General features: G+C 41.2%; 7 protein-coding genes and 1 long non-coding RNA gene across 12 annotated transcripts; 4 read left to right on the top strand and 4 right to left on the bottom strand.

Annotated features, from left to right (window-relative positions):
- Positions 1-32138: 32138 nt before the first annotated feature.
- Positions 32139-36258, top strand: LOC115684746 (cytochrome P450 84A1-like). The gene is made up of 3 exons (XM_030609611.2): positions 32139-32802; positions 34236-34599; positions 35290-36258. The coding sequence occupies exons 1-3, from the start codon at positions 32210-32212 to the stop codon at positions 35911-35913; spliced, it is 1581 nt and encodes a 526-aa protein (XP_030465471.1). The 5' UTR covers positions 32139-32209; the 3' UTR covers positions 35914-36258.
- Positions 34033-34885, bottom strand: LOC130138827 (uncharacterized). The gene is made up of 2 exons (XR_008817101.1): positions 34770-34885; positions 34033-34649 (listed from the first exon to the last, which is right to left on the bottom strand). It is a non-coding gene; the product is annotated as an uncharacterized LOC130138827 (long non-coding RNA).
- A 3027-nt stretch (positions 36259-39285) lies between the features above and the next one.
- Positions 39286-41579, bottom strand: LOC115686001 (protein FMP32, mitochondrial-like). Of its 3 annotated transcripts, none has more exons than XM_056314084.1 (8): positions 41415-41579; positions 41007-41291; positions 40571-40702; positions 40312-40371; positions 40015-40091; positions 39879-39935; positions 39710-39776; positions 39286-39625 (listed from the first exon to the last, which is right to left on the bottom strand). In XM_056314084.1, exons 2-8 carry the CDS (start codon positions 41202-41204, stop codon positions 39506-39508), a joined length of 711 nt encoding a protein of 236 aa, XP_056170059.1. In that variant the 5' UTR covers positions 41205-41291; positions 41415-41579; the 3' UTR covers positions 39286-39505. The 3 variants fall into 3 exon arrangements, with proteins under 3 accessions (XP_056170059.1, XP_030467033.1, XP_056170060.1); XM_030611173.2 differs by having other exon boundaries at positions 41007-41247; XM_056314085.1 differs by lacking the exon at positions 41007-41291.
- A 3394-nt stretch (positions 41580-44973) lies between these two features.
- Positions 44974-51246, top strand: LOC115684694 (PHAF1 protein At3g51130). Of its 2 annotated transcripts, none has more exons than XM_030609552.2 (15): positions 44974-45383; positions 45783-45865; positions 46168-46242; positions 46982-47049; positions 47133-47238; positions 47335-47395; positions 47486-47652; positions 47947-48009; positions 48268-48315; positions 48886-48999; positions 49083-49182; positions 50062-50129; positions 50581-50685; positions 50805-50865; positions 51034-51246. In XM_030609552.2, exons 1-14 carry the CDS (start codon positions 45287-45289, stop codon positions 50850-50852), a joined length of 1203 nt encoding a protein of 400 aa, XP_030465412.1. In that variant the 5' UTR covers positions 44974-45286; the 3' UTR covers positions 50853-50865; positions 51034-51246. The 2 variants fall into 2 exon arrangements, with proteins under 2 accessions (XP_030465412.1, XP_030465404.1); XM_030609544.2 differs by having other exon boundaries at positions 44975-45383; positions 50062-50135.
- Positions 51247-52762: 1516 nt separating this feature from the next.
- LOC115684713 (B-box zinc finger protein 18-like) lies at positions 52763-56532 on the bottom strand. Its single transcript, XM_030609580.2, has 5 exons — positions 56019-56532; positions 55048-55144; positions 54838-54953; positions 54516-54755; positions 52763-53126 (listed from the first exon to the last, which is right to left on the bottom strand). Exons 1-5 carry the CDS (start codon positions 56109-56111, stop codon positions 53121-53123), a joined length of 552 nt encoding a protein of 183 aa, XP_030465440.1. The 5' UTR covers positions 56112-56532; the 3' UTR covers positions 52763-53120.
- A 15284-nt stretch (positions 56533-71816) lies between these two features.
- On the top strand, positions 71817-75457 carry LOC115687685 (probable LRR receptor-like serine/threonine-protein kinase At4g36180). Its single transcript, XM_030613320.2, has one exon. The coding sequence runs from the start codon at positions 71868-71870 to the stop codon at positions 75291-75293; it is 3426 nt and encodes a 1141-aa protein (XP_030469180.2). The 5' UTR covers positions 71817-71867; the 3' UTR covers positions 75294-75457.
- A 37073-nt stretch (positions 75458-112530) lies between these two features.
- LOC115687719 (NAC domain-containing protein 37) lies at positions 112531-117339 on the top strand. Of its 2 annotated transcripts, XM_056313647.1 has the most exons (4): positions 112531-112674; positions 114439-114631; positions 115018-115293; positions 116593-117339. In XM_056313647.1, exons 2-4 carry the CDS (start codon positions 114466-114468, stop codon positions 117210-117212), a joined length of 1062 nt encoding a protein of 353 aa, XP_056169622.1. In that variant the 5' UTR covers positions 112531-112674; positions 114439-114465; the 3' UTR covers positions 117213-117339. The 2 variants fall into 2 exon arrangements, with proteins under 2 accessions (XP_056169622.1, XP_056169621.1); XM_056313646.1 differs by lacking the exon at positions 112531-112674 and having other exon boundaries at positions 114451-114628.
- A 25041-nt stretch (positions 117340-142380) lies between these two features.
- Positions 142381-143460, bottom strand: LOC115687422 (histone H1). The gene is made up of 2 exons (XM_030612982.2): positions 143158-143460; positions 142381-143068 (listed from the first exon to the last, which is right to left on the bottom strand). Exons 1-2 carry the CDS (start codon positions 143362-143364, stop codon positions 142628-142630), a joined length of 648 nt encoding a protein of 215 aa, XP_030468842.1. The 5' UTR covers positions 143365-143460; the 3' UTR covers positions 142381-142627.
- Positions 143461-143682: the final 222 nt, after the last annotated feature.

Raw genomic sequence — 143682 nt, 5'->3', positions numbered from 1 at the left:
GGGTTGGAAAAAAGAGAGAAAAGAATAAAAAAGAAAAAGGACAATAACATAATAAAATAATAAGACATTCAGAAAAATTAAAAAATTGCAAAGATTGTTGATGTTAGTGTTGGCCGTGTCACGTAGGACGATTGGCACTAACTAAACCGCTACGTTAGCGATTTTCAACTAAAATTGACTCGAATGACTAAATTGGTATAATTAAAAGGTTTATGACTAAATTGGCCAAACTAAAGGTTTATGACTGAATTGACATAAGTACAATATGTTTTGGGCTTTTTGGTAATTTTTTTTCTTGGCTTTATTGTTCTTCTCCAATTTGGTGGTCTTATTCTTTTTTTATTTTTCTTTAACATTTTTATTTTTTAACTTTTGACTTTTTTTGGCGTGGCGCCATTTTGGCACCATATCAGTGCAAAGAATGCTATAAGAAATTTTTAAAAAAAAAAAGCCACGTCCGATTTCGGGTGTCACGCGAGCAAATTTGTCCATGAGCTTACCGGGAGGACTATATTGCACTCGATAAAAAACGTTTAAGATTTGATTATATAAATTTGAAATTATGAAATTTGATTGCACGTTGAGCCAAACGTTTAGGACTGTTGATCAGATTTTTCCTTTTTTTAATAATTAACAACTTTTATTAGAGAGGTTGCTTAAAGCCTTTCAAGTTTAATGGGAGAGGTTTGAACATCGCATCTCGAGATGGGTGGATAAGATTTTCTTCACGAAAAATTGGTGGACTGTCCATAATTCTCAAAAGTTCATAGAAGTCCTTTAGGATGTTTACAATATGTATGTACACTCATTCTCCATATAGGGTGCTTTTCAGAATTCAGAAGAAAAAAGAATAGAATGTCGATTATGTAAATAAAAGTTTGAAGACTTTTTACATACAATAAACTACGTAATTGTCACTTTAAACACATTAACACATCCTAATCATCGTCCACACATTCATGTACTAGAAAGAGCAACAACAGGACAACTTTGATTATAAAATAGCATATCGTGTGGCGAGAAAATGACGAGACACCCTGAAATCCTATGTGACATAATTAAAAAATCGACAGTCGATATAAACCGATGGAAATCACAAGAGATATCGACCATGAGTTGAGACTAGCGGTCGCATTTCGAAGTTGAAATCTAGATACTGTAGAATGGCACGGTCTCTTCAATGAAATCTAAGAGACATTGCGATGAATTTCCTTGCTCGCTTCATCCATGCAAAGGCCACCACTAATGTCAGCTATCAGTTCACTGCTCATTCCCCGTCTCGGCACAACATGTACATTGAATCACTATGCTACAATCAAATTGCCTGAGCCACTCGAGTTTGTGGCATTACTTTATGTCGGCCTCATGCGTTGCTCAAATCTCCACATCAAGTAGTTGTCTGTCCCGAATTTCAGGACGAAAAGGGATTGAACAGTTTTAACCCTCGATGCTAAAAGACGTGTTGTGATTAGAGGTAAGCGGCTCTAGGATCGATCCTGGTTCCACTTCGAACTATATGTCGGAACCGGCTCCTAAACTTTTGAAACCTAAAACATACCATGTATATTCTGGAATCTAAAACCTATCTTGTCACAGGTTTCAGAGTCTATCAAAGTTCCACATGTATTCTTAATTAAATAATTGTAGTAAATAATCACCTCTAATTGTCACAATTTACTACTATAATCCACTTACCATAACTTATATTTAGACACACGAAAAATATGAAACATTAATAATAAAAAGTCTCAGTTATGGATTTACCTGAAATGAAAGCTCATATTAATGGTTCCAAATTATACACTCATCATCAGAATGCCACATAAAACCGCATGAATGCGCAAAGATATAAAACAAGAAAAAGACAAAGACTTGTTGTAGGTTCCAGGTTCTACTCATCAGAATCGATTTCCTAATTTTTGGAACTTAGAACCAACCTTGTATACCCTGAACCCGGTTCTACACTGGAACCATCCTCTGCCCTAGTCGTAATCATGTCTCAAGTTTGAACCCATTGGATAAAACCCAATCCAACTTAAATTGTATGGAAGCCCAACAATGAAAATAGAATATTACATTTACGGATTCGGTTTCTCAAATGCACACCGAGCAAGTTTGAACTACGATTTCGATGACTTCGAAAGATTTGATCAGCTACAATTGTTTGTTTTGTGTTGTTGAAATATCCAACATTGCTCGACAAAGGGATATTATATATTTTTTATGTACATGTGTTCTCCTTTCACCTATCAGTTTAAGATTTTGGCTTGGACTTTTTAACACAATATTAGAGTCGGGTTCTTCCCCTCGTGCCGCTCCTAATACGGCTCGACTTACACGTGATCTCTTTTCACTTATTAGTTTCAATTGAGGATACCAGCATTTATTGTCGAAATCGAGGGATGACGTGGGAAAATGGCTGGGCGGTTGTTCACAAGATATGCTTTCGCATGGCTTTATTGGATACATCATGTCTCAACCAACTTCGAGCTACCCAAAAAATTTATAAAAAAAAACACGCATAAGGAATTCGCGTTGGTACGTAAAATTCCAATACGAAAATCCCTCCAAAAAAAAGAAGAAGAAGAAGCTCGTTTCGTGGCAATCAAGTGACGGCAAAATCTCACCCGTCCCAACTACTCGCCACCCTTTGCGGCTCCTTCGAGAAATATTGCATGTCGGGAAACGAATTTGGTCAGAAGCTTAGGTTGTCATGAAGCTAAATCCACTATAGAGATATATATCATGATGTAGATGCTCTATCATCAAATGAATAACTTGGGGTCGCCACACGATAAATTAAATATCACATAGCACAGTAATTTGGAGGATGTTAAATGGGTCGAACTTGTAATATGGACTTTGATATCATATAAGGCAACAACATAACTGCAATAAATGTCGGTCTCATTACAATACGTTCTCTCAGGTAAAATATAATGGGCGCTTCATTGTAGGAGAAGAAGAGCTCGAACCTAATTCAAAAAGAAGGGACAAATAGAGACGGCGTGACGTAGGATTAGACTTCCGATGTTGCATTCTTAAGGCCCTTGTCGGGGGGAGTCTAGAATATAATGCAAACATTGAAGGACATATTGATATGGCATCACTAGAAATTAAACTACAAATGGGAGAGAGAAACATAGGTAAATCGGTGTTGAAAAACTTAACCAAATGTCAATCTAATTAAACTTAGATAGACTAATCTGCATCCAAAGCTTCAGATATAGGAACAAAAACAAAACAAAAGATAAATCGGCCATGATCATGCGATTCGACGTGTTGATCTTGCCAGGTTGTTCGAGGATTTCACTGAGGAAAGTTTTATGTCTCAAAATCGTGAGTTTGAAGTAACTTTTTCCCTCGATTAAAAATTTAACTTAACATAAATGCTAAAATCTAAAAAAAATCTTTTGAAGCATATAAATAATACAATATCCAAAAATCTAATTTCCATAATTCTGGAGGACTCGAAATGTTATTTCTTTTGTTTCAATATCTCAAAGAGAAAACAAAAAAAAAAAGTGCTACTTTTAAGACTGGGATAAATAGATCCTCCTTCCTTTTTGACCTTTACCAAATGGGACAGCTCCTTTTATCTTATATTAGCGTTTTGACCCCCGCAATTCCTTTAAATTGCTAAAACCTCCCCAAATCGATCATGCAATGCTATGTCTAGAGTAAAACCAGCAATAAGAGTTCCACCAAGTGGCCCAAAGAAAGAAAAAGCATAATAATTCTACAACGAAGGTCAACGTACAATGCAACGCATGGGCCGGCTCTCATTCTCATTCCTTATAATTTTCTTTTATTTATTTATTTATTTACTTTTGGTTTGCCTTTTAATTGAGCTTTCGGGACATTTTGAGAGTTGGAAACTAGCGGATTGAGATAGGAAAAAACAAAAAAAAAAAAGAAAGGAAAAATGAAAGAAAGAAAAGGGAAATTTTTTTTGAAAAATTGCAAAACTCGCCAACGTAAGCTATTTTTGGCCTATTTGGAAAATCATCGAAACGTTTAGTACTAAATTGATCAAGTTAAAAAATTTAAAATTAAATCTACAGCCGGATAATAAATTTAAGATTTTTTGGATAATTTTTTCCCGGAATGGAGCGGCATCGAGTGGTGGTGATTGTACCAAACTCCACCTAAATTAATTCTTTTTTATTTCATTGGTCACTACTTACATTAATTTTTTGTTTTTGGCCAATCATGAAAATAGCCTTTTTGACTCGGGACGCTGACTCATAATGTGCCGTCGCCTTTACGTTTCTTTTTCGGCATGCCACCGATTTTGTGGGCCACATTTCTGCTTTGGTTTGGGGCTCGAACATTGATGTTGGATTAAGATAAGAGCATTGCTTTTTGGGTTTGATTTTTTTTCTTCATGGGACAACATTGCCTCTAATTAGACCCTTTGACGAATTCATTCCACTTTATCTTAATTCACATGGATCATCATGTGTATTTTCAAAATGTTCTAATTATTAAGCAAATCATGTTAGGTTATCCTACGTGGCACGATAAATACTGAGTTTGAGCTCTTTTTTTTTTTATAATTTTTTTCTTTTTTTCTTCTTTGGCCTATGCCAGTGGTCGGTGAGGGTCACCCTCGCCCAGTCGAGGCTCGGCAAGGCAGCGAGGCCGACCCTCGCTCGGGCGAGGCCAGCCCTTGCCAGCCATGGGAAATTATTTAGAAGTGACATAACCTTCACTATTCTTGAAATTGTCAAATCTCATAATCTCTCTTTACCTTATGATACTTCAAAAGAGAGCCCCAAGATGGACAGCGAGCTTGGTCGTAAAATTAACTGATAAGTGCATCATAAGTGCAGGAACTTCTTGTAAAAGTATAACCGAACCTTAAAGTTTTCAAAAGGTACAATCAAGTCCCGAAACTGGTCCAATTAGTGTCATCAGCGAAATCTATTAGTTCCGTCCACCTTACATGACGGAAAATGCTGACGTGCACTTGTTAATGCCATTGATGATAAGTGATACTGATGTGACACTCGATAGACGCTACATAAAAAATGCCAACAAAATGTTAGAAAAGACAAAAATTAAATTCTTGTTCTTGGTGAGAGTGTTGAGGATTTTCTTACAGTGTAATATTCTTGAGAAACATCTCAATCTCTTCTCACCCGTTCTTGAATGATTGCTGTTGGCTTTTGATGAGAGTGTTTGGGTAGAGCCTGTTTTCAATTAGAACTTGTAATTTCTTTGGTTGTATCGTGCAGCAACTCCTCCTCCGCTCGTGGATGCGAACATACCACGAAGAGACATGATTAAGTGGCGGTCTTTAATCTACTATGAGATTAATAGTGTGTTCTGGATTACAAAAAATAAATTATAAATAATTATAAATTGTTATGGGGTTTACTCATTCAAAAATTTGTGGCTCACAATATGTCATTATTCTCAGAGTCGCTCAAAAACTATTATGCTAACAGAGCCCTATTGCGAAATCATGTAAATCCGTATGTCGCCCTTTTTTGCACTCAGTATCCAATTTCTCCCAACACATGGCCTAACCCCTAGCCTAGCTTAATGTTTATTAGTTACAAAATGTTATATTTTTTTTTCACAGTTTATGCATGCATAGGGAAAGAACACAACATAGTTAATGGAAACTGAAAAATTGTTCAAAAAGTCCTAAACTTATTGTATGACGTCCAATTCAATCCCAAACCTTTTAGTTGTACCAATTTAGTCCTTCACCGTTTAACGATTTGCCAATTTAATCTTTCCGGTCAATTTTTTATAAGAAAACACAGACATGGATGCCAGCCTTTCTATGTGGCACAATTGACGCTAACGTGAGACGAGACGAGCACTCAATTGATTAGGGATTTTAAAGTTTTCATTTTTCTTAAAAAAATTTCTTTTTTTTTGGTTGGAAATTTTTCTTAAAAGTCATAAATATTAGGTCTGGGTGGCGGGTGGGCAGTTCCACGCCTATAATCGAGAACCGGACCGATACTCATCGGTTCTAGTAAATTGGAATCGGGAACCGGACCGGTTCCCACGGGATCCGCTCGTTCCGTGCCGGTCCGGTCTAGTTCCGGGTGGTTCTCGATTCCTTTGCACACCCCTAGCCGGTGCCACAGGCGAAAAGGAAAAATCAAGTACAATAAATGAAAAGAAGGATTAGAAAAGAAAAAGAAACGAATTTTTTTTTATAAAAATCAGGGAAAATATAATGTAAAAATTGTTCACCGGTGATTTCCGACCAGTTTGGCCGGAAGGACTAAATTGGTAGATTGACAAAAGATTTAAAACTTAATCGGTACAATTGAAAAGTTTAGGACTGAATTGACCACACTACAATAGGTTTAAGACTTTTTGAACAATTATTCCCAATGGAAACATATTATTTTGGAGAGATGTAATGTCATAGATATCATCACAATGTAATTAAAAATCACGATTCACAAATGACAACTTGACCTGCCAAGTTATTTGGTCGATTAGGCATCATCCGATCAAGTACCAACACGAGCTATAAGTTGAGATCGATGTGGCCTAAACGTTATCGCGATGCGAGTCATCTTCTAAGATGTGATATCACTAGATTTTTCATCTTGCTAGCTACTGCGACCGACTGCATTTTCTCCGTTTGTCTTATAAGCAAAGAGATGTAACACTTAACTATCCAAATATGAGCAAGTTTGACGCGAAATGAAGCTTCATAACCATGACTTTATTGATAGATGAGTAATAAATACGAGCAATTTAAAAGAAAAATCCCTCACAACCGATTGATTTCACTCGGTACCCAAAAATGAAATGACTTACAACACTCTTTCAAGTCTGTTTATTGTCCCTCAACAATAAGGAAAACCCCAACTTCGTTCTAATAAGAAAGCTTTAAAATGCAATATTATTTGTGTATTAACCGTACGAAGCAAAACGAGATCAAATAAATCTCAAAGTTTATATCCATTTTGCCTTCTCTCGATGGCCATGGTCACTCATAGTTGTAGTTCTTGCTCTCCTTCACCGGGTTATCCATGTCCTCCGCAGCCCGGCCACATCCAGCAGCCGCCGCCCTTTCCGCTGCCTCCTCCTCCTCCCCCACCCCAACCCCATCCTCCTCCCTGTCCGCCTCCACCACCGCCCCCGCCACGACCTCCACCGCCACCGCCGCCGCCTCCCCCTCCTCCACTCCCACCGCCTCCCCCTCCTCCTCCTCCTCCCCCACCACTGCCTTTGCCCCATCCGGAGCCTTTACCACTTCCTCCTCCGCCTCCGCCGCCTCCGCCACCACCCGCGCCCGAACCACCTCCGGTTCCACCACTACCGCCTCTTCTCTTTTTCGTTTTGTGCATCTTACTTTTTTTCTTGGCACCTCCTGGAGCACCCTGTGCACTGCCGCCGCCTCCTCCTCCACCGCCGCCACCACCATTGGACATGGTTGCCACTGCATCCTGCGAAGCGGGACCCTTGTCCTTTGCCTCCACATTGTCAACGAAAGCACCATGACTTCCACGCGGAGTCTCGTGGATGAAAGTTGCGTTGACTTCTGTTTCACCCTCTCTCACCTCGGCGACATTGAACCCCTCGGTCACGATTGGGAAACTCAGCGACCATGCAGCTAGGAACAACGTAAACAGAGCTCCGACGAAGCTCGAGATCTCCATATCAAAACGCACTAGTTGAACTTGTCACTGCCCAAAATCAATCTGCGCCTCGCTCTTTTATACACTTTTGCATGGGCCGAGCCAACCCCTATAATGGAAACTGGCACTGACAGCTATTTTGTAGAGAACGGTACTCCCAAACCCTAAAAGTTTCTTTCATCACAGAAAAAGCTGCCAAAAGAACAACAGAGGGAGTGATGATGATGATGGAGTGCTTGGCTTGTAGCTTGTTGTACGCTCGGATCATGTAAACCCAACTTGCATCTATCGTTAGATTAGGTGGATCCGCAGCAAAGCTGATCGCATCCAACGGCGCATATAAATTAGGCTCAGATGCATCGAGTGCACCTAAAGTTTCTCATATTAATGTACCTATAGTCGCAGTACATCGACTGTACCCACCTCTCTGCATCTCTTCACATTCAAGAAAAAGTGAATAGTGCGAGGGAAGGAATGAACACCAAGCCATGACCACACTCAACAATCCCTTCTACTCCCAGCTACGTTCATAGACAACTCCCAAGTTATTCGATTGGAGCTTCTTTTCCATTACTTTTCTCTTGAACGGAATGGAGAGGAAGATTTATTTGGTATGAGCATATGAATGCGTGATTACCCTTTTAAAGGGATCAACTTCCCAATTCAAATGTTTGGGATCCATTCTCTGAACTTAGCCCCATTATTTTCTGGTTAACATGCATGTTCGGAGCCAATTCACAGTCTTAGCCCCATTTCTATCTCCTATATGTTCTTTTTCAGTAGAACAGAAGATTACAACATTAGAGCTGTATACAGTCTTAAAGAAAGCCTGGGAAATATTCTAATTATTCTCTGTGGTGGCGTGCCTTTCACTTGAAGAATGAAAATTGCCACAAGAGAAGAGATCCACATGTGACCATTGGGTCATTGTGCATGTGAGAAGCGATCTGTGCAGACTAGAGAGAGTTGACAGGGCCCGGGTCCCTATAGATTAAAGACATTATGGAGGGCATATGTATGATGAGTTTCCATCATTATTTCTCCATGTGATACAACCTCTTGTCACGTTCACAGAACTCATGTTATCAACTACATCATTCCTTGCGAATCACTGATCTCATTCTTTTGCTCTGGTCAATATCTCCAGCGGGCAGAAAAAAAGACCCAAGGCAATTGTTCAACTACATGTTCCTCTCATATTATGTTGATAAGTTTGTAGTTCTGGACAAATTACATGCTAACCGTTATTTTTCACTTGACACGTAGCTTCAAATGTAATTTAATATTTCCTATCATCGGTACATGCCATAACTAAACTCAAGCTACTAGCGCCAATTACGCAAACATATATAAGCTGCTCGCTAATTTTGGGCTGAGAACTCTTCCAGGGCGGTTGGATTGCTCGTTTCTTGCACTGTTGTCGCATTGGTGATGCGCGTTTAGGGCTCAGGGAGCCGAGTATGCTCAACTCCTCCCAGTTCGACCCCAAAAGACTCCTTCCACGCTAAGTAAAGCGCTCATGTTAGATCACACAATGCTGCAATATCAAAATCCCAGTAAGCAAAAACTCAAGCTCTCAACCCGGAACTCAGATCTCAAGCTTCTCCTCGACATCACACTCTTCAAATGGCTCTTGAAAGGGTAGTCCTTGGGTATGCCGTTGGTGGAGAGGCAATCATGGTGCTCCTCCTGACCCTGCCGGGCCACAATGGCCTTCGGAAGCATCTCATTGCCGTCACGCTCAAACTCCCGAAGCCGTTCCTCTTGGTGGTCCCCTTCTGCCCTCTTCCTGCTCATGGACATCTACTAGAAGTACGAGACCCGCCCCAAGTGTGATTCCAACACCTCCTGCACCCCGTCGGAGCACCTCTGCCACCAGAAGTCCATCATGAAGAGCCAGCCCAACACCCTCTTGATCGTCCCCGGTCTCGTCTTCTAGGGTTTCTGGAAGGAGACCAATTGTTCGGGGAGAGAGAGAGTATTCCGAATTATTATCTAGGTTTCAACTCAGTCTCGGTAAAGTAATGTGAACCGAACCGAAATCATCACAATACCCGTTTTTAACCCTTTAATCAAACCATAGTGAGACCTGAAACGAAAATACCTGAAAATTTCGGTTCAGGCCCTTTTGTCACCCCTACCTATAGAGTCGTGGAACCACCCTCAAATTTGGAACCTGTCGGTTTCACAAGTTCCAAGGTACCCTATACTATCCCACACCTTTGTTTAACATTCAATCTAAAAACACATAATGTACATGTTTTTATGAGATGGTAAAATCATCTCAAGACATAATAAACCCAAAAGTAAAATATAAAAAACTACACATACTTCCTCCCTTCGGATAACACATTTAGAAAAGCGAAAAATTTGTAAAGGAAATCGGAAATAACAAATTGTTTATTGCATAAGTGTTTATTTGAATATCATGTAGGGTATCATAAATCTTTCTACAGCAAACCATGCATCGAGTCCATGGTCTAGGGATATAAAGGGTGCGTGTCATCCCAAATCCATGAACCTACCTAGCGATTTCTAATATCCACCTTGAAATCTATCTAGCCTGCCGGTGTCCCAAATTCCGCAGAGTTCTCTTGCACACCCTAGTAGCTCCCTTTCCTCCATCGTGTTAGCTCCAAGGGTATAGTCTTTTGCCTCACAAAACTCTCTCTCTCTCTCTCTCTCTCTCTCTCTCTCTCTCTCTCTCTCTCTCTCTCTCTCTCTCTCTCTCTCTCTCTCTCTCTCTCTCTCTCTCTCTCTCTCTCTCTCTCTCTCTCTCTCTCTCTCTCTCTCAATTTGTGTATATGTTGAGGTCATGTGGTATATTGGATTAGTATTCATGCACAAGACTAAATGTGCTGCCGAAGTCAGTGAAAACTATGTGGATTTGGCTGGACTCTGGTCGTATAGCCATTTCTTGCATATTAAGTACTTGGTTTTTTCGAACAAAAAGAACGGTACTTGGTTTTTTCGAACAAAAACCTTGTGAAAGCGAGCCAGTAGGTTCTCAGTTCTAAAAAAACAGGCCAATTGTTCATCACAAAGAGGCCATGTTAGAACTGAACCCAAGTTCCAAAATATTAGCCCAAGTTAGATAAGTTAACTATTCGTCCTGAAATCTTAGGTGAAGCCGATGTATGTGAACCCCACTCATATTATCTATCAAATGAGGTGGCCCACGTGAGACCCACCTAATCTAATAGGCTCTCTTGCACAAGTGAACATGAATCGATTAATGCCACATTGCCCAGGAATTGATTAACCCAGATACTCGGGGACATGTGGAGTATCGACTTATGTCATTTGATTGGAAACTAGTGAACCTGCGGCCGGCAATCTTTCACACGATCTATCTACACGATAAAGTACAGCTTAACCCTCAACCCTCAACCCGTTTATACATATACAATGAACTTATTATTCACGTTTGTCTCTCTCAAAATGTCTATGACATACTGAGACGCAATTTGTTAAATAGGTCAATATGCTGTGTCAACACAATGCGATTAGCTACACATCTACACACATATAAATTGTTACTAATTATTATTATGTCATAATCATGTAGATGTGTAGCTAATCGCTTCTATAAGAGATTACATCTTAAACGTTGCCTATCGTCCAGGCTTGCCTGATAAACGTGTTGTGATTGGTTTCAAGAATATGACACAATCATGGAACATGTCGAATTCAGTTTCTACATGATTATGACACAATATGAAACATAACTATCAACCCTAAGTGAATGTAACCCGTGCAAACTGTGAATCTAGAACATGCCGTTACTCTCATAGAAGATTAAGGATTATCGTTTAATCATTTCTCTATATGAATTGATACGAAAAGATTATTCATGGTAAGTTGAGAAGAAACTAGTTCTGATGGTAATGGTGTGTTATTTTCTTAAGTGATAGATATCTCGTGCGGTCATCACTTAGGACCTTAAACGATTTGGCATTGTAACTCCATAAAATCTTTTCTTTTTTGGGGCCTAAAACTCCTTAAATTGTTTCCGAAACGAATTACAAATACAAACCACAGATTTCTCTGGCTTCCTTTGGGCCTTTTTGGTTTTCCTAGATCCAAAACTTTGCTTCCATACACCGTTTTGGATTCGGGCTTCGAACTTGTTTGGTTTCGGAGCTTCAAAGCAACCCAAGAGCTCTCAAGCAAATCTCCTCTTTGGACACAAAGACAAGTTGGATTTTTCATGCCGCTACTTAGGATTGTCTTGTTAACTTCTCTCGGCCTTGTTTTTCTTCCAAAGTTCGTAATGCATTGCAAATGAGTGAAAATAGCAACCGAATTCGTACGAGCACATAACTTGCTCCGGCAAGTATTAAACTCTTCAAATTTTGATTGATTGAATTAATATCTAACTGACTCGAAACCATTGATAAATCCAGTATAATGAAGACATGTTATCGACACAGTACTTTAATATTAAACAAAGCATCCATTTGATGACTTAAACTTTTAAAGTAGTTGCCTAAGGTCCCAAAATTTTTGACATGGTATCGAAGCAAAAGATCCCGAGATCAAGTCTTTCCCCGCAGCTATTCACCTCCCCGGTTATATACTTCCACGTTTTAATCAAGGGAATGGCCAAAATCCACCTTAACTTTAATAGTTTAAGCTTTTATAGAGCATTTGGTTGTGATCCAATAAAACTTTACAGTTATTAACCCTAAGAGCTTCCTTGAGCAGTGACCGCATTCGCTTTTCTTGCTCAGCGTTTTTGTTCGAATCACGGTACTTGCGCATCTTTTGGAGTCTCCCTAGAAGCATGAACATTATTCTGTTCTGTTCAGTAATTGTCCTGTGTATTTGAGATGGGACGACTGTGATTACTGACTAAAGTTAATCGGTTGGGTGCTCAGACCTCCCAACACCCTATCGTTACAACAGCAGCGAACTCCACTTGCAAATCGCTAGTATTCACCAAAAACGACTTGGAAACTGCTATACGTGTTGGTAACATAGTAATGCATAACATGTCCTTTTCTTTATTCTTTTCTAACCCTAATACTAGTAGTTGCTCACATTCGCAATAATGAAGCTAGTCCTACATTATCCTGCCAGTTTTTCAATCTTCAAAGTCTTCGACGAAACACAAAAAAATATATAAAGTCAACTATGGCGTTATCCTCCTTTGGTGGTGTCTGTCTGGATGCGTACGTATGGCAACTGAATAGCTCAGAAGTCGAATGCGAGGGTATGAACTCTCTTTCGACAAGCTGTGGCTTATCCATTAGCGAATGAATCCTCTCGAAGTCAACGCATTGGAAAAACCAAGTGGAGAGAACTCATTGGTCCATGGGGCCATTATCTTCACCGAACTCCGACGCTCACTGCAACTGTTGTCTAAACCTGAGGGTCTCCAGTTTGACCCGATCAAGGGATGACAAGATAATGTTCAATATCGATTGCTGATTCTTTGATCAATCTCATTCCTCCTTCCAGGAAAGAAAAAATATATATGCCGTCGCATTGTCGGCGTGATCTTTTATGTGACTTTTGATTCACTCGTTCACGAAGGATGAGGTTTATGTTGGTCTAGCTTGCTGTGCTTTCCTTGTTAGGTAGAGAAGTGGACTCACATTGATGTGCTAAATCGTCGACTTGGTTCAAGGAATATACAGCAGTTTACATCATCTTTCCATCATTATGAGGACTCATGAGTTTGAGTGTAGGGTACACCAAAATCGGGTGAAGTGCTTCTGAGTCCTAAATCTTATCAATGGACTAATTAATTGTAAGAGTTTTCCAAGTTATTCCGTGGTTTAGGCACTTAGGATCATATCAATAAAGAAGCATATACAAAATGATATATTAATAAAATGATGAAAGGCTGTCTTCCAAAACAATACAGCCATATATTTTGCTCCGTTCTTGAGCGGAGGAAATTTCTTCCAACCATGTCCATGCCTCTAATTGGTAAGGATGATTTCAATTTTAGGGTAGGTTGGTTCCGAACCGAGAACCTAAAATCTACTCAATCGGGCCTATTTCAGGTTTTTGGAATCAAGAATTGAATCGGGATCCTTTGGACTAGCCTGGAACTGAATCGGCCGATTCCAGGCCAGTTCGACTGTAATCCCAATGATTGAGTTGCATGTTTCTATTTTTATATTTTAAAGACATTTTATACTTATTTTTAGAATTATTGTTACATTAACTTCCCTTGGCAAAATGGTTGAAGCACTTCAGGCCTCTCGAAGTCACCGAGGATTGAATCTCCTTTACTACAAGTTCTATTTATTATTTTTAAAAAGATAGATCGAGAGCTGATTCACCCCTACTAATTGATGGATTATAAGTTATGAACATCACCTCTATACAAATTTAATTAAATATAAATACAGTTGATGCCCATGTTTGTAATTTACCAATTGAAGAATGGTTGGAGTAAGTTTAGAATATGCTTTGGTTAATCTCATGGAATCCGTTATCAAGGAAGGAATGAACTTATAAGTTTGGATTAGGTGCACGACGCACGTTTGATTTCGTATAATATTAAGCTCTAATAACATCATGTGTGCTCTGCTCATTGAATTTATAACTCGTACATCGCATGTTTAGTGAGGTTAATGAAATATTGCACAATGAAAATTTGCATTAGTGTGGAAATTACCTATTAACGATCGACTTTCTCGAAAAGAAAGAATAGGGCTTTGGCAGTGGTAAAGGATTTTCTACAGTGCCGTAAATGAAATCGTAAATGTAGCCTTTTAATTTAGAGATTGCGTGCTTCAACCCAAGTCGGCAAGAGAATTTCTTTTTATTTGTTTATTTTCCTGAACGGATAAGAACACGAGGAATATTTCAAAATTATGAAAAATCTCATATAAAATTATGAAGATGAGGACGAATTATAGTTAAGAGATCTTAATCGTGCTTATAATTTCTTTTTGAGTCACGTTTGAAAGGGAAACTTAGGAGAAGAACAAAAAAGATGAGTTGGCTACTTAAAAATATAACATCGTCCCGCAAAAAGTTAATTGTGATGATTCGGCTTAAAGATGTGAACCGTCACGCAAACACCCTTTAATGATATGTGCACGTCAAAATAAGTTAGTATTAACATCAAATTCAAAGGATGTAAAATTATAGATTTCCAAACAATAACTTGGTTTGAAAAATAATCGCTTCCATGCTTTCATTCTTTAATAAATAAAAAAAATTCGTTTTGTTTTTGAGAGTGAGAGAGAGAGAGAGAACTGGAAAAGAAAGAAAATAAAAATAAAAATCTACCATATCATGTGCATAACTTTGCCCGACTAAAATCTTTCTTTACATGAAACAAAAATATTTTTTTTGGCCTTATTGCAAGTTAGATGGTCTGAAAATGCTTTCATGTTCTCCCACTAAGCTGAGTTTTTTTTTTCTTAAAGGCCCAATGCCTATTCAATCTCAACCCATGAATGCGAAGGATATGCAAATCAACTCAAATTGCACCCACTTGTGGCACCAACGCAAGCAAATGGGAATTAACAATCGCCAAATGGATGTGAGGTCAAGGTGACCTTACTCATGATTTTATTTAGGTACATGAACTTAGGACATATATATGTACGTACTAGTTGGGCCGTCGCGCAATTACTTAAGTCTCACGCCCGACCTCAAAAAGGGCACCGTCAGTTTTGAAAGTCACGAGTGCAGGTGAGCTAAAGGAGGACCCGGGTAGGGTCGCCTATTGTGATATCAAAATCAGGTGGGAATTTCGATCGCTTGGATTTTGGACCGTTGTGCTGGTAGACAAGTCTCGCGTGACCTTAAACCAGCACGACGCATATTAAAGTCGTGCGGACATAAGTGAGCTGCAACCAGAGCAGATAATATCGTGAGATCGATGAGCTAGGGCAGGGTCGCACTCGCTATACGTGCTGGACATCTGATTAACAGCTTGTGCGGTCATGATTATGTTATGATCAAAAGTACCATTTCGAAGGCACGAATCGAGAAGGCTACTCTCTTGGGGTTTCCTAGGGGAGGGGTTTTCCCTTGTGATTTAGTGAAGCATTATCAATTGGGGGATGATCCAATTGGACCCTGTCGTTTTCAACGAGATGAAGATAATGTCATCAAAAGCGGTCGCCCCATAGAAACAAAGTGATCCTGGAGGGGCTAATTAAGATATTTTTGACATGGACGGACCACCAAATCTACTAGGAAATGTGTTAACCACATTGGTCCCACTATTCCAATTTGCTCGGGTTCAAATGGGATAAATTGAAAAATAATCACCACCAATCATGGTGGAATACATTGAACATTCATGTTCATATTTTTAAGCATCTTGTAAGCTTATGACTTTCGAGAGTTCTTTAGTTATTCCCTAGTAAGCTTGATGCATGTTCGAGTTTTTCCTTTGATCCACCGATTTTGAAATGTTCATACGAATTCTGTACTTGGCAACTTGGCATCTATATTTTGCTATACAGCAAACCGCGCAATGCGGGATAGCTATTAAAAATAAGGCAATTTTAATAATGTTTGAGAATATTGTATTTCAATATTATACAACAAGTTATCAACCAAAGCTACATGTTTTAGACGTGCTTATTGAATATAAATGTGTACGGAGTACTTGAAACAAAGTCTATTTAAATTGTTTAATCCATATTGTTACGTTGAATAAATAAAAAAGTAGAAAAGGAGTTGTGATTATAAGATAATTCAAATTGGAACTCAAAATAAAATGAAAAAAAAAATCATACTTGCTAGCATAATAAATTGACGATATTTATTTCATATATCATACACTCAATAGCATTTAGAAAATCAATAAATATTATAATTAATTATGGAGAGAAATAATTAACAAATAGTGAAATCCATGTAATTGATTTTCCTTTGGTTGAGAATACTTCATAAGAAACTTCTCTAATTGCTTAGGTAGCATCCGGCTTTGTGGAGAATGCAGCAAAAACGATTATTGCAATGAGGAGAAGGCATCACCAGCTATTGAGAATTGCTATAGTAATCTCTTTCCTTACAAAGATTTTCATTTGAACTTATAAGAATGAGCACTTGCTAACCATGCTTGATAAGAGATATTATTATCTTTTTTTTTTGATGACCGAGGATCCGCCCGTACGGCCCCACCGGCCGACAGCCGGACAGAACCAACAACGACTATACCTCGGGGGGAGCTAGCCCAGGACCCCACCACCAGAGCCCCCCACTTAAGACGCTAGCGACCGGAGATTCGAACCCCTCCCCTCAGCGATGAGGAAGAGGAGCCAAACCAACGCAGCCACCCACCGGTGGGTAGAGATATTATTATCTTCGGCGCCTTTTATATAAAATATGAGAAAGACGGTGTTTTTAAATTTAAAAAAAAATTGTTTTATTAAGATGTATAACAAGTGTCATGGGGTACTTATAAATAAAATTCTTATGTTAACATGTCCATCCCTTGAGCCTCGCCATAAATAAAAAAGACTCCACATTTTGAACGATTTATAAATTGGGGTCACATTTTCCTTCAACCTGGATTTCGTCCAACCTAGACCCTGATCAGCGCGGCCTACGAGCTGCCATCGCCGAGCCGGCGAGTCGCCACTAGCTGCAACTCGCAAGGAGGTCATGACCTTTGCAATGGTCTCGCGACCTCCAGGCGAGGTCGTAAATTGAAGATCCCCGATCTAAGGTTTCTGAGGTTGTGACTTCAAATCATTTCTTCCGTATAGTTTTTTTATGACAAATAGCCCCATCTTAATTAGGTAAATAGCGACCCTTGAAGTATCCTACTGAACTCAAGGACCAAGTAACCCGAGCCAAAACCTAAATAGATGACTCAACCATGCAAATGCTCATACTTCGTGATGTGGGAAACAGAAACAATGCCGTGCAGCTACACATGCCTCTAGGGACAAGGGCTATTTCTTCCACACACATGCATGCACCTTATCTTATTTATATCTAAGAAATTCGTTGTTGCTTGAGGTTTGAGATAGTTACACGATTTTTAGATTCCGTTTGTGTTGCAGAAAATAAATAATCTAGAAAATATTTTTCTAAAAATGTTCGTTTGTATCACCTACAAAAATGAATAAATGAAAATATTTTCATAGTTCATGAAAATTTTTAAATTTAAATTGTTATCGATAATAAAAATAATTTTTCATTGACTAATTATTTCAAGCGATACAAGTAATCGTTTTTAAGAAAATATTTTTCAAATCGTTCATTTTCCGCAAAACTAACGGAGTCTTAGGCGACTCCGTTCGTTTCACAGAAAACAACTTCTAAAAAAATGTTTTCTAGATTTTCCGGTGTTCGTTTCGCGGAAAATAAACTGGTCGTGGAAAATATTTTCCACCAATGGAAAAAATACCTTAAAAAATGAGGAAAATGTTCAAGCGGAAAACATTTTCCATATCTTCTTTCACCTCGCTTTCTTTCAAATAACACATTTTCCTTTTATTTATTTTTTCTTTACTATTAAAAAAAGAAAAGAAAAAAGAAAAAAAATTTAAATGTGTTGGTAATTTTCCCTAGAAAATCAAATCAGATGCTAAACGGCAGAAAATATTTTCTAGTTCATTTACAGGTTTTAGCCGAATACCGAAAAATATTTTCATTTTCCTAGAAAATGACATCCTGAAAAACATGTCATCCCTACGGTACCCTTGTCCCAACTTCGTCCAAATATCGATCGGAGTTTGGTTTGGAGAGACATCATTCGAAAAAGAAGCTTAATTTAAGTGCATTGGGTGATCGAAATAGTGATGTTTCGATTACGAATTCCACTAAAATCTAGCGATCATAATTGAAAAATTACCCTAATCTTCTTGTCCCTCGGTTGTGAGCTAATCTCACCTTGTCTCCATATTTTATGCCCATGGAATTATTAAAGACAAAAACTGTCGCTTGGTGGCGGCTTTGCCATCTCTGTCTGTTGCATGGCCCCCATGTAATGCCAGTATTTTCCCCCTTGGAATTGATCATAACAGACAAAACACGAGACGACACTCTTTGAATCTAACAAGCTACCGAAAGTCGTGACGGCCAAATGATCCGCCGGCCGTAGTTTGGATCTCGCAATTGGGTTTCGGGGTGGATGATGTTCGAGCAAACGCAAGCGACTTTGACCTTTCGGAACGCTTGACCATCTCGGATTGTTTTTATTTGCTCCTGTGGGACTAGGGTAGTGATTAATTAGGCAGACAGCCATGTGTCGCGTCCCCACATCGCGAGCAGCAGCTCATATCCGCCTGCTTTTGAAGCCGTCGGGCGTTCGTTAAATCTCGTGGACCAGAATCGTCTGAATCGATGATCGTGTGAATCCCGTGCAGTATCATATGGTGAAGTCCGCTTGCTCTGCATGATCTAGACTTTCGAGATCGCGTAATGTCTTTTTCCGTTTCGCTTTCTTTCGCGGTTCACACAACCGCCATCGATCCACCATCGATTCGGAGATATCTATTCATATCCATCTTAAATACGCTGAGTTAAACCCATTAAACGAGAAATTGCATAGTTTGGTATCTTAATTCAAGTTTTGTGTGAATACCATTGGCTTAAAAGTTATATTTTTCTATTAAAGGTGCGTTTATTTCACTGAAAACTTCATGATAAAAGAAAATATTTGCCATGTAAATGATTTTCAACGAAAATGGTTAGTTTTCATTTATTTTGTGATTTAAAAAAAGGGATTTTCTTCTTGTCAAAAAGAGAAGTTATTTTCTTCTGATCTAAGTTTGCTATTTTCGGTTCATGAAAAATGATTTTTGTAAATCGATTATATTTCTATCATCAAAATAACAGAATATCGAAAAATAATTTTCCGAAAACAGTTTTCCTTCGATTAAATAGACTCGTAGCTTTGCATTCGAAATTTGAAAGCTCATACAGGCTACAAGCCAGCCCCAGTACAACATGTTCATCCACAGAAAAGGCTATCAAAGCTACGACAGCTATGACGGAAACACACGTCAATATGCTATTTAAATCCTCAAGATGTATGCGTTGTTCTTCATCAAAGAACAAGTCTTGATATCCACTGTATATAGTCAATGCTCACAAGGATAAATGTATTAGGTAGTACCTCACGATGACCGTTCACTAAAACTATGGGCGTAATGCATGGAAAGTTTCATGATGAAGTTGGTAGGGAAGTAATTTTGAAGAGACTTATGAAGTTTGTTAAAGTATCTAACATCGCATTTCAATGGGATTTATAAGTTTTTTATTCCACCTATTAACTTAAACTGCTGGGTCAAACATAGTATCGTAACTAGGTTCTATTCCGATTTACTTTGCGTGTGCGGGCCCCCCGTGCGTCAAATTTCAAGTACCGTTCGTAATATGGCTTGCCCATGAAATGGAGTGTTAAAGTATCTCGCATCGCTTGTTTTCGGCACCTACATGCTCCTTATATACATATCGTCTCTTTCCACTTATCAGTTTAAACTTTTGGACCAAACGTTCCGTCCATTCCCTTCTTTTGTTCTGTCCTTTTATTCTTTTGCAGGTTAATGCACACCACCTATCACTATGGATCTGTTTTCGCATATGATCTCATCAATATTACCAAATGGCAAAAGAGAAGGTAGTAGGATACACCTAATTGTGAGATGGCAAATATATATACATATAATAATTTCTCGAAAGTGGAGGATTAATGCGCTTGAAGTGGCGACTTTGTCCCATAAAGATTATGTCTAATTAAATGAAACATTCATACAGTTTTTAGCTTGATATAAGAATAGTGTTAAGATATTTTAATTATTAAATCATGTTTTTGTCTAATAGCTTAAACTTTTAGAATAGTTCGCAATGGTCCCACAGAATTATTATTATACGAGTCCAAAATTTTTCCTATAAAAGGAGAAGTGCTAGAATACTTAAATATTAAGTCACTCTTTTCGTCTAACAGTTTAAGTTATTAGAATAATTGGTAGTGACATTAAAAAAATTTTCAAGAAGAAATAACTAAAATTGCATTACCAACAAAAACGAAAGTTAAAGAATGAGCATAATTCCCTATAAAACCTTCAATTTTAAGTCCAATCTCAGCTTTGCCTTGAACTTTTTTTTATTTATAATAAATCACAAACTTTGCTATAGTCCCAGATCCCCTCCTTCCCCAACATCCAAAAATCAACACTGGTTTTTTTAAAATTATCAACATCAAGAAGCTAATCGTTATTCCATTAGAAGGTGAGGGCGTTGATAAAGACGCGAGTTTTAATAATGAACTCTAAGTAACCTGATGTTGATAATTTTGAAGAAATCGGTAGTGATTTTTGGACGTGGAATCAAAATTGGAACTGGACCTAAAGTTTGAGTTTTTTTAGTTACTAAGCCCTAAAGTTGAGCTTCTTTTTTAGTGATTTTCATATTATGACGGATTATGTGATGTCATCATTAGATTTACTTTGACCTTTAGATTAACATACTTCTCACTGCGTCAGCAAACACGGACTTCTTTTTTCTTTGGTCAAAGGTTTTGAACTCCCTAAAAACGTAGACAATGTTCTTGTTTTTTCTTTTCTTTCTTCTTCTCTTCTTGCAAATCTTGTTCCTCCATTTGGACCATTTCTTCGATCTAACCAAAGAATCGCCCTTCAATGGATAGTAAATAGGTGGATGGTGCGACTCGCTTGTTGCCTCGCTGGTTATCCTTTCTTACCCTTTTATCTATAAAAAATTCGTTGAATCGCAAAACTCGCTTTGACGAAGTTTCCGTCTGTTTCGCCTAGCTTAACATTATACTGCCTCCGATTGAAGTAAAATCACTTTTTATAACGCGCAAAAGATTACGCAAAAGATTATGTCGTAACTTGCAAAGGTGTAAAACAAGGGGTTCTTCTCTTTCTTTCCGAGATGATGGGATTCTTATTAACTAAACATTGCTCATATTCGAAGGTTAACTTGTCATTGTCCAAATTTTACTTGTATAACTGCGCAATCATTTTTCAACTTGCGTGTGTTGGCAATAACCAATCACCAAAGGTGCCCATTTGGCACCACGTCATAGTGACGACCAATAGACGTCATCTCACCTCGTTTTAACACTTGTTTTTCAAAGACAACGATATTCAGAAACAATAATTGATTATCAATTGAGTTTCGAGAACGAAAAGGAAAGGTGACCCGACACGTTGAGCTTTGTTCTCCAAAATGCGATGGCGACCCAGACTAAGTAAATGATCACACGTCAATTTAATGTTTTACTATCTGATCATAAGATGTCAAAAGGGACCAAGTGGGCTTTGCTCGAGAAGATTACTAAAAATTGCATTATAAGATAGCCTAGTAGGTCTAAATCACAGCGGATTGACTTGTTTATAAGCCGCGAAAATAAAAAATTCCCAAATCATAGGTTACGTTATTGTTGTGTTTTCCATGATATATTACCTTATTATTATATAAAATTAACAAATCAAGGACTGAAGGTCGGCGGCATCAATCGAGACGGTCCCAAGCAAGTTGTTGTTCGCTTTAGGAGTGGTCCATCTGTGCCTACACGACTTTAAAATGTGTAGTGTTAGTTTAATGTAGAGTAACCATATCCATTCAATATGGGATCAAAGGGATATCAGAAACCCAAAATCCTTATTGTCTCTCATACCACTTAAAGTAGACAAACAGACTAACTCGAATGCTGTATGTGGCCCTGCACCATATTGTGTTGCTCTGGTCACAGCTTACCCATGCCTGTATGGCTATAAGACGCATTGTGATAGTTTAAGGTGCACGGGTCTTATCTATTGACTCAACTAGCCATATTGAGATAGAGTTGGGATCAAAGATATGTCAACAAGGAGATGTTAGGAAACTGAAATATGTATGGATGCATTAGTTTTAATGGAAGAAAAAATAAGTAACTTGACTTCATAGGCGATAATATTGGATCGTCCTTCAAGCCACTAAGGAAGCTTTTCTATAAGCATGAAACTAATTAAGAATCCACACTCATTTTGCAAACCCATGGGAAACTATGCAAGTCTCCTGAATCAATTAAGTCTATATCTTCTGCCTCTACAGATTTTCTAGAGCAATTTGTACCCAGTTGTTAAGATTTGAATGTGTAACCCTTAATTCCTAAGCTAGAACTCCTAACTCGCCCCAATCGAGTGCGCCCACGGGTTTTTCTAATGATTTTCACTTTAGTCTAAACCTAATTAATTATCAAGAGTGTAATGTCATTTTTTAAATAAAAATTGAAACTCTTCTTGGTTGCATGGGACATCTAATCATCGACACATTTCAAGGAACTCTTTGAATCAAATGAAGAAATAATCTATTCGATGAAAATAAATTGGGGAGAGAAGCTAACCCATTTGTCCTTTCGTAAATCTCTCGATTCACATAAGAAGATGATATAAGATCCAGTGATCGGCCGCCGATTATTTTGTTTGAGAGATCCGTTATTATGAAACGAGTATGTGCTTATCACTATTGGTGCTTTTTGGATCCTCCTTATTTTCTAGATTTAACTTTGTTTTGTAGTAATTTTAAACTTTACTCTATTTCGATATGCGTAATTATAAAAGTCTATGTACTTTTCATATATATTTTCGAGCAATGCATATAATTTTGTTTCAACCCAAAAAAAAATTCACATGAAAAACGAAAAATCATCAATCCTGAGATGACAAATCAAACGTCCAATCAGCCGGTGATCAACGAGCACCTTTTGACATTAACCATTCTGTAGTTTTAGATTTACAACTTCGTAGTTGACCTAAACTTGTTATTTGTGGGGGCATGTCGGGCTGAATCGGGCATTGCTGTGGCTCACTTCATATTATAAAAATCCAAGTATATACACGAGAGTTTGCTGGAAGAACGAACAAGCGTGCCCCAAGGAACCAAGCGTGGCGTGCTCTCCTTGGACAAGGCTCGATTTTGTATGCCAAATCGGACCGATCTTAGCAATGTCTACGCTCCATTTACGATGGAGAGAACATACCAACTATATAATACATGAAATACTCGGGGAGAAGGACGTTCTTTTAGGCGAAACAAACGTTTATTTCGCGGGAAATGGGATTTGGAAATATTTGCCTCAAAATAATCCTTTACATCGCTTACAAAAATAAATGAACGAAAAATCTTTTCATCGCCCATGGAATATTTGGACATAATTCTTTTGTAGATACTGAAAACATTTTTCCCTTGATTAATAATTTCAAATGATACAAGCAATCATTTTCGAAAAAATATTTTCAAAATCATTCATATTTTACGAAACAAACGGAGTCTTAGTATAGTAATATGTCCAAAAATAGTAAAAGTGTGCCTGCGTGCCTTCGACGTGTAATGAAAATGAAAGTGAATAAAAAGTATTTTTTTTAGGTTCATTTTAGGAGGAATGGTACCGTAGATCCCTAAGGTTTTTTCTTTTCATTTTATTGTATTCAATATAGCACCCAAACTTTTTAAAATAGGTTTGGTGTCATCCTTTCATTAAATTCAATCAAAATCATGTAAGTTTTTACTAATGTGGTAGTCCGGATTAGCAATAGAGAGGCCAAAAAATGATGTAATCGGCTACGTCAGGATTTGATAGATATTGTCTTTTTTTGTCAAGAAAAAAAATGTAGATATTGTCAAAATGTAGCTCTTTTGGGGGATTAATACCACAAAAATCCCAAACTGGTACACCTGTGACAAATTTAATCAAACTAATTTTATGAGCATAAAAAATCCCAAACCGCTATACCTATAAAAAATTTTCCCTGCTAGTTGGATGACACATGACAGTTGACGGATATACCGATTTTGGGTTTTACCCTCTGTAAGTTTGTGATTTTTCATGGTATTAATCCTTGCCCTTCACTGCCAACCTCGTTGCCGCCGTCATCGACCTGCTATACACCACCACCACCATCTTGCGCAGTCCATCACGCCTCTCTTTCTAGCCATCCCAATAGCCGTGGATCCGAACCCGCAGCCTCAGACGATGGTGGCGGGGCGGCATAACATCCAAGGCACTGCAAGCCTCAGATTTGAGGCGTGGCGGCCACTTCCCACCAAGTTGCCACCGCCACCTTCTTTTCTCGCACTGTCGTCACCACCAACCCCCCCCCCCCCTCGTCTCTCTCTCTCCCCCGCATGCGCGATTGTGTCAACAGCATCTAGAGGCTGCAACCTTCGTCTTGCATGATCGCGACTTCCATTACAGAGGTTGCTGATGTCGGCGATGCGTGCATGCATGTCTGTGTTTGCGTGTCCGTGAGAGAGAGAGAGAGAGAGAGAGAGCAGCATGGCCTGGCGGCAGGACCGGTGGTGGTAAAGCCGATGGTCGGTGGTGAATGGAGGAGACAAGTTAAAAATTTTTTTTGGTCAAATGGACAAGTTCGACATTTTTTTATCAACCGACAAGTTAGACTTTGAGAGCAGCGTTTTCAGGCGATATTCGGATTTACAAGTTGTTGGGTGCTTTTTTATGATTAAATGGGGTATCATTTGGTCTTTTTGCTCATTCAAATATGAACACAAATGCGCACAACGTGAAGAGTGTACGTTTTTCCGGTGGAGCTTATGCTGATCGGCTCATTAGATTTAAAGACATGCGCGCCATCTTCATTGTCGATGTCTACATAGATTTCCTTACGGGGAAATGGTCGAATCAGTCTCAAACTGAATATACATATGCCAATTCAGTCATGAACTTTTTAATTTTGTCAATTTATTAGACCGCCCCGTTAGCGGTTTCCGACAAAAATTGGACGGAATGACTATTTTGAAATTTTGCGCAAAGGTTTAGAATTATATTGGCAAAATTAAAAAATTTATGATTGAATTAATATTGATATAATAGTTTTAGGGCGTGAGGGTAGGTGAATAAAACTTTAAAAGTGGGTGAGGGTAGTTTGAGTAGAACCTTAATTTAACTTATAACCAATCAGGTGAGCTTAAGGCCCCTTTGTTTGGTCAATAAGAAGAGACCTGAGCTGGATTTTTAGATCTTTCTTATTCCCTAGTACGATGAAACATTGAGGTGCTAGGATCTCAGGAACTATATTTTAATAGAAAGGAAGAAATAAGACATAGCAGAAAAGGAATTATGATAAAGGAAGAGGTCGACTGCAAGACAAATGGCGTTAAAGCAGGCGTACACAATGATCCAATTGATGAAGATAAAAGTAATATGATTCATCAGAAATTAAAATAATTAAAACTAAGTAAAATTCCGTAAATGATACACAAGATGATGAAAGCAAACAAACAGATTGTAACACCAACCATATAGGTTGGAGGACTGATATTAAATTGATAAAAAAAATTGATCAAGACTAACTTACACAAAGCAGAGGGAAGGGTTTGTTTGTCCAAAATAAATAAATAAGTAATTTCTAACAAAACATGTCTGTTCGGGAAAAAATAAAAACCGATGGAATGGACCCGGGCCCGGCCCGAGCTGGCTGGATGGCGGCGCGCGCGCAGGGGGTGAACCGACCTAGCTTGGCGTAGATCCTCTCCCTTCCACAAAGTGGAGTACCCCTTGGGGCCCAAACCCATTTGAGAGGCTCATCTAGATAAACTATCTTCTATCACAACTTCTATCCAATGTGGGACTATTTCATCCACACTTCTCATTCACAATTTATGGATTTTGGATACTAAAAATCCCAACAGCAATTGGCTCGAGCTGCTTTCAAAACCTTACACAAGTATTTGCTCCATGACTAATATATATTCGTCTTGTGACTTTACAGCTGCAAGTTGAGCTGTAGCCAAAGATTTTTGTTGAAGAAATGATGCATTTGCGTGTGATTGCGCCAGTTGATAATAAGTATCATGCTGGCTTAACCAATTTTGGACTAATTCCTCTGATGCTTTTTGAATAAGTTGAAGTCGTCCCACCATTTGGTTTTAAATGTCATAACTAAATTTGAGATATTTGGCCTTTGAGAAGGAGCAAAGTAACCTAATTGCCAAGCTGATATCGAGGAAATTTGGAAATTGATGAGAAAGTGGGTAAGATTTGGGAACTGTGATTCATGTGGTGTTGGTACGAATTCGGAGTCAAAAAGTATAAAACTCTTTGCGATTTGGGGAGGTGAAATTTCAACAATAGGACCAAAATGATCCCACCGGTGATTGAACTAATTTGTTAGATAGTCACTTTTGAACTTGATTGAAATAAATGAGCAGTCTAGTAGTTAATAGGGCCTGAAATTTTACTGGAGTATGAGGAGATTTACTCCATTTTGATGGTGGGATGATTTGGAGGATGGTCGTAGTGGAATGAGTAATATGGATCGGGTCATCTGATGAGGCGAAATGCTTAAATGAGATTGATTTGGTTTCAATTAAAATTCGGTCATATTAAGCAAGTGGTTTGTGCAAATCATGAGGTTTTTTTAATCGATTTTCAGTAAAGATATTTTTGGTAAAAATGATTGGATTTTCATGAAATAATCCATCTTCCATTATCATGATATTTTCAAAGGCATTTTTGGAAAAAAAAAAAAAACTTTGATCTTGGAGGGGCAGCTTGTGGCCGAATAACCACCTCACTGGAAATTCGTTTTGATTGGTTACTTGATGCAGCAAGTGAAGTTGAATATAGACTTATTTCTATACATTGGGAATGTTGCTTTCGTTTTGATTTTTTGTAAATAATGAATGATATAAGTATACGTGTTTCTTTGGGTAGTTGGGACAATTCTTGGGAGATGCTCTGGGATAGTGATTGTGGTTGGCTGAATAGAGATAATGGTTGTTCTTCCTCAGCCATTTCTGCCCATATTTTGGCTGTTGTCACTTGTCATTTGTGACTTGGTTGTGGGGGTCTTTTCTGATGATATGGTAATGGCTTTGCCTTTATTGGCTTTTGAGGATTTGGGAGGCATGTTTGTATCCCCCTAAAATTTCTTGTATAAGGAAATCTGGTAAAGAGTTTGAAGAATCACTTATAAATTCTATGTCAAAACTAAATACTTATAAAATAACTTGCCATCCGACAAAAATTTATTGTGATGCTATATTTAAAATATCTTTTTGTAAAACTTCTTTTGCTGATTTCCAATCGATTCGTACAAAGAATTTTTGGTTTAATAAATCTCCTTGGAATTTGGAAATTGTTAAAACAGTTGATAAAATTTTCTTTTTGATTGTAGAGTAATTTTGCTAGGTTTGATTCCAGTATTTAGAAACAAATTGAACAATATGTTCTTTGTTTATTTTTTTTTATTTGTTATTTCATCTGGGATTTTTCTACAAATAAGGATTGATCTCTTAATGGGGACAATAGTTCTTTGGTGAATGTATTGCCCGATAAATCTAACTTTTGTTTGGAAAAGTGACATTTTGGTAGGAGAAGCCACTCATCTATTTCATTTGACTATTTTTATAAAATAGATATATGTTTTTTTTTTGCCCAATTCCCTAAAAAACCCCAAATTTTAGCCTTTGTCCCAATTATATCCCAAACTTTTTTTTGTCTCATAACAAACCCCAAACTTTTACTTTTGTCCCAAATCTACCCAGTTAACTTTTTGTCCAATTTTTTAATATTACTTTTTATTTTTTTGAATTTTTTTATTTTTTCTTTTCTTTTCTTTTTCCTTTCCTTTTCTTTTTTTTTTTTGTTTCACCTTCTGGTCGGTCGCCGGTCCAGCGACCGGCCAGAGGAGGGGGCCAGCGGGCCGAGCCTTGTCGTGGCTCGGCCACCCCGGCCGCTGGCGAGGCCGACCTCGCCAATAGTCGGCGGGGCCGAGCCTCGCCGTGGCTGGCGAGGCTCGGCCTCGCATGCTTCCGGGCGAGGCCGACCTCGCCGCTTGCCGGCGACGGCGAGGCTTGGCCCCGCCGGCTATTGGCGAGGTCGGCCTCGCCCGGGCCACGTGGCCGAGTTCTCGCCGATTTGGCGAGGCTCGGCCCCGCCGAGAATCGGCGAGGTCGGCCTCGCCCAAGAACGGCGAGGTCGGCCGAGGCCGAACCTCGCGTTCTTGGGCGAGGCCGACCTCGCCCGATTCTGGCGGGGCCGAGCCTCGCTAGATCTGGGCGAGAACTCGACCACGCCGGCTTGGCGAGGCTCGGCCTCGCCGGCGTTGGGCTCGGCCGACCTCGCCATTAGCCGGCGGGGTCGAGCCGCCGTGCCTCGCTAGCGGCCGGCGGGGCCGAGCCTCGCCGGCCACGGGGCCGACCTCGCCGGCCCCCGCTTCTGGCCGGTCGCCGGACCGGCGACCGGCCAGAAGGTGAAACAAAAAAAAAAAAGAAAAGTAATGGAAAAAGAAAAGAAAAGAAAAAATTAAAAAATTCGAAAAAATAAAAAAATAATATTAAAAAATTGGACGAAAAGTTAACTGGGTAGATTTGGGACAAAAGTAAAAGTTTGGGGTTTTTTATGAGACAAAAAAAAGTTTGGAATATAATTGGGACAAAAGCTAAAGTTGGGGGTTTTTTAGGAAATTGGGCCGTTTTTTTTTTTGGGTCGAAAAGTAGATATATGCTTGAAATGTTGATCTTTGTTGGAAGACAAGATGAGAACATCATCTATACATATATATACTATGATGAATTCAAAACAGGGATAAAAAATTTCATACATGAATCTTTGAAATTTTGACGGAGCATTTTTCGGTCTGAAAGGCATAACATTCCATTCATAGTGGCTAAATGGTATTGTAAATGCCATTTTATAATGGTCATTTCATTTGTTTGTAATTGCCAAAAACCTGATTTCATATCAAATTTTCAAAAGATCTTTGAACCATGAAGTCTATTCAATAGATCTTTGTTATTTGGAATATCTTATCCATTTTAATGCATTGTTTAAAGGTTTGTAGTTGATTACCAATCTTGAGACACCTCTTTCCAGTTCGGCATTTTTGTTTATTTAAAATGCAGAACAACTTCAGGTTGATTGGCTTTTTCTGATCAGTTTTTTATTTATGAGATTTTGTATTTCTTTTTGACAAAATTGTAAAAATTCTTGGTTCATTTGAGTCGGTCTAGCTTTTGTAGGAATTTGTTTTTCAACGAAGCAGGGTTTGTGAGGTAATTCAACAATGTGTTTTTTCCTTTCCCAAAATGCATTGGGCAAGGTAGAGCAAATATTTTGCTCAATGTGTGATTGGAGAGAGATTATTTTATTTTTGGTGGTTCAAGAAATTGTTGCTCTATTTTCTTGAAACTTAAGTCTTCTTTTAAGAATTGGAGTTGGTTTTCTATATCTTTGATAAAGCAATTAATTTCAGAGATAGAGTGTTCTTGTAAAATGTTTAAATTTCTTGTTTGTGGTTTAGTGACAAAATTAAAGGTGATTTTATTATTTAAAGCCCGAGTTTCTTTTTTTCTTTTTTTCACTCGCAAAGATAAAGGGCTCGATTAATTGAATAAATGGCGTTCCTAGTATGATATTTTGTCTTTTGTCTTTGGCTAGAAGAAAAGAAGTTTTATAACTAACATGATGGTTAATAACTGCTACTTCTGGAGTTTATATTTGATACAGAGTTTGTCTCCTGAGGCTGACTTAAGAAATTGGTCGTTTTTTCACAATATTTGGTTGGAATCAGTCCTCTTATGCAATTTAAATCGGCACTTCTATCAAAAAGTGGGGTGGTATCTAAAAAGAATTCATTATGGGTAGAATTGATATGGCTATTATCCATTTTCTAGAGGTTATTTCTGATAAGGTCATTAAAAAATTTGGATGAGGTTGTTCATTTTCTATTTTATCTTTTCCTTCATTATTTTGGATTTGATATCTACGATTTGTTTTTCATTTGTATTTGGGTTGATCTAAGGACTTGACTTTTTAGTTTTTGTTGTTTGATTTCATTATTGAGATCATTAATGTTGATAGGTCTAGATTGGGATATCTTGTTTCTATCAAGATTATCTTTGACATTGTAGGATGTGGTATTATTAGGATAGAATGTAATAGAAGATTGACGTCTGTCTAGATATTCTTTTTTGGCTTGAGGATCAGATATTTGATCTGCGACGTTTAAAAGAAATTCCTCGTAAAGTTTAACATGTTTATTTCAGGAGTTGGTTCATTAGGAGAAAGATCATCTAATTCTAAAGAGGTTTCAATTTCATTAATTTGAAGTACTTTTTCTTCAAGAAATTCTTCTAATGACGTTTGCAGCCATGGCTTCATTGAGTTGATAAAGAATTTTATCATCAATAGATAACTCATTGAGTCTTTTGTTTATTCTACAATATTTAGAGATATAACTCCTTTTTCCCACATGTAAAACATTTAATATCTTCGTTGATTTTTCTTTTTGGTCTTTGTTTAGGTCTATCTTGTTGTGGTTTAGAATTGTAAGTCTCCTATACAATTTTTGCTTGTCTAGTTAGTATATGAAGGATGTATAAGCCCAAAAATCAGCTAATCTCTTTTTTGTAATTAATTGTTCTTTCTTAAGTTGTCTTTGTAGTTTAATTGTGTTACACATATTCATTCCTTGTTTTTGGACATAAGATATTAATTCTCCAGATGACAGGATTTGATAGGGTATTTGACCATTATAATCTTCTCGAATTTTATTACGAACTTGTTCTCCTGTTAAATATGGTAGTCCTACTAAAAAATCTTCTTTCCAAAAAGGTTTATCACAATCTAGTATTACCAAGGCTCTTGTAAAGAAGATATTTTTGTATAATTAGTTTGTTCTATAACATTTTAGGTGTATTAACTATCAGTTTCAGAGGGTATTTTAAAAGAGGAGACTATGAATTCACCTTGTCGATATGAAATTATTAATTTGTTCAACGTGCAATGTCATCCCTGAATTTAAATGTGACCTAAACTTTAGCTTAATATACAGTGTGGTCTCCAAAACTTTTAATTTATTAAACGTGACCCTCAACTTTTAATTTGCTTTTAACTCCCGCAGGACCTGTTGAGGTTGGTAGAGTCCAATTCGGAATGCACGTATTGCTCGCAAACCTTTGTTTATTCCTACTTTTCACACCATGTAGAAAAACACGAGATGCCATTAATCCATTCCGCGTGTCAGTAAAACCAGTCGTGCATAATATCACGCGCGATGCACATGGAAAACGTACTTATAAACTCATTAAAAACCAATCGAAAACTCGTGTGGCCACGAGACGAGCGTTAACCCCCCTTGCTATTTCTTGCAAAAATATTAGCTGGGTCGGACGAATTTATATGGAGGGGGGGAGGCTCTCTACCATGTGAGGCCATGTTTTGCTTTCGTTATCCCTCCATCTAAAATCTGGAATAAGCGTTGGACCTTAGTGAAAGATAAACATGAATGATCTCACTGGACTTCAACTGATCCAATTTTAATTAAAAATAAAGAAGCTAATCGAAACGGCTCACCCCTCGCTCGCGCGAGGTCGGCATGAAACTCACCAGAACGTTACAAAATTGCACCCAAAAAAAAAAAATATTTCGGGGAAAGGGAATCTTCACCAACCCCCCCTCCCCTCCCAAGTGTTTGCTCATCATAAATAATCCTCAAAATAAACACGCAATATATAAATTAATTAATTAATTAAATAAAAACCTCTGTCTCCAAAAAAAAAAAAAAAAGAGTCCCTGTATATAACTCCCATTAACACCACCTCGAAGAACCAGCAACTCTTCTCTCTTAGTTGCACCACCTTAATAACGATTCGTACAAAGGGATCGAAGACCGATGAGAGAAGCCATGGACTCCCTGCTGCAAGCCCTGCAAAGCCAGCCTCCCCCCACGACCGCCGCCCTCGCCGCCGCCGCCGCCACCCTCATCCTCCTCCTCCTCGGCCTCGCCCTCCGCTCCCGCCGCCGCCGCGCCCCCTACCCTCCAGGCCCCAGGGGCCTCCCGGTGATCGGCAACATGCTGATGCTCGACCAGATGACCCACCGGGGCCTCGCCAGGCTCGCCCGCAAGTACGGCGGCCTCTTCCATCTCCGGATGGGGTTCCTCCACATGGTGGCCGTGTCGTCCCCCGAGCACGCCCGCCAGGTCCTCCAGGTCCAGGACCACGCCTTCTCGAACCGGCCCGCCACCATCGCCATCAGCTACCTCACGTACGACCGGGCCGACATGGCCTTCGCCCACTACGGCCCGTTCTGGCGGCAAATGCGGAAGATCTGCGTCATGCGGGTGTTCAGCCGCAAGCGGGCCGAGTCGTGGAGGTCGGTGCGGGACGAGGTGGATGCGATGGTGCGCACGGTGGCCGGCAGCATCGGCACCGCCGTGAACGTCGGCGAGCTGGTGTTCGCGCTCACCCGGGACATCACGTACAGGTAATTTTCGAGTGGATTGACCGAGTGCCTAACAAAACTTGACACTGACCAGTGACTTTACTGTTTTGTTGCATATGCTGAACCTAATCTAAGATGCTGATTCTTTAAATAAAATGAGAATAAGGTATATACACAATGCACCTAATCTATGTAAATTCGATCAAGCTCACCCGATCGAATGCTCTAGATATGCCGGGTGTTCAAAATCAGACCGTGCAGTAATTTTCTTGGTCATTAAGGTCTCATCTTATGCTCTAATTTATCTTGAAATAAAGTGGGTACTTCTTGCTAGAAGCTTAAGCACGATGAAAAATAAATGATCGCACACTCGGATCACATCAAGAATGTCACGAGTTGAGCAACACGTATAGATAAACAAGGGGAGAAAAGAAAAACTCTCCCCCTCGATAAATTATTGCGTGGTCTATAAATTATATGAATTAATATCATTTCGACCATGAATTATATAGAGCTTATTAGAATGAACCCTTAATATAAGCTTGATTTACACGATTTATATATATTATAAGATCTCTTATTCTCCCTCTTTCTCTAGTTGCACCGAAATGGAATGAGCCAAACACATCACATAAACATTGATTTCCTCTCAAGTGTCACATAAGACGAAATTGAAAAAAAAAAAAAAAGAATGATGCCAGGTGTATATTGAGTTCTGTTTTTATTTATCAAGTGGTTCGATTTGATGATTGTTTCTTGAAATTGAAATCTCTTGCTTGATTTATTCAAGAACCTAAATAATGCTATAGAGAAAATTTTCGCAATTTATTTATCAAATTTATCCAAGGATGGTGCCACACTGCATAGTTTTTCTGACCTATTGATAGGTGCAAACATTGATTTCCTCTCAAAGTGTCAGATAAGACGAAATTGAAAGAAGAAGAAGAAGAGAATAAATACCACGTGTATATCGAGTTCTGCTTTTATTTACCAAGTGGTTCAATTTGATAGATTGTTTCTTCAATTGGATAATTGAAATCTCTTGCTTGATTTATTCAAGAACCTAAATATGCTATAAAGAGTATTCGTAATTTATTTATCAATTTTCCAAAGTATAGTGCGACAAAAACCCAGATTTCGTTTATCATATTCGTTTATAGAATAATATTACAAAATTTTATCTAACAATTATTATATACCAAATCCCTTGTGTTATCTATTTTCTGAGCTAATACCTCTAGAGCATTACTATTTTTAAAAAAGGTACGCAACTAGGAATAATTTTATATACACAGGCTTTGTAGATTCTTTTACATTATTTACATTTTTCGTCTTTGAACTCTATATCCAATTATGAAAAAAATTTAAATTTCGAAATTACTTGTCCACTTCCGATACACTGCTACAGCATCATATGAATAGAGAACATGAAAATCGCTTAGTACTAAAACATGAAACTGTCTTTGAACCTACAGGGCTGCGCTCGGAGCGAGCGCGACCGAAGGGCAAGACAAGTTCATTGGGATATTGCAGGAGTTTTCAAAGCTGTTCGGGGCTTTCAACCTCGCGGATTTCATCCCGTATCTCGGCCGGATCGACCCGCAGGGGATCAACGAGAGGCTCGTCAAGGCTCGCCGGTCGCTCGACGGGTTCATTGACAAGATCATCGACGACCACCTGGTGAAGAAGATGAACAAGGCCATCGTCAGCGACGAGGCCGAGACGGACATGGTGGACGACTTGCTCGCCTTCTACAGCGAAGAGGCGACGGTCAATGAATCGGAGGATCTCCAGAACTCCATAAAGCTCACCAAGGACAACATCAAAGCCATAATCATGGTAAGATCGGAAGCAATTTGTCTCGACGTTTTCTCTTCATAGATTTCAAGCTTCAGACAATCATTTGGGACAAACCGAAAGAGGGTCTTAGGATAGCATTTGGTAAGAAGAAAAGTCTAGTACCAAATTTAAAATCAGGATAAGTTCTGAATACAAATATTGATATTTACCTTGACATTAGAGCTAATCACTTAAACCTCGCTCGACTTTAAGAATAAATGGGCAAATGCAATCTCAAAATATGATTAGTTTATGCGATAATGTGAGGGGTAGACATGACCTCAAAATGTTATCCGGTCAAGATGTGGGCCTTCTTATTTCTTGACATGATCCATAGGAGAATTTTAATACGTAAGTAAGATTCCAAGTGCACATAGAGTGGAGTACGAAAGACAAAGATCAACTACGAAAAGCGAGTTTGATGTCTATCTGTAATGATGTAAGCGAAGCACCGTTTCCACTACAAAATTCGCAATCAATGACCTACCAACTTAATATATCTTGTTTAATTGAACAAGTTTGATTTGCTAATGCACATATGTCTTTCACCGCTCGTACCGTCTTTCATATTATCAATTCCGACTTAAGTAATAATATTATGGGAGTGGACATTGCTTGCACGCGTGTGACATAAGTATTCAGACTATAGATGCGTGTGCATGACCTGATTAATGTTTATAAATCTTGTAGGATGTGATGTTTGGTGGGACCGAGACGGTCGCGTCGGCGATCGAATGGGCGATGGCGGAGCTGATGCGGAGCCCCGAGGACCTCAAGAAGGTCCAGAAAGAGCTCGCCGACGTGGTGGGCCTTCACCGCCGGGTCGAAGAGTCCGACTTCGAGAACTTGACCTACCTAAGATGCGCAATTAAGGAAACACTCCGCCTCCACCCGCCCATTCCCCTCCTCCTCCACGAGGCGGCGGAGGACTCGGAGGTCTCCGGCTACTTCATCCCCGCCAAGACCCGCGTCATGATCAACGCGTGGGCCATCGGGCGGGACCCGAGCTCGTGGGAGGACCCGGACACCTACAAGCCCTCCAGGTTCTTGAACGAAGGCGCTCCGGACTTCAAGGGGAGCAACTTCGAGTTCATCCCGTTCGGGTCGGGCCGGAGGTCTTGCCCGGGCATGCAGCTCGGGCTCTACGGGCTCGAGTACGCAGTGGCCAACCTCCTCCACTGCTTCACGTGGGAGTTGCCCGACGGGATGAAGCCCGGTGAGATGGACATGAGCGACGTGTTCGGGCTCACCGCGCCGAGGGCACACCGCCTCGTGGCGATCCCGAGCCCGAGGTTGTTGTGTCCCTTGTATTGAGACGAGGCATCGAACCGAACCGAACCGAACCGAGGGCGTGCGTGAAAAATGTCTCGAAATGGCTGACTTTGCGTGTGCTTTGCTCCTTGCATGGTGTTTTTCTTTCCTTCTGATACAACCTTTCCTTCTTATTTTTCACCCTTTTTTAAGCTTTGGGAGTGAGCCAAAGCGAGCCTCGCTCGTATTGAACTGTTGCTTCGTTCTTCTTTCACATGTTCATTCAAAATAATCGTCCCGTCACCCTCAAAAAATGAAAGTATCATACAAAGGCAAGCTTTTAAATTTGGGTAAAAAAAAAAACTGTGCATTGCTTGTTCTAATAAAAAAAGCAAAAACATTATATTATCTCAGTCTTTTTCCATCTTGGCTCTATGTTATACTTCACTTATTGTTTAGCGTTTGCCCCCTCATTAAGATATGTTGGGGCCAATGAAATCTTTTCCTGTGGAATTCAATCTATGAGCAGTGCATGTACTTCCTAAAAATATGATGTAATCACGCATGTTTCGCTTTCCCAAAGGCTAGCTGTAATGTGCAAAACTTTGGCTAAGCTCATGTGACACGGGAAGGGAAATAGAGACAAAAGACATGCTCGCTTTCATCGCCACGACAAGGAACATTAAAGAAAATCCAAGTTGGTATGGTCGAAGGTTGAAGTTAAGGAGCAATAATTTAACCTGACGTGAGAAGTGAGAGAAGGGAAGGCGACAATTGCATGCACGTCGATGTCTCGTCGATGTTGGGTGAAGTTCGTCCTATCACCTGCGTTGCAACGAAAGTCGAGGCGTTGACCACTTCCATGCATTGCATTCTCGAGTTACGCTGACCCTGTCTGATTTGACGTGGCCGTGACGCAAACATTTAATGGACATTTTTTAGTAGGTAAGATAAACATGGAGGTTGAAATATGGTTTTGTTTATGCCAAAAAATGGCCAACTTGACAACATGGTTCGTTTGTGCCAAAAATCATCAAGGAACACATGGCGGAGACTTGAGGTAACGTGAAAGTAAATATCATCAAGTTGCCAACATAAGGGACGCATGTCTCTGACATGTGTATATATTTACACCAAAAAATGATCAATTTTTGGGTATTATTGACAAGACTGGTCACGACTTCATCTTGTCGATGACTTCGACGAAATTGCTGTTTTGCGCTAGTTCGGGAAAATGGTCATAACTTCTTCGAGATAGATCGGATTGACCTGATTCCAAAGCCAAAAGAACAAAGACTCATGGATCTACAACTTTTATGTTTTGAGTTTACTCAGAAAATCACTGCAGATTTTTCGACATTAAGAGGAAGTCGACGGTCGTGACTTCATCTTGTCAATGACTTCGACGAAATTGCAGTTCTGCGCTAGTTCGGGAAAATGGTCATAACTTCTTCGAGACAGATCGGATTGACCTGATTCCAAAGCCAAAAGAACGAAAAATCTTGGATCTACGACTTTTATGTTTTGAGTTTTCTCAGAAAATCACTGTAGAAGCCATCGAGGTTAAAGGAAGTCGACGGTCGTGACTTCATCTTGTCGAAGACTTCGACGAAATTTCAGTTCTGCGCTAGTTCGGAAAAATAGTAATAACTTCTTCGAGACAGATCGGATTGACCTGATTCCAAAGCCAAAAGAACGAAGACTCCTGGATCTACAACTTTTATGTTTTGAGTTTAATCAGAAAATCACTGTAGAGTTTTCGACATTAAGAGGAATTCGACGGTTGTGACTGGTTGGAGATGCAGAAAGAAGAAGTAACCGTCAACATAGTGGAGTCAAAGCAACCGCCAACGTAGTGAAGTAAAAAAAAACCGTCAAGGTAGTGGATTGAACGTAACTGTTGGAAACCACTAAGGAGCATACATGCGTATTTTGAGAGAACAGTTACTTGGAACCATGATTATAAGGAAGTTATCACTTGTGGACAAGATCGTGAGACAGTTATCTTGAAAGCAGAATCATGGCATCACATGGACATGAAGACAAGATTTTCGGAATGAAAGAACATGGGCACAACTATTGAAAACTGCTAAGGAGCAGTTACCACACGACCATTATAAATATCACCGGCCATCTACCGGAGAGAGGAACCCCCGACAAAAAATCAAACAACATATTATCTTTCAATTATCTTTACTTTCATGTACCGCACTTTATCTTTTCTTAGCTGTAGCTTTCCGATTCACGTCGTCGATTAAATTCCGGCGTGTATCTCTATCCCGAGTGTTGCGTTGTCGATTAAATTCCGGCGTTACATCTTTGTGTACGTGTGTAGCTGTATTTTCAAGCTTTGTCGTCGATTAAATTCCAGCACGGTTTGTACATATAATCCGGTTCGAAGTTCGGAGTAAAAGTTCGCCGTTTTTCCTTGTCTCCCTGGATATTTCCTGTCCGGAGTCGCCACGGAACCCGGTCTCCTCACATTAAGAACCGAAGAACGACTTTCGGTGAATTATATTTCGCCGCGGGAGCATTTTCTGGTGAAACAGGTTTTAAAGAAGTAGGTAATAACGAAGCTTTCAATGAGAAATCACACCCTCGCTTGTGCTCGCTGGTCGCCCTCCGCTGCTTGCCGCCGACCCATCATCTCGGCCGACCGCCCTCCCCGCATCTCCTCCTAGAGCTCCACCCAGTGATGTGTCCGCCCGCAACTTCTCACAATTGAGTATCTCCACCCGCAACTTCTCACAATTGAGTATCTCCACCAATCTGGTGTCTGGCCATACTTTGGTCTTTATATCCTTACCAAATGGTTGTATTAGAATATCAAAATATTAAATCATGCTTTCATTTAACTATTTTGATTTTTAAAATAGTTGCCAGTAGTTCTCACTAAATCTCACATAGAAAAGTATAAGATCCTGAATTCGAATCTTTCTTTCTTATTTGTCTCCTAATTATATATTTCCATGATCAGGCAATATTTAAATATTGAACAACGCAATCATCACTCGTTTCCTCGACTTTTGTATAAAGCAAATAGAGCAGACAGAAGAGGTTCGCTCTATCCCTTGAGTGTTTTTTTTTATCTTCTCAAAGAGGGTACCTCTTGGATCCTCCCTCAAAATTTCATGTTCTTCCGGGGGATTTTAGGTTACAATAAGCTTAAACTATTAGAATATTTACATATTAAACTAAAGAGATGAAGAAGATAAAATTTGAGAATTTGGTTTATCTCAACTCAAAGAAAATGAAGATTGGAAGATAATATACTTCACCAAGACATGACGAAGGTGTCGGTTTCTCTTTTTATTAAAAAATTGAACAAATATATGTTTTGATATTTTTTAACACCGACTAGCATTTTTTTTAATTGACATGGCAATAGCACCCCGTATTTTATTAATATATAATATGGAATCATACGAAGTATGCTACGGTTTAACGCATAATCTGCAGTAAAATGTATATTTCAGTTCTACACAAATGACAAAATTCACGCCACCAATAATACATGTAATCGTATCATAGGGCCACTAAATATACAGGAGAGACTTGGATAGCTTCTTGCTTTTCTTGTAGAACGACAAGTTTGAAGTTGCAGCTAAAGAAGAGCACAAAGCCGTACTTTCTCATCCAGCATTCAAATGAATTCCTACATCAAGATCCGGATGGTGGCGAGACCAACAGCAGAGATAGACACGAGAGTGCCAATGCAGTATTTGATCAGATCGTACTTCGCAGCTTCCAACTGTGCCCTCAGGGCATGAATTTCCTGAGAGACAAATCGAATTTGTAATTAAGTAACTCGTGGACGAATTGAAGAAAAAAGGGGACAAACATAGGCCGATATGCTAACCCGATCGAGCTTGCTAGTGAGGTTCGTAGTTTCGGCGTTTTGACTCGCTAGATCCTCCCTTATCAGCCTACATTGGTATCGAATCGAAGTGAGTATGCAGCGGTCGGCGTGACAGCATCACGAAATCTACCAAAACTAGCGAGGATTGAGAATTGGTTAAGTTCCGTACCCCCTTTCGTGATTCAAATCCAGCCGCTGCCCGGCTGTGATTTTATCGATTTCGTACCTACGCAGCAAACATTGATCCTTTAGGAAAAGGATATGATCGACGACAAACATGTGCTTGGAAGACATTTCGGTTGTACCTCAACTCGCTCCGCAATTTGTCCATATCGCTGCGTAGTTTCTCGGTCTCGTGTTGCAGCAAGGAAAAGTGGTGGCCCTGCATGCTCAGTTATTGAAAATCTGAGACCATTATATTCACAGAACCGAGAACGCTAAAAGATCCGACCACAGCGACTGCTACGAAACCGGCAGTGAATTCGAAAACGCTTAAGGAAAGCCAAGTTCACCACAGTAAAGTACAGGCAAATAGAGGCGAGTGACTGAACTTTTCCGGCGATCAAAATGTTCTCACGCGAAGGTTTTCGATATGTCCATACCTGTGAACTCTGGACCTCAGACTTGAATTTGGACATGTTGGATTCTTGAGCCATTTCAACCTGTGGTGGTTCAAGGCACGCATCCATATCAGTGTAGCAGACTAATAGAACGGAAATCTGTAATTTAAGCTGGAGCGAAGACTCTTCGCAATTTCACATTAGACAAAATGCAACCTGGATCAACATCGAATCAATTCTCTAAACACGTAGACCGAACCGATTTCAAATGTTTACTAATTGTCTGAGAAAGGGCCTTCACCTTCTGCATCTCCTCTCTCGAAACGAAGTAGCAAGACACGTTTTGCATGCTCTCATGCGACACGCCGGTTATCACTAACGTTATCACCTCGGCTTGTTTGGTTGGTATGCCTTCTTCCTCCAGCCTCCGAACCTATCCACGAACCGTCAGTATGAAAGAATTAATGTCGTCAAGTCGTACAAACTAAGTGACTGCAGAACATCAATCAAGTTATCCTTTTTAGAGATTGACTCCACTTTGCCTCCAAAAATTGTAAACGCAATGCATAGAGTGAAGAGGGATCTTAATTCTGTGGCTGCATTTTCATCACAGTGAAAGCAACACGTTGTAAAACTTCTACAGTTGTACCCCTCGTTCTCTAGGCTTACAGCAGAAAATAGGTTGAAACATTAGCAATTTGTATTAATTGGAACAAGATAAAGAGAGGAGTAATTACTAAGGCCAATGTGTCCACCAGAAGCAACCGCTTTCCGTTAACGAGTTGAGAAAACTGTCTACATCGCAGAGCCGGACCCGAGTAATATCGAACCCCCGATCCGGGCGATGAGCCAAATGAGCCCAATCTCGAGAAACCAGTATGGGAAATGCCCCTGAATCGCCCCACCAGCAGCTTACAAGCTGCGAAAGCGGCCATTCCAACTCCTCCTCAACAATGCCAAATCTAGAAATCCAAAAGGCTGACCAGAACAGTTGGCAAATGTAAACCAATTGGGCAAGAGACCTTGATCCACAAGAACAAGATGCTCGTGCATGTTAGCACATATATGATTTGGAATCACATTCTCTTAAATGTACATTCCTCGATGACTAAACGGTCCGATCAGCGTACAAAAAGAGATTGTACCTTTCTAAATCTGTCCGATCACATTAGGCTCGAAAGGAGATCACGTTCACGTCATAAGCCCGACCCAATCGATCGAAGAAGCTCGTCGACTAGCGAGATCAAGATGAGGCAAAACCAAGACAAGCTTGTCTTTGTTCCTGATGTTGGCAATAATGTTATCCACTGTAATTGTCGTAACAGAAGACCATTAGACACAGACCTGATACCGGTCTCTCTCTATCTCTCGATGTGTGCGTGTGCGATGTTTGTTGATCCGCAATTTACTACGAAGCAAATGTGCTTCACTCGTTTGTTTTTTCTTTTCGTTTTCAATAAAAAGAAAAAAAAACTAAAAAGTGCAGAAAACATAAAACATTTGTTTGTAGGCTACATTAGTTTCTAAATTGTCGGACAGCTAAGAATAGAATTGTCATAGCCCGGAGAATTTGAAAGTGCCTACTTATAACTTTACCAATGGGAAAAATCCCAAAAAAGTCCTAAGCCTATTGCATTGGTACGAATTCGGTCTTAAACCTTTCAATCATATTAATTTAGTATTAAACTTTTTCACATTGGTACTAACTCAGTCCATCCGGTAAATTTAGGCCAGAAATCGCTGGTGTGGACGCCGTCAGTCCTATATGGCATAACAGGCGCTGACGTGGATAATTTTTAATAATATTTTGAATTTTTAAAATATTTTTTTCCTTTTTTTTCCTTCCTTTCCTTTGCATGTGGTTGGTGCTTGGCCATGGATGGTGATCAGCCACAGGCAAAGGCCAGTAAGGGCATTGCGGCCCTTGCCAGCTCTGGTGAGGGCTAGACCCTCACCTAGGCCACGTGGGTCCAACCCAAACAAGAGCCAGTGTAGGCGACCCTCACCTATGGTCAATTGCCGACCATGGCCGAGCATTGGCCATAGGCAAAGGGGAAGGAAGGAAAAAAAAAAGGGAAAAAAGAAAGGAAAAGTAAGGGAAAAATTATTTAAAAATATTAAAAAATTCCACATCAACGCCAACCGTTCGCCGGCTGTGTCACGTGAGACGGTTGGCATCCACGTTAACGATTTATGGGCTTAATTGGCTGGGTGGACTGAATCAGTACCAATATGAAAAGGTTGATGACTAAATTGTTCTAAAAGGTTTAAGACTAAATTAGTACCAATGCAATAGGTTTAGTACTTTTTTGGTACTTTTCCCCTTTACCAAAAGAGCTTTATTTTGGGAAAGTTGTCCAAAAAATCTTAAACCTATCATACAGCAGCCAAAATCGGTCCTAATCAATTTAATTTAGTCCTAAAACTTTTGATGATTTGCCAAAATAGGGTGTCCCGGCTAGCTAGAAATCCAGTGAAGGAAAAAAAAAGGAAAAAAGAAGAGAAAAAAGGAAAAATTTAGAAGAAAAAAAAAGACATAAAACGTCTAAGTCAATGCTAGTAGTGCCATGTACGAAGGGCGACACTGATTGGACTGTTATGTCAGCAAATTTTTGCCAAAATTAATTGAAATGACTACATTATAAAATTATCAAAAAAATTTAGGACTAAACTAACAAATCGTCAAAATGTTAAAACTAAATTGACAAAACTGAAAAGTTTAATATTAGATTGATCTCTGTACAATAGGTTTACGACTTTTAAACAATTATCGTGCCCACATTTTCTTCCAATCATGATTGGCGGGCTACAAGTACGAACAACATTCATGTCTGTTTAGGGCATGTTTGGTAACCGGCCAAACAATACCTGATTTTATTCTATTGTTCTCGGAAATAAATAAAAAACAAAAATCCGTTTGCTAAATTTTTTATTTTCAGGCACAAATTTATTCCCAGAATCAGTTTTGGAACAGAATCAAGAATCAATAAAAAGTTAAGTCTTGATTTTGGGAACAAGAATCAGAAATGGAAAAGAAATTTTTTTTTTTTTATCTTCTTCTTCTTCTTTCCTATCATGTGACCGGTGGCCGGTGAGGACGAGGGTTGGACCCTCACAGCCTAGGTGAGGGCCGCCCTTGCCGGATCTGGCGATAGCGACCCTTGCCCAAGCCGCGAGCCGCCCTCATCGTCTCTGGTGAGAGATAGACCCTCGCGACCGACCCTCGCCTAGGCTGCGAGGGTCTAGCCCTCGCCCTCGTCGGCCCTAGCCTGTGGTCAGTCGCCGGCACCGACGACTTGGCCATGGGCCAAGAAAGGAGAAGAAGAAAAAAAAATTAAAAAAAAGAAAAAAAATTCAAAATATTATTAATAAAAAAAATTGTGCAGTTACCAAACGCATTCTGTTCTTTTTTTATTCCAGGAATAGAAATTTTGGACAATTACCATACGCCTTCAAATGCTTAGAAATTGTTTCCGGGAACAGAATAAAAAAAAATCATTTCTGAGCAGAAATTATTTTCGAGAACAGAATGGTTACCAAACGCACCCTTAATCTCAACACATGCGATGCGGACGAATCGCGACGATGATTGGAGGGAGTTTCCTTCGACCAGGTTTCCTTACCGGGACACATGTTTGGTCAGGCCCGTCCACTAAATAGCTCTTATATTTGGTGGGCCCTACTAATGTTTTGAGCTTGAGGATGGGCCCGGACGCCATCCCGAGGAGATAGTTGGGGCCCAGCCCATTTGTGAGGTTCTTGGGCCCGTCCACTCCTTTTGTTTACTTTTTCGGCCGCACGTCCACCACTTGATTGACTGCTCCTCAATTATAGTTACATCTATTGAACTATAGTCCGATGTATCGATCACATCAAAACTTGACGGGATCGGATTTGGGTACTAATCGAATGGCGGTGTTTTTAATGTGACAACAAAAAAAATGGCTCGATCATAATTGGAACCCGACCCAAAGTTAGTATATGTTTGCGAGACAAAAACAAAATTCGGGTCAAAATTGGAATCCGAACTAAAGTTGATACCGTTTAAGGAAATTGAGCAGACATCGATAAGTACGAAAAACACTTCCCAAGCTTTTCCAAGGTGGAAGTTGTGGATTCGAGCTTTGCTATAATCACCGTCAATTGTGAAAAATGAAATTGATGTTAGGTGCGCGTTTTTTTTTTCTTATTATAATTTTTATATTTGAGAACTAGTTCGTGAGGTCGTATAATTATACACTAAATATAATCAATCAAATGTTTGAGCGAGACCGATCATATGCTGAAAGGGGAAAAAATTTAATATTGATTGAGAGTAATTACTAAGGCTCGCCTGGAGTCATTCGGACTAGGGGTGTGCAGCGATCCTGGTCCAGCTTAGGAACCAAACCAAATCAGCTGATCCTGGATGGTTTCGAGGGTCGATCCGATTCCCAATTCCAAAATTTTGGAACTGGAAATAACCAATCCGGTTCCCCATTTCCACATAAGGAATCGGACCAACCAAATCACCTGGACCGAATCGACGAACCAATCAAGAAGTCTTCAATTTTTTTTTTTATTACAAAGTAAATTCTAATTGTAAATTATTTTTTCTTTCGATGTCAAGAAATTTCCATTCATAGGAAACGGAAGAAACGATTAAAAAGAAGAAGAAGAAATCACCGATTTCAATACCGAGTGAGTTGGTTTTCGATTTCACAAACTGGAATCGATCAATCCAGAAATCGATCACCCTTTATTCAAATTTGGAAGAGAGGACATTTCGTGGGAACTTTGGAACCCGGCTTCTTCCTACGGCACGGGGCCCGACCCGGTTGGTTAACCCCCCCACGCACCCCACCCGAATCGATTCCGTGCACCGAACGCGATCGCCAGAAATTCCCACCGGCCCCGCACGCATCCATTCCAATTCGTCAACACTCCGAAACGTTTCCGCTGTCCTTCCCTTCCCTTCCCTTCGCTTCCGCCGCAGAAGAACCGACGGAGATCCGGTGAACCCGACCCGACCCGATCGATGTTGCAGAGGCCGAGACGCCGCTGCGAGGGCACTGCCATGGGCGCCATCGTCCTCGACCTCCGCCCCGGCCTCGGAATCGGACCTTTCTCCCTCGGTAATTCGAGTTCGATTTGCTTCTTTGCTTGGACGACTTTGGGGGGGGGATCGTCGCGGCCGCGGTTTCGCGAAGCTGATCATTTCCTCGTCTCGTTTTCTCTGTCCGATTTGATTTTGCGGAGAATTCTTAGCTGATCGGCGGTGGGTAGTGATCGCGATTTCTGGCGGATGATTAGGTTTCTGTCGACGCGGAAAATCGGTGTACTTTGTTCATTTTCCGGTGTTTGATGATAGTAAAGTGGCCCGGTGCTTAAGTACGATGGCAGCGAAACCAAGCGCGTGTATTTTCGTGTCAGCGAATTCGTGGGACTGTAATTTAGGTGAATGGGTTGTTTCCCTCGGGCTCGTTAGAAATTGTTGTCTGATGGTGGGGGGTACGTGTGTTTCGTCGATGCAGGGATGCCGATATGTGAAGCATTCGCGCAGATTGAGCAGCAACCGAACATCTACGATGTCGTCCATGTCAAGTATTATGACGAGGTCGATGTTTCTAAATTTGATGTTCTTTCTCTTTCTTTACGTTTCATTTCAAGTGCCCGCGATTCCAATGGGGCATTTCTACGGTATGCTCGATGTACAGTACAAATTTACCACGTTAGAAGGATTCATCGTGATCGAATTCAAAAGCTTCATTGTTGTGCAGTACTTGGGTGTATCTTAGAAATTTCCAATTCCACCGGAGTTTGCGATTTGCATTAGTGGACTGTTTAGAAAATGTTGCTTGTAACATTGGGCTGTATTTTTGAGTGGGATTATCAACTAGAAAGCGCAATCATGTGCAGGATCCACTAAAGCTGGATATGGTTATCAGTTTTCCAGATCATGGTTTTCATCTCCGTTTCGATCCTTGGTCGCAGGTTTGTTCTCAATTTGAATCATTTTTATCTTTATTGGGCATCAGCTTAACTACTGTGGTTCACTTGGTTGGTACTTGTGAGCTGGCGACCTGTGTTAGTCGTTTATCCTGGAGAAAGTGTTTATGATTGATAGCTGATTTGGAATCCCGTAGTGAATTTGGAAGTAGAGGAATGTGGTTTTTGCCTCTTAATTTTTCAAGGGAAACGAAGGTTTTATACACTTGAACCATGGTACTCTTTGTTGAGACGTGATAATGGGGTTGATATTTCTATCTCATGCTTGTTATGCCAAGACCACTCTGCTATGCGAACAACCTACTGCATTTTCAAGTGAGGGGAAACTCGTACGGTAAACTTTGTGCAGAAGCCTTATTTTTTACCCTAGGCTGTAGAAAGCATCCCTTTCAAAAGGAGTCTACTTGTCTGAAAGACGGTTGTTATAGGTATTCAAATTTTGATTCACCCAGGTTCTCTCATTATGCATACTCTTACATTTTTCTATTTAAATTTTTTGAACACTCCTCACTCGATGTGTATGTTTTCACCTCAACCTAATTGAACTGGCATGTACATCCAATATTCCAATAGGAGCTTCACACAATTGAATATTCCGACAACTTAGGAATCATCTGATTGCTTTATGTTATATTTGTTTTAATTAACTAATACTTTAGAAATATTGGTCGTCATTCTATGGTGTGGTCAAGTTTCTCAGTTCTGCCCTTGAACTTGGTTTCAGAGGTTACGTCTGGTTGAGATTTTTGACGTCAAGAGACTTCAGATGCGCTACTCCAATTCTCTCATCGGGTTGGTTATGATCTTTCTTTTAGTTATATTGCTTTTCATGGCAATGACTGTGGACCTTAACCCATTTAATACTTCAACTGTAGTGGACCATCGACTCTTGCCACATTTGTAGCTGTGTACGCACTTTTTGGACCAACTTTTCCTGGAATCTACGACAAAGAGAGAGGTGTCTACACTCTTTTCTACCCAGTATGTATATCGGAAACCTAGTATTTACTTCTCGACTCTTTCAAGAATGTTCTGTGTACATGGTACATCACATTTGAAGCCTGCTATCTTTTTTAGGGGCTATCGTTTGCTTTTCCTATTCCAAGCCAATATACAGATTGCTGCCATGACAGAGAAGGTATTTTGTGGTTCAGTTGATATAAACTATTTTAGTTTCATGAGATATTTTGCTGTTGATGTTTGATTTCATCCTTTTCCCTTGAAAAAGCGGAACTGCCCCTAGAGTTTCCCGATGGCACCACTCCAGTTACATGCCGTGTGTCTATATATGATAGCTCCACAGACAAGAAAGTTGGTGTAGGAGCTTTAATGGATAAAGCTTCTGTTCCTCCCTTACCTCCTGGTAGTCTCTACATGGAGGAAGTACATGTTAAGGTTTGATATCACTCTCTTTCAACTGTAATTATGATTCGGATCCCTTCGTGACTACTGAAGTAATTAGGTTTGTATGCGTGCCTAGGTGTGGTGTCGTGTTTTTAATGTTTATGCCTCTTGTATGCTCATGCTTATCACTAACCTTTGTCGAGCAAATTTGGTGCATACAAGAATCATTGATCTTGGAGATCCTTCTCTTTAAATAGATCAAGTTTGGTTGTCCGGTTTGCTTCTATTTATGATGTCTTTTTAGGGGGAAGCATGACTTTAAGCTGTTGTGTCTTGGTTTATCAGCTTGGAGAGGAATTGCATTTCACCGTTGGTGGACAGTGTATTCCTTTTGGTGCATCGCCTCAGGTAAATTTACGGTGTTGGACATAGTATTTGGGTTTTTCTGCTGAATACCCTATGTACTTTATGCCTCCATTAGTACATTGGATTAAAGAACTCATTGTGGTGGTTTAAGAAGTTGTGATTGCTTTGATTGTTGTCTGTCATTAAGCTGTTGAACTTCTGATGGATAAAATCGATAGATTCTGTTGTTGAGTCTACGAATATTATTTTAATTTGTTGTTCATCTGGTAAGAGCTCTAAGATTTCATGATTTTTGTGCAGGATGTGTGGACTGAATTAGGTCGTCCATGTGGAATTCATCAAAAACAGGTCAAAAGATTGTCCATATCTTTTCTCTAGAAAATTCAGTTGCTGGCAAGAATCAGTCCTTTGTTTAATTTTATTTGTCAGTATTAAGTTAAGCCGAAAACGAAGCTATATTTCTACCAGAAAGACATGTGCACATCACTGCAAACTTGTTTGTGTCTGTTGCGCGGGAGGCCTGCAGGGTGGGGGGACGTTAGATTGCATCGAGGGTGTTAGCAGTTGAAGCAACTTTTTCTGGATTTGCTTCTAAATTTGCAATAGGAATCAGTTGTGTCAAAGGGATAATGGGGCCTGGCTGGGGTGTCAGATGTTTGAGTTTCGTATAGCTATGAGATATGAACCATGAGGGCTATAGTTCGCTCCCATTAACTCTTAGGTGACTAGGAATTGTTTATTTATATGTAGATAATTTGTTACCCCAGGTATTTGTTGGTTATGGTCATGGTCATGGTCATCGTCGTCGTTCTGCTCTTCTCTTGGGAGTATTACTGAGCTTTTTTTATTTGGAAAGTTAGGTAACATGCTCAATAGGAATTCAATACTCTTGTTAAATACTCTCTGTTGGCTTAACAGGTCGATCAAATGGTAATACACTCTGCCTCAGACCCACGTCCAAAGACAACTCTCTGTGGGGATTATTTCTACAATTATTTCACTCGGGGCTTAGATATCTTATTTGATGGGCAGGTCTGTATATACATTCCTATTGTCTCGATCCTCGCCATTTTCAAGTTATACTCCTTTCTCACGTAGCTCTTATAAATTTGCAGACTCACAAAATCAAAAAGTTTGTATTGCATACAAACTATCCAGGGCATGCGGATTTCAATTCATATATAAAATGCAACTTTATTGTCTATGGTTCCGATCGTAAGTTCTTTCCCTCTTCTCAGCTGTTGAAACAGAGCTATCTCTACTTCTGTAACCGGAAAACAAGATTTGGTCCCTCTTTTTTTTTTTTTTTGGTTGGCTATTTGATCCCTCTTTTAGTTAGTTTCAGTTTTGCCCCTTAGCAAAATTGTTTAAAGAGACACAACCAAGTGCATTAAATTAAATGTCTACTCAGTTTCACTGCTAAATTTTAAATAGTCCTTGTGCGCTTCTGCTCACATTCTTAATATATGTAAGAGTTATCAAACCTTTGAAATTTGGAAAATGACATATACGAATTGCACCCTCTCCTCTCATTTTAAAATATGATGTTCATTGCTAGTGTTATAGAATAGATACATTTTCTCCTCAAAGCTCCAATTCTCCGTGGATGTTTGCATGGGCACTTCTGTTTTTCATTCTCTTGGGAGACAGACCAGCACATTAGGCACTTTAAAGTCTCTCTTTCTCCAACTAATATGTTCCTTGCTTCTTTTAAGCTCTATGTACTTCTCAAGTTACCTATTTCTTTGGTGAGAAACTTCGCGTTACATAATTTTTGCACACTGAACTAATCCATATGGTGCCTAGTACCAGTTAAATGATTTCTGAGTTAAACAACATTTCTATCTTCCTTTGTATAGTTTAAATTTACCATTTCTATTGGAAATACTGCATCTGCTGAAAGTCTAGTTTAGTTAAAGGAAACAAGGGGAAGTGAGAGGAACAGACACGTTTCTTCTATTGGGGAGAGAGGAATAGACAATTTACCTTGTGCTTAAACAGAGGATACCTTTTGACGGGCTGAAAACAGTTTATCTTGTCCTTAAACAGAGGATACTTTTTGATGGACTGACATTCTTCTCTCTCTGCTTGCAGTTGGCAGTTCCTTCCAGGAAGTGACTGGTTCTAAAAATAGGATTACTGCAGGCACAAAATGGGAGCAAGTAAAGGTTTAATTCTTGTCAGAACACAAATTTGAAGAAAAATCTGTTTAGAAATAGATAGAGAAAATCATAGTTTGTCTTATCTTGTTCTGTGGACATTGCAGCATCGAGATAGTCAATTGCACAAGGGCTCAGTTCCTTTAAGAGGCAAAATCCAAAAAAAAAAAAAAAAGAATAAGTTTGATCATGCTTTTCATCTGGAAAAAATAAGCTTAAAATTTCTCTCTAGACTAATTTTTGGATCCTTCTTAGCTTCATGGTTTTTCATTTCCTGTCAAGTGTATTATGTCTTCATGTGTTCAATAGAACATTCTAACTTGAAAGTCTGTCATATATTGCTATCCTCGCATGCTGCTTCAGTTGGCTTCTGACTTTTTTTTTTTTCTATATTTCTCTCTTGTTCATTTTGTCATTATGGACACCTAACTAAACAATGCAAACCCATCTGTAGGAGATCCTTGGAGACTGTGGTCGAGCTGCTATACAAACTCAAGGTTCTACTAGCAATCCATTTGGATCTACTTTCGTGTATGGTTATCAGAATGTTGCTTTTGAGGTGAGTATGAGCTACAGAGATACCTCATAGTTTCAAGTATACGAGAGAGAGAGAGAGAGATGTTCGTTTATCCCAAGCAAAAAAAGAGTGATTGCTAAAGATTTCCTCTGAATAAGCAGGTAATGAAGAATGGCTATATAGCAACTGTGACTCTCTTCCAGTCATGATGACTGTTGTAAGGTACTTCTGCTCTCCCCTTTAAATGTCTTTGCTTATTAACAATTTGTTCGCTCTATAGGGAATTATGGCACAACTTGATGATTTTCCGAGTCGATAGTACTGCCAAAATCATTTCCTTTTGATCGGCTGTTGATTTTCTCTTAGCTGACAAATATTTTGTGGTTCCAGTTATGCAGGCATTCCGCTCAAACTGGGGTGAATATGTACAGTTGACTTTGATCGATTGCCGAATCGGCCAATAATTGGCAGGACGGCTGGAATGTTTGGGGGGAATATTGTACAGTTCTGTATCAATGTACATAGTTGATTCATTCTACCATCTATCTGCTTTTGCAAGATGCAATCAAATTCTATCATCATTGACATTGACATTTTCGCAAATGCTGCTTTCCATTCCGTTTCTCATTCTGTTACGTCGACTTGTTTAAGTTTTGTTTTGAGAATTTTAGAACGTGAGAATGATGATATCTGTGTGAAAAAAGTTTCACTATAGAGAATAGACCGAGTCAGAGTGATAAAATTCCGCAAAACTGAGCATTTCTGGTTGGTTCGGTGTGGTTTTGACTGGAATTGCTTCCAATTGAACTCTAGGTGAAGGGTTATTACGTGGGTAATCTGTAAAATGTTAGATATGAAGGTTCTAATTATTATAGAATATTATAATCATAGCTGTCTCTCAGCAGTTGGATTGATTCTTTCTTTTCACGCAAAACAGGCCATTTGTCTCGAACCGTCTCATTTCATCGGTGAACATCAATATGTAAAACGCGAGATGCAGAATGTAATGTGAAAGTCGTTTGTGCATCTTTTCCTCAATCAATCAAAGGTATTTGTCTTCGATGATCAAGCTTTCTTAGGAACACAAGCACCGTTAATTGGTGAATTTTTACCTAATGTTCGATTAGAACCTTGAGCCTCCATTGCATTGACCGAGAGAGCGGAGAGATGGAAGAACTTTTACCTAATCCCAACGAGAGCCGCTGTCTCTTGATGAACACCGGCGACGGTTGCACCTCCCTAACGACCCTTACCTAAGCTTAGTGGCGCAGTTCGACCATAGCCCGAGATGCCAAGCAACGGTTGCACCATCTTTCGCTCTTCCCCCCTTTTTTGTTTGGGATTTGGTTATTTTTTACTCCATAGTATCGTTGGGGTCAGGTTAGCTCCGACGCGGCAATTCCTATCAGTGTTACATACATGCTTTAATTTCAAGGACTACTATGAACAAAAAAGAGTATTAGTTTAGAAGATTAGATTGGCATTCGTCCCTTCTTATGTGTTCGTTCAAATGCAGTGGAACAATAACACCCAATGCCTCATTTTTTTTTTGGTAAGGCCCAATGCCTCATTTGAAAACTTCAAACCTTAAGTTTTTTTTTTTTTTTGGGTGTCTTTCTATCCCATGCTGCGTTCACAAATACATCCTTAGTCTCACCCGTATAAAGAGAGAGCATTTTGTGTATTGTGGTGTCGCTTTTACATTGGGGTAAATACGCAAGCACACCTTTAGTGGAAATATGTAATTGGAAATATGTAATTGAAGAGGCAAATAAAAAATCACTGCGCTAATATTTTAAAAGTTTAAGTTGTTAAATGAAGACGCGATCTAATATTTTAGAAAATATTTTCATTACCGATAACAATTATGTCTCAACATTTACGTGAATTGTGAAATTTTCTTTATTAATTCATTTTTGTAAGCGATACAATCGATCATTTTTAAGAAAATATTTTTCAGATCATTCATTTTTTACGAATCACACTTACCCTTAAAATCACAAGAATCACACAAGCTTAATAGGCTATAGAAGCGTCGCATAAGTGCATCTTTTTTTAAATGAATTATTTGCCAAGCTTCTATTATGTGACTAAAGTAAATGAGTGTTACATCTTCATAGATGGAAACAGTAAATATGACTTTACTTATATTTAGATTGTTGCAACCGTGCATGGCACGGGTAAATCTTCTAGTTACAAGCACTTACCCGCAGTGACTTGATGTCCCTTGGTTTGCCCAAAAAGAGGAAACAATTGACCTTCTGGTCTGGACAAAGACAAGCTGAGACCATGACACTAGGCCAGAAAAAACACATGATTCACGTGTCTCCAAGAACTCTCACCAAGAGAAGGGTGAAGGAGAAGATGAAAATCAGGCACAGAGAGGAGCCATGTAAAAAAGACGGGTTGTCGACCGCACTTCTCGCATCATAGTTCGAGTTTCCACCGAACCCGCTTCGCCAGGGTTATGGTTATTGTCATTGCTGCCAAAACAAAATCCTTGGTGGCTTAGGAATGTCGGGCATCATATATGAGAATCACAACCAGGAAGGCCGAATTTCAAGAAATCGACACTCAGAAGAATGGAAATCTAGTTCTTCAGCCTTTCTTTACTGGTATTGCAAGCAGGGTGTGGTGATCATGTATACTAATTCTCAAAGGCCAAGAACAGCTATGATACTTTGTGGAGAGAACAATAGGAATGTGATTGTTGCGTCCACGCTAGACCATTTCATCAAGAGAAATTTTCAAGTTGCAGCAGGTATAAAGACAATTATAAGCAAACAAGGAAGAATCAAGCACTTTAACAAAATTAAAGTGATTGATAACAATATCGAAACAAAGCAGTCACACTGACGGCTCAACTCTTTCATGATGAGCTTTTTTCTGTAGCAAACCCCACAATGTAATCGGGATCAACTGGGCATACTGAAACAATACAAAATCTCAGTGGTAACCCACATGAAGGATAGGGATAAACTGACTTCGCGAGAATCGCATTAACATCTAACTAGCAGAACTGAGTGAAGATTTGACTAAGTTATTAATATCAACTTGCGCTTCCAAAAATGTAAACTTAAGTCATATTGCCAGCTTTTCAGTCTGAACTAGAAAGAGTTAAGTCTCAAAATTTATTAAAATGGCCCACGCAATTTTAAATAGCACCCTCTGAGTGAGAACTAAGACCAATTAAGCATTCATCATTCCGACTAGTGTCACCATTTTCAAATCTTCAGAATACGAGTCCACAAAAAACTAGAGTGTCCTGGATGTTTTCCTCACAAAGACATCTCTTGGCTGAAAGATGTGCAGCATTATTAGGGAAAAGCCCCAGATATTCTCCTAAAGTGAATCTAATGCATAGATGAGAAGTAAAATGAAGGTGCCAATTAAGCCAATTAAGTCATACCAGAAACAAGGACCCAGGTTGGTATTTCGTCTTCAAAATAAATTTTAAGAGAATTCAACTTATGGCCATTGACTGCTCCTGCAACCCCCTCTTGCTTTACATAAGAACTCTGTTGCGTGACTTGCGTCAATACTTATAACTGTCCTCTTGCAAACAAATTTATTTAACTACCCGTACACCCAACAAAACACAGAGCAAACACCACACGAATGTGCAGAGAAACGTCATCAAAGCTCTAACTATAGATATCACGACTAATCTTCCAACAATTACCAACACCAATATGACCGTACTTTTCATGAGACAACATGCTTTACATATCACAGATTTGGGCCAGTGCCTCCCCCTTTTGTTACTAGTTACGCACTTGTAAGATGTGAAAAGCCAGTCACAAGGAATATTAACAAAGATTAATATGCATGTATTACATCCCGGACATGCATATTCATAATTCCTCACTAACCTCATTATAGGAAGCTTGGTCATGCATTCTATGGGGCTTCATATTCAGATCGATCATTTTTGAATCCATCTTGGTGTGCCCATCAGCATCAGCATCAGGCACCTTAACACTGGATGGTCTATGGTTTTGATGATTCTCCCCAGATATAACTATAGGGCCCTGATTTTGCACTCTTTTCTCGTTTTGATCCACCAATGGCAAAGCCTGGTCGTCGCTGTGTGCAGATTTATGCCCGGGAAACTACAAGAAAAGATGATACCTCGAACTTGAATAGACAGACAAGAGATTGATGTTGATACGGGAAATAAAATGTGTGACCAACCTCAACTCTCTGCCTTAGTAGAAGGTATCTTCCATGCGTTCTTTTGCCTCCGACATGAACAATCATATCGCATTGCAGACAAAGCGAGGTTCCATCTACCTCGCAATAAAAGAAAGCTATACAAACAGTTCAATAAGAACGTCATAAGATTGAATGTCTTGAGCAGAAAACAATGGGGATATACACAACTAAACTCAAAGGAAAGAGTACCAGGTGCATTTTCACATATGTCACAGCGAGGAACGTCGCTGGGACTCGCAAGGCCAACCCTGATATGCCGACTAGCTAGCTTATTACACATGTGCACCTGCGGTCCATTACCAGCTATTAACAAATTAAAGTTCATAAATCAGAAGTTGCAAAAAGCAAGAAGCTTTCTTTTATCAAACTTTGAGAGAGATCGATGCCAGATCACAGTCAAACTATCTAAACCTACGTTCAGTCCAACAATGATTCTTACACTGATAATGGTAAAAGGATGCGGAAAGAAACACATCTGAAAGTAAACAGGAGGAAAAACCAACGCTTAGTTTCCTACAAATCGTGGGCTTATTTTGACCTCTCCAACCACGAAGAGAGCTTCGCCGTGAGGCGTTCGGTCTGGATGCAACAGATCCCATATCCAAGTCACAGCCTTAGCCAGTTGGGCCAGACCAGCCCCGATGTAACTGTAGGGCCACGCCCATCACCATGTTGATAAAGCATTACATGATGCAAGTGGACGAGGCAGTTCATGTGCATCCTTGCTTGGATACTGATGTTATCTGGGTTGGGGTTGGCTTGGGGAAGGCATATGTCAGAAGAAACTTCCTAACCAGCATCCACGTACCCAGCAGACAAGGTTCTCGATCATCCCGATCAAGCACTTGAACAAACGAATTCACACTCAATCGGGGCTTATTAACTCTTCAGGAATAATCCACCGAGAAATTTATTTGGATATAAGTTACAGCAATGTCCGAGAGACGATTGATTCACTGAGCCACCCCCCATAATCATCTCTAAGCTCTTAAACTATCGACAGTCAACGCTTCCAAATCGATTCTACATGCAAAAACCGCACCAGCCCCAGAGACGACAAGGAGGACATCTAAATACATCAGCCCAATTCACGAACCCTAAGAAGAACAACAACACGAGGGGAGATAATTGGAAAAAAAAGAAAAAAAAGAGCGAGAGACCTTTTCGTCGCAGGCACTGCAAAGAGCCGCCTCGTCGGCGGCGCAGAAGACGACGGCGGCGGCGCTCTCGCAAGCGTCACAAAGGGTCCGCATGCCTCCTGTTATCACCACCACCCTCCACTCTCATTTCTCCAGCAAAAGCAAATCGACAGCCGCCAACAGCAAGCCAAGAAAGCGAGAGTGCTCGCACCCCAAACTCGAAGTGGGAGAAAAAACCCAGATAAAAAAAAGGAGAGGACTTTAAGAGAACCGCCAGGGGAGGCTCTCTTCTCTCTTGATGGGTCGATAGGGGGATCGATCGTGCGGTGTAGGGTGTGGACTGGGAACAGGGAGACGAAAGCCAACCTTGGATGGTGGGGGTAGTTGGAGAAGGGAGAAGGGAGAAGGGAGGGGTTTGGCCAACAAAAAGCAGATTCCAGAACGAAAACGGTGGTGTGTTTGTTGTGATGATGATTTGGTTGGTCACAGACAAAACACACACACACACACACAGAGACACAGAGAGAGAGAGAGGGAGAGAGAAGAAGGGGTGTGAGTTTTCGTTTGTTTTTGTCCAAAAGACTTGTCAAAATCAAAACTTGGGTAAGGGAAAGAGTGGTGTGTTGGGGGGAGTTTTGAGCCACAAATCTTGGGAGCAGCGGTGGGGTTTGACAGTGGCCTCCGCAGCATCCTCGCCCACCAGTTTCATATCTGACCCAGGTCCCACCTCCCCCCCTTCTCCTCCTCCTCCTCCTCTCCCTCTCCACATTGTCATTTTTCTATGTTTTTTTTGGTTTGTACGATAATTCCATGTTTTGCTTAGGAAAGAGGATCCCAAATCTTTTACAAGGCTGGCCTGGCCACGTGTTGCGGCTCGTGTTGTCGCGCGGGTCCTGGAATTTCCACAAGCTTTCGTATCATTGGGTCGATAGTTCCTTTTTCTTTCCTTTTTTTTTAATCAGTGATTAGAGAGGACCTGATCCAGGACACTCGATGTGCGATCCTTTGTTGCGATATGGGATTAGTCTTCGGTGGGGGGTAATTGTACAAAAAGTTATAAATTTATTACACTTTTATCGATTCGATTATAAATATTTTAATTACGTCAATTGAATTTTAAATATTTTCAAATTTTATCAATTAAATCTATCCGATCAATTTTGGCCGGAAATCGCTGACATCTTTGCCCGCCCCTGATGAGGCAGAAGAAGAATGGAAAAAAAATGAAAGAAAAGAAAATATAAATATAAATAAAAAATGAGAAAAATAATAAAATAATACAATCGACGTTAACGTCAGCAATTTCCGATCAAAATTGGATGGATCCAATTGATAAAATATGAAAATATTTATAACTCGATCGATATAATTAAAAGATTTAGAATTAAAGGCAATAGCGTAATAGGTTTAGGACTTTTCATATATTTTTCCCAATGAGCATAATGGAATGAAAAACATACAAGAAGAATTTGTTGTCCTTCCTAGTATGCTCCTTAGGCGATAGAGGTTCTTATAGTCATATGGCCAACACGTTAGGTAAACAAGATCTTACCATGTGACAATCCTTAACGTAAGAAAAATTAATGAACAGTATGATAGCACGTCGGATAGGCATAGACCTATTTAAGCTTTTGCACATCATAATGACATTGACCGGCATCAAGCCCGGAATAGCTCAAGTCGTGTATTTCCCGACGGTTCCAACTCGAAGCTCATTGTGCCAAAAACTCTCTTAAATAGCCCGAGAAGATGGAGATAACTCGGGATCCAACCAATAGTCTCGAACCAACCCTACGTGGACTAAGCAATGGTCCTACTGAGTAAGTATACCGGCAATAATTTTTCGGGCATGTATAAGTGTGAAATAGGGGAAAATAACATAAATGGTCATTGAACTTTGGTTCAATGTGCTATGTCATCCTCGAACTTGTAATTTATTTATTGTGATCCCCGAACTTGTAATTTATTTATTGTGGTCCTCGAACTTTAATCCAATGTGCAGAATCGTCTCCTGAACTTTTAATTTGTTCAATGCGGTCCCTGAACTTTGATCCAATTTTTTATGTGATCCTTGAACTTTCAAACATTTTTATATAATCTAGGACTACATTAAACATTTACTAATAGTTCAGAGACCATATTGAATAATATGCAATGTTCAAGGACCACATTGCACAAATTAAAAGATCAGAAACGACATGGCACATTGGACGAAAGTTTAGGGACCATTTATGCTATTATGCCTATAAAATATAAGTTATAAATGGGCATAGACGCGACATAGTACAAAATTAAATGTGAGCAAAAGGGTCAGACACATAGGCCCGATAGAATCATTTTATACAAAACTCAAGCAACACATAGGTCCACCACGATATATATGTTGGCATGAGTTGTAGGATAAACTGAATATGAAGGTTGTAATTTAGGAAGTCCAATATTCTATTATGTTTATTTCCTAATTTGTAGAAAGTCCAGTATTGTGTACAACTTAGAATAGGCTATCTTTGTGTATATATTTGTCATTATATAAAATGAAAAAAATCAGAGAGGAAAACTGATTGATTTCCTTAGAAAAATATTCTTTGTTCACATGATATCAAAACTGAAGATTTTGAGTTCAAATTTTTTCAGGCCGCATTTGCCTCCCCAATTAAATATGTCAATGCTTAGTACTAGGCAAAAGGATCAGACTAAGCATGAAGGAGAATGTTATAATAATTAAATATTAAACCACGTCTTCATTTAACAGCTTAAACTTTTAGAATAGTTGGCAGTGGTCCCACAAAATCTCACACGTTGATTGCAAAACTAAATACTGTTTGTGGCATCCTTAAATTTTGACCCTATTCAGGATGTAATGAATGGTTACTTCGTCAATGCGCAATGAGTAGAATTAGGCTCTGAATTGATTCCAGAATCATTCAAGAGTATCCCAAGCTTTGGGAAAGGCAATTGAGGACTTTAATGCACACGACCAAAGAACTCAATTATGGATTGACAATTCGACCATAAGGATCAATGAGGGATAATCATAAGCCATTTTAAGTCGATCCAGGAATGGTTATAGCTCGATTCGGCAATAGTATAGAATCAGTTTGCAGGTGATTCCACACGATTACTAGATTGATTTCGAATAACCTTAAATCAATTCCTAATGATCATATACTTCGAAACAGACAATTGAGCCCTCATGATTACATGACAACTGAGAGTCATCCATGAATTGAGAAGACTTAAACGTGGATTGATTTGGAATCAACTACGGGTTAAACACATAAAATCCTTAAAAGCCGCCCATTGTTCTAATTATGCGAAAAACACATTTGAGAGATTTTAACCACGAATTCTAATCCAGTTGAGGATATCGGACTCTAGAGGATTAAGAGACGACTATTGGATAATCTCAAGGGATCGCCTATTAATCGGTAAACCGCAAAAAATTGAAAAACTGAATTTCGGTCTGAAAATTGAGAGCCACAAGGGGACCCACGAATTTGGAAAGGCCCAATGGGCCTCATGGACATAAATTTCGGCCACAAGGGCCCAATGGATAGAAATTATGCTTTTGCCCTTTTAGGGCAAATTTGAATAGTTTTGGGAAAATTGTACAAGAAGAGTCCAAGATGAGAAGCCCATAAGAAACTAAGCCCAAGGACAAGGCCCATGTGGAGGAAGAAATGGGCTTGGCCCATGTTTGGGCCCATTTAAACCTTCTAGAAAGAAATTGACTTTTTGGGCATGAATAGTGTCTTTGAGTGAAAAGACCTTTTTACCCCCAAGCCTTTTTGGATTCCTTTAGTTTGTTGAAGGGCAAAATGTTCTTTCTACCCCTCAATAGTGGACTGGCCACATGGGAGGGTAAAATGACCAAAATACCCCTCTCATCTTGTCTTTATTCCATTCCTACCCTTGGATATTTGTAAAACTTGTTTTGCAAGATTTAATCCTAGCCATTCATTCAAGCTTGTTGAGCAAGGAATGATCTTGGCCATCCATTTTTGAGTGTCAAGCAAGACACTTTCTCTCTCCTACTCATTTCTCTCTTTTGGTCTCATCTCTCTTCCCCTCTCACTCTCCTTGTTTCGGCCACCCACCTCACCACCGGCCACCATCACGCCACCATCTCTGACGCCACCACCGCCCTCAAGCCGCCCTCATCGCTGCTGTCCACAGCCGTGAGCCAAACCACCACCATCATCGCCGTCCATTCGCCGCCCTCTTGCGCCACCGTGAGCCGTGCGTCCGCCCAAGCCGAGCGGCCCTTCCCTTGTTTCCCTTTGGTTTAAGAGTAAGTTTACTCTCCAAACCTTGATTAGGGCATTAGGTTGCTAATGGTTTAGGTTTAGAGTTAATTAGGTGGATTAGAGGATAGGTTATCTAGTTAATGATAGCCTATCTTGATTATTATGTGATAACCTATCTAGTGTGGTTGATAGCTTATCATGAATTGGTGGATAGCTTATCATGAGTTGGTTGATAGCTTATCATAAATTGGTTGATAGCTTATCATGAGTTGGTTGATAGCTTATCATGAATTGGTTGATAGCTTATCATGAGTTGGTTGATATCTTATCATGAATTGAGCGATAGCTTGTCTTGAATTATAGGATAGCTTATCTTAGTACAAGTCATTTGATTAAATGACAACATTGGACTTGTATAAGTTTGATTGGTAATTGAATGGACAATGTTATTGGCCTTGTTATATGAGTGCATTTTCATGGTAGATTTATGCGTAAAAAATTGCACGTCATAAACACTTGACATTGGCTAAATTCCAAAGATAAGAACTGGGACTTGAGTGATTGCTGTGTGTGCATGATCACCTAAAAGTTCCATTTGTACCCGGTTATACCGGAAGACTGCCAACCTAGGATTTGGCTGTGGCCATGAGAGGTCGTGCCCAATTTGGTAATTGGATGCCGTCACGGGGGCAAGATGAGACGAAGTCGTTCGCGAATGGAATTCGGAACGAACTCATTTATGGGATGCCATCATTAAGATTGGTGAGACGATGTTGTGCCTGACAAAGCGGGACGATGCCCGGTCATGCCGAAAGACCACCTTCCTGTGGGATGTGTCGTGGCCCAAGAGATCGTTTAATAATCTGGACTATCATGAGTGCGAAGTGCATCGATGAGTGCGACGTGCCTAAGAATGATAATTGCTTATGTTTGGATTATTGAATTGTCGTTGTGCATGGTTATGCAATAAAATATGCTGGAATATGTCTCTTGAATATGCACGTTATTGTGATCCTGTTATGTGTTCATTGGAGCGATTGCAATGTTATGATGGTTAGAAAAGGGTAAGTGAACTGCCTCATGTGAATAGTTAAGGCAAAGCAAAGGCTTTGCTATTGATCTGCCTTCGATAGTGACTTGCACGTTTAGGGCGATCTAAAGGCAACGTACTCTCCTGAACGAGATTTAGGGAGCTTACTTTCTAAGTTTATCTTATTGTTATTTGTTTAACTGTTTTCAGACCATCAGTTATGAATTAGCATCCTATGCGGTTCGGGGTGCCCATGGATATGAGCATGGTAGTGACTGAGCATCTAGTCGGACCGAATAGAGCCTTTCAAAGGCATTTGACGACCGTCAAGGTTGATGAGGGGTTGGCTATGTGGGTACCGCATGAGTTCCTAGCCTAGTTTATAAGGAGGGTGATGAGCTCTTTGGTCATATTAGGGGATTTGACGGGCCCCCTAATGGAGGTATTGGCGAGGAGGTCTGAGACTTGATGGACCTTGACCCTCCTGATGGAGAAGTCTCTGATCTGGAGATTGATCCGGATGCCGAGGAGTCCAATCCGAAGTGTCCTCTTGGGTACCACTAGCTTTGGTGATGGGCTTAAGATGCCCCACCTTTTTGACCACTCATTTTTAAATAGAGGAGCCTAGGTTAACCTGACCGATTGCCCCTTTTTGTATGATCGGTCATTGAAAAAGCCGCCCTGAATGGGCTTGTAAAGTGTAGCATCTCAAGGTCAGCTGATGTTTATAAAATGGCTTGGTTGTTTTGTGTCTCAAAGCGTTTTCGTTGCTATCCCTGACTCTGATTGTTGATTGGGAGATTTGATTACGCTTTCGCATGCATTTAACGTCAGATAAAAAGAATGAGTTGGCGACGCATCCTGAGACGTCGCAACTTAACGACCATGGAAGGATGTTAGCGTTCTCAAGGGAACGGGGCGTGACACTATTCGAGTTTTGTTATCTCTTGCTGTGAATTTAGAATGGTCGTTGCATCAATTTGATGTCAAAAATGCCTTTCTCCACGGCGATCTTGAAGAAGAAATTTATATGGACGTTCCTCCTGGATATGAAGTTCCCTCACAACCAAGTGTTGTATGTAAACTGCAACGCTCACTGTATGGATTAAAACAGTCACCCCGTGCTTGGTTCGGTCGATTTAGCCTAGCTATGAAGAAATATGGTTACACTCAAAGTGACATAGACCATACATTGTTTTTGAAACGACATCAAGGAAAGGTAACAGCTTTAATAATTTATGTGGATGACATGATTATAACAGGGGATGACATAGACGAGATCTCCAAACTCCAAGAAAGATTATCTGCTAAATTTAAGATGAAAAATCTTAGGGGACTCAAATATTTTCTGGGTATTGAAGTGGCCAAATCGAAAGAAGGTATATTCCTTTCTCAAAGGAAATATGTATTAGATTTACTATCAGAAGTGGGAATGCTAGATTGTAAGCCAGTAAATACACCTATTGTTTAGAATCACAAGCTTGGAAAGTACCCAGATCAAGCACCAACTAATAAGGAGAGATGTCAAAGGTTGGTGGGTAAATTAATTTATTTATCTCATACTCGTCCAGATATTGCATATGCGGTGAGCATAGTCAGTCAGTGTATGCATTCACCTAGTAAAGATCATATGGATGTTGTGGTTCGGATTCTTCGTTACCTGAAGTCTACTCTGGGAAAAGGACTTTTGTTCTCGAAGAATAATCATCTTAATATTGAGGGTTATACAGATGCAGATTGGGCTGGGAGTATTACTGACACGAAATCGACTACATGCTACTTTATTTTTATAAGAGGGAATCTAGTTACATGGAGGAGCAAGAAACAGAAGTAGTAACTTTATCGAGTGCTGGAGCTGAGTTCAAAGGAATAGCTAAAGGGCTCTGTGAGCTCCTTTGGATTAAAAGATTAATGACGGAAATTGGCTTTGCTCCTAAGTCCGAAATGAATCTGTTTTGCGATAATAAATCAGCTATTGACATTTCTCACAATCCAGTTCAGCATGATCGTACTAAGCACGTTGAGGTAGATCGACAGTTCATCAATCAGAATCTTGATGCCAAGATAGTTCGGTTCCCGTATGTCAAATCTGATGACCAATTGGCTGACATACTTACAAAGGCTATCTCCGGTAGGATCTTCCACAACTCACTTGACAAGTTGGGCATCAAAGACATCTATGCACCAACTTGAGGCGGAGTGTTGGCATGAATTGTAGGATAAACTGAATAGGAATGTTGTAATTTAGGGAGTCCAATATTATATTCTGTTGTAATTTAAGTGGGGGGCCCTGGCGGTGGGTTACTGGGCTAGTCTCCCCCAAGGTATAGGCGCCCCGATTACCTGAGCGGGCTCGTCCCCGAGGAATGGTGGCGAATCCTCGGTTACAAAAAAAAAATATTATATTCTGTTTATTTCCTGATTTGTAGAAAGTCCAATTTTGTGTACAACTTAGAATAGGCTGTCTTTGTGTATATATACATCATGTATCTGTCATTATATAAAATGAAAAAAATCAGAGAGAAAAACTGATTGATTTCCTCAGAAAAATATTCTCTGTTCAACAATATATCCACGTATATACACAAATGACGTTCGCGTCAACCTCCATGTTGTATTAGCATAGATAACACTATAAACGAGTGGCTCATAAATATGATATATTCGGAAAAAAAATGAAAATTAAAAAAAATGACATCTAAAGAAGTCTATTATTCATCTCGAACCTCTCGGTACTTATCAACTTCAAACCTAATCACTATCTAATTTGGTGATGAAGATGTGATTTTTAATTAAAAAATTCAGTATTTCTACTGAAAGCATAGAAAAGATTGGGGGCTAACTAAAAACTTTCCCCCAAAAAAAAAAAACATAGGACATAATGGAAATAAGTGGATAAAGGTAAAAAAATCTTAAACTTATTGTACGACGGTCAATTCAGTCATAAACTTTTCAATTTTGTCAATTTAATCTTAAATTATTTGACTATTTGGAAATAGAGTCCTTCTGGCCAATTTTGAGTGGAAAGTCAATGACATGGATATCGATCGTCTTACGCGACACGATCGACACCGACGCCAACATAGATAATTTTGGCAACTTTTAAATTAATTAAGTTTTTTCTTTCTTTTTTCTATTTCCCTTTGTCGATCTGGAGCCTCAACGATGGTCGGTGAAGGTCGCCGAGGCACCCTTGCAAGCTGTGAGGGTTGTGATGCCCTAGTTGTGGCCAGAGAGGGCATCAGGTGGGGGCTGTGATGCCCTCGCCCGTAGGCAACAACCTTGCCAGCCATTGCCAAGCCTTGGACCAGTGAAAGGAAAGGAATGAAGGAAAAAAATCCAAATTTTTTTTAAAAAAATTGCAAAAATCATCTATGTCAAGATTTTCTAGAAAACAAGTTTACAAAAATTTCTCTCATTCAGCTAAAGACAACTTTAGGCTCTGTTTATTTCGCAAATAACTCTTTCTAGGAACACATTTTCTCATTTTCAGGTGTTTGAATCCCTTAGGGAAAGGAATCGACAAAAAGCCTATACTTAAATTCGGGAAAATGATTCCCTCTTTAAAAATCAGAAATCAATCTTCAAAACATGACTAGACATTGACATTTGAACCAAAATTTCCGCACTTCGACAGGGGAATCCCAACATCCATTTCCGTATCCTTGGCAGCGGGCTTGAGTGTAGAGGCTAGGGCAGGGTCCAAAGAGGTAGGGCCTTGGACTACGGTGCTTGGGCCTAGTTTCCTGGTCGTCCATGCCCGGTTTCTCGGCTACTCGTGCCCAAGTTATTGGCGCTCAAATAATACTTATCTGTTTAGGAAAATAACATAAGGTTTTTCTTGCCAAACGACAAAAATAATTTCCAATTCATTTTCAAACTTCAACCAAACACCGGAATTTTTATTTTCCTGGAAAATAGCTTTTTAGAAAATAATTCAAAATATGTCAAATTTTCTGCGAAACAAAGAAGCCTTAGTTGGAAAAAGCACACGTTCAAGCTCCATTTGTTTCGTAGAAAATTTGACACTTACGTAAAATGTTTTCCAAGAAATAATTTTCTGGGAAAATGACAATATGTTATGGTGCTTGGCTGAAATTTGGAAATGAACTAAAAACTATTTGCCGTCGATTGGAAATGAAAACTTCATTCTATGTTCCTAGAATGAACTTATAATCCTAAACATAAACACGCTATTTGTGTGATATAAAGGCTGCATATGCTACATCATTGGACCCGTTTGTAGTACAATGTGGTTCTTTGAATTTTGGGCCGTGATGGGCCCAACGGGCCGAATATTGTCGAACAACGCACACTCTCTCTCTCTCTCTCACAAGAGAAACACCTGAAAATCCGGGTTCCCCAGATCGACCCGACCCGCTACATCCAAATCCAAATTGGTTCGTTTGAAGTTGTCGAGCTATCTAAGTGAGGACTGATGGGCTTAGCTAAACCAGTCGAACCAAACTCAGAACTTAATCTTTAGTTAGATGGAAGATACCCAGGAAAGTTTCAGCATGAACTGAACGCTAAGGCTGCGCATGGCAACTTGCCAAATAGTGTTTGATTCTGTTCTTTTGTTCCCAGAATCAGTTTGGGAATAGAAATCCGTTTGTTTAATTTTTTGATTCTGGGCACAAATTCTTGCAAATTTGTGCCCAGAATCAGTTTTGGAGCAGAATCAAGAATAAAAAAAAAGTAGCTTCTTGATTCTGGGAACAAAAATGAGAATCAGTTTTTTTTTTCTTCTTCTTTTTCTTGTTTTTTATAATAGAAAATAATGTCCGGCGCGAGGGCCACCCTCGCCGTATCTGGCGAGATTAAAATATTTTAATAAAAAATATTATTAATAAAAAAAATTTACCGGCCATGGCCAGCGACCAGGCCATGGAGAAAAAATAAAAAAAATATTATTAATAAAAAAAAAATTTACCAACCATGGCCAGCGACCATGCCATGGCGAAAAAAAATAAAAAAAATATTATTAATAAAAAAAAATTTACTGGCCATGGCCAGCGACCAAGCCATGGCAAAAAAAATAAAAAAATTATTATTAATAAAAAAATTATTTATAAAAAAATATTTTACCGGCCATGGCCAGCGACCAGGCCATGGCAAAAAAAATAAAAAAAAATATTTTCAATAAAAATATTTTTTATTAAAATATTATTAATAAAAAAATTATTTATAAAAAAATATTTTACCGGCCATGGCCAGCGACCAGGCCATGGCAAAAAAAAAAGAAAAAAATATTTTCAATAAAAATATTTTTTAGTACAATATTTTTAAAAAAATTATTAATAAAAAATTATTTATAATAAAAAATTTTACCAGCCATGGCCAAAAAAAATAAAAAATTTATTTTTAATAAAAGTATTATTAATTAAAAAATATTTTACCCGCCATGGCCAAGAAGGAGGAGAAGAAAAAAAGAAAAGAAAGAAACATTAAAATATTATTAATAAAAAGAAATTTTATGCCATTACCAAACGCATTTCTGTTCTTTTACTATTTCAGGAATAGAAATTTTGGGCCGTTACCAAACGCCTTCAAATGCTCAGAATCAGTTCCCGGGCACATTAATAAAAAAATCATTTCGACTTAACTGCTCCTAGCGCGAGAATGGTTCTGCCATGCACGCGCTTAAATGGGCAAAGATCAAGTAGCACCTCAAGTAGCACGAATTTTTGCTAAACTAAATTTACCAATTGATAGAGCCTTATATGTAATCTGCAGAAACGTGGCGGAAAACAAAGATCCATCCTTGCCATAAGCAATTCATCGTCTCCCAGGGAAATCTTTCCACATTCCGTCAGTAAAATCTCGGTTGCCTCCGGAAACGACAGTCGTTTGGCTTCACTAAAGCCACCTCAGACCCACGTTGGCTTCGTTTGCCCATTGTTGCAATGTAAGCCGCCAAATAGGATTTTGGATGGATGGAAACGTGAAGGAGCATTGGTACATGCTACAAGTTTTTGATGACATAAGAAAAGTTTGGAATTATGGCTGTCACGTTGAGTACGGGTTTGAATGTTTGTCCAAATTAATAATGCCAAAGTTCAATATCTTGAATATGGTCCATATTACTCTGAAAGCCAACGTTGTAGAGAGGATGTGTCGACACGCAACAACCCGACATTATTTAGCGACCCTGATAGGTTCTGAAGATGCCCGGCTCCTCACGCCCCTGGCGCAGACTAAAGCAATGGGATCGTGGCAATCTTGGGCTTCCGACCTGTTGACACCGGTACTCGAAAGGTAATAGTTAGAAGGTCGCGAAGAGAGCTCGAACAACTTCGACTTTGATAATTAAGGACAATAAACTCATCTTATCGGAACTACATTTGCAAAGCATTCATGATTCATGCTTGGAACCATCTCTCTTTCTCTCTCCAAGTGCTCATCCATTCAGTGGAGTGTTTAACTAAGTCATCGCTCCCCCCAAAACGGGGGATTTGTCTCGTCTGCACCAGGAACTTGATTTCTTTTTAGCTCCATGCCCCATTCCAGGTCTGGTCTACAGGGCCCTAATACGTGGGCGTTGCTTTTTAGATCGAACCAGAAACATCCACTAAGTTGCCTCATGATACTACTTTCGTCTTTTGTTTTGGTTTTGTCCTTTCTCTCCCTAATTTCTGGATTCGTGTCACTTTAGTTTATGTTTCCCTGTTGCTTTTCGTTTCATTTAACTCGGTGATAGTTTGCTACTCTCCAGTCGACTCCAATTGATCCTTTGTATTGCCATGGGGGCGATGCTCAGTCCAGTGCTATACTCTCCGGACAGCGAGTCGCACCGTCAAAATGCTGATACACTGAGCTTCTACCGAAGAAGACGGGAGGCGAAAAGTCGAACCTCGACTTTGCAAATCGGGGTCAAGCCAGTTTGGAAATCATGTGCTCTATGCATGCAACGGCAATGCACATGCTGAGTTAAATATATACAAGAAGGATCTGCATAGAGAGTCATATCAGCAACGCCTGGGTAATAATTTCGGTAGCTGTCGCGGCATGCGGAAAAGGGTGCATCACCAGCATGACCTCACTAATGGAATGAAACCCTTTACTTTTCTTCTGGCTTTTAAAGACCCAGCACGTTCTCACTGCTCCTCCCTTTATGACCCTCCCTCCTTCCCTCTTTATCTCGGGACAGTTATCCAGCTCATTAGCTCACTTTGACTAGCCCTTCCTCTTACCTAAGCAGTGTTTTGACCTCTGGATTGGAATGGAACAGCATGCTGCGGGATGTGACTATTGCAGGATCTAATCTTCCCCTTTCGAGACTGCTAATTGCTCTAGCGTCTTCTCTTAGTTTTTAAGTAGTCACTCCGCGTTCTTCTTCTGAGAACGAGGCTCGAATGCATGTCGAGTCGACCAAATTCGCCTTCCCACCAAAGATTTTTTGCCTTCAAAATGAAAACAAACTCAAATCCTTTTACTGTTGCTGTACTTCCCTCCATGGCTCAAGTGTTGTTCATTGAATCATTGATGACCTTTTAAAAAAGGGTGGCATGATGATGCTCTTTATGGGATTTTCTCCTCTACCTTTACTCAACCTAACCCTTCCTTCCTTCCTTTATAGTAGTAATCTTTGACCAAAAATCACTCGGAAGTAAAGATACAGCGAATGCAATTTGCGGGGGTTGTTAAAAAGCGACACCCGGTCAAAACGACAGTGCAAAAGCACCCAGCGAAAAGAGGCCGCGAAACATTGCCCGCAAGAAAGTCAAAAGGAGGACAGGACAGGACAGGACAGCAGTAGAGGTTTAATGAAAAGAGGGAGTTTTTACATGGATTCGGACAGCATTTCCCCTCTTGTCAATCATGATGGGGGAGGCTTTTATCAACTATCTTCTTCGACACAACTTGCACTTATGGGTCTCGGAAAAAAAAACTTAAGATTAACGCCACGAAAAACTTTAAATTGATACATTTATCATAAATTTATCATAAATTATTTTTTTGATTATAAAAATCTCAAACTAGTACACTTGTGATAATTTTACTCCGAATTAATTTTTTGACCACTAAAAATCCCAAATTAGTACACCCGTGATAAATTTACCCTTCATTAGTTTTCGTTAAGTTTTACTGTCAAATTACTAAGTTTGATGACATGTGGTAGCTGACGGGTGTACCAGTTTGGGGTTTTACCCCTCTGTTTGTCACAAATTTACCAATTTGTGATTTTTTGTAATATTAATCCAATTTAACGGACACTAACGGAGGGTAAATTTGTCACAAATATACCAGTTTGGGGTTTTTAATGGTCAAAAAATTAGTTCGGGGAAAAATTATCACAGGTGTACCAGTTTGGGGTTTTTGGTGGTAAAAAAATTAGTTCGGGGTAAAATTATCATAGGTGTACCGGTTTTGGATTTTTTGTGGTATTAACCCAAAAAATTATGGAGTTGTTTTCTTGAGTACATAATTATTTAAGAAAATAATTAAGTATCTATCTTTAATCGATCATAAGAATAATAATAATAAATTATTATAAATTATTATGAGGTCCACTCATTTAATAATTTGTGTCTCTTATCGTGTGATTACTCTCATATTAGCTCAAAGATTATCATGCTAGCAAAGCTCATTTATTTATGAGTAGAATTTTAGGAGCATGAAATTATAGATTCTCGCATAATTAATACTAGGGTTAGCAATTTGGGGATGGAGGGACAAGTGCAGCAGCATCTTTTTGACTTTAACTCTTTTAATTCCATAATTGGAGGGCGGGGAGGAAATACAAATTCCAAAATGCTAATAATTTAGCTGACCAATGCCACAAAAGCGGATTACTCCTCGACTCTTAAGTCTTCACGCCTAAATATTCTCGAAAATGTTGTGTTTGGGAGGACAAATTTTGATCAAAATGGTATTTTTTTTTGGGGGTTTTCACTCACTCAAGAGGGAGATAGGCCACGCTTTTTTTTCATTAATAAAAAGGGTGGGGAAAGGCGACTAGTCCTAGCGATCATTTTTGGACGCTACCGTAGGGGTGTCACAACCTTTATATATGTCGAGATTGGGGCTGGTGATCGGTTTATAAATGTGAGAGAAAGCATCGCCCTCTAAGCTAGCTTTTAAAGTGAAAGAGGCCAGGACCACCCAACACTGGTATTAGAGTTTAGGTTGGCAATAAGTCTGGACCTAACAGTCACACGGGAGAGATACGGATTATCGCAGCTTTGACCTAGAGTCTGATGTGTGAGGGGGATATTGTTGAGGTTGTCCCACATTGATCGTGGAAGGTTTAACGGTCAATTTATAAGTGTGAAGGAAAGTCTCACTATTTGAGCTAGCTTTTGTAGTGAGAAAGGCTTAAGATCACCCAATAATATAGAAACACAGTTTGAGACATAACTACTCCGCACCATCCGCAACCCAGAAAGCTTGCACTGAAGAAGTATATCGCAGTTATTTCTCCGCACAGTTAGTTTACCAACTTTATTTGTAAATACGAAAAATGTATTCCTCACACAATATGTGCCCAAGAAACGACGTTCTATCATCCCGTGCATGCCTCTACCACTGATCGAGAACTGGTACATTACAATTACGAACGTTTGGATATCCACAGATTAAAGTGCCATCTTTGCAGCAGTCTTTAGAGAGAGATCTTTCTTGGGAGTCACGGTTTCTCGTCGCTTGATAGAAGAGTAGTAGAAGGAACTAACGTAATCTTCTTTTTTGTTGTGTTCTTGATAACCGCTATCTCCTCTCCTTTTTTATTAGATAATCTTTTATTTTTTGTTTTGAATTCTTAAGAAACTGCCATTTAGGTCACGGGCTGGGTTAGCCCAATATGGGCAGCTCACATCTATCAAACCCATAATCCATAAGTAAAAAAAAATTATTTAATAGAAATTCACATAAATATCGATTTTAATCTAAATTTCGAGCCAAAAAAAGAAAATAAAGAAGAAGGACGGCAACATCATGATGTCAAAAGACAAGATAATATAGACCGCATCAGGAGAGGAGGAGGTCCATGCAGACGATAAAATTAGCACTTCCGATTGGAGGGGGGACACACAGGCTACAGATCTCGCCCTTTCGCGCCTATTATTCGGGCTTCCCCAAAATGGGTCAGTTAATTAAACCCGATTAATCATGGCTTTATTACGGGGCAAATGTACATAAGATTACCACCTTACCCCCCGCGGTCCTCAATGATTCTCCCCCCCGCATCCCCCTCGTATGGACCGGATGGGGTTAAAAAAATAAGCATTAAAAAAAATAATTTTAAAAAATAATAAAATAATAAAAAAGGAGGAGCTCGACCCGACCCGACCCGGCCCCACCACCGGAAAAGCCTTTTCCGGGTTTTGAAAAGAGGAGGAACGAAACGAAACGAAACAAAAACCCCCCACAGTAGTACTGCAGCAACTCTCTCTCTCTCTTCCGTCTCTGCACCATTTGCACTCGCTCTCTCTGCAGCGCTTCTCCACCAATGGCGACGGCGGCTGCGACGCCTCCTCTCTCTCCGCTCGCTCCGCGACGCGTCCTCTAGCCGTTCCCGAGCCGCCGCCGCCTCCTCCTTCCCTCCCTCCCTCCCTCCCCGTTTCGCTCCGCCTTCCTCCGGCGTCTCTCGCGATGGCCGCCGCTCCTCCCCCCCTCCTGCTCCGCCTCCGCCTCGTCGTCCTCGTCGCGGCGGCGCTCTCCGGGACGACCCCGGCGAGGGGCGCCGCCCGGAGCGCCGAGGCGGTCGTGGAAATCGAGTCCCTCACCTCCTTCAAGCTCGACCTCCACGACCCGCTCGGCGCGCTGGACGGCTGGGACCCGTCCACGCCGTCGGCGCCCTGCGACTGGCGCGGCGTCACCTGCGCCGGCGGACGGGTCGCCGAGCTCCGCCTCCCCAGGCTCCAGCTCGTCGGCCGGCTCACCGACCGCATCTCCGGGCTGGCCATGCTGAGCAAGCTCAGCCTCAGGTCGAACGCCTTCAACGGGAGCATCCCCGCCTCCCTCGCCAAATGCGGCCGCCTGACCGCCGTCTTCCTGCAGTACAACTCGTTCTCCGGCAACCTCCCGCCGGAGATAGCGAACCTCACGGATCTCCACGTCCTGAACCTGGCGCAGAACCGCCTCTCCGGCGACATAGCCGGCGGCCTCCCCGTCAACCTCCGGTATCTCGATCTCTCGTCCAACTCCTTCTCCGGCGACGTTCCTCGCAGCCTATCCAACTTGTCTCAGCTGAAGCTCATCAATCTCTCGTATAACAACTTCACCGGCGAGATTCCTGCGCTGTTCGGCGAGCTTCAGGAGCTAGAGTATCTCTGGCTCGACTACAATCTACTGGACGGAACTTTACCCTCTGCGATCGCTAATTGCTCTTCGCTCGTGCATTTGAGCGCCGAGGGGAATGCGCTCAGTGGAGTGATACCTTCCGCCATTGGCGCCCTCCAGAAGCTCCAGGTGGTCGCGCTCTCACGGAATAATTTCTCCGGTTCAGTGCCGGCTTCGCTGTTCTGCAACGTGTCAGGTAACTCGCCGTCTCTTAGAATCGTTCAACTCGGCTTTAATGGGCTCACGGACATCATTGGTCCGAAGACCACGCCGTGTTTCGGCGTCCTGCAAGTTTTGGATCTCCAGGAGAATTTAATAGCCGGCACGTTTCCTTCGTGGTTAGCCAATGTACCAACTTTGACCGCGTTAGATTTTTCGAGGAACATGCTTTCTGGTTCACTTCCGGGCGCGATTGGAAATTTGTTTAGATTGGAGGACCTGAGGATGGGGAACAACTCTTTCGGTGGAGCCATTCCTGTCGAGATCCGAAACTGTACTTCTTTGCAGGTGCTCGATCTCGAAGGGAATAGGCTGACTGGGGAGGTTCCTGGATTTCTGGGTGAATTCAGAGGTTTGAGGGTTCTGTCTCTTGGAAATAATCTGTTCTCAGGTCTGGTTCCTGCAAGTATCAGTAATCTCACGGGGCTTGAGACTTTGAATTTGAGGCGCAACAGCTTCGTCGGTACTTTGCCGGAGCGAATGATGGGGATGAGCAACTTGACTACATTGGACCTGAGTGGAAATAAATTCTCAGGTCAGGTGCCTGCGAATATTGGGAACTTGAGCAGATTAGTGGTCTTGAACATGAGCGATAATAATCTTTCGGGGTCGATTCCTGCCGGTTTGGGCAATCTTTTTAAGCTCACTGCCCTTGATTTGAGCAAGCAGAATTTGTTCGGCGAGCTGCCGCTTGAGCTCGCGGGTTTGCCGAGCTTGCAAGTCGTTGCTCTACAGGAGAACAAGTTATCTGGTGATGTTCCCGAAGGGTTTAGTAGTTTGGTGGGTTTGCGGTACTTGAACCTCAGTTTCAATATCTTTTCTGGTAAGCTTCCTTTGACGTTCGGGTTCCTTCGGTCACTGGTGGTTCTCTCATTGTCAGGGAACCGGATTTCTGGTTTGATCCCACCGGAGCTGGGAAATTGCTCTGACCTTGAAGTTCTTGAGCTCGGAGCAAATTCTTTTTCTGGTCATATTCCCTCTGATCTCTCTCGGTTGTCACATCTGAAGATCCTTGATTTAGGGAGAAACAACTTGTCTGGCGAAATCCCAAAAGAGATCTCAAAGTGCTCATCGTTGACTTCTTTATCTCTAAACTCAAACCATCTTTCCGGCAGCATTCCCGACTCATTGACAGAGCTATCAAACCTGAAAACGTTGGATCTCTCCACCAACAACTTAGATGGGAAAATCCCTGCCAATTTTACACTGATTTCTGGCTTGGCGAGTTTCAACGTATCGGGGAATAATCTTGAAGGCGAGATTCCTGCAATGCTTGGTTCTCGATTCAATTCTTCAGCATTTGCCAATAATCAGAACTTGTGTGGTAAGCCGCTCCAAAAGAAGTGCCAGGATTCAACTGAGAGGAATAGGAGGAAGAGGTTGATTCTGCTAATTGTGGTGATCGCATCTGGAGCTTGCCTTCTAACCTTATTTTGCTGCTTCTACATCTACAGCCTCTTGAGATGGCGCAAGAGGCTGAAAGAAAAGGCAGCCGGTGAGAAGAAAACCAGCCCAGCCAGAGCAAGTTCTAGATCGAGCGGAGGACGTGGAAGCACTGATAATGGAGCTCCGAAGCTTGTCATGTTCAACAACAAAATCACCCTCGCGGAAACAATTGAAGCTACTAGGCAGTTTGACGAAGAGAATGTATTAGCCAGGACACGGTATGGATTGGTTTTCAAGGCCTGCTTCAATGATGGGATGGTGCTCTCAATCCGAAGGCTACCCGACGGATCGCTTGACGAGAACATGTTCAGGAAGGAATCCGAAGCGCTCGGCAAAGTGAAGCACAGAAATTTGACAGTTCTTCGCGGATACTATGCAGGGGCACCCGACTTGAGGCTTCTGGTCTATGACTACATGCCCAATGGAAACCTGGCCACACTCCTCCAAGAAGCATCCCACCAAGATGGCCACGTCCTCAATTGGCCAATGCGCCATCTGATCGCCCTGGGGATTGCCCGTGGATTAGCGTTTCTCCACTCTTGCTCGATGGTTCACGGGGATGTGAAGCCCCAGAACGTGCTCTTCGACGCCGATTTCGAAGCCCATCTCTCGGATTTCGGCCTCGAACGACTAACCGTTGCAACCCCTGCCGAAACCTCCACTTCTACTGCGGTCGGCACGCTGGGTTACGTATCACCGGAAGCCGTACTCACCGGGGAAATCACGAAGGAATCCGACGTCTACAGCTTCGGCATAGTACTGCTCGAGCTGCTGACGGGGAAGAGGCCGGTGATGTTCACGCAAGACGAAGACATCGTGAAGTGGGTCAAGAAACAGCTCCAGAAGGGCCAGATCACGGAGCTGCTCGAGCCGGGCCTGCTCGAGCTCGACCCGGAATCGTCCGAGTGGGAGGAGTTCCTGCTGGGAGTGAAGGTCGGGCTGCTCTGCACGACGCCCGACCCGCTCGGCCGGCCCACCATGTCCGATGTGGTTTTCATGCTCGAAGGCTGCCGAGTCGGTCCCGACATCCCGTCGTCGGCCGACCCGACGTCCCAGCACTCGCCGGCATGACCAAACCGGGGGGGGGGGGGGGGAAGAAAGACTGAAATCGTCCATTAACACCACATTTTCCATCTCATTTTAATTATTTTTAGAATGTAACAGTGAATGGTAGCCGATTTTTTTTCCTTTCTATTTTTTCTTTTTCCGAAAATTATCCCCCGGGGTTTTCTGTTGCCTTTCTGTTATTTGACGCTTTTGCCCTCTCTCGCGCTGGTTCCCTCCATCGGGGGTGATTCCGGTGCCGGCCTTGGAGTTTTGTTGGGTGGGGGGGGGGGGGGGGGTCCACCGGGAAGCTAAAAAAAGTCAGCATTTGCCGGTCAAACTGTTCGGGACGTGGGCCGGGGGGGGTGGGGTTGGGGCCCCCACGTGGCAGCAGGCTCCCGCCAAATGCTCAGAGGCAGGAGGCTCCGTCACGTGGCTCGAGCTCCGAGCTTTTCAGAGGGAAATGTAGCCGTTACTGCGGCGGGCCCCCCGGCGCGAAATTAAAAGGGAACTGTCCCTTTCCCCCAGAAAGAGGACTAGGAGGAGGAGGAGGGGCCACACTCCGGCACGGCCTCGACCGGGAAAACCCCCCACGACGGCCGCCCCTCTCCGGCCGCCACGTGGGGGGTCTCCGTTTCGCCCTAGCGCGTCGCCTTTTCCCCGAAAAGGCGACGGGGCCCGGTGGCTTTCGGGCCCCCACCCCCACCCCCCACCGCCTGGCCCAGCGGCGGTGTGAAGTCAGAGCAGAGGGCGGGAGCCAATGTTGGCAGGAGGTGCGCCCCACCACCGCCCTCAATTCATTTTGAACTTTTCGTGGGGTCCCCCATCATCTCTTCTTTTTCTTCTCATTTATCCTTCGATTTACGGAATTGGGCTTTTTGCTCGGTTGAAAATTTGCCTTTTCCTTCTTCCCCTCGTCTTTTCATTTTTCCCCACCAGCTGTTACCAAAAATCAGCAGGAAGATGTCCATCGATCCACCGAGGGAGGGTTCCTTTCTACCTGCTCCCGCAACGCATGCGTGCATGAATGGTTTCTATATACATATATATATATATAAAGCACAAGAACCGAAATATTCGCTCCTTGCTGGGATTATTATTGTAATGGCGGGGGAGGCAGGACAAGCGATGTCCTATCCGATGAAGTGACCGTTGAGTCGTCTGTCCGACCTACTTGTTTAATCCCCTTGGCATTAGATTATTGCTGTTGCTCGCTCGCCCAATTAAGATAAATTTTTTGTCGCAGGGGATTTTCGAGGCGGACCATTTATCGGATGTCCCTACTTAGGCTACTACGATTTGGTTTGGAACCTCGACCAAAAAGAAAGAAACTCGTCGACTTTACCAACGCGTACCGCATCGTTTGCGCGACCCATTCATTAAGACATAACAGCTTTCAGCGCACTCTAGGTTGATTATTTAAAGAGCCTGTCATCAATGTCGAGTTTCTCGTAGACTCCCTGCCGATAGCAGTGCTTCAGAAACTTTGCAATCGAAGGGAAAGAAAAAAAATGCGATTTTCGATCTTGTCCCGATGCTCATTAGGGGTATGCAAAATGGGACTGTCCAAATTGGGAGCCGCTCAGACTGGATCGAACCAGCCGATTTCGGGGAGTATAGATTCGGTTCTCGGTTCCTAAAAGTGGAACCAGTGTCCGGGAGGTCCACTTCCAAGGGATAACATGACCGATTACAAGTATTTTTATTTTTATTTATTTTTATTTCTTAAAAAAAATTAGTAAAATGAATTTCATTCACATAAATTTAAATGTGATCTAAACTTTAAGCGACCGGATCCAAATCGGACTCCGGTGGAATCAATCACCCCTAGTGCTCATGGCACAATCTCAGATCAGCAAGAAGCCAAACGACCCCCTGGCTTTACAGAAACAATGAAGCCAAACCCAAGATGCGATGTCCCTCGAAAGCTACGCTTGGGCTCTATCCCACTAAAATGATAGTAAGCCCTCTCGGTGATTCTGTACATTGGAGTCCTAGTGTATTTTCGCTTGGCAAGAAAACATCAAACGCAACCCTTTATATTGCTTCGATTCGGTTACATTCTCGCCGGAAATAGCCAAGTGCGCAAAGCCAAAACGTCTCTTTCTTACATCTCCCCCCGTTCCTCCTCCCGCTTCCTTTTTCCTCGATCGCGGCAGCAGTCCTTTATGACGTGCGATGCCTCCCCATCAAATCAATGATGAAATTTGGAAATCCATTGCACAAAGCCTAAAAACTTCTCCCCATCTTTCAACTCCATATGAAAGCACATAGATCACGTGTCTTCTCTTTCCCCCCCACTTTGCGATCGTAGTACCACAGATCGCCATGATCACGACGCATCATTACGTGGCATCGTCTCAACAATCTCCTCCCGAGGATATGTTACGGCGGAACTTGTCACGACTACTTCCAAGTCATCTAGGATAAAGGGCATGATCTAAGGAGTCGGAAGGAATTTGAACGCAAGACCCCCAACCAATTTTTCGAGTCGTGCATCATCCTTCCAAGAGCACCGACATTGAAAGGACGATTTTAATGTTTCACTTGCAAAGTTCTTGAGTTGTTAAGCAAAAGAGATTGCACCATGAGTAGGGATCAATGCGACAGAACGTAAATGATGACCACAAAGCGTGAATGGTGAAAACTCAAAAGCGCGGTGGTTGGAATGGTGCTTTGTCTTAACCCCTCCTCTCGCTTGACCGAATCGATCTTTTTTTGCCTAAAGTTTCCATCATAAAAGTAAGTTTTCTGTGGTAGTTATTACTTGCAATGGGCCTGGATAGTAAATGCAGTGACTCTTTTTTTTTTTTATGGTCGGTCCTACTCTATCTCTCACTCACGATACACACTCAGACTTGCGCCCCACCTCTTGCAGGGCGTGGGCGTCGAAACCCACATCTTAAACTACGCGGCCCCACCCCTATCTCCCTGCGAAGGTGGGGATTCGAACTCCCTACCTCCCCCTTCTCAAGTGAGAAGGGTGGCCACTGGGGTAAACCCCCAGTGGTTAATGCAGTGACTCTAGCAACATAAATTTTTACGACAAATTCTTATCTACCACTCCACCAGTAAACTTCACTTCTGCTCTAAATTCGTGTGTGCTAAATTTCAATGGAATAATCTAAAAAGAAAATCTTAATTTTTTCCGTTGAACATGAATACCCAAACTTCTTGTTGTCTCACCAATGCCCCCAACCTTGTACCAATGACCGAACGGTACCTTCCGTCCATATGGCCATTAAAAATCCAATGCGACAGCTTGCGCGGCAGTTAAAAATTTGATGTGGCTACGCTCTTGGTCGACGTGGCAGCATTTGTCCATTGCCACATTAGATCCGTGTGCCGGCATTATCCACGATTGCAGCCACATCAGATTTCTAACGGCCATTACGAATGAAAGCTTACCAGGAGATACTATTGGGTCAACATTACAAGTTGGGGGTATTGGTGAAACGAAAGAAAGTTTAGGACATTGATGTCCCGTGGTGAAGTTTAAGATTTCCGGTGGGATTATCCCCGACTCTAATGTTGTTCGCCCAGGTGGAACTCCCTACATTGCTTACGCCCAATTGTTCTGTTCTAAAGTCCATTTCGTCATCTTGTCCTGAACTCACTACTGGCCAACCGATGGTCAAAGAATAAGGATCCACAAGATGCTCGTGCATTTTCAATGGGTTTCGATTACATTGGTTGTAGGTTCCACACATTGTTCTTTTATTCCATAAATTGTCCTTAACTACCTAACTTCATGAAAAGAATCACTCTCCATGACCATGTCTCTTTGAGATTGGGTCATCCTGATGACTAAAGAGTCCAACAAAATTATTACAAAGTGTGCTTGTCGTCTATCATCGAATAAGGATAACGTGGGAGTTGCCCATTTGTTGCGTTGGACCCTTGACAATTTCGCGCATCTCGCCGTGTTACGACCCGGGCCGTCTTCCCTTAGCTCTAGGACCGTGCGGCGCTGTATTTGGCACCCAATTGAGGTCCGCTCGTTGATTGGTTCTGATCAAATAAGAACACTTCGATAAACTCGGCGACCAACACGGTCCGTAGTCGCATGATACGTCACAAGCTCGTCACCGTGCCATCTGCAGCTCGTACGCCGGAAACCGATAACAAAAACCCTAAAAAACCGGAAATTAAGGGACATAAACAAGTTTTGTGGAGGATAATATCAGTAACAATCATCTTTGTTCATGATTTTTATAGGAGAAGCCTGATTTTCGGTCATTTGCACAAGACCGCTTGATAAAAATAAATTTTTCGTTGGAGGCAAAATGGCTGGGCTTCACGGACATTTGCATGTTGGGCCTGTATTGGGCCTAGAAGCATCTAAGCAAGATGCTTTACTCTGAACCAAATTCAATGTCCTTTTAGTAATGCAACCAAAAATCAGCCCAAAATAGTTATTTTTGGTCTGAGCCCAAAATAGTTTAGACTAACCAATCTTATCTTAAAACAAAAATAAATGTGAGTTTTGGCCATAAACCACATATATAAATGAACTGAAATATACTTTTAGCTAAAATAACCCATTATAATTTGTATAAATTTGGATTTTTGTCATTTAATGTTGTTTTAAAATATTATGGCGGTGCTTGTTAAATAAATGACCTTACCAATGTGATGAATTTATTTATCTAGATAATATATATACTTGGGAAATCTCGAGGCCGATCGGTAGCCAAGTGCATCGCTAAAGGATCAAAAGAAGCTTTTCAATTGTATCCAAGAGAACACGATTTTCCTTTCTAACTGCGAAAATGTATAAGATCAAACTTCTTTCTTCTTCTTTTTTTTCCCCTTTTTTTTTTCTTATGATAGGATGAAAATTCAAGACACGTGATAAGCCAATCACTTTGAAATTAAATGGAAGGATCGAATCCAATGAATCTTATCATCTAAAGATAACTAAGTCAATCGTACATTATGGGGAGTCACTTTTTCAAAGCATCCAATTGAACATGTGATAAATGCTTAACTGGCTTTTTCCTGTAAAGATGGCAAGCTTTGGATCATCGATACGTTTCTCTCGAAGGGTTTTGTGTTGTTTAGATTCCAATCCCAGACTCTTTGATTTCGGGTCTTTTATTTCTAGATTTGTTAGGATTTTTTCAAGTGTCGTATGACCATGTTTTTTGACGAGACGGAATCGATCTGTCGAAATGGCATAAGACTAGAAGGTGAATCTTTGTGTAAGCACAAGAATTTCCCTTGTCAACGGAAGATGATTACGTGATATTACCTACAAATGGTAGCGACTTAAGCTTTTGTATGAACCCCGTGCAAGGCACGGGCAGATCAAGTAATATGTAACATAATTTGTAGTGAAGCATAGCGCCATCTATCTAAATATATAATGCCAAAAACTTCTATGAAGATTGCCTCTAAAGTTGAGGGAAAACTACCAAAAAAGTCCTAAACTTATTGCATTGGTACAAATTCAGACTTAAATTTTTCAATTTGACCAATTTAATCCCAAACTTTTTACAATTGTAGCAATTCAGTCCATCAGGCCAATTTAAGCTCGAAATCGATGACGTGGATGCCGGTGGTCTTACGTGGCATGGCCGGCGTGACATAATTTTGTCAATTGAGTTATAAACCTTTTTTACATTTTGCCAATTGAGTCCATCCGGCTAATTTTGATCGGAAATTATTGACGTGGCAGTCCAGTCAACGCCGGCTGTCCCACATGGCATGGCTGACCCTCAACCAGTGTCGCCAGCCCTTTGATTAAAAAAAATAAAAAGAAAGAAAATATAAACAATTAATAAAAATTCAAAAAAAAATACTATAATACTATCAAAAATTGTCCATGTTAGCGCCAGCCGTGCGACATAGGATAACTGACATCCATGTTAGCGATTTCCGGTTAAAATTGATCGGATAAACTCAATTGGCAAAACTTGAAAAGATTTAGGACTCAATTGGCAAAGTTAAAATGTTTAGAACTGAATTGGCAAAAGTGCAATAAGTTAATTTTCCCTAAATAAATCCATTACGAGATATGAGTTATGGATAAAAAAAATTACTATCTTCAAAATCCGCGCAAAGCTTGGGTTAACGATTAGTTTTTTTTACATCAAGGGGTATCTGAACTTTTGACTTGATTGATTGTCATAAATGAAAGCAAATTATCTAGTTCATACGCACTTGAAAAGGCTCCAACCTGGAACTCGTGGCCATGGCACCTCAGATAATCCTCAGCTGGAGGTTTTGTGATTCATACACGAGATATGCCGTGTTCACAATCAAGCTAAACCCAAGCTCTTGAGCATAGCTTGATCACATAGGCATCGATTTATGTGATACTTGAGCAGATGAAATAATCACATATGACACAAATTGACTCATTCAACCAGTGCAAATAATTCGACCTAAAAAAAAAACCAATTCAAATAAGAGATTACTTATTTTAGATTTACTGGTAATTCTCACTTTTGAGCGAGCCGTCTCGAGTGAGCTAAGTCCTAAAACTTAATAGTTTTATGCACTTTAATTCTAGAACTTTCATTTCGTGCATTTAAGTCCCAAAACTTGTCAATTTCATGCACTTAGGCTCTTCCGTTATATTCGTGGATGGAAAATGCCACGTGGCTTGTCCTATTGCATTTTTAATCTTATGCACCCATTTTATCCGGTGATGGAGCGCTGTCAATACAAAAATGACTTCTTTTTTTCGCCACATTAGCAAAAATAAAACATTAGAAGAAATTTAAAACATAAGTTCTAAAAAATTTTAAAAACTAAAATTGAAAGTAAAAATATCATCTAAGGATATAGAAGGACTAAAAAAATGGAAAAGAAGATTGTAGGGGTTAGGGGCAACTGGCGAGGGGGCGGGGCCCCCATTCCCCTCGCCGAGGTCGTGATGAGGGCTCACGACCATTGTCTAACCATTAGCGAGGGCCGTCGTCACAACCTCGGTGAGGGTTGCTTGTAGAGGGTCGGCTGGTTGGAAAAGTTGCGCTACCCCTCTTCCCCACTACGCCTACCCCAATTTTTCGTAGGTTATCTTATTGTTATTTTTTATTTAGGATTAATTATTTTTTATTTAGTTTAGCTTTTCAATTTTCTGATGCCGTGTTAAAACGCCATTGTTTTCGCATGCAAAAATCGAAAAAATTTATTGGAAAAGCCACGTATTATCCAAAAATAATAAAAAAAAGCTACTGGGTATTTTCCGTCCACTAGCTTAAATACTAATGGAGGTAACAAAAGGATTCAAGTGCAGGGAGTTGACAAATTTTAAGAATTAAGTGCACGAAGTTTTATGAACTTTTTGGACTTGCAATGTATGTGTCCCATATCTAATAAGATATAGCCCAAGTGCTTGCTACATTCATGAGATTATGAACGAGCAACGAGAAAACTTTTCAAAAAATCATAAACTTATTGCATTTTTGCCAATTCCATCCTAAATCTTTTAATTTTGCCAATTCAATCCTAAACCTTTTGCATTTGTGCCAATTCAGTCCATCCGGTCAATTTTGGCCAGCTGGCATCCACGTCAGCGTCGGCTGACCAAAATTGATTGGATGGACTGAATTGGCATAAATATAAAAGGTTTATGATTGAATTGGCAAAATTGAAAGGTTTAGTATTGAATTGACAAAAAGTCATAAACTTATTGCACGGCGGTTAATTCAGTCCTAAACCTTTCAATTGTGCCAATTTAATCCTAAATCTTTTGACAACTTGCAAATTTAGTCCTAAACCTTTCAATTGTGCCAATTTAGTCCTACAATGTTTAATGATTTGCTAATTTAGTCCTAAAACTTTTAACGATTTGTTAATTTAGTCATTCTGACAAATTTTAACCTGAAATTGCTGACATGACGATCTAGTTAGCGCTCGCTATCTTACGTGGAACGGCCGGCGCTGACGTAAATCATTCTTGCAAAAAAAAATTTCAATTTCTTTTCTTTTCTTTTTTCTTTTTTCCTTTTTCCCTCCACTGCGCCTCATTGAGTTAATTTGGCACCCAAGAGAACTTGAAGAAGAATAATTCGGTGCACACATATGAAAACTTTGTTTCTAGAGCATACCTTGTCATATATGTTGTCTTTCAAAGTCAACATGGCGAACCTGTTTTTTCAAGGTTTTGTTTCTATATAATTTAGCACACGAATAATCTCTACCAAATTTAAAAATCCATGCCTGGGTTTCGAGAGAGAGCTCTTGAAGTCATCTGGTTGGAGAGAAGTTCTCAAATGCATGAAGAGCCACATGAGCTAACTCGTTTTTAGTTCATAATATAGAGATTAGTTGACTCTCTTCTCATCAAATCCAATCGAAACTCCTCGATTTGTTTATAATTAACCTGTCTAGCTATATGTATCACTAAAATAGAGAGGGATTTTTCAAACTCATTGGACCATGCTTGGGTTGGCCTGGGCTAATACCTCCCAATCGAACATTCACAGCCTAGTTTTTTCTCCCTTTTTGCTTTGTCGTTTCATAGAAAACAAAATAAAAAGGGAAGGAAAAAGTCAGAAAGAAACATTAGCCACAATAATTTCAATGATTGATTGATTTCATATGTGACGTGTGAAAGCTTCAGATCCAAAACGATGCAAATGTGTCATGTTTCTGATGGGAGATATGATACTTCACACCCATAATTCTTGCTTTTTTGAATGTACTTAACAAGAACTTGTATTGCATGCACAAGTTCATCATATCAATGGCAAAATAAAGGTTGACTTTGATCATGCTCCTTATCTGATGGCAAAGAACCTTGATTTAATTGGGATGACAATTTGTCTTCATCTTAAGTGCATTCAATCATATAAAATTATGAGAAATACCAGAATTTCTTGGAAGGGCACTAAACTTTGTCAAAAGGAGGCATTGAGACTGAGACACACGTTCAGAATGATTGTCATTCACTCAAGGCTTGAAGAAAAATATGGGACCGGAATTGATGGAAGCAACGCAAGGTTAAATGAGTGTGATATGTGGACATGGCAACTAGAAGTATAATCATTTTACGTGGCTTCTTCGATAAATCGTGAATGAAATCCACTTTTGCTTTTGTCGAGGTGCACGTGTGAGGGGGTTCGACGAAAGAAATCTCACATAGGATGCGGTGTGAATCAATCAATATATTTTAATTGGCCATAACTTTTAGGTTAAAATTTTGAATGAAGGTGGATCCAACTAGATATGAATTCGGATTTGGCATCTCTTTGGTTGATCTTTTGGAATGATTGGGTTTTTGTTTTGCCTCACAAAAGTTTATCCCACAAAAATCAGAAATCTACCATTGATATAAATTAGCTTGCTCATGAATTAGGGCTAATATACCAGTTATATTAATTAGAATTGAGCCCAAACGTTTTGCTCAATGTGCAATTAAGCCCTAAATGTGTGAGAATATACAATCAAGTCCTAAATGATTCGGATTTGCTGCAATCAAGTTCTTCCGGCGATCACTGAGCCAATTTTGCCGACATGACACATCGAATTCCAAATTGATATTTGTTAAATACTTGTTAGCATATGCGACGATGCTAATACAATGCCATACCAGAGAAAGTCAATTCTTAATACAAAAAGAAACATGAGAGAGAGAGAGAGAGAGAGAGAGAGAGAGAGAGAGAGAGAGAGAGAGAGAGAGAGAGAGAGAGAGAGAGAGAGAGAGAGAGAGAGAGAGAGAGAGAGAGAGAGAGAGAGAGAGAGAGAGAGAGAGAGAGAGAGAGTTAATCCTAGACAGAACATATTGTGACTTCAAGTCTTCAATTATCCTGAAAAATGATATTATTTACCATGTGTACTTTCGTCCTGACTACTAACGCGTAAGTAACCAAATAATGAAGAATCTTGACTAAATGAATGCGGAAAGGAAAGGGGGAGATAAAGCTTGGGGCATCAAGAAAAAATAGAACCCTTTTTTGTCAAATTAGCACAAGCATCATTCCTCATCAAACGCAAAAGAGGAGAGTCTGTAGAGCCTAAAGAGGCTTGTCGAGCAGCACAAGCAAACAGATATAATTAACTTGTCAATTTCACAATGTCACGAACATGATTTTGCAATTGGACCCCCCATCGGAAGCTTCAGCCATGGCGCGAATGAACACGAGGCAGAGTTGAGACCAACCACCATCTCCGTCGTCATCATTGTCATCATCATTCATCGTCTCTCCATTCGATACAGATCACCATCAAGGCTTGCATAATTTGCAATATTCTTTCTCAATCAATCGGGTCATATCTTTGTTGCTTTCACTCTTTTATGCCGACTGTGTACTGCTAGAGAGTTCCTGTTGAAGTGTATCACGTATCCACCCCGAATCATTTCGGCATCTCTCTTTTCTCTCTTACCTTCCATCTCCAAAGTCACACTCATGGAGATGAACAGGGATGGGCATCGCACAGTTATTTTCAAAGGGAGAAGGTACTCGTCAGTGGGGTGCTATCATGGTTCATGTCCCCCTGAAAGAAGCTTGTGTTTCACAACTCTTGATGTGTAGAGAGAGAGAGAGAGAGGAGTGATGTTGAAGAGTTTGGTTAAAGCTATAGATTTGTTCCGTAAGGATAAAAAGGAAAATTCAGGGCCATTAGTCTTCCACCACCTAGATCAACCATAAAATCAAGATTTGCGCATAGCTGACTGTCAGGAATAATGAAGGATTAAGGTGTTCTTCTCGTGGAGAGAGAGCGAGAGAGAGAGAGAGAGGGTTTGGAGGAGGGTCGATGTCAAAAAGGTTTAAAGATCCCAATTGGACCCGCCCAGGATCTCCTTTTGCTGTTTACGCTAACTCTTCTTTCTCCTCTCCCCAAAGAATGAAAAATGTGATAAAATACCCATTAAATTATATGAACGAGGACGAAATAAGGCCAATCACTCTATAAAAGAAGAACGTCCAAATTCTAGATATTCGAACTTTTCGACTCGATTAATCCACAAAAATATACACAAATCACCTTCGTGTAGATACATCGGTTTACGCCGCATCTGCTGAATGGTAGGAGTAGTCTCCGGAGTTGCTCAAAATGAGAGGTACCGTGATTTCAACACGGAAAAGTACTTGACCACTCTACCAATCTCTTGTAATTTACTTCCCCTTGTCCCATGCTTAATAGTTTTATAAGAAAAGATGGTTTCTTTTTTGACATGTTGAAATTTGAAACGCCACCTTTTAGGGTTTAGAGAAAGAGAGAGAGAGAGTCTTGAAGTTGAGCTCTCACCGCCCCAGCTTAAAAATGAGAGGTGTGGAAATGGTGGGTGGGGACCGCCGAGAGCCTCATGACTACAATGATGCGGTCCGCCGCATGATTGGCCTGTCCGCGGCCGACAACCACCGCCTACGTGGACTCACCGTCCACACCCCTTTGCATAGCCTAATATTATATGAAACTAGGTCTAATTAATTGCCTCATCCTTGCAACCCCAAGCTTACGCCACTTAATCTGATAAGTTTCACCCACTTAAAGCTGGAAAGCATATGAGCACCCTAATCTAAATATTATCATTCGCATATATGATAATTCATATGTCCATAACTAGACTAATTGGTACTTTTATAACCCAATCAATCGTACGATCTCGAGCATAGCCTCAGCCTCGATTCTTTTTCGACATAACCTCTTACTATAGTCAGATGAAGGGAAAGTTATTCATCACAAAACTCGAAGTATCAACATGCATGGAGGGTTCGCTTTGACCATCAACACGAGATGCAATATGGGTTTGACATGGTGTGCCAAAGCCGAGCTCATGCCCGTATGCTCAAACATGGTATCATCACCTAATGACTAGGAATTTTGGTTGTCCACGAGAAAACATGTTGCTCACTAGCACCGTCGCTCAAAGTCATGTGTTCACAATTCAACTTAAAAAAACCTAAAAATTTCCTAATCAAAATCCATAATCGTATGAATGCACAGAGGTCACCAAATGACAAGTACTGTTTGGTACTCTTCTAAAGGAAAGAGATGTCTCTTTGTTTAGGGAGGCCAAGGTTTTTGACCAGCTTCTTTATTAGAATTCAGTCAGTTATATGCATGTTATCATTCTTCATTAGAACCCCAGAATAAATCTTGGCCTTATTCCAAGTAACTTGCAAATATGTGGGCATGAACTTTTAGGTAAGATTGACATGGCAATTAGTTAATTTGTCGCATTTGGTTCTCGTGTCTAAATAGAAAATTGTGCCAAAAAGAAAAGAAAAGAAAAGAAATTATTCATCTCCTATCTTTGTCTTCGACTCATTACTTTCCATCATTGCTATTTGATCTTCGAAGATCCAAACAATGATCTCGGGTCACCGTAGTGAACAAGGATCCTTTCACTATGTCGAGATTCTACCAAACTGGTTATCGATTATCATTGCCCATATCATATATTGGAGGAAGATATCCTTCGCATTGTCACCATGGAGCTGCTGCATCCATGATGGCTTTTGCTATATTGGCCTCTATATGCTTGTTTCATCATAACAGGAACGTAGTAAGCATTTTGTAGAATTTTCTTGATATTGTATTTTTATTACAAGTTGTTTGAGCCATATTTATACTTGAACTTCCGGTCATTTTATTTCTTGGTAATATTCGTGACTCATGGGGCATTTAAGTTGTTCACAATGGCCAACTTGATCCTCTTTCTCAAGGATCTTAGATGAGGGAACCCGAAGAGAGCCGCTGGCTCCAACTACGGTGCATATACAATCCACACAAGATCTGCCTTGTCTTTGCTGATGAAACAAAGCCCATCCAGATCGGATATATCTTAACGTAGAAGGTTGAAGTCTGTGAATATACTAAATTGGAACTTATTTAGCGCTATGATACTTTGTTTTCTCAAAGAAAAGAAACTATGCTTAAAGGTGCTGATGAATGCAACTACAGACGAAATCTCCATATTGCTAAATTTTACATCCAAGACAGTAAAAAAAAGAAGAAGAAAAGAAACGCTGTAAAAGTAGCAGAGAGCCCTAGCTTCTTCCTATATAGAATGAAATGTCGCAACACGTGCGTGCGTTGTTTCCATGATTATTAATGATTTGCATAACAAAGTCAAAAAAACTATATACCTACGCGGCATCTGATGATCATGATGTTGCTTGCAGTGCTCAGATCATCAATTTTGCGCTTTGCCTATTCGGTATGCATGCCACGTTATGCATTTGAAATTTGCAATATCACTTCGAAAAATATATGGCACATCCTTTTGCGCATTTATTGATTAGCACCACGTCGCGCTGGTTTGTTTGGCATTTCCTTTTCTTTTATCTTTTTTACTCTTGACAACTGGGTATGTAGAGAGTTGATACACATATATATGTAAGTATGTATATAATCTAGGAACACGATTGTAATTAGCCGGCTAATTGGAAGAAAACTGGTATAGTAAACCGTTGTCATGACCCTCCACTTAAATCTAATTTGTCCACAGTAGGAAACCGATTCAAAGCCATCAGTTATAGTATGGGAACACCCTTACCACCGAATCAATCTTGGGATGGGTGGTTTCGATTACTATAGTGTGGTGCATGGAACTGCCTGCTACTTACTTTCCAAGTGCGAACATATGCTTTAAATAATTATTGAAAACGTGACCTTTTATTCAGTTTGAATTTCTTTAAGCTCTCTCGTTATTTGATGAAATTGGCAATCTTTTTTTGTGGCTTACTAGCTTTTTTTCCGATTAAGTTAGCAATTGGTTTTTGTTGTCAATTCTCATTTGAGTTTCTTACCAACTATTTTGTTAAGTTACCACATTCAGTTACCTTGCTTACCAACCCTTTTAACGATTAAATTACCAACTAATTTTTGCATGTCCAACTTTTGTATGAGTTAGTTACTAATGTTTATTTGTTTTTTTCTTAATTTTACAACTTCTCTTGTTTTTGACAAAAACACTTATCTCATCTTTAACCAACTTTTTTTTTTAGCTTTTTTTACCACTGTCCAACTATTATATGAAATTTTTAACCTTCATTTGAGTGATTTAACAACTTTAGAAAAGTTGGTATATTAAAAAGAGAAGAAAATAACGTTGGTAAGTAATTCTAATAAGAGTTGATAACCTAATAGGAGTTGATAACTTTATTGAAAAAAAATTGATAATTCACTTAAATTAAGATTTGTAGCTTCGTATAAGAGTCGGTATAAGAAGGTGTACTTAACAAGGGTAAACAAAAGTTGGTTAAAAGTTAAGAAAAGTTTGTAATTGAAAGAAAATTAAACTTTTTAAGTAGATGGTAACTTAATGGGAAAAAGAGTTAGGAAGGCGCTTTAGTTTAGGTTGGTAATTTCTAAGAAAAAGTTGGTAAATTCAAGACTTTGTAAAGAAATGTAAATAAAATTTTGTAAACTATAAGAAAATTTGGCAAATTAAAACAATCAAATGAACGTTGATAAGTAATTCAAATCCAATACTTTAATTGGAGAAAAACTGGCGAGCCATGCTAATTTAGGTTGCTAAGCTATAAAAAGAGTTAGTTAATATGATGGGTTGTTCGAGGCAAATAAAAGTTGGCAACTAAATAGAAAATTTGATAAAATAAAAAATAACAATTAGACATTGGTAAGTAAATCAAATGAAAGTCTGTAATCTAAAAATAGTTGGTAATCTAATATAACGAAAGTTCTTAAGTCAATCTAATTTCGGTTGGTAATCTCATAAAGGATCCAGTAAATTCGAGACAAATGGTAAGTTTTGTAATAGTTGGTCAGTTAATCTGAAAATTGCCAACTCGCAAACTAGGAAAATAAAATGGTAACCATACAAAAATGTTGATAAGTTATTAATAAGCTACCTGAAAAATAAGTCACCAATACATTCTTGATACTTATCGACAATTATAAATATCTATTAGCACGAGAAAAATTTCATATTTTTTTGGGCACGAAAAACAACAGAGTTCTACCCAATTCAAGATGCGACATCTCATAATTCAAAGTTGAGATTGTCACATGGAGCTGAATCAAATATACAGAGTGCTTCCTTCTGCAATGCTGTGAACTTACAGATGATATTTTGAGTAAGTATCAAAATATCTATTCAAAGGAAATAAAATAAAACAAAACAAAAGGAGGAGGAAGTGGGGGTCCTCATGATCAAAGTCGGCCTTACAGAACACCAAAATACATCGTCCCTCTCCTTGCTTTGTTTATCTTCTACGTAAAGTACTGTGATCCATCCGCCAATCCCTCTCCTACACGTCGACACGCCTTTTCCATCGTCTTCTTTCTTTGCTATTTTATACCAAGTTCCTTCTAGCAGATACTTGTCAGGCCTGAGATCGATTTTTGCAGAGCCCGCATTTGATTTGGTTAGGTCCTCACATTGACAAAACCAACTTCTTTTGAAAGTGATATCAGTCTTTGTGCTCCTTCTTCATGCGTGCCTTTAGCTTGGGAATTCAAGCTCTTGGCTGATGTTACTACAGCTATCTGCTTGACAGACACAGAATCTTCAAGTTGTAGAAAGAAGCAGCGTAAAATTGTATAGTCTGTGAAAACATAAGAGTCCATTCTGTATTACTATGGTTGCATTGTAGTTATGTATACGTTCTAGAGTTGCGATGCTTTTGAACTGGATGCAACAACTTCTTAAAAGATGATACAAGCTACTACATGTAGCTTTCAATGCTTTGCCAAGCACTTTGTGAAAGTTAAGTGCCGAGAGAAAGTTGTATAAAACAGTCCGTCTATGTCATGCATATTGAAATGCTATGTTACAGAGACCACCTCTTAAAACGTTTGAGACAAAGTGAGGACGGGGTGGAACCATATTTCAAACTGTAAGAGCCACCTCTACCGTAACACCCTGGGTCTACACTGTGTAATATTGTCCGTTTTGGGTCCACTAACACTCACGGCTTTAAAATGTGTTACACAGATATAAAACCCCACGCCTTATAAGCTAGTCCAGGACTTCCCCCTAGGCGATGTGGGACAAGAGAGACTCCCCCTCCCTTTCCTGCGCACGTCCGAGGACCGAGACGCGGACGCACCGCCATCTCTCCTCCTCGCGCACCGCCGCCTAGGCTGTCACATCTACCGATCCTACTTGCCCGATGAGGTCCGTCAACCGACACTGGTTAAGAACTTTGATGTGTTAAGTGGAGGAATTTGTAAGTTTCCACAACCCACGTCTAGGTAGAAATTTCTAAGCGACAGGACAACATGACTCAAACACGAAGAATTTGGATTTTATGTTGATTATGTCGGTGTCGTAATTGTGTCAACCCATTTGGCGTGATTAATGAATAAACCGTGTTTGATTTGAATCCGTGTAACTCGAAATCTATCTTTTTTTTTACCGAATTAATTAAATAGATTGCGTGGCCAGTTCTACTAGAGTCACTGAAAGCTAGCTTTGTTTGCCCTTTACAAATAATGATAAGCGAATACTGGTTCACATAAGCCTGTGCGAATTATGCTCAAGTTGGATTGATTCGGTCGGACCTATCTAATTAAATTAGTTATGTGAGTAGCGTGGGAATTACCTATGTATTATGCGGGTTATGTTGGATTTTAGTTCTCTAGCCCAATTATGGAAGCATCGTGCCAGATTTCAGATAATCAATAACGTGTCTTTTAATTTGAAACGAAACAAAAGAAAAGCTTTGTTGACACCTATTTTTAATTTGCCCAAAATTAATTACACAAAATTTAGGAATTAATTTTCTTTAATTCCTAAAACAAAAAAATATTTCTATTTAAATGCATTGCATATAGACATTAGGCATATGTGCATTAATAGGGCCTATTAGAGCATATTTTCTTAAATTTTAAACAAAAATTTTTTAAAAAAAAAAAAAAAAAAAAAAATTTCGGGCCGGGTCGGGGCTGGGCCGACCCGGCCCTTTTCTTTTTCCTTTTCTTCCCCCCGCCTGGGCCCCGGCCCATTCTTTTTTTCTTTCTTTTTCTTCCCCCCCGCACGGCGGGCCCGCCCGCCCGCCCCTTTCTTTCTTCTTCCTCGCGCGGCCGCTCTCTCGCCCGTGTTCTCCCCTCGTTCGCGACGTCACGCCGACGCACGGCGGCGCCGCTCCTCGCCGTCGCTATCTGGCCAGAGGAAGGCCGAGAGAGCACGCCGACGGGACTGGCATTAATTGCCAGTCCCGTCCTCCCCGTTGTCCCGGCTTCCCTTATCTCCTCCTCCCTCTCAGCTCCCTGTTCGTCTGCTCTGCGCCTCACTGAACTGATCCCCTGCTCTGCACCGGCCTAAATGGCCGCGAAAGTCGCGCGCCAGAGTAGGCCGGTGCAGACCGTCGTCATTACAGACGTAACGGAGCAGAGGGGCACCGTCGTCCGGCTATAAATAGCCAAAGGGAGAGAGAGAGCCCCGGTCGGCAAAATTGAGAGAGAAACAGAGAGAGAAAAATTGAGAGAGAAAGAGAGAAAATTGAGAGAGAAAGAAGGGAAAGTCGGTTTTTGCAGGTTCCCAGCCGCGTCGCCGTCGCCCCCCGATCAACCGGAAAGCCCCAGACGCGCCGTCGACGGTGAGCTCTCAGTCCGGCCCGAACCGCCTCTGTTTTGCTCTGTTTTTCTGCTCGGTATGGCCGGGACTCGCGCCGGCCGTTTCGCGCGAATCCCGGCCCATACCGTCATCCCCCGCCGTCCGTGTGTCCTCACCGAAGGTAGGTTGATTCGCCTGAATCCTCCGGTTCGCCGGAACAGGTCAGGATTTGTTGTTTTTGGAAGCGCACACCATCTGTTCGACAAAAGTCCTCAATGAAACCGGTTTTTGTTTTGGTCGCCGGCCGGCGAACGGCGGTCGGACGGTGACCCCGGTGGGTGGAGAGGCTTGGTTTTACTCCCAGGAGGCCGATTTGGGGGCGGCGCCGGTCTGTGTCGGCCGGTGAGAGGCCGTTTTTGGCTTCGACGGGCCAAGCTCCCACCGATTCTACCGACCCGGCTTCAGCTTGATCTCACTCCGGCCAACGCCCCGGCCGGATCTCGTTGACTCGGGTCGGTCCAGCCGACCCGGTTCAGCCGATCCGACCCGGGTCAACGACCGGGTCGGATCCGTTGACCCGGGTCGGTCCAGCCGACCCGGTTCAGCCGATCCGACCCGGGTCAACGACCGGGTCGGATCCGTTGACCCGGGTCGGTCCAGCCGACCCGGTTCAGCCGATCCGACCCGGGTCAATGACCGGGTCGGATCCGTTGACCCGGGTCGGTTCCGACCCGGTCCGGATCCCTTTTTTTTTTTTTTTTTTTTTTTTTTATTTTATTTTACTGCTTTTTAAAAAAAAATTTAAAAAAATTTCAAAATTTTTTTTTCTTTTCTTTCTTTTTCTTTCTTCTTTTTTATTTGTTTTTTTTATTTAAAAAATATTTCGTATTTTATTTTATTTATTTTATTTTTTTTATTTAATTTTTTTTAAAAAAAAAAAATTTTATTTTATGTGATATATTGTTGTTGTTTTAATCTAATGTGATATTATTTTGTAAGTTTTTGTCTTATTTAAATTAGACAAGCCTGAGGTTGCGCGGTAGTATTTGCATGTTAGTTTTTATTACCGTTGTATTGTTATGCATGTTTTTAATACAATTGCATGAATGTTGTGTTTTTGAATGTCATCTGACTTAGTTAGGGTTAGAACCTTAGGCTGCATGAATTGCTGTGTTCCTGACTGCTGATCGTTCCTGATTATGCACTCGCTTGATCACCTCACATATTAGGAGAAAGGTCCTAAAATCAATCCAAATTGCCTGACAAATGTTTTCATAAATGAACAGGGTAAAAAGGTACCGAAAGGGCATTAGTTATCCAACTAGTGTAACCAAGTCCCCGAACTCATTTAATCTCTGGTTCGTAGGAATAGGGTGATTCTCCCATCACCCTATTTGGGTTTCTAATCGACCCACCCCAAATCGATTAGTGGCGACTCCTTGATATAAACCACTTGCATGTTAAACACTTAAACCCTAAGTCGCGATATGGTATGGGCTTGGGAGAGCCCGAGTTAAGTCCCGAACCTAGACTTAGCACGTACCAGGCGAGCCCCCCTTCTCTTTGCATGTCGTTTAAAAAAGGGCTCGGGAGTTCGGTCGCGACAGACTGGCGACTCCGCTGGGGACTTGTTTTTTTTTAAAGTGGACTTAGGCCAACAATTTTATCCTGTTCAAAATGATTTTTGTTTGGCAGCAAGGACTCCAGGTATGAACCTGACATTAAGGTGTTGTTTGTTCTTGCAGGTTCGAATTGATTGTTTATAATTTGTTGTGCATGCTTTAATGATTTAACACTACACCGTTGCACACACAACCACGCTGCCGGACCTGGGCCGCGATAGGGCATCCTAGGATGGTGTTAAGAAAGATACGACCTCGAACGCGAGTCCGCGATGTAGAGGTTGCCTTTCTTTTCCCCGGAATTTATTTCTAAAAAAATCGTAAAGAAGTATCTTTAGCCGCTATTCGCGTGACTATAAGATATTCCTTTCGATTCGGCCGAGGTTAAAAGGACTTGACACCAACGCGAGACTGCGACGGTCAGGCACCCTTTTAACTTCATTTTGTCTGGGCCAGTCTAGATAGAAATCGAACCTCACTCCTCATGTGTATGTCATTGTGATTGCCATGGTTCAAGGAAAGGTATATATTCTGTCCCTTTTCATTTTATTATCTAGCGTACTTATTCATTTGATTCGTTTTTTTTTAGGCCACCCGTTGATTGCATTTTATACACGATGGGAAGAGCTGATGTCCAATTTGTCCCCACTCCTAAAAAAGAGCTTCTGGCATGGTGGGACCGACTCGATCAAAATGGCCAACAGTATGTTAAAGCAAGAATTGGTCGCCTACTCCCCTTGCTCAAAATCAACATCCATTCTGGCATGATGCAAGCATTAGCACATTTCTGGTGTCCACAAACATCCACTTTCATATTCGGTAAGTTTGAGATGACCCCGACCCTGGAGGAGTACAGCGTTGTCATTGGAAAGCCTTTGGGATCTGAACTCATCAAACCACTTTTGGGTGTGTCCCCTCTATCCGAATTATCCCAGTTTTTGCGAACCGATAGCAATACCGTGAAAAGAGTCGTTAAAGCCTATTGCAATGCCTGCCCCTGGTTTTTCCTAAATGAACGTTTTGAAAGTCAACCCATGAGCCAAAAAGCTAAAATTTTTATCCTTGCTTTTGTTGGGTGTGTCATTTTCCCCCATCGTAGAAATTCAATAAACCCTTCAATTGCGTATGTGGCCAAACAAATTTGCACCGGCTTGGGTTATGTTAACTCGGTTCTAGCAGAAACATTTTTGTCTTTGAACCGTTTTAAACAAAATGATGATAAAATTATGCGGGCCGCCCCAGAGATTTTACAAATCTGGTTTTTATCTCATTTGAGAGGTTTTGGGCATCTCATGCAGCTTTTTGAAGTCGATGACTTCATGCACCCGATTCAAAGGTTCGAGGTTTTAGAAAATAATTCCCCTCATAAGGATTATTCTACCTGGATAGATTTTTTGAAAAACCCCGATCCCGAGGCTTTCTTGTGGCATGCTAAATGGTTCCATGAGGGTCAGGTTCGGTATGCTCACCAGTTTCACAACCCTGTCCCTTTGCTCGGGTTATCTGGCATCACTCATACTACCCCTACCGGGTAGCTCGCCAGTACAGGGCCCTCCAGGAGATCCCGCCACCTCTTACGACAGATTTGCTTCGAACCCGATTCACTCGCTCAAATTATAATTACGCTGACGAAATTGGTGTCATCCAGAGAAAATGGACTGAATGTCAACCTGAGATCATTCTTGTGCCTAAACTGTTGAAAGGGCAAGAAAAAGTCCACCATGCCTCTTTATTCTACATCATACATCACAAAATCCCTAAGAGCTACGCCAAAAGTCCCGGATGTACCCAACAAGCCCGCCGCCAAACACGGATCGACCATTTCGAGAGGACCGTGGGGACGAAGGATACGCTTATTGCGGAGCTTGTCCGTGAAAATAAACGGCTCCGAGAGACCGTAGCTTCCCCATCGTCTATAGAATGAGCATCCGGAAAGGGCATCTTCTTGTTAAAAGCCCCGTCTTTTATATGTCCCCGTATTTATGTTTAGGGGTTTTGAATATCTCCTGTAAAAATGTTTATGGTTTGTACAAATGTTAATATAGCTCGGGCCGCTTTTTATACTTTAAATAATTTTTTTGCCCCGTACTGACACCACCGCGGCCTTTGGCCCAGTGGTATCCGGGGATGTAGCCTCAGGGTCCGAGGCGACCGGGGTTCGAACCCCGGGGACGCCACCTGTAATGATATATAAATAAAACCTTTTTTTTCTCTCTTTTTTCTTTGCAAATAAGTACATTATGCAATAATAATATGACTAAGTCATAGAATGATTCTTTATTGGGCATTATACTCATTCATATACGCGTTTTCACAGGTAGTTACAAAAAATGGCCGAAGAAAATGTCCGCCTCAATAATATGGAAGATGAGATGAAAATGGTCATCAATGCGATCCAAAATCTCACAAAGCAGGTGGAATCCATTCATGGCAAGCTTACACCTACGCCTGCAGCAGTTGAGGTGGTGTTATCACCACCGTCTACCGGAAAAGACAAAGCTTCTGCCAGTGACAATAAAATGCCCCCGCTAGAGGACGATCCGCTTCCCCTTGCTGTTAGGAAGCCTGAACTCGAAGCTGTACCAGTGACGGAACAGGACAAACGCCTTGCAAAGGTCGAAGAAATGCTGAAACAGCTACAAGGCCCGCAACATGCCGTTCCACTTGACCTGTCCATATACAAACGGGTCAAAGTACCAGAAAAATTCAAGATGCCGGAATTCGAGAAGTATGATGGCACTTCATGCCCCAGACATCATTTGCACATGTATCATGTGCGGATGACCCAGTACGTTGACAATGAACCTCTCATGATTCAGACCTTTCAAGCGAGTTTGACGGGGCCAGCCTTGACGTGGTATATGTCGAAAGATGTGGATGCTTTTAAGTCTTGGGATGATGCCGCTGATGCATTCCTCAAGCAATATCAGTTCAACCTTGACGTCACCTTCACTCGTGACGATCTGGAACGCACGGAAAAGAAGAAAAGCGAGTCATTCAAGGAGTATGCCACCAGATGGAGGAACTTGGCCACCCAGGTTACCCCACAGCTCATTGATCATGAACAAGTAAAATTGTTCATAAAATCGCTTCCATACGAATACAGACACCGCCTGGTTGGCGCCACTGCTGAATCCCTTAATCGTCTCGTCCCTGTGGGTGAACGAATTGAAATGGGACTGCGTGACGGATGGTTCACAGATCCCACTTCCACAAGTAAGAGACTCCACACACGAAAAGAGAAGGAGCCCCTGACGGATGGAAACATTGCGTATACCCAGACTGTTCATCCTCCTCGGACAGTCCAGGTGAACAGTGAGCAGCAGCCTACCTCAAGTCGCCAGCCTCAGAGGCGATATAAGAAAAGACAATTCACTCCACTGCCTGGATCCCCTTCTCAAGTCCTGGCCATACTCCGGAAGAAAAACTTGCTTTCTACCGAACCAAAACGACCCAACTCAGAAAGCTTTTCGAATTATGATCCGTCAAAAAAATGTGACTATCACATAGGCGAGGTAGGGCATTCGACTGATGACTGCTATACCCTCAAACACCGAATCCAAAACTTGCTCGACACCAAAGCCTTTTCATTCCAGACATCCAAGCCAAACATACAGAACAACCCGCTACCCGAACATGAAAACAGAATCAATGCCATATCTACTTTCAACGTCTGTCGATTCAAGAGTGAGAGAGTACGCACTGTTGATGTTTATAATGCTCTAGTGAAAGCAGGGTATTATCCTACTGGTGAAATACTGCCTCTGTCCCTAATGAAAGAAAGGGTTGCCAGCAAGGCGAAAGCAGGTTTGATTGTGTACGCCGACTATACCGATATAGTAGCCACCATCTCTGAGGTTATCATCGACTGGGACAAAGAATTTTCAGCACTGAATGCCGAAACAAGTGAAACCATCCCCACGCTTGTGAACGAACCTTTGTCTGATAGCCCAGACGAGGAGGAGGAGCTGACGATTGAGGTACCCTTATCCGCAGAGCATATAGTGATCGAAATACCTCAGCCCTACCGTTACGAGAATGACAAAGCGGTCCCATGGTCCTACGAATTGGATGTGGACCTAATCACCAGGTCAGGACGAACGTATGCCCAAGCCGACGCTCAGCCTCCGAAGCCTGTTACCGACGAAGAAGCCAAAGAATTCCTGGCCATCGTTAAAGCCAGTGAATATAATGTGGTGGATCAGCTACGTAAGTTGCCCGCTCAGATTTCCTTATTAGAGCTCCTCCAAACGTCCGTAAAGCATCAGAAAGCTCTGATGAAGGTACTCAGCGAAGTAAACGTACCAGAGACAATCGAGCACACCAAGCTAGAAGCATTTGTAGGGTCTATCCTTTTGAAGGATCAGATAACATTCTCGGAGGATGAATTTCCCGCTGAAGGAAGGGGACATACTAAAGGTCTCTACATTTCCGTCAAATGTAGAAACTCCCACGTAGCTCGAGTTCTGATAGACAATGGGTCCGCACTGAATATTTGCCCGCTGGCAACCTTGCGCCGTCTTAATGTGGACACATCTAAGCTCCGTGCCTCCAAAACATCCGTCCGAGCTTTCGACGGAATGAAGAAAGACACTCGTGGGTGAGATCGATCTCGATGTCCAGATTGGCCCAACAAGATTCAAGCATCCTGTTTCAAGTAATGGACATCCCCACTGCCTTTAGCTTTCTACTGGGGCGTCCCTGGATTCACTCTGCCGGAGCTATACCTTCAAGCCTTCACCAAAGCGTAAAGTTTGTGGCCCAAGGGAAGCTGATCACGGTCCTTGGAGAGGAAGACCATCGAATCTACCAAGAAACCGCCATCCCGTATGTCGAACCAAGCGGTAAAGTCGAATCTAGCTATCAGTCCATCGAGCTTGTTTCGACTGTACATGGATATCGAGGAACTGCTCCTCTTGTCCCCGATATGTCAAAAGCCTCGGTCATGGTAGGGAAAGTTATGGTTGGGAATGGCTTCACCCCAGGTCAAGGACTCGGCAGAGGAGGCCGGGGCATTCGAGAGCCTATTCAGGCTGCCAAGAATCACCGCACTGCTGGTCTAGGGTATCGCGGAGGAAACCCATCGGCCAACAAGGGGCATATAGCGGGTCAAGTCGGTTTGCCACTTCCCCATATCCGGGAAACTTTCCCGTCACCTGCTAAATTACTGCAGGATGAAAAAATTTATCTTAACCTCTCAGGACAATCAGGAGAGGGGTTCAAGCATCCTGCCGAATCTTCAAGTCAACCGAACTCCTCGATGCTTCCCCTAAATATTGCTATTGACCGACATCGGAACCCAGACGAGCTACCGATTGAGGAAGATTGTGGACGAGAAGAAGCGCTGGATAATGTGGTCACCCTATTTGACGACATCTTTATAGGAGCCATACAAGAAGACTCGGCCTCTCAGACAAGTACAAACCCGCCTGATTTGTTTGCACGTTTGCAGTGTCGGTTAGGGGAGCTACGAGATTTGCTTGCGTCGTTAATGGATACTATCGGCCAAATCTCGGATGTATTACTGCCGTTTCCCGATCAGGAGCAGGTGACCCAAGTAAATCGTCCCGAAGAAAACCCGCCATCGGGAGCCCTTCCCGACACGACTTGGCGAGATGTCCAACTCCTACAGTGGCAGGGCAATGTACGACGATACTCGCCGGTTCCCAAATCCATGGATGTGATATTTTCTATCCTTTTGCGAAAGGGGCTGATCACAAGGAAGCCAAAACACCCTACTCCTGAATACTTCATTAATTATGATCCCTCCAGATCTTGTGACTTTCACTCAGGAGAGGTCGGGCACTTGCTGGATGATTGTGACGCTCTGAAGAATAGAATTCAAGATCTACTGGATGCTAGGGCATTCACTTTTCGTGCCCCATGGTTGTGTCATGGTGAAGATGACCTCTTGGTGGTACCTAGCCTTCGTGACGCTGCCCCTGAGCTTTCTGATAAGGCACGCAAGGGAAAGAAAATTATGGATACCCTGGGCCAGCCCAGTGGTAAGTTCGATTATTACGTTGACTACCAGATGCCATCAAGTTTTTATGAAGACCAACAGAACAGCATTCCTATCGGATGGGACGACATGGAAAAGCTGACACCAGTGAAGAGAAGAGCCGATGAGCTAGACTCCTGGAACGATGATTTCGAAGATTTCTTCGTCGGCGCAATAGACGAAGGACCGGTGGAGGGAATGGGCGCAAGCCCGCTTGAGTAGAATTCCTCTTCTCCTTTCTGCATGAATCCCTGGAAAAGGGGCTATCCTTGTGTTTTGTTTTTCGTAGTCATTTCTGCTGGAAGGAATGTCTTTTTGAACTCACCCTCTTTTGAGGTTGTAAATCCGTGTATTGTAAATAAATAATGTTTTGAGGGCATGAGGTAGTATACCAAACCGGCCCGTTGATGATATCCAGCCACGAAAAGGAAAGTATTCTGAGGCCCGGGCTATCTCATGCTTCCTCGTTTAAAATTAAAAAAAAAAAAGCCTCTTTGAAAATCAAAGACGTTTCACAATTTCCTCAAAAAAATATCCTAAGTGGAAGAGGACAATGAAAAAATCCATATCTCCATTTGTTTTTCTAATCAAGTTACCCTGTGTTTCAGGTATAATCTTGCGACTTGCGAGGGAGTTAGTACGGTCCAGCCTGATGATGTAGATATTGACGGCAGCGATTCTGACGATTCAAGCGATGATCCCGCTGAAATCCAAAGAAATTGGGAGCAATATGAACAAATTAAACCCCTTACAATCGAAGATACTGTTACCATCAATTTGGGTGGTACTCAGAAGCCAAAAGAAGTGAAGATTGGGGCCAACCTTCCCGAAGAGAAAGCCACACGTTTAACTGCTCTCCTCAAAGAGTATCAAGACGTCTTCGCATGGTCTTATTCTGATATGCCAGGACTGGACCCTCGGATTGTGGAGCACAGTTTGCCTACTAATCCCGACATGCCTCCCAAAAAGCAAAGGTTACGAAGGACCAAACCCGAACTGTCGAAAAAGATCGAAGAAGAAGTGATGAAGCTGTTGAAAGTAGGGTTCATCGAAGTTTCGCAATACCCTGATTGGGTAGCGAACATCGTACCAGTGAAGAAGAAAGACGGTCGAATTCGAGTTTGTGTGGATTACCGCGACTTGAACAAGGCCAGCCCAAAGGACGACTTCCCGCTCCCCCACATAGACGTCCTTGTGGATAGCACTGCTGGTTTCGAATTATTTTCTTTCATGGATGGATTCTCTGGATACAACCAGATAAGGATGAACGATGAAGACAAGGAAAAGACGGCGTTTATCACTCCATGGGGGACTTTTCACTACAGGGTTATGCCTTTTGGTTTGAAAAATGCTGGGGCAACATACCAACGTGCTATGGTCACTCTCTTTCATGACCTGATGCACAAAGAAATTGAAGTCTATGTCGACGACATGATCGCCAAAACCAGGTGCGGAGAGGACCACATTGAAGCTTTGAAGAAGCTATTCACCGGTTACGTGAATTCAAATTACGCCCGAACCCCCAAAATGCATATTCGGGCGACCTGCAGTAAGTTACTCGGATTCATCGTGAGTAGCAAGGGGATTGAGGTCGACCCCTCGAAAGTTAAAGCAATATGTGAGTTGCAACCCCCCGTCCACAGTTAAGGAAGTCAGAAGCCTTTTGGGAAGGTTGAACTATATTGCTCGGTTCATCTCCCAACTATCTGAGACTGCGCGGCCTTTCTTCAAACTCCTCAGGAAAGGCGCTCAAATCAACTGGGATGAAGATTGTCGGGAAGCATTTGAAAAGCTGAAGCAGTATTTGATGAGTCCCCCGGTACTAATCCCACCAGTTCCAGGGCATCCTCTAACTCTCTATTTAACGATTCACAGTGAATCATTAGGAGCCCTATTGGCCCAGAGCCATCCCGATGATGGAAAAGAACGAGCAATCTATTATCTGAGTAAGAAGTTCACCGTTTCGGAACAGAATTATTCCGAATCAGAAAAAACATGCGTCGCATTGGTGTGGGTGTTGCATAGACTCCGACAATATACTTTGCACCACCAGACGTTCCTCGTAACTGAAAACGACCCTATCTGGTATTTGCTTAACCGACCAAGACATTAGTGGGAAAATTAGCTAAATGGCGATTCTAATTTCGAATTTGACATCCAAACGTCATCGCAGAGGTCGGTGAAAGGCCGGGTGATCGCCGATATGCTTGGAATGCCCCTGGGGAAACGCATGAGGATGGTCTTCCGAGATGATCGCATTTTATCAACGGAGGAACACACATGGACCATGTTTTTCGATGGAGCGATAAAAACCTGTCTCGCTCGCTGGGGCGGTCTTGATATCCCCGGATGGGCAACATTATCCTGTGGCCGCGAAATTGGTGTTTCCTTGCACCAACAATATAGCCGAGTATGAAGCATGTATTCTCGGTTTACAAGCAGCAATTGATATGAAAATATCCAAGCTAAAAGTGTTCGGCGATTCTACCTTAATTATACTCCAGACTGTGGGTGAATGGAAGACCAGGGATACTAAGCTAGTACCCTATCGTGACTATCTGGAGGAATTGGTTTCAGAATTCAACGAGATCTCGTTTGACTACCTATCTAGATCTCATAACCAATTCGCCGATGCACTGGCTACACTATCATCCATGTTGCAGGTTACCAATGGTTTGGAAATAGAACCTCTGAAAATTGAAGTTCTAACCAAACCGGCCCATTGCATGATCTTGACTGAAGAACCCGATGGTAAACCATGGTACTCCGATATCATGAATTACATCAAGGAGCGGCGGTTCCACGAAGGGATTAGCTCTACGCATGAAGGTACATAATGAAGATGGCGACGAAGTTCTTCGTCGCTGGTGAAAGCTTGTACAAGAGGTCCTATGATTCTATTTTGCTAAGGTGCGTCGATACAACTGAAGCAACACGAATTATGCAGGAATTGCATGAAGGAGTATGCGGTCCACACATGAATGGACACATGTTGGCTAGGAAAATAACAAGACTAGGTTATTACTGGCTTTCCTTAGAAAGCGATTGCATCCGACACGTTCGAAATTGTTACCGTTGTCAGATCCATGGAAACAAGATAAATGCCCCACCAACTGAATTACATCAGTTATCTGAGCCATGGCCATTTTCAATGTGGGGCATCGATGTGATCGGCCCAATTAATCCGAAAGCATCAAATGGACATCGCTTTATCTTGGTCGCAATTGATTATTTTTCTAAGTGGATCGAGGCTACGTCATATGCCAATGTCACTGCTCGGAATGTGATGAAATTCATCAAGCGGGATATAATCGCCCGCTATGGCGTCCCTGGAGCCATAGTTACAGATAATGGGACAAATCTGAACAACAAGATTGTTGATGATTTACTCAGTGAATTCAAAATCCGCCATCTGAATTCGTCTCCTTATCGTCCCCAAATGAACGGAGCTGTTGAGGCTGCCAACAAAAACATCAAAAAGATCTTAGCCAAAACTGCTGAGAACTACCGAAATTGGCATGAAAGATTGCCTTTCGCATTAATGGCTTACCGAACATCAATTCGGACTTCCACCGGGGCAACCCCTTTTTCCTTGGTATATGGCATGGAAGCGATCCCTTTGTTGAGGTAGAAATCCCCTCACTGCGGGTATTGTCCCAAATGAAACCTGTCGATGCGAGAATGGAAGCAGAAAGATTGGGCAAATGAATATGATTGATGAAAAGCGATTGAAGGCTCTTTGTCATGGACAATGCTATCAACAGAGGGTAGCCAGATCGTTCAACCGGAAGGTACGCTCCAGACACTTTGAAGCAGGCGATCTTGTCCTAAGAAAGGTGCTACCACTACCCCCTGAGCTTGGAGGTAAGTTCGCTCCTAACTATAAGGGTCCCTATGTCGTGAAAAAGACACTCCCGGGAGGAGCTTTGATTCTGACTGAAATGGATGGACGCCAATTCTCCAACCCGGTCAACTCGGATGCTGTGAAGAAGTACTATCCTTGAAATAACTTTTGTGTCCCAACTTATAACAAGGGAAGTGGCAGAAAAGTTATTAACAAGGACAGTCTTGGTGGCAAATCTAACCGGAAAGGATTTCGCACATGACAAAGTGGCGTCAAGGCAGATCCTGACAACCACAGAAGTATCGATGGTAGTCATGCCCATGTTCGTCAAAGACCTTTAAAGCAGAGATTAGCTTTGCTGCGAAGTTCTCCATGCAAGCAATTGCACATGCCTTGCAGTCTAGAATCAGAGCATCCACAAGAAACTCCTCAACATGCTGGAACCGCATTGACACAGCATGCGCTGACAATAGAACCCTCTATTCGGGAGTACCTCTAATTATAGAGGATCTCATTCGAGCTTCGTGACCAAGAGTATGGAGGAGCAGGCTGAGACAGAGAAGGCTGAACAAAGTAAAGAGGAGAAAAGACTCTGCTAGCTTTGAAGGCAAAATGGAAGAAGGGTAATTTGTATCGTTCTCAATTTACCCTCAATCATCTCATTTCTAACATAAACTCCTGTTTTTGTCAGGGGGAATTATCAGCATCCGAGAAAACTCAAGGAGTTGTCAATTTAATCTTAAATGAGGGGAATCACGAAGGGTAATGTTGTATCGTTCCCAATTCCTATTCCCTCAAAGAGCCGTTCATTGACACGGTCTTTCTTATTGCTTTACAGGTTTACCTCGTCGCTGCTACAGCGTAGGTAAGTATTTCTTTCCCTTAAAACTTTAAGAGTTGAAAGAATCAAAAGAAGGAGGAAACATGTTAAAGCAAATAAATGCTTAACCTTCCCCCAAGTGCATTGCATGTCTTTTGGAAAGAATTTCGCATGGTAATTTTACCTGTTTAATTCACCAATTCCCTGTGAAAATTTTGACAATTCGACGAATGGTGTCGAACTGCTCCGATGTATTGAACGAGGTGTCTCAGGATGATGAGAGGCAATCCTTAGCCTAAACACATTCTCAAGTACCAAACCCTTGCAAGATGAGCAAAAAGGTTTCACTTCTACAAGGTAAAGAGATTTCTCGCATAAGGTACGGTAGCCAAAATGACGAGAGGCAGTTCATTTCTCTGCCCCATACACTACCATTAATCCTTTGCTTGACCATTTGAGCCCATACACTTGGAGGTTCTTTTTAAATCACCCCTGTCAAGAACCACCCCACATTGGGGCAGCTTGAGGTAAATCAGCATCACAGGGAGAATTCAAATTCAGAGGGAGCAAGAGGAGCGTCCCTCCCTTTCGATCACTACTCCCGTGGTTTCGGCCTTGTCGTCCTTACGGATCCGGCGGTCCTCGACAGAGTCCTCCAAGACAAGCACACCATCGACGGCTGAACAGTCGAGGCTAAGAGGGCTTTGTCAAGAGAGAAGCAGCAAACTAAAGCTTGTCCAAAATGCCAACATCTTATTGATAACAGTGATGAGCAAGACAAGAAGGATGAGGAGTTTGTAATATCTAAAATTTTCTATGATCATCAGCTGCATCAGCTCACACAAGGTGAAAAGATGAATAGAAATTTTCTTGCTTTCATTTGCATTAATCTTTGAGTGTTTTTATTGCAGATGAACTTTCACAAAAATTTAAGTGCCCTAGGATGACGAAGAGCGGTTCTTCTTCTATCCCATACACTTATATCCCTTGCTAGCCCAATTGAGCCGGCGATTTCATTTCGTACCAACCCAGTTGGTGATCATCCCCTACACCGGGGCAAGGCAAAAGTCACCACAGCTTGAGCATCAGGGTCTAAAGTACCGAATCAAGATGAAGACTCCAAGAGCCTAATAACATTGTTCTGCTCAAACTTGTTTAGGCTAGTCCTGACAATACCAAAAGAGCAGCAAAAAAAATGCTGAAAACTAGGGGCATGAAAAAGCAGTGTGCCTGGTAAAAGCAAGGCCAATGCCCATGAATAAAAAACAAAGAAAAAGAAAAAGGAGAAGAAGAAAAACGATGAAAAGACGACCCCAAAGGGTTAAACTTGAGTTCTTCTTCGATACAAATTCCTACTTTAGGAACTCTGTCTTGACAAAGATCATCACGAGAGATAGAATGGTATCCGGGAAAATGCTGGACGCAGAAGCTTCTCAAGAAAAAGTTGTCAAAGAAGCTAAAACAAGGGATTACCCAGGGAGTTTTCCAAAAGAGTCCTGATGATGAAGAAAAAGACAGGTGACAATGCCAAGATGATCACCAACTCTCCCCCTTACACACATTTTTGAGCCTAACGATCCTTTCGTTTCTCAACCTGTGAACTGAGCCCACGTTACGTCCCTCATGAAGTCTCTTCTGACTAGGACACTTGAATTAACGTGAAATTTCAAATGTTTATAAACAACGCTCGAGGAAGTGCGAGCAAGACTATTTCTATCTCGTTTTGCAGGGTTCTTGACTTGTAAACCCGGAGATGATTGCAGGATATTTTCTTTCATGGCCTTGACTTGAACAGTCACCTTCATTAAGCCATTGACCAAGCCTACATTACGACCCTGAAGAAGACCTCTCAGATTGGCAGCGTCGTACTGCTTGCGAGAAAACTCAGACCCTTGCGGATGTGATAACGGTCAGATTGAGAGTTTTCGATGTTCCCGCATTAATGGACGGGACAAATAGCCCTTTTCAACGAGAGCGAGTGGAAAGTCCTTTCTGACTGAGAATCCCTCGTTCAACATCTTGAGAAGTCCACCTCCCAAGCGAAAATTGTCTTGATTTACCCTCGGTGGATGTTTGGTGATGAGCATGGCAAAATCATCATGCATGAATTTTCAAATGCGCATTCTGGAATAGCATAGCTTGTCTATCCTTGATGAATGCATGCATGTTTGCGCTAACTCTCTTTGACAGGTAAAATATCCTCAAAGATTCAAAGAACATATGACCTTTGGAGCGTCTCCAAAGATGTCACAGAAAATTTCTTCCGCTCCCCAAGTGGAATTGACACAGCATGCTTTTGCAGCTCAGAGTTCTAATCCCCAGTGATAGAACATGAAAATTCGGGCACTGAAAAGCCCTCATTATCATCACAAAAGAGATGCCCTGAAAAAGGTCGGGTATTCAGCAGATGATACATCAAACCTCCGGGTAAGAAATCCCAGGTATTTCATCAGATTTCTTTTCAAACTACCCAGAAGGTAAATTGGGTACTCCTTTGAAAAAGAAAAGCATCTTGACTAGCTGGTCAAGATATTTCATACGATATTCAAGAATAGCCTCAGTTGTCTATTTCTCCGATGAATACGTATGTCTTTGCACAAAAAATTTGTCTGACAGGAGACACGCCCTTAAGAGGCAGGAACGTGCCCAGGTAAGTATATTCTACCCATGCCCGATTCCAAAAATCTATGTACCTACGATTGTTACGGTACCCTCTGAACATCGGATTGACCCCGTTGTTCACCCTCTGAACATCGGAGTGACCCCGTTGTTCACCAATTGAACATCGGATTGACCCCGTTGTTCACCCTCTGAACATCGGATTGACCCCGTTGTTCACCCTCTGAACATCGGATTGACCCCGTTGTTCACCCTCTGAACATCGGAGTGACCCCGTTGTTCACCAATTGAACATCGGATTGACCCCGTTGTTCACCCTCTGAACATCGGATTGACCCCGTTGTTCACCCTCTGAGCATGGGACTGACCCCCATGTTCACAACAAATCCTCGGGCGAGGACCCCCAGGTGCTCATCGTTTGAGCCTTTTCAAGACCTGCTGGCGAGGACCCACCAGGCAAACCATCAAACCCTCGGGCGACGACCCCCAGGTACTTTGACAAACAAAATCCAGTCAGTCAAGGCGACCGAAGAAAGGTTCGGGTCCTAGACAGACCAAACAAAATCCAGTCAGTCAAGGCGACCGAAGAAAGGTTCGGGTCCTAGACAGACGATTTCCCCAGTCAAGGCGACCGAAGAAAGGTTCGGGTCCTAGACAAAAACAATCCCCGTCAAGGCGACCGAAGAAAGGTTCGGGTCCTAGACAAACCATTTTTCCGTCAAGGCGACCGAAGATAGGTTCGGGTCCTCGACACACAATATCAACCATCTGGAATTACTCTACCCTTCGGCAAGGTAAGTAGCCCCAGGTATGTTTTTATTTGCTTTAGCACGCATCATCTTATCGCATCATAAAAAATGGGACTCCGGTCTCGCCAAAAATAACATTCATTGAACATGCATGGGCCAAATTTAGGTGCCATTTTATCTTTGAACGTAACCTCTGCGAGCTCAATCTCTGCGAGCTCACCTTCAAAGAGGGGCAGCTGTTGACACCTATTTTTAATTTGCCCAAAATTAATTACACAAAATTTAGGAATTAATTTTCTTTAATTCCTAAAACAAAAAAATATTTCTATTTAAATGCATTGCATATAGACATTAGGCATATGTGCATTAATAGGGCCTATTAGAGCATATTTTCTTAAATTTTAAACAAAAATTTTATAAAAAAAAAAAAAATATTTCGGGCCGGGTCGGGGCTGGGCCGACCCGGCCCTTTTCTTTTTCCTTTTCTTCCCCCCGCCTGGGCCCCGGCCCATTCTTTTTTTCTTTCTTTTTCTTCCCCCCCGCACGTCTGGGCCTGGCCCGGCCCAGCCCTTTCTTCTTCTTCCCCCTCGCCGGTCGCTCTCTCGCCCCTGTTCTCCCCTGTTCGCGACGTCACGCCGACGCACGGCGGCGCCGCTCCTCGCCGTCGCTATCTGGCCAGAGGAAGGCCGAGAGAGCACGCCGACGGGACTGGCATTAATTGCCAGTCCCGTCCTCCCCGTTGTCCCGGCTTCCCTTATCTCCTCCTCCCTCTCAGCTCCCTGTTCGTCTCGCTCTGCGCCTCACCGGCGATCCCGCCTCTGCACCGGCCTAAATGGCCGCGAAAGTCGCGCGCCGCAGTAGGCCGGTGCACGGCACGTCGTCATTACTGGACGTAACGGAGCGAGAGGGGCACCGTCGTCCGGCTATAAATAGCCAAAGGGAGAGAGAGAGCCCCGGTCGGCAAAATTGAGAGAGAAACGAGAGAGAGAAAAATTGAGAGAGAAAGAGAGAAAATTGAGAGAGAAAGAAGGGAAAGTCGGTTTTGCGGAGTTCCCGCCGCGTCGCCGTCGCCCCCCGATCAACCGGAAAGCCCCAGACGCGCCGTCGACGGTGAGCTCTCAGTCCGGCCCGAACCGCCTCTGTTTTGCTCTGTTTTTCTGCTCGGTATGGCCGGGACTCGCGCCGGCCGTTTCGCGCGAATCCCGGCCCATACCGTCATCCCCCGCCGTCCGTGTGTCCTCACCGAAGGTAGGTTGATTCGCTGAATCCTCCGGTTCGCCGGAATTCGGGATTTGTTGTTTTTGGAAGCGCACACCATCCGTTCGACAAAAGTCCTCAATGAAACCGGTTTTTGTTTTGGTCGCCGGCCGTGAACAGCGGTCGGACGGTGACCCGGTGGGTGGAGAGGCTTGGTTTTACTCCCGGGAGGCCGATTTGGGGGCGGCGCCGTGCGTGTCGGCCGGTGAGAGGCCGTTTTTGGCTTCGACGGGGGCTGCTCCCACCGGTTCGGCCTGACCCGGTTCAGTTGACCCGACCCGGTCAACGCCCCGGGTCGGATCTGTTGACTCGGGTCGGTCCAGCCGGTTCACCGATCCGACCCGGTCAACGACCGGGTCGGATCCGTTGACCCGGGTCGGTCCAGACGACCCGGTTCAGCCGATCCGACCGGGGTCAACGACCGGGTCGGATCCGTTGACCCGGGTCGGTCCAGCCGACCCGGTCCAGCCGATCCGACCCGGGTCGGTCCAGCCGACCCGGTCCAGCCGATCCGACCCGGGTCAACGACCGGGTCGGATCCGTTGACCCGGGTCGGTCCAGCCGACCCGGTCCAGCCGATCCGACCCAGGTCAACGACCGGGTCGGATCCGTTGACCCGGGTCGGTTCCGACCCGGTCCGGATCCCTTTTTTTTTATTTATTTTTATTTTATTTTATTTTACTGCTTTTTAAAAAAAATTTTCAAAAATTTTCAAATTTTTTTTTCTTTTCTTTCTTTTTCTTTCTTCTTTTTTATTTGTTTTTTTTATTTAAAAAATATTTCGTATTTTATTTTATTTTTTTTATTTTATTTATTTATTTTTTTTTAAAAAAAAAAAATTTTATTTTATGTGATATATTGTTGTTGTTTTAATCTAATGTGATATTATTTTGTAAATTTTTGTCTTATTTAAATTAGACAAGCCTGAGGTTGCGCGGTAGTATTTGCATGTTAGTTTTTATTACCGTTGTATTGTTATGCATGTTTTTAATACAATTGCATGAATGTTGTGTTTTTGAATGTCATCTGACTTAGTTAGGGTTAGAACCTTAGGCTGCATGAATTGCTGTGTTCCTGACTGCTGATCGTTCCTGATTATGCACTCGCTTGATCACCTCACATATTAGGAGAAAGGTCCTAAAATCAATCCAAATTGCCTGACAAATGTTTTCATAAATGAACAGGGTAAAAAGGTACCGAAAGGGCATTAGTTATCCAACTAGTGTAACCAAGTCCCCGAACTCATTTAATCTCTGGTTCGTAGGAATAGGGTGATTCTCCCATCACCCTATTTGGGTTTCTAATCGACCCACCCCAAATCGATTAGTGGCGACTCCTTGATATAAACCACTTGCATGTTAAACACTTAAACCCTAAGTCGCGATATGGTATGGGCTTGGGAGAGCCCGAGTTAAGTCCCGAACCTAGACTTAGCACGTACCAGGCGAGCCCCCCTTCTCTTTGCATGTCGTTTAAAAAAGGGCTCGGGAGTTCGGTCGCGACAAGCTTTTACATGAAAATTGAGAGTTCGCGAAGCGGTGAAGTGATTCACAAATACATATATCCTAAATTATCACCTATTTGAATTCTCCTCTTCTGAACATTTGAATGAGGAATCATGCATTTTCATTAGGAAACGAAAACATAGATGGTCCGCATAATCTAGTCCGACGTCGTTGAGGGGCAACGTGGTAAAATTGACTAGAGAACTGGAGAGGGGGAAGCCGCCAGGTGGGATGGGCCGTTGGCCACGTGGGCTCTGAGCCGCTCACGCGCTTTGGTCGGGCGGTTCCTTTGGCGGCGACACGTGGCACGGGAGGGGTTTCGTGTCGTGCCAGAGTGGCAAGTGATTCGGCGTTAATATCTCGGGCATCTCGCGATTGTTAGATGATAAATTGGAGGAGCGCGGGCAAGGCGAGCCTATTTTCTTTCTTCCTTCCCTTGTTGAGAAAAATTTATTATAACCGTATTTTTTTTATTGACGGGTTACAGATTATAAGATCATTACTATATACAAATTTAATTAATTGAAAAATAATTCATATCTATATTCTGGTTTGGGTGAAAAATTAGAGGAGGACATGGATCGGGGCTAATTAGGGTCTTATCTGCTTTTATTTTTGAAGGAAAAGTTCTTTATTGACTTCCTTATGAAGATTAAAAGATTTCGAATTAAATAATTGGAAAAAATCTCCTTATAATTTTCATTGATCTAATAAAGCCACCAGATATATGCAAGGTTTGAAAGATTGGCATATTTAATCACCCGCAATGCTTTCATACTATTTTATGAGAAGATTAATATTGTACCAAACCTACATCAAATTATTTGCTTTTTCGCTTGAACGAGATTTCCTACAAGAAGATCCTTCGATGCGAATTCTTAAGTTGAAACCCCTAACTGCTCTCTTTCTCTCTCCCAATCTTTTTACTCAAGTTTCACCCCTTAGGGTGTTTTAGCATTGGCAATGAGATAAAGGGGGATCAGCCGAAACATGACATGGTACATACCCGAGATAAGTCGAGAAGAGTCTCGTTCCGGAGAGTCTTTTGAAAAAAAAAAAATGTGCATTGGACCGGGGTCGTTTTGTAAGTTTCCCATCCAAGAATAATTGAATCCAAAGGGGATGAAAACTAGGAAGTTTTGTCCCACTGTCGTTAAACTAGGAATGAACGACCAAAATATCTTTGACGAGCCAAAGAAACAGCAGCAAAAGGGAGAGAAGGGACCCGAAGCTTTTGGAGGAAGAGAGAGTTTGCATAGGGCAGGACAAGAAGGTTGAGGAGGGATGACGTGAGCAGCTGGAGGGGGGGACAGCCAACCATAATACCCCCCATGCGCAATCGAGCGGTCCTCTCTTCCTTCCTCTTTTTATATTCTCTCCATCCACTCTCCTTCCTCTTCCATCTCTCTGTCTCTCTCTCTCTCTCTCTCTCTCTCTCTCTCTCTCTCTCTCTCTGTGTCACCCTCCTTTGTCTTCTTCTTCTTTAAGAGCTTCTGTCTCCAACCAGTAATTGTTGCACCGACCCTGCAAGCTGATCTCTTCTTGTTTTATTGAAGTTTGTCCAAGGTGAGGGATGGGTTTGATTCTTATGGGATTAGTTTGGTCTTGTCTCCTCGTCTTCTTTTGTTTATGGTTGTTGTTGAGTCTGAGTTTGTCCAGTTCTTCAACCGAATTCATCCTGGCTTCAACTCGTTTACTCGCGGCTGAATTCTTCCTCGTGTGGATTAGGGTTTTCTGACTTCCTCAGTCTCAGCTACGCTTCTGATACAGCTTCCAGTTTTTTAGGATTGGTGCTGTTTGATTTCTTCTTTATTCTCTTCTTCTTCTTCTCTCTCTCTCTCTCTGTCATTCATCAGCACAAGGCTGTTGGTCTGATCTGCATGAACATTTAACCGTAGAAAGCTCACACCCAGAAAGTTAGATTACCTCAGAATGGCAAGTTTTGTCATGAAAAGATGCGGGGTAATAGCTCTCTCTCTCTCTCTCTCTCTCTCTCTCTCTCTCTCTCTCTCTCTCTCTCTCTCTCTCTCTCTCCCCTCCCGATGAACCACATTAGTTATACTGTACACAACTCGAGTATCTACACCCTTCTCTCTCTTTCTCTGCTGGCCAGTGACAGACGAGTATCAGAAAGAATTCAGTCGTGATGCGTTGTTTCTGACGAATCATTCACCCCCTAGACTTTCGCTCTCTTGCAATGTAAACACAGAGATAGAGATAGGTCAGATGTTGTGCAAGCCAAATTATCGACAAACAGACAGAACCCTCGGAAGCTCTTTACATGATTTTCTTTCAGAAAGCCCCTTTTATGCTCTCTCTCTCTCTCTCTCTCTCTCTCTCTCTCTCTCTCTCTCTCTCTCTCTCTCTCCCTCTCTCTCTCATCCTTTCGAAATTCAAGAATGGTGTCCTCTCTCTCTCTCTCTGTCTCTGTCTCTCTCTCTCTCTCATCCCTTAACTACCTTTTTGCTTTCACAAGGAACAGCGCGTGCTAACCAGTAATGACGTCATCCTCGTCTTCCTCTCTCGTCCCGTTCGAAGCTTAATAAAACATTTTTATGGGGGAGCTTAGGTTATCTCCTCCTTTTACTGTATATTGATATAATAGGAAAACTTCTTCCAGAAAAAGTAATTATTTGTTTTGTTAGCTAGCCTTCTGGAATGCTTATTAATATGTTTGATGTTCATTAAAGTTTCTAGATGCATTCATTTCATTGCCGTTGATTTTAATTGTTTGTATTATTTTAGTAGAGACTCCGTTCTTGATGAATCATTCCCACCATTTACCAACACAAGACAACATCATTAGCACAAACCACTAGCTTGTAACACCTGCACAAAACACATACCAAGTGACCATAACCTTGTCTTAGCCTCTTAGTTTTCATCAGAAAAACCACACTCTTATGAATCATGATTGCATACTCTCTCTACCTTTTTTCACACCTTTTTTCTTTTTATCCCTAGCTAGGACACATATCATTGTGAATAAAAAATGATGGGTGTGGTTCTATTTTTCAACAACCTGCTAATAGCTAGGCTCTTATCATTTCTCTTGCTGTGTGGTAACAAATGGGTGAACATTGCTCACCACCAAATGAGCTATGATTCTATACACATTTCTATAGCAATTGCCACCTTTCTCTAAAAGGGCCCATCATTTCTTTTTAATTGTTTCTCCTATTTTCTTCTCCTTCTAAGTTCAAACTCTCTTGTCTAGTTTTTTTAATCTGTTTCTCTCCTCCTCTCTTCAAGTTTGATCAAATTGATCATGATTTAAGAGTCGCAAAAGGATAATAAGTGTTTTATGTCATGGTGGTGGATTTGATGCAGTGTGTTAGAAAAATAATTTAAGTTGCCATGGAGTCGATGGAGTCAAGTGTACCGCCGGGGTTTCGGTTCCATCCGACCGATGAGGAGCTTGTCGGCTACTATCTGAGGAAGAAAGTCGCCTCTCAGAAGATCGACCTCGACGTTATTAGAGACATTGATCTGTACAGAATCGAACCATGGGATCTCCAAGGTAGTAGCATCTTAATTCTTTCCTAGTATATATAGATTATCTAAATCTAGCAAGTTCATGATCTGGTGAGTACAAAGATCAGTCAGCTTCTTCTTGAGGTAGATCCTTATCTATGTGAGTATGTGGCTTCTTTAAATCGAGACCGATCCAACTCAAGAACCCTCGAACGCATAAGTGTGTATCTATAGGTGATGTTGATTGTGGGTGCCTTATTTGAATACAAAAGAAGAAGGTTCTTCAATAAAACCTAGCCGCAGAATGGCTAGATCTAACTGTGATCACCAATAAAACCACACATACTTAACCTCTTGACTCGTAACCCTACTTTGCATATTTTTTTTCCCATTAGACTTCTTTTAACTCATTTCTTGGGGGTTATGGATGGTCAGAGAGATGCAGGATTGGGTATGAGGAGCAAAATGAGTGGTACTTCTTTAGCCATAAAGACAAGAAGTACCCAACAGGAACGAGGACCAACAGAGCCACCATTGCTGGGTTTTGGAAAGCAACCGGGAGAGACAAGGCCGTTTACGATAAGGCCAAGTTGATCGGCATGAGGAAGACCCTGGTTTTCTACCGAGGAAGGGCTCCGAATGGTCAGAAGACCGACTGGATCATGCATGAGTATCGGCTCGAATCTGATGAGAATGGACCACCTCAGGCAAGTACTGTATACCTCTGCTTCTCTCTCTCTCTCTCTCTCCACAGTGACTTCTATGCCCCGAGAGAGGGAATGCTAGTTTGACATTATACCATCAATAAAAGGGTTTGCATTCTTAATCTCTGTCGGAGATACTGACGAATGACATCATTCTAAAACGATGATATCACGCCAATAAATTGCCGCATTGTTCCGCACATGCTTTTTCTCTCTTCTTTCTCATGAACACATACAGCATAGTTCCTTTGAGCATGCGAATTCGAGTGGATAAGGGAGAATAGTCATCATTGTCTCCGGCATGAGCTTTTAAACAGTGCCTTTGACCTAGCATGGGTCGAGAAAATAACTCTCTCTTTCTCCCCTATAAGATGATAGCCTCTCACAAGAAACCTGCTTCTGTTTCCAAGCTCCAAATGATGCTCTCTTTTTTTTCCTGTAAGAAAATGGAACAAAGCTTGATATACTATATAAGACTGATTTACTAAATTGATGCATTAAATCCGTGTTTCACTTAACACATTTATTTCATAGAGTAGACCAGTAGATAACTTCAATCTGTTCAAGTTATTTGGTGTAAATCGGCCTCCACCATAACAAAGTCAAAAGGTGCTGTGTTAAAAGCAAAATGCATGCACGACTTTGTTCGATTCCCTTTCCCGGTATGCACTTTGCACTCAATGTGTTTGTCGAAAAAGAAATATTCCGTTTCCCCTCTTGGTAGACTCTCTCTCTCTCTCTCTCTCTCGTCATTGACTATCTCCTCCTTCACTTTATCAATCAAAAAGGAAGCTCACTAAAGTGTATATATCAAGGAGTATATGATGCTATAAAAGGGACAGCGGGAGAAAGGAAGAAGCTCGGTTTTCTTGGTCCTTTTTTCACCTTTTATATGTTAGGCATGATTTGCGGATTTTGCTCGCGAGCTCACCTAGACATCTCGGTGTTTTGTCCAAGTCTTTGTCAACACACAATGCGCAAATTGATTGCACTTTTTACCATTGGGATGGATAAATTATTAGACGGAAAACAACTTGCAACTTTATGAGTCTCTTAGATGTCTTTTGTGTATTTCATTGTATTTATTAAAAAACATCTCGCATTCTTGCACTTCTCTTCTTTCTGCTGTACAAATTCTTCATTTGCTTTTAATTTGGTCCACATCTATACTTTCCTCTTCGCAAATATCGTGCACTCTGGTAATGTCTCTTTCCCAATAAGGCAAATGGTTATTTAGTATGATGCACAAGTTTCTTGTGTAGTGAATTTCCTTATCTGATACATTGGAGAATTCTTTCTCAGGAAGAAGGATGGGTGGTTTGTCGAGCGTTCAAGAAACGGACCAACGGGCTGACCAAGAGTTCCCTCGAAGGCTGGGACACGAGCTACTTCTACGACGAGCAAAGCGGCACGAGCTCGGTCATCGACCCGGCCGAGTGCATCTCGAGGCCAGTCCTCAGCTACATGCCCAGTTCGAGCTTTGCATGCAAGCAAGAGATAGAAGCGGCGGAGAACCTGAAGCTCTTCAACCCGGACGAAAACTACTTCCTACAGCTTCCTCAGCTAGAGAGCCCATCTCTTCCCTTGATGAAGAGGCCGATGAGCTCGGTTTCGCTAATGTCTGAAATCAATAACAACAACCACAACAGCAACAATAACGAGCCCTTAGAGGAACATAATGATGATGATTCCAATAAGAGAGTGACCGATTGGAGGGCCCTTGACAAGTTCGTTGCTTCTCAGTTGAGTCAAGAGGAGAGGTATGAGGGCGATGGTTTAACCGCAAGCTTTGATCATCATGATAGCTCGGACATGGCTCTGATGTTGCTCGAGAGTGCCCGAGAATGCGAAGCAACCAAGTTGAGCGGTTTCTTGACTTCAGGCGCCGAATGCGACGCGGGCATATGTTTGTTTGATAAACTATGAATTTGTAAGGAAGAGAAAGGTTATATATATTTATATATATGATAAGAGCACATATGGCCCTCTCACCTTGAATGATGAAGAGTGGATATTATTTCTATTGAACAAAGTGGGTTGTGAAAGTTTGAATCTCTCTCTCTCTCTCTCTCTATCTCTCTCTCTGAGTAAGAAGCATTTGAATCAATTCTAAGATATAATAATTACGGTCAAAGCTAGGAAAAAGGTTGAGTCATACTAGATTTTTTAGAGTCAAAGCTACGAAGAAACGTTATGTTGAAAACCCAGATAATTGTCACCCCACTCCATATGCCTGATCGGTTATTAGAAATTTATCGCGACAATTGTGGAATTTCACAGTGGATTTTGTTGTTGCTCCTAGAATTCATAACCAATTTTCCATTTCTCATTCTTGACGCCAAAATATGGCATGGCTAGCACAAGAAAGACCTCCGGCATCAACGAGCGAAAATGAGGATCGGCAACGAGCGATGCTAGATCTGAAAAAGACGACAATTCAAGATGAGAGAATGTTCATGAAAAATCTCAAGATATTTTGGGGAAGTAGGTAGATGACACGAAATCGCGATGATGGGAGCCTGAGGGAATCGGATATGAATATCAACAGTCAAATCAACAGAATTAACTATCTAATGGTACCAGAGACTTACAATGCCAACTCGAGTAAACTGGAGTTAGTTAGAGGAAATTACCAAAAAAAAGTTTTAAATTTATTGCACTTATAATAATTTGGTCTTAAACTTTTCAATTTTGCTAATTGAGTACTAAACATTTTCACGGTTTATCAATTAAGTCCACTCGGCCAATTTTAATCGGAAATCACTAACGTGGATACTAATCATCCTACGCGGTACGACCATCGCTGAAGTAGATAGTTTTTATAATTTTTTGGATTGATACCATGAAAAACCCCAAACTGTTACATCCATGACAAATTTACCCTAAACTAATTTTTTTACCATCAAAAACTCCAAACTGGTACACCTATGATAAATATGCCCCAAACTAATTTTTTGATCCCAAAAAACCTTAAACTTGTACATTTGTGACAAATTTTGAATTAATACAAAAAAAATCACAAATTAGTACACTTGCGACAAATAGAGCGTAAAATCCCAAAAGTGATACATTTATCAACTATCACGTGTCATTTATCTTAACAATTTAACAATATAATTTAACGAAAAATAACGGAGGGCAAAATTTGTCACAGGTGTACCACTTTAGAGTTTTTTATGGTCAAAAAATTAGTTTGGGATAAATTTGTCACAAGTGTACCAGTTTGGGGTTTTTGGTGGTCAAAAAATTAGTCTGGGATAAATTTATCACAAGTGTACCGGTTTGGGGTTTTTCATAATATTAACTCAATTTTTTTTCTTCTTTCTTTCTTTTCCTTTTTTTTCTTCCAAGCCTGGCGAGGGCTGCGAAGCCCTTGCTAGCCCTCGTCTATGGTCGACGAGGGTCAGGTGGCCCTCACCTGTGACCGACGATCCTCATTAGACTTGGTAGGAAAAAATAAGGAAAAGAAAAAAATAATAAAATAATAAAATCAATTTTTTTTAAATTAAAAAATTTTAAAAAAATAATTTTCGTCAGTACCGGTCATCCAACGTGGCACTACTAGCGTCCGCATCATCAATTTCCAATCAAAATTGATTGGAAGGACTACATTGACATATCGTCAAAAGATTTAAAATTAATTTGGCAAATTAAAAAATTTCACAAATGTAATATATTTAAGACTTTTTTTTTATAATTTTATCAGTTAGCTGCGGAACGATTCTAAAATATCAAATACGGTATAATAAAAGAACGTGCCAAATCTCCACGACAGTCACAGAAACAGTTCAATGCCAAGTACGAATATTTTGGCAGAAGGAACGGGGCCAAACTTGATTGAAAATTCAAAAAGGCACGTAGAAATCACTCGTGGCGTGGCAGGCACGAAACAAAAAGTAAAAAAGCAAGATTAAGACCGCAAGTACACACGCTCTCTCAACCAAATCACAAGAGTTTACATATTTTATTTTGCCAATCTCTCGCTCCTGTGAGTTTGTTTTAAAGCTCGTGGTGCCGACCTTTACCTTTGAGCGCCCATAAACTTAGCATGCCTTCCTTTCTAAGCTGTAAATCGTTTGATCAATAATACAAGGACAACGTGCTTTTTCATATTTGTCAATCTCAAGTTTGGCCTTCATCGAGGAGTTTGGTTTGGCATCCATTTGGCGAACTTCGGTTGAAACACATTTTGGCACGTCCAGCGGGACAAGAGCGAGGACCCGATAATCGGTATGTGCTTTTACTTTAGAATATGAATCTTTGGAGTAAGAATGTGCTTGAGAGTAATGTATGTGACAACATACAAGTTGCTACAGAAGATGTACCTAATCCCCCTAGTGAGGATAATGTGGGGTGGGAAGTGGAGAAAATGAGTTTGGCTAGTCCACAGGGCTAATGTTGGCATATGTGGATATGAGCATAGAGGCAAGAAATGGAGTATAGCTTACATGGTATGTCATGTTTAAAACTATTAGGGATGAGCATGGTTCCAGAGTAGAATCTGGAACCTGAGAACCTGGCTGGTGGAAACCTACAGGTTTCAAGTTCCAAGGTATGCAGGGTAGGTTCCAGGTTCAAAAAATTAGAAAACATGTTTCAACGGGTAGGTTCCAGATTCAAAAAATTGGAGAACCTGTTTCAACGGGTAGGTTCCGGGCTCTAGCTAGGTAAAACCTGAAATCTGAAACCTAAACAAGTTTTTTGTGTTTTTTCTTGGTCTATCTCTTCGCGTGATCCTACGGTGTTTCATGGCGTAGGTGATGAGTGTATAATCTGGAACCACTAGTTTGAACTTTCATTTTATGACTTGTTAATGTTTCGTATTTTTCGTATGTCTAAATATAAGTTGTGGTCAGTGAATTATAACAGTAAGTGGATAGGTTCACTGCAGGTTTTTATTAAAGGTGATGATTTACTGTAATTGTTCAATTAATAATATAAGTAGAACCTGAATAGACCCTAGAACTTGTGATAGGGTAGGTTCCATGTTCCGAAAAATGAGGAACCTATTATCATGGGTAGGTTTCAGGTAGAACCTGTACGGAATATGGAACTGCTTACCCCTAATATCGATTCGCGCAATGACTTATCATTTTAATTGTATTTATTTGAACCGTAATGCCAGGAAAATTAGCATTTTGTATTCTCTTTGGTGAATGACAAGCTTGTTCAGTATTATTGCGTTTATTTTGGTTTTCTTTAACTAAAAATGAAATATAAAAAAAAGAACATGTCAGACCTTGGAACCTGCGATAGGGTAGGTTTCAAGTTCCAAGTTCCGATGGGTAAGTTCCAGGTTCCAAAAACTGAGGAACCTGTATCCGAGGGTAGGTTCCAAGTTCCAGATGGAATCTGTAAGGAACCTGAACCGCTCACCTCTAAAAACTACGGCTGAAGTGTTTAAGCCAACAATTGTTGATTCATTCAACTTTTGGTAGTGAAAAGGGTTCGATAAGCTACCCCCTTAGAACACGGTTTGGTATAAGCTAGATAGAGCTTGTTAGTAAGCGAAAGACTAGCTCAGACACCCCAGTTGGAAATGCCCAACTGCTATGGAAACGAGAAACTGGCCAGAGCTCTTTAAACAAGTCTAAGTCACAACTAAAAATCATAGCCTACTCCCGTTTGAGTTGCTTACCGGCATTCATATGATTATCTTTCATTTAATTAATCTTTCCATTGAGTTACCCTATTTATTTGTCCTGCTTACCAAACACTATTTCACGCTTAATTTACCAATGAATTTTGCGTTACTAACTCTTATTTGAGTTGGTTACCAATGTTCGTTTGATTTTTTTTTTTGAATGACCAACTTCTTTTACCTCTGACAAAAAAAAGAAAACTTCTCTTATCTTTACCCAATTTTATTTACCTTTCTTACCGATGCCTTAAATAAACTAATTACTATGCGAAAGATACCAACCTTTTTTTTGAGTAACTTACAAACGTTTTTACCGCCTTAGTAATTAACCCAATAAAAAATTTGGTAAAAAAAATAAACGAAATAAACGGCGGTAACTAACTCAACTAAGAGTTACGCATAATTAATTGATAACTTTATTGAAGAAAGGTTGATCCATCACTTAAATTGAAGTTACTATTTTTGTATAATGGTTGATAAATTTGAGGCGTAGTTAAGAAATATAAATCAAAGTTGGTAGAGATAAAAAGAATTAGTAATTAAAAGAAATATAAATTTGGTAAGTAACTTAAAGGAGAAGGTAACCCTAAATTAGTTGGTGCTAAGTTGGAGAAAAGCTGATAAGTCTAATTAATGTTGGTAATTTCTTTAAAAAAATATTAATACATTTTAGGCGTTACTAAAATATGCAAATAACATATTGTAATTGACAAGAAAAGTTGGAAAAAAAACACAAATAAATGTCGCTTAGTAGCTTAAATAAAGAATTTGTAACCCGATAACATGTGCTATTCAGTGGAACAAAAATTGGTAAGTCCCGGTAATTTAGGTTGGTATTCTCAACAAAGAATTATTATTTTCACATAAGAGTTGGCAAATTCACAGTGTTAGCAAGTTATGCAAATAAAAGTTGATAAGTTATTATAAAAATTGTATAATTTTCAATGTATTAAAAAAAAGGTTTGTAAAATCATAAAAGTGTTGGAAAACTACCAACGAGTTTCCTGGAAGAGAATGACTAGTCAATTTTTTTTTGTCACCAACGGCTTATTAATACTTATCAATACTCATTGAAATTTACCAGCACAAAAAAGTTTCTATTCTTTTGCATTAGACAAACTGATTCTCCTTAATTGGTATGATTTCTTACCAATTCCATCTGCACAACACGCACAAAGATTTCTCAAGAAAATTATCTTCCTGTAACTTGTAAAGTTTGATAGAGCGAGCCATTTCGTCTCAATATTAATATAACTCGAATTTTGACTCCTAACGATGACAAGTTGATTTTTGTAAAACAAACTAAAAGTTATCAAGTCGTGTCATTCTGGAACTTTTCGCAAAAGGAAAAAAAAAAGCGAAGAAAGGCGACCGATACAGTTACCACTTCTGGACGTCACTAATCTAAAAGGGTTTCGAGCCCACTACGAAATGATCGGTGTCAACCATTTGAGATAGACATATTTGATTGCACTAAGGCCGCATCCTCTAGCAAGTTTAAAAGTAACTATAGGGTCGGCAATCAATATAGGTGCTACATACATAATGACACACATACAAGGGGAAAGAAACTTCAAACGCTTGGTCAAAAAGATCAAGTAAGTAGGATGGAGATCATTCGTCCGAGATTCTTCTCAGTCCTATATAAAAACAACAACTGAGGGCACATTAAACAATGTACCAACTTTGTTCTCGTTTTTAGTTTTATCTGACCTTTTTCGTACCTTTTTGTTTTGCTCTGCCCGAAAAAAAAAAACGGAGCACAAAGGAACGAGAGAACGAAGCTGAGGAACGTGTGGGGTCGAGAGGCGGGACCGAGGGCTGTCTGGCATGCGCGGAACCAATTGGTGGCGCCGGCCGGGCATGCTCGCTCGTGTCGCGTGTCCTTGTTCCACATGTCCCCTCGGAGCCATGCACAGAGACCACTGAGAGAAAAGTTTGAGATAAGGTTTCACTTCACGGCACGCTGTAGTAGTACTAGTAGTTCCCTTCACTTTGGACCTACGGGCTTACTACTACAGAGACATGTCTTCCTCATCGATGTTGCTTAGCAGCAATTGGCGATGTGGCTGCTCAGAGGGAGGTGGTTCAAGAGAATTGCAGATGGCGAGCCCTTCGTCAGTTGTACAGCTACACCTGCTCGGAAGGAGCAGAGGTCGCGAGCCAAATTCACGTTGACGGAGATGTTCAAAGCGCTCTAACGAAAGAGTTGAATGGCCATAAGTACCGAAGATGGTGAGTCCCGTGCCCCTATGATGCGGTTAAGGGGGGCTGGCGAGTGATTTTTTCTGAATGATGTCGATGGAATCGAGAATAAATTAGAGTCTATGGGGATGGATGTCAATGGATGAATGCAAATGCGGGATCGATTATGATCAGAACGAAGGCATACAGGACGTGCCACCAATCAAGGATAAAGACCGGCATTGACGAACTTCACTACCAAGACTTACAAGACAAAGCACTTGCCAAGGACACAAGACTTCGATATAGGAGAAACTCAACACTAGGGCCTACAAGAAAACCATCGGCCGATGATACAGGGCTTCTTGGCTCACTATCAAGAAAGAATCCACTTTCCGGGATATAGAAACCGTGGATATATATTTGATCACACATAAACAAATCTCATATATTCTCAATATTCATCAACTTTTCTTACATATGAGAATTCGCTTCTATTTATAGAAGAACTAATACATAGGAAATAGACAAACATTAAAGACATGGGAACTACCCAACATTAATGATATAGAAACTACAGAACACAATAAAGACCTAGGAAATAAAAAATGTATTTAAAACACATAGAAACTTGAATTTTGACTCTTGAAACTTACAATGCACTTATGACTCATAAAAATAGAACTAATGACACTTGACCAGATGCAAAGTAACTAAACTTAGACTATAAATTAGTTCACTAGCCTTGACCAAAAAATAACCATCTCAAGAGATCAACAAATATCCGGGGAAATTACTCAAAATAGCCTCACATAGATATGTTGTTGATTAGATTTGAAACCAGCAACTAGTCTGAAAATCTGATTGGTAAGGAAAATCGACAACTCCTTAATCGATAACTTGATAGTCAATCCACTACCATTCTTGTGTATTGATAACTAGCATGTAGAATCGAAATCTTCAAAGAGTTAATCAATAGAGCTCAATGCTCCCGCATCACCCGAGTATGTCCAAGACAAGTCACGAGGAGCTTGGTCAGCAGATAACTGGAGCAGTTCCGATATGAAATAGAGCTAATAGGGAAAAAACCTCAGTAGAACGCTTGAGTGGTCTCGAATTCCATATAACTGTTTATATATATATATATATTAGATCTAGATCCTCTAAAGTACTTTGGTAAGGTTAGGCTCTTCTGAGATCATGACAGGAAAATAATTTAGAAAGTAAATGAGTATTTGGTGCCATGCATTTCGCAGATTGTTTCATGATATAAACTAAGGAAATCGAGAATTTACCCTTACTCCGCGTCCCGGATTGGGAAAATTGTCCAAAAAGTCCCAAACTTATTGCACTTTTGTCAATTTAGTCATAAATCTTTTAATTACGCCAATTAAATTTTAAACATTTTCACATTTTGCCAATTGAGCCCATCCAGCCAATTTTGACTGGAAAATCTCTGACGTAGACGCCGACCGTCCTACGTGGCACGACCAGCACTAACGTGGTCGATTTTTAATAATATTTTTTCAAATTTTTTATTCTTCCTCTTTTTTTTCTTTTCTTTTTATTTCCTTCTTAACCTTTTTTTCCCTTTCTCTTCTTTTCTTTTTTTCTTTTTTTTTTCCTTTTTTCTTTTTCTTTTTCCCTCTGCTGACGATCGTTGAACCTCATCGATGGCTGGCGAAGGTCTTAGGCCTCAGGCGAGGGCTGCCCTCACCGGATCAAGTGAGAGCAGCCCTCACCCAAGCAAGGGTCGCCCTCGCCAAGGTAAGGGTGAGGGCCGCCTTGCCAAGCTAGTGGGGGCAATCCTTCGCCAAATAGGCGAGGCTTGCCTACGCAAGGGCAAGGGCCGCCATGGCCAACCTAGCAAGGGTGGCCCTTGCATGAGGCCGGTGGAGGTCTAGCGATGGCAAGTAGAGGGAAAAAGAAAAGAAGAGAGAAAGGTAAAAAAGTAAAGAAGGAAAAGTGAGAGCAAAAAAAATTCAGGGCAAGGGCCACCCTTGCTGGCGAAGGTTCGACGATGGCAAGTGGAGGGAAAAAGAAAAGAGAAAAAAAAAAAGAGAAAGGAAAAAAAAAAGTAAAGAAGGAAAAGAGGAGAAAAAAATTCAAAAAAATATTTAAAATAAAAAAATTGTCAACTTCAACACCGGTCATGCCACGCAAGATGACTGACATCTCGTCAACAAATTCTGGCCAAATTGGCTGAATGGACTCAATTGGCAAAATGTGAAAAAATATAAGAATCAATTAACACGATTAAAATGTTTTGAATTGAATTGACAAAAATATAATAAGTTTAAGATTTTTTGGATAATTTTTCTCCCAGATTAAAGAGGACTACGCTATGCAGCGAGTTTCTCCAGGAGTGGCACATGAAAAGCCATGGACTCATCATGCTAACTATCGTAGCATTTGGAGCACGTTGCATACATATGCCACATGATATTTACTCCGCAATATCTAATGTTCTAATACCATCGATAACGAGTCAAACTAAATCTATGCGGATGCTAATTCAGCCGCCAGGTAGGGGACATCGGTGTCATACGTTAACTAGTAGTCTTCACTTATAAATCACTTCCAGTTTGTTGCTTCAGTCGCTAGAAACTGACTTTGCAGTTAGTATAAGATCTTGCACTCGCCATTAGATCGTCTCGGATACATCGCGCGACAAAATCATGTGACATATGCGCAGCTAATGGGTATGTGCTAGACCTAAATAGGACGAGTCTAGACAGTTATTCACCATGATTGTTGTTCTTTTTGCCTAACAAACACCCTGCTGTTCATCAATGATGAAACTATACTGGAACCGAGACTTGTTTGCACCTGTCAGTAGACCATATGAATGGGCCAAGCTACGGTTGTGGGCCTTTGCGAGTTTTCAAATGCTTAACAAACCGTCGGACCGGGGATGGCCCGAGGTTAAGGCTTTAATAGATCATGGCCCAAGTCCTGCACATGAAAATGTCGTATTAGAGTTCGAGCAAAAGCTGAATCGGCCGGTCATGCTTTAAGAGGGCCAATGAGTGTACTTGAATCTAAAGGAAAGCCAGAGGTCCAAATTTCCTCAAACTTCATTCTCTTACCTTCTAGGCCGAGTCCTAAAGACGGACCAAGTGCTCATCGAAATGAATCAAGATAGTTAGATCTAATGAGATCCACGTGGAATCCATCAATGATCGACACTCGATTTAATATGTATTAGGCTCATTGAACAAGTTTATGTATTAGGCTCATTGAACAAGTTTTCTTAGATTGATCTTTCAGACACGTTGGACCGATGGTGCTGCAAGCTGAGAATTGTCCAAAATCTTGGGTTAATAACAACTTTCAACTGAAACCTATTTTGAATAAACAATCTCTCAGCTGAGATGAAGTAGCTCTTTTAACATTTTTGGATGAATAGAATTTCTATTGATCACGTGGATCTTATGATAGGGTCCACGTGATTAAAAGTGGCAATTTCCGACAAGACACGGGACATGAGTTGAACACAACATAGAGTTAACGAGCTTGGATTTATGTTAATTGTGTTCATGCTATAATCGTGTCAACTCCTTTGACACGATTAATAAACGGATCAAGTTCGAGTTGAACTCATATGACTTGTTCAATGAAATGAGCCATGACGTCTTGACTAATAGCATGACTTATATTATATCTATTTAATTTAAATTAGCTATATTTTTCTTCTTTTTATTGCTAATAAGTGAAATTGATTAAAGTCGTTGATATAATTGGACCAAGTATTGGAGTAATAATCTTTTCCATAGATTACGCAAAAAGAACATTTATAATCTTATTGATTCTTCTATGAAATGATTAAATTATCATATCAAACTTACTAAGCACATAAATCTTGTGGAAAAAAGAAGTCATAAAAACGACATTTCATCTAGAAGATGCTATTGGGATTGTCGTGTCACGTTTGGATTGGAGTGACCCTATCTGACCCCTTTAATCAAACCGGCTACACTGGGTCGTGTTTGAATAACCTATTTAATCAACAGGTCATGGTCGGGTCAAGTTGTTTTAGATACAATTAGTAGCAAAAGGATTCCAGTTAACCTATATATCGGTATAAATCTCTGAACAGAGACGGCACGGACACAACTTTGGAACGTGAATTGTCACCCCCGCACATGATCAACAATCCAAATGGGACTTGGTAAAACATGATTTGGGATTGTTGACACCAAAATAAGAATTGGCATAAACGCTGAGTCGGCTTTAATGCCGAATTTGATGTATATGGAAATTAGCCATCCTCCGAAATGCGTTTAGATAGAATTCGGAAACATGCTGAGGAGCAAGCATGAATGACATCATATCCCGAATTCGGTAATTGATGAAGATCTGTTTATTTACCGAAACATGGAAAGTCATAGTTCGGGACGTTGGAATATTAATGCCTCGGAATGTTGACTTTTTCCCGAAATTCGGGAAGTTTACGCTTCGGGAATATACCGACATTATAGAAAATCGGTAAAGATGAATCACAGCCTAGCCACGTAAGTCACGATAGCCGGAAGTTATGAGCAAAAAGCGGGGATAGTGAGCACGAGCATATTGTGGGGAGTTACTTGTCCAGATTTGAAGTCACCCCAGCTGTTGAGATCAAGTTTTGGCGGACAATTAGAAAGGGCAGTTATTGGAAGCGCCAAAGTTCAAAGTTTGAAAACACAGAAATAACCGACGAGCAGTTACAGAATGAGAAGAGATACAAATACTCAGAAGAAAGGAGGAGAAAGGACCCCAACAACAATGCAAAAAAAAAAAAAACACTCAAGCTTATCTGCACTTTAGTTTCCTCTGTACCTTTACTTCCTGTATTTACAGCTTCCTGTAGCTTTAGTTAACTTTCAAGTCCTTTACAGCTTTCATAGGAGTATTGTAACGTAGCTTGGAACTTTGTTGATCTCAGATCCATTTCCAGTCCATTCGATTTCTATCCATTCCATATAATCATGTGTTACACTCTGTTTTTTGCCACAATTCTCCTAGAAGTCAAGCCACAAAACATATCTTAATGAAAACCGAAAATCGAGGTTTCGGTAAAAGGTATTCCTCGTCATAAAACGAGCGAACATCTTTTTGGTACGCCCGGTGGGACCTGCGTGGTAAGATTTGGAGAAATGGTGAGAACCAGGCAATTTGAAGGAATACCGGTGGGTAACGTCAACAATCCAGTTGATGGAGCACATTCTGAGCATTCTGCGGCTAATCAAGTTGAGGAGAATGCCGACATTCCTCGGCAATTAACTGAAGAACAAGCCCGCGCGTTGGCACCAGATAATACCTTGGTAGCCACGATGAAAAGGATGTTTGAGGAACAGCAGAACGACCTTACCAATCATATAGTGTGACATGTGACTGATGTGATAAAGCCCATGTTGATCAATGCTATAAATGAGGTAATATCGCGTCCCGGTTCATCTTCTCAAGTTCCACCCTTCTATGCAAATTCTCTTGGGACAACATCGTTCCCACCAACATCGGGACCTCCTCATGTTGGATATAATGGTAATGGGGGATAAATTCTCAACCTCCTGTTAGAATTATACCAAGGCCAGAGAATCCTACTCCTATAAACCTTATGAATGGTGTTAGTGCTTATAATTTTCCTCAAAATGCCCCAAATGATGTTAATTTGGTTAATCCCATGGTCACAAATGCACCACCAATGCTGAACGTGCCTCCACCAATAAATATGCCTAATGCTGACTATATCAGACCACCTGCGCCTCAACCATATCCTCATATGATAGAAAATCCTCTTTATAGGCCACAATTACCCGTTAATTTCAACATGGAGCAGCAGGGGGTGAATAGACCTCAGCAGTTTGATCCTAGGGGTCAAGATCCTTAGTTAGGCCAGCAGAATTTAAGACCATGGAACCCAGATAGAGTGGCAGAATTAGTAATGCAACAATTGGGAGCAGAGAGGGGATTGCCAAGGCCAGTATATAGGAAGCCGCATCCCGATTGGGTTGATAACATACCATATCCAAGGGGTTTCAAGATGCTAGATTTTGCTGTATTTACCGGAGAGGAGGATCAGTCAACTGTGGAGCATGTGAGTCGATTCTTGGCACAATGTGGAGAAGCTGGAACTAATGAGTATTTAAGGCTAAGGTTGTTCCCATTGTCTTTGTCCAAAACATCATTTACTTGATATACAAATTTGCATGCGAATTCTATTCAAACATGGGCCGAGATGGAAAGGCAGTTTCATTCTCAATTTTACCGAACGGTACCAGAGGTAACGGTAGCCGATTTGGCCAAGATGTATCAATGTGGTACCGAGACAGTAGATCAGTTTATTGCACGTTTCAAGAAATCCAGAAATCGATGTTTAACATCACTCACTGAGAAGGAGTTCACAGATTTAGCTTTTAACGGTTTGAGTTTTAACCTTAAGGAAAGATTTGAAGGACAAGCCTTTGACGATCTCTTTCAGTTAAATGCTTGGGTTTCCAAGTACGAACACTTGTTGAAGGAGAAAGATAAGAAGCCGAATAAGGACAATCGGCAGACAGTGGCACTTTCTGAAAGTACCGAACATGGTGCTATAGCCGAAGAGGAGAATGAGATAGTAGTAGCAACCATGGTGCTTGAAAAACCGTATGTGTGTTTAGCACTTAAACCGGCTAGGGTGAGAGATGTGTCCAAGTTCAAGGCTAAGGAGACAAATAACTATTCCTTTAATATTTACAAGTTAGATGAAATATTTGACCTACTGTTGAAAGATGGAATGATCAAATTATCTTAAGGACAGGTAATCCCGTCAAAGGAGGAAATAGCAGATAAGAGATATTGCAAATGGCATCACTCTACAACTCATGATACGGTAAATTGTATTGTGTTTAGAAAGACTATTCAAGAGGCAATTCGCCAAGGCAAGATTAAATTTGCCGAAGACAAAGGCAAGGCCCTAATGGAAGTAGACACAAACCTTTTCCTAAACATGATCAGCATGGTTAATATACGAGAGACAACAGACGATGACAACAAACAACTTTGCACTCGTTGTCATCAGGAGCTGACTCGGCAAGATCGGGAGTTTCCTAGGTTCCAATACGTGAGAGGAGCGAGAGGGAGATACAGATCGGGATCATTTGTCCGCAGGATAAGCAGACCACAGGCAAAATCTGAGATTGTAGCTACCGAAAACTCTTCGGAACAAGTAAGAGATGAGGAAATTTACTCAAGGCAGACAGCACAGGTGCTTGAAAGAAAAGATGTTAGTCATAGGCATGAGAGAAAGGAATACCACCCTGATTCATCTCGACTAGCCCCTCCAATTCGGGAGTTAGTTACGCAAGTTCACGAAGAAAACGAAACATTACCGAAGTTTGCAAAGAAAAAGAGTTTATGGCAGCGATATAAGGAAGGTGATCCCAAAGTCGGATTACTTGGAGAGCCTAGTGGGAAATTTGACTTTGTAGTCTATTATGGAGATACGGATGATTATCCACCTCCATCATTGCTAGTTGAGCCGACTGGCTGGGGAGATGAATTTGACGATCCACCATCATCAATTTCTCAGGAAGTCCACAAAAGAAAAACAGTTAAGGTGCTGTATGACCCTCCCGAAGGAAAATGGTCAATAGTTAAAGCGCCGGGACAGGCATCTTACAGAACAATCAAGAGGCGTTTCCAGCGAATGAGAAACAGAGAAAGGAATTTTGAGAGTGGTCGAGCTAAAGGTACAGCAAGGCAAATTTTACCTTTCACATCTGTCAGCAGGAAAGGTAATTGGGTCTGGAAAAGAAACCCTGATGAAAAAGATCGGATTAAACCAGAACTAGGTGATTCGGGAAGTAGCTCTCACATTGAAATGAAAAAGGGAGTTTCTCAAGTTCTACAGACAATTAATTTTGGGCAGATCACCGTAGCTCTCAACCCAAAACAACAAAGAAAAGTGAAGCAAAAGAACTTGGATCCTAAATTGTCACAAGAAGATGGCAGAAGTTACCGAACTGGCTACTCCAAGATATCAAAGAAACATGATTCTCCAATACGGATAAACATGGTCCACGCTAAACTTCCAGCGAAGTATGGAACTAATTTGATAGTAAAAGAAGACATCGAACACATTTCAGAAAAGGAGACAGCCATGGCAGAATTTCAGTTCCCCGACAAAGAAGCCATCAAGTTTGATAAGGTACCTTATGAAAAAGCAAAACATTTAAGCTCCTTGATTGTTTTAGGCAGGGTCAATGGTAAGTCTGTCGGTAAAATCTTTGTAGATGCTGGAGCTACTTTGAACCTCATATCTTACAAATACTTCAAGAAATTAGGAAAAGATGACAATGATATTATCCCATCCAATGTTCAGTTATCTGATTTTCTTGGGGAAGTTACCGAAGTCAAGGGGGCAATAGTGCTGGATTTAACTATAGAGTCTAGGTGGTCTAAAACGACTTTCTTTGTAGTAGAAGCTGATGGTTCATATAATCTGTTGCTTGGAAGAGATTTGATACACTCTAATCAGTGTGTACCTTCAACGTTACATCAAATATTGGCATTTTGGAATGGCGAGAAAGTGGAATATGTTGAGGTAGATTCGGGATATGCTTCAATCGGATGGATTGACATTCGGGATTGTTCACATGAGGGTTATGCTGTCGAATCATCAAAGACAGATCTATAGTCCTTTGCTTATTGCCGCTTCGGGGATATGAAGGCTGAATGGATCCCCAAGTCAAGCTTGGCATTAGAAGAATTACACATTCTTTATGGAAAAATAGTTCATATTGCAAAAAGTTTGCGAAAGGTACTTCACACATTTGGCGGAAATGGCACAGCAAAATGTTGAAGTCTCAGACTGTATTGATGAGTAGGAAGAGTTGTTAGTCAAAGAAGAAAGAACAATGGAGGCTCAAGATCCATTATTAGAGGTTGATATAAGAGAGCCTGGTTGTTTTCGTCCAGTGTATGTAAGTACGTTTTTGCAAGGGGGCATGAAAGAAAAGTTGGTTAACCTGATCAAAGAGTATAAAGATTGCTTTGCATGTGACTATCATGAAATGCATGGTTTGTCAAGAGACATTATAGAACATCGCCTTTCAATCAAGAAAGGGTTTCGTCCGCAAAAATAATTAGCAAGAAGATTTGCTCCAGATGTGGTCGATAAAGTCAAAGAGGAAATAGAAAGGCTGCTGAAGGCAAAATTTATTGAAACAGCCAGGTATGTTGAGTGGCTTTCAAATATTGTCCCTGTGAAAAAGAAGAATGGAAAGCTGAGAGTTTGTATTGATTTTCGGAATCTAAATAATGCCACCGCAAAGAATGAATACCAAATGCCCATGGCAGATATGTTAGTAGACTCAGCGTCGGGAAATGAGATGTTATCATTGATGGATGGTCATTTGGGTTATAACTAGATTTTTGTTGCTAAGGAAGATGTCCCGAAGACAGCATTTAGATGTCCTGGTGCGATCGGGACTTTTCAGTGGGTAGTTATGCCTTTCGGATTGAAGAATGCAGGAGCTACATACCAGCGGGCAATGAACTTTATTTTTTATAATATGATCGGTAAATTCTTAGAAGTTTATATTGACGACGTGGTGGTTAAGTCAGCCCAAGAAGATCATCTGGATTATCTCGAACAGGCATTCATTAGGATGAGGAAGTACAAATTGAAAATGAATCCAACCAAGTGCGCCTTTGGAGTACGAGTAGGAAATTTCTTGGGATTTTTGGTCAATCAGAGGGGAATTGAAATTGACAAGAACAAAGCAAGGGCTATCATGGAGCTTTCCCATCCTACGTCAATGAAACAATTGCAGATGGTGATTGGAAAAATAAACTTTCTTAGAAGATTCATTGCCAATTTGTCTATTAAAATGGAGCCGATGACACAGCTTCTGCGTCTTAAAAATCAGGACGAATTTATATGGGGAGAGAAATAACAAAAGGCGTTTGATTTGATCAAAGCTTATCTAATGAATCCTCCTGTATTAGTGTCGCCAAAAGCAGGCAAACCACTGAAATTGTACTTATCGGCTACCGATATAACTATCGGGAGTATGTTGGCACAAGAGAATGAAAGTGGAAAAGAACAAGCGGTACATTATTTGAGCATAACACTAACTGATGTTGAAAAAAGATATACCGCAATTGAAAAATTATGTCTATCTTTATACTTTGCTTGAATGAAGTTAAGACATTATTTATTGCCAACTAAAGTGCATGTGATCGGCAAGATTGATATAATAAAATAGATGCTATCCCGACCTGTTATAAAATGGCGTATAGCCAAGTGGGCATTTATTTTGTCTGAGTTTGATTTGATATATGTGCCGATCAAAGCAGTAAAAGACCAAGCCATTGTTGATTTTCTTACCGAATACCCATGTTTACAAATGGAAGAAAATGAGCAGAGCTTCAGTCAAGTGCTACCATGGACTATGTACTTTGATGGATCACGTGCTAAGAGTATGGCTGGAGCAGGATTGATAATAATTTCTCCCGATGGGGAACTTACAAGGTGTGTCTGTAAGTTAGACTTTGAATGTTCAAATAATCAAGCTAAATATAAAGCGCTGATTATTGGCTTGGGAATATTGATTGGGTTGAAAGTACAGTTTATCAAAGTATTTGGTGATTCACAATTGGTGGTGAAACAGTTAAAGGGAGAATACCAATGTTCAAATGAAAATTTGATTGGTTATTACTATTTGGCTAAGAAGCAATTAGAACAATTCAGAGAATATGACATAATCCATGTTAAAAGAGACACAAATTTTGAGGCTAACGAGTTAGCTCAAGTAGCTTCTGGATACCGAATATCAAAAGAGTTGGCAGACATCACAACTACTATAACGCTGTCGGTACCTTCTATTAAACAAAGAAAGATACTGATAGCAGTTAGCAAAGTAGTTCGAGAAGAGGATTGGAGACAAACCATCATCGAATATTTAAAGAACCCAGATTCAAGAGATCGAAGGCTGAGGATGCAGGCCCAGAAATATGTTATGTTAGGAGAAGAATTGTATCGAAAATCCTCAGATGGATTGCTCTTGCGCTGTCTTGATGAAGATAATGCGAAATTGGTTATGGCAGAAGCACATGAAGGTATATATGGAGCACATCAAGCAGGAATCAAGATGAGATGGCTGTTAAAAAGGTATGGATATTTTTGCCAGCAATGATGCAGGATTGTATCAACTATGCCAAAGCATGTCTTTCGTGTCAAAAGCATGGACCGTTGCAGCATGTACCTGCTATGGAGCTCCATTCTATCATAAAGCCATGGCCATTTAGGGGATGAGCAATGGACATAATAGGTAAGATCTATCCACCTTCTTCTCATAAGCATAGTTACATTTTATTGGCTTCGGATTACTTTACAAAGTGGGTGGAAGCCATTCCATATAAGAGTATTACACAGAAGACTGTGGTCAAGTTTATTGAAGAAAACATAATTCATCGGTTTGGCCTGCCTGAGTCGATTACTGCGTACCAAGGAACAGTATTCACTGGAAGAAAAGTAATAGAATTTGCACGATCAAGAGGAATCAAAATGGTCTATTCCACACCATATTATCCCCAGGCGAATGGACAAGCTGAAGTAACTAATAAGGTTGTTATTGGACTGATCAAGAAACATCTAGAAGAAAATCCAAGAAAATGGGATGTTCTACTGTCGACGGTGTTGTGGGCATACCGAACATCACGAAGATCAAGCACAGGTGTCAGCCCTTATATGCTTACATACGGACAAGAAGCAGTTTTACCGATGGAGATAACAGTACAATCTTTAAGAGTCCAATTGCAGAGCGAAATGTTGTCCGAAGATTATAGGGATTGGATGCACATAAATTTGGATGAGCTAGACGAAGTTCGTGCAGCTTCTTTGGATCAGTTGATTGCACAAAAGAGAAGAGTAGCCAGAGCTTTTAATAAAAGGGTTAAAGTCAAATAGTTTATTGTGGGGGATTTGGTGTGGAAAGCAATTTTGCCATTTAATCTCCAAAACAAGGAATTCGGTAAATGGTCATCAAATTGGGAAGGCCCATATTTAGTTACCGAAATGCTCAGTGGGAATGCATACAGATTGATGGATGTCAATGGAAAAGAACTATCACGTTCTATAAATGGGAAATTCTTGAAGAAATATCATCCATCAGTCTAGGAAACAAAAGGAAATTAGTCTATTCATTCGAAATGAAAGTACATTCTAATCTTGGTGACAAAGATTTGCAAGTCATTAACAAGTTTGAGGTTTTGGGCTACATAATTAGAATGCAAGGCAAGATCCCGATGGAGTTTAGATTGTTGTCCCTCGAGATACTCCAGGTGACGAGAATGAAAACGGACGATTTCAAACCTCTCCCAAGCCTCTTGAAGCAATTGCCTGTACTTGTTTGAAGAAACTTCAACCATAGACTAAAGATTTGCAAGTCATTAACAAGTTTGAGGTTTTGGGCTACATAATTAGAATGCAAGGCAAGATCCCGATGGAGTTTAGATTGTTGTCCCTCGAGATACTCCAGGTGACGAGAATGAAAACAGACGATTTCAAACCTCTCCCAAGCCTCTTGAAGCAATTGCCTGTACTTGTTTGAAGAAACTTCAACCATAGACTTAACATGGGAAATTTCATCTCTGAGTATCCTCCGCTCCACGCGATAATGATTGGAAAGAAAATTGAGAAGTTGACGTGTCATCTCAACGTCATCTTTAGCTTGAGTACAGGAGTCCTGAGCTTGAGCATATTTCTCTTTGGAGTTTCGTAATCAGGAAGATTCTTCCTCAATTTGAAGATGAAGGGCGTCAGCTTCCACAATAATAGGCTCCAAATTCCAAATTCCAAATTTCTCTCACATTATGTTCGAATTCATCAAAGCTAGCAGGGAATAAAGAGCATAGCTCCCAAACCAGATCCAAGAAGGCAGAATCTGCAGACAGAAACACTTTGGATCTGAAGAAGTTTGTCAAATCGGTAACTTCTACCTTATGCTTGTGATTCAATAGTAAAGCATGATGTCCTTGAGACAGTAATTCGTGCAGTCGCCTCCATAAGGATCTATCACCTAGATAGTAGAATAAACAAGTTGTTCATGTTAAATAGTTGTCAAAACCCAAATCTGGTAATGTTCAGTGGAAAATTTACCTTCATGGGAAATGCGACATCTTTGTGATCGGGACCAAAGAAGCAATTGAGATGAAGAACCATGTGAAGACATCATGAACAGGATTGTAAGTTCCCAGGAAAGATTTGGTAGCTTGGGCAGTTATAAAGGTAAAGGATATGGAGCAGATCGTGGGTAGTAATGCACCAGAGTTTTTTTTTTTGGAACTAAGATAGAGGCAGAACGTGGTTTATGCGTATGGACAAACAGTTATCAAGTCGGTAGTTAGTGATTTCAGAGCGGATAAGCGAAAAGGAAGGTTATTATTGAACCTTTAAATTATGAAAGTTGCAATGGAACAACTTTCTTTGAGTTGGTTTAAATGTCAAAGGAGCCAAATGGAGATTAGGTTTAATCTTTGGTTAAGAGGGTTGAATTATTGATGTGGACAAAGCACATCGTCGGAATTTGTATTATCGGGATATTAAGTGAATGTAAAGGAGACCAAAATCCAGCAAGCGAGTCTTTCAGTTTATCTCCATTTGGCCAATAGAGCTTTGGCCTCGATTACAAAATCTCTCAATTCAGTCTCAAGCCTATGGTTTTCATCCATAATTTCAGCTCTCTTCTTTTCATGGACTCTGACCATCCCGATAGAAGCATCAAATTCTTTCTCCAACTCTCGACACTGCTTCATTTTGCGCCTGAGTGTAGGACAAAAGGTTGAAACTGTGAGCTTCTGTTCTTCTAATTAGGCAGTCACCATCCTTAGCTCTGCCTCAAGCTCTTCTTTCCTGGCCTCCAAGCGTTGAAGTTTGCTCTCTTCAACTTTAAAATTGTTATAGAAAAGACGAGCATCTTCACGCTTACGGGTTAGCTCATCTTGGATTGCCAGTCCTCGGTTTTCCCTAAAGAGAAGGCGAGGGAGTTGATCAAGGTTGACTCTTATTGTGCTCACAGCATCCGCGAAGCCAACAGCGAAGAGATCAATTTTGTCCTGGAAAGGCTCAGATAATACAAAGGATGGATTACCAGAACATACTTCTTGGAAGAGAGTCCTTGCCTGGCACTCTTTATTAGAGTCATTGATCAATTTCCCATAGCCAGGTTCCAATAAGTTAAGGAGCTTTTCCCATTTAGCTTTGGCTACTTCTTTGGGAATTTCGGCAGACATTGATAAAGTTGGAGACTCTAGAGAATCAGGAGCTGTGGAAGAGCTGGGATGAGTACCTGCTAATATCCTTTCCATTTTCGCCTGTTCAGCCTGAGAAAAAATTTCTATCTCAGCAAGTGGACTGGGTACAACACGAGATGTGGAGGGAGGCAGAACAGTAACTGTATAAGTAGCAGGTAGTAATGGTACACTTGATGCTCTTTCAGAAATTGGAGTCTCTTGAAGCACAGGAGTGGGCTCATCAGTAACTGCGAGTAATGGTACACTTAATGCTCTTTCAGAAATTGGAGTCTCTTGAAGCGCAGGAGTGGGCTCATCAGTAACTGCGAGTAATGGTACACTTGATGCTCCTTCAGAAATTGGAGTCTCTTGAAGCACAGGAGTAGACTCATCAGTAACTGCAAATATTGGCCTATGTATATTAGATGACAGCATAAAATCTTGAGTCAAACAAAAGGTAGTAACATTTACCGATGAAAGATGAAGGAAGATCTTTTTCAGATCCTACAATAGGGGCAGGAGTATCCTTTAGTGGTATACTCTCTTTTGGATTTGGAACAGAGGGTTGTTCTTGAATCAATTTAGCCTCTGTCAAAGGAGCAATAATCATTGGTAAAGGATTGGAAGATGGTGGGGCAGGAGCCTTGCTAGGAAGAGAAACAGGAGAAGCAGCACTGGGCTGATAGGTCTTAAAAGTTCCTGGATTAATCAGAAGATAAACAAGTTAGTGCTGTAATAACCTCCAAAAGTAAAGCATGAGAATTACCTTTTAGAGTGCGTGGCTTTATCATAGCTCGAAGTGTGGGTTCTGGAGATTGACTCACTACTGGAGAACTTTCTGGAGATGACTCTGAGGATCGAATAATCACTCTCCTAACACTACGCTTTGCTGATACTTTCTTTGGAACAGATGAGTCTGAAGCTTTCCTTTTCTTGCTTACTATAAGAATAAAAAGTCAGATTGAAGATTGAGTATCATACAGAATATATGAATATGGAAAGGCAGAATCAAGTTATCTTTAGAAGACTCTGTTGGTTTAGTTGAAGGCACATTTGCAGCTTCAATTGCTTTTGACGCTGTAAGAGGAATAGTATCCCTTATCTTCAAAAGAATCTGATCTAGAGGATCAGAAAACATTGTCTTTCGATAGCCATCCCACCAGAGGTCGAAATCAGCTGAAGAACGATCGGGATATCCAGTAAATTCGGCAACACGAGATAATCGATGAATACCCCGTACCAGTGTGGTTAGCTCAATGAAAGGTTGATTATCTTTCAGCTTGCAGGATATTTTATCAAAGGAAGCATAAGAGAAAGTATAAAGGGCTGGAACAGGAACCCCTTGAATTAGCCTAAGCTGTTTGGCATAGTATTGGGGAGAGTAAATTTCAAAACCAGCAACGAATCTGCCTTTTATTGAAAATCTTACGGAAGATCAACGAAGTCGAACGTGCAGGAAGTCACTCCTATTTTCGGAAAGGGGAAGGTAGGACTTGAATTGGGGAACAAAGAAAGGAGAGAGGGAATATGGGTTCTCTTCCACAGAATAGATTTGAGAAATAAAATACCGAAGATAAGAAGATGGCTCTTCGAAAACAGGGATTAATTTCCTACTCAAGGCCTGGCAGATTGGTTGGTCAGGAATGGAAATCGAAAAGGGTTGGATAACTTGATCCTTAGAAAACCAGGCAGGGAAATAGAAAGCCGCCCATGCTTGAAGAAGCCAAAGAGGACCACCAAAAACCCCACTAACTTCTTCTGAAACAATGGAGGAGGAAGCATGGGCTAAACCCCGATATAGCAAGGCTAACATGGTTTTGCCTAGAGCAAGTGAGGTCCCTGATGCTAGAGCGGAGGCAACAACAACAAAATCATTCGAAATCCTAACTATGGGGTGGCAGAAAAGGAATTTACAGAGCCAGTACAAAAGAAAAGCAGTATGCTCCTCGTCAGTAACTACACTCTCCCTCTTGAAGAATTTTTTTATGAATGCCCCATAGGTCATTTCAGAATCAGATAATCTACCAAGCATTGAGCGAGAATCTAGAGACAGGGTAGATGGGTCTGTACCTAAAGGAGAGAGCCCAGTAAGGCAGTACACATCAAGCAAAGTTACCGACATAGGAGAGAAAGGGAAAAAGAAGCAGTTAGTAGAGGTTGACCAAAAACAAAATAAAGCTCCGATCAATTCGCGATTCAAATGGTAATCAAAGCAGCTGAGACGCAGAGCATTATGAATCAAAAGGGTATCCCAAAGAGGACCCTTAGAAGGAAGGAGTCGAAGATACCATTGATAGAAATCAGGCTTAAAGTCAGAAAAAGCCCTAAGGCGAGGGGGACGAGAGTGCCACTGATATGCCAAGATAGATGATTCATGGACTAGAAGTACCTCAAATTGGTGACGTGGGGAGTGGCTTGATAGGCATTTTGGAACAGAGAAATTATTGTGAACTGCTGGACCAAGGATGTAAGAATCCTCGTAGTCATTCTCCACGGAGAACAGATGAAATTCTTCATTGAAATCTTCGGAATCTCGGAATAAATAGTAGCGATCAAGGGCGTCTGATGCGGAAAAGGAAAAAGTTTGATCCTTGGAAGCTTTTGAAGCCATTAGGTTCAGACGAATATCGAGAGAGAGTGCAGAGAGTCGAAAAATTGCAGAGAGTCGAGAAGGTGAGAATGCAAAGGAACGAAGAAAGGAACGATTTTTAGAAGAAGTGTTTTGAAGACGAAAGGGCAAAGCGCGCGAAGCGAGGTGACGAAGCGACAGCAAGAATAAAATGTAAGTGTCTTTTCTTCTGGCATTTAAAAGAATTAAAAGTTCTTTTAATCCTTTTAAAAGGGGGCATCTGTTGACACCAAAATAAGAATCGGCATAAACGCTGAGTCGGCTTTAATGCCGAATTTGATGTATATGGAAATTAGCCATCCTCCGAAATGCGTTTAGATAGAATTCGGAAACATGTTGAGGAGCAAGCATGAATGGCATCATATCCCGAATTCGGTAATTGATGAAGATCTGTTTATTTACTGAAACATGGAAAGTCATAGTTTGGGACGTTGGAATATTAATGCCTCGGAATGTTGACTTTATCCCGAAATTCGGGAAGTTTACGCTTCGGGAATATACCGACATTATAGAAAATCGGTAAAGATGAATCACAGCCTAGCAACGTAAGTCACGATAACAGGAAGTTATAAGCAAAAAGCGGGGATAGTGAGCACGAGCATATTGTGGGAAGTTACTTGTCCAGATTTGAAGTCATCCCAGCTGTTGAGATCAAGTTTTGGCGGACAATTAGAAAGGGCAGTTATTGGAAGCGCCAAAGTTCAAAGTTTGAAAACACAGAAATAACCGACAAGCAGTTACAGAATGAGAAGAGATACAAATACTCAGAAGAAAGGAGGAGGAAGGACCCCAACAACAATGCAAAAAAAAAAAAAAACACTCAAGCTTATCTGCACTTTAGTTTCCTATGCACCTTTACTTCCTGTATTTACAACTTCCTGTAGCTTTAGTTAACTTTCAAGTCCTTTACAGCTTTCATAGGAGTATTGTAACATAGCTTGGAATTTTGTTGATCTCAGATCCATTTCCAGTCCATTCGATTTCTATCCATTCCATATAATCCTGTGTTACACTCTGTTTTTCGCCACAATTCTCCTAGAAGTCAAGCCACAGAACCTATCTTAATAAAAACCGAAAATCGAGGTTTCGGTAAAAGGTATTCCTCGTCATAAAATGAGCGAACAGGGATCATGCGATGTTTTTCTTTCAAAGGAGAAAAGAGGCTCGAAGTTCATTCCAACCCCTTCTTCTTGTCTGATTGAAAAAACGAAAACTGCAAACCCTTTTCGGCGATTCACAGCAACACATGTTTCAGACATGATCAGCCCAACCCGCATACAGCGAAGCACATAGATGGATGGGGGGAGTCCATTGGACCGACAACAAAGGACGAAGCCGCCGTCCTCCACGATGTCTTACCGATTCCGATTCATGCGTTGCACCATCGTGCACACGCGTCGGCCCGATGTTACATTAATCCCGTCCTGCTCGCCACGTGAGAAGCTGGCTACCATTTTGCGCTTTTGGAACTCCGGCGACTCGAGAGAGTTTTCGCACATGCGTTTCGTTTTTCTTCAAACGGGGAACGCCAGCCACGCTCACCGTCGCACTTGCTTTCAGACGCACGACCGAACAAAAATCCCTTGTTTCTTTATACCTCTCTCTCTCTCTTTTCATCAGGCCATCCTCGGCCCCTGGAAGACGGTGATCTGTCGTGCGATACTCAATGCGCCATCTGATAACGAAGCATTGCAGATACGAAATCGAAGAGTCCGCGAGGCGCCAATCATTTGACTTCAGGGCTCGTCTTAATAGCCCGAGATCAATAAGAGCCGCGTTCAGATTCGGGAAAAGGATCGCAAGCAACAATTTCCCGAACACTCAAGGTCAGTCTCAACGTTACAAATTCAAGCGTACACTAGTAATTGCGCAAGCTGAGCATCTAGTAAACCCACTTGCCGCTACGTTCAAAGCTTTTTCTGTCATGAAAACTTAAGAGCAAGACAGGATTATTGCTTCGAAGCGAAGGTGGGTATATGCTCTTGTTGAAACCACTCTCGGGAACTCAGGAAATATCTGGAATCTCCATCATATTGTCCATATAGAGACAATGATTCCGAATTCAACACGACATGATTACTTCAAGTTTTGGAGTGATGGACGATATCAGAAATGCAAATCGAATTGTCCAATATAACCCCGTTTGTCTTAATGTCTTCGCTAAACTTCCATCACCCATTATCTGTACTTACGGTCGAAACCTTAACCTTGGAATCCAGTCTTTCCATAGGCAAAAACTACAGATTGCAGTCGTGTAGTCCAATCTTGATTCTTTACCCCCAGCAAGACTGCGTAGCCAAGAAAGAGCAAGTGGGCATCGAATCCCTTTACGCCCAGAAAAACTTAAGTAAGTCGATGAAGCGATGGAGAGAGACCAGAAATCAAAGCAAAGGATTAAAAGCTTTAGCTATCACCATTCGGTAAACATCAGACAAACTCTTCTTTAAACCCTAGTTACAACCATCTTCTTCATCAACCCCGGTTTTATTGACGGAAGAAGAAAGAAACTACCAGACGCAGCGACGTCCCATATCCCATATTCACATTCGCATCTTCCCTCACCAAAAAGACAAAAGCCCAGAATTAACATTACATTCTGTTTCCCCGTCCCCCCGCGCTCCTACCTCCTCAAGCAGCAGCTACCTTCTTGGCTCTCTTCGCAGCGGGAGACCTGATGGACTTGGGCTGCTTCGGCTTCGCAGCCGCCGCCTTCTTCACCGGCTTCTTCGCGGGCTTGGCCGCCTCCGGCTTCCTCGTCCGCTTGGCCCTCGGGACGGGAGCCGCCTTCGCCATGGCCGCCTCCTTGGGCTTCTTGGCGGCCTCCGCCGCCTTCCTCGAGGGCCTCGGCGCGGGCTTGGCGCTCTCCTTCTTGCCCGCCTCGGAGAGCTTGTACGAGGCCTTGACCTTGGTCAGCTTCCCCTTGGAGGCGGAGTTCTTCAGCTGGAGCGCCAGGGTCTTCCTGAAGTTGGACGGCAGCACGGCCTTGTGCTTGTCCTCCATGTACTTGGCGATCGCGTACGGGCTCGATCCGCTCTTCTCGTTCAGCGCCAGGATCGCCTCCTTGATCATCTGCTCCAAAAACAAGAGAAACCGGCACCCGTCACATCACGAACGCTCTGCGCAGACACTAATCGATCGAGTCGTGCGGTCAATAATACCTGGAAGTAGGGAGGATGCGAGGCGGTCTTCGGCGGCCTCGGCTTCCTCTCTCTCGGAGCCCGGGCCTTCTTCTCCTTCACCGGCTCCTTCGCCGCCTCCGCCTCCTTCGGCTTCTCCTCCGCCTCCGTCGCCGGCGCCGGCGCCGGAGCCTCCGCCGGCGGCGGCTGCTCGACGGCCGGGGCTTCGCCTTCCGCGGTGGTCGACATGGCCTCGCGGTCGCAACTGAGCGGTGGCAGCAGCAGCGGCAGCAGCAGCGCTAGAAACTTCGAAAAGGTTGTTCGTAGTAGCGAGAAAGGCTATGAAGAAACTCCGAAATGGCCTCCATCACTATTTATACGGAGGGGAGGATCTGTGGCGAAATCGGACGCGGAGCCTGATTGGTCCGCTTCGGCTCCCGAGGATCGCCAGGTGGGGGAGAGGGAGAGAGATCTGGGCCGGACACGTGGGGAGGGATCGGACCGTTGCTTCGGGCTTTCCGTCCCCGATGGGGAATTTTTCCCCAGGGGTCAGGGGGAGGGGAGGAT

Source organism: Syzygium oleosum, unplaced genomic scaffold (assembly GCF_021117445.2).
Source record: "Syzygium oleosum isolate NSW1041296 unplaced genomic scaffold, Sole_v2.1 Sole_v2.08, whole genome shotgun sequence".
NCBI classification, from domain to species: domain Eukaryota; kingdom Viridiplantae; phylum Streptophyta; class Magnoliopsida; order Myrtales; family Myrtaceae; genus Syzygium; species Syzygium oleosum.
This window is presented reverse-complemented; position numbering and strand designations above follow the sequence as displayed.

Coding starts and splice junctions, on each gene's coding strand:
- LOC115686001 (XM_056314084.1), bottom strand. CDS start 41,204: ATGGCCGCTTTCGCAGCTTGTAAGCTGCTGGTGGGGCGATTCAGGGGC. Junction 39,936..40,014: donor AAATTGCGGAGCGAGTTGAG/GTACAACCGAAA, acceptor TTTGCTGCGTAG/GTACGAAATCGATAAAATCA. Junction 39,777..39,878: donor GATTTGAATCACGAAAGGGG/GTACGGAACTTA, acceptor ATACCAATGTAG/GCTGATAAGGGAGGATCTAG.
- LOC115687422 (XM_030612982.2), bottom strand. CDS start 143,364: ATGTCGACCACCGCGGAAGGCGAAGCCCCGGCCGTCGAGCAGCCGCCG. Junction 143,069..143,157: donor CGCATCCTCCCTACTTCCAG/GTATTATTGACC, acceptor TTTTTGGAGCAG/ATGATCAAGGAGGCGATCCT.
- LOC115684713 (XM_030609580.2), bottom strand. CDS start 56,111: ATGCGGACCCTTTGTGACGCTTGCGAGAGCGCCGCCGCCGTCGTCTTC. Junction 55,145..56,018: donor GCAGTGCCTGCGACGAAAAG/GTCTCTCGCTCT, acceptor AATGGACCGCAG/GTGCACATGTGTAATAAGCT. Junction 54,954..55,047: donor CATATGTGAAAATGCACCTG/GTACTCTTTCCT, acceptor CTGTTTGTATAG/CTTTCTTTTATTGCGAGGTA.
- LOC115687719 (XM_056313647.1), top strand. CDS start 114,466: ATGGAGTCGATGGAGTCAAGTGTACCGCCGGGGTTTCGGTTCCATCCG. Junction 114,632..115,017: donor ACCATGGGATCTCCAAGGTA/GTAGCATCTTAA, acceptor ATGGATGGTCAG/AGAGATGCAGGATTGGGTAT. Junction 115,294..116,592: donor GAATGGACCACCTCAGGCAA/GTACTGTATACC, acceptor TTTCTCAGGAAG/AAGGATGGGTGGTTTGTCGA.
- LOC115684746 (XM_030609611.2), top strand. CDS start 32,210: ATGAGAGAAGCCATGGACTCCCTGCTGCAAGCCCTGCAAAGCCAGCCT. Junction 32,803..34,235: donor ACCCGGGACATCACGTACAG/GTAATTTTCGAG, acceptor TTGAACCTACAG/GGCTGCGCTCGGAGCGAGCG. Junction 34,600..35,289: donor ACATCAAAGCCATAATCATG/GTAAGATCGGAA, acceptor TAAATCTTGTAG/GATGTGATGTTTGGTGGGAC.
- LOC115687685 (XM_030613320.2), top strand. CDS start 71,868: ATGGCCGCCGCTCCTCCCCCCCTCCTGCTCCGCCTCCGCCTCGTCGTC.
- LOC115684694 (XM_030609544.2), top strand. CDS start 45,287: ATGTTGCAGAGGCCGAGACGCCGCTGCGAGGGCACTGCCATGGGCGCC. Junction 48,010..48,267: donor CTTTTGGTGCATCGCCTCAG/GTAAATTTACGG, acceptor ATTTTTGTGCAG/GATGTGTGGACTGAATTAGG. Junction 49,183..50,061: donor TATTGTCTATGGTTCCGATC/GTAAGTTCTTTC, acceptor CTCTGCTTGCAG/TTGGCAGTTCCTTCCAGGAA.